At 37.6% G+C, this 132,934-nt stretch overlaps 8 protein-coding genes, 1 long non-coding RNA gene and 1 pseudogene across 12 annotated transcripts; 4 read left to right on the top strand and 6 right to left on the bottom strand.

Moving 5' to 3' along the window:
* The first annotated feature begins 36,841 nt into the window (after positions 1–36,841).
* Positions 36,842–38,594, top strand: LOC106367625 (pentatricopeptide repeat-containing protein At4g14190, chloroplastic). The gene is made up of 2 exons (XM_013807432.3): positions 36,842–37,353; positions 37,431–38,594. Exons 1-2 carry the CDS (start codon positions 36,877–36,879, stop codon positions 38,547–38,549), a joined length of 1,596 nt encoding a protein of 531 aa, XP_013662886.2. The 5' UTR covers positions 36,842–36,876; the 3' UTR covers positions 38,550–38,594.
* Positions 38,595–65,807: 27,213 nt separating this feature from the next.
* On the top strand, positions 65,808–67,262 carry LOC106363387 (annotated as a pseudogene).
* A 16,960-nt stretch (positions 67,263–84,222) lies between these two features.
* Positions 84,223–86,515, bottom strand: LOC106364803 (IAA-amino acid hydrolase ILR1-like 3). The gene is made up of 4 exons (XM_013804304.3): positions 85,432–86,515; positions 85,026–85,325; positions 84,810–84,941; positions 84,223–84,746 (listed from the first exon to the last, which is right to left on the bottom strand). The coding sequence occupies exons 1-4, from the start codon at positions 85,885–85,887 to the stop codon at positions 84,345–84,347; spliced, it is 1,290 nt and encodes a 429-aa protein (XP_013659758.2). The 5' UTR covers positions 85,888–86,515; the 3' UTR covers positions 84,223–84,344.
* Positions 86,516–86,649: 134 nt separating this feature from the next.
* Positions 86,650–87,414, bottom strand: LOC106367626 (DNA-directed RNA polymerase subunit 7-like protein). Its single transcript, XM_048768750.1, has one exon. The coding sequence runs from the start codon at positions 87,412–87,414 to the stop codon at positions 86,776–86,778; it is 639 nt and encodes a 212-aa protein (XP_048624707.1). The 3' UTR covers positions 86,650–86,775.
* A 1,351-nt stretch (positions 87,415–88,765) lies between these two features.
* LOC106363388 lies at positions 88,766–90,429 on the top strand. The gene is made up of 3 exons (XM_013803134.1): positions 88,766–89,168; positions 89,344–89,960; positions 90,034–90,429. Exons 1-3 carry the CDS (start codon positions 88,766–88,768, stop codon positions 90,427–90,429), a joined length of 1,416 nt encoding a protein of 471 aa, XP_013658588.1.
* Positions 90,430–93,653: 3,224 nt separating this feature from the next.
* On the bottom strand, positions 93,654–95,060 carry LOC106363389. Its single transcript, XM_013803135.1, has 2 exons — positions 94,490–95,060; positions 93,654–94,366 (listed from the first exon to the last, which is right to left on the bottom strand). The coding sequence occupies exons 1-2, from the start codon at positions 95,058–95,060 to the stop codon at positions 93,654–93,656; spliced, it is 1,284 nt and encodes a 427-aa protein (XP_013658589.1).
* Positions 95,061–95,847: 787 nt separating this feature from the next.
* LOC125592978 lies at positions 95,848–97,429 on the bottom strand. Of its 2 annotated transcripts, XR_007328833.1 has the most exons (4): positions 96,638–97,429; positions 96,406–96,560; positions 96,279–96,318; positions 95,848–96,184 (listed from the first exon to the last, which is right to left on the bottom strand). It is a non-coding gene; the product is annotated as an uncharacterized LOC125592978 (long non-coding RNA). The 2 variants fall into 2 exon arrangements; XR_007328832.1 differs by having other exon boundaries at positions 96,279–96,560; positions 96,638–97,428.
* A 1,671-nt stretch (positions 97,430–99,100) lies between these two features.
* LOC125592673 (protein FAR1-RELATED SEQUENCE 5-like) lies at positions 99,101–101,680 on the top strand. Its single transcript, XM_048768020.1, has one exon. It carries the CDS (start codon positions 99,101–99,103, stop codon positions 101,678–101,680), a length of 2,580 nt encoding a protein of 859 aa, XP_048623977.1.
* Positions 101,681–102,084: 404 nt separating this feature from the next.
* Positions 102,085–112,650, bottom strand: LOC106364806 (uncharacterized calcium-binding protein At1g02270-like). Of its 3 annotated transcripts, XM_013804305.3 has the most exons (13): positions 112,304–112,650; positions 112,122–112,226; positions 111,932–112,037; positions 111,632–111,843; positions 111,449–111,525; positions 111,273–111,381; positions 111,044–111,169; positions 110,852–110,962; positions 110,662–110,769; positions 107,995–110,533; positions 107,752–107,907; positions 107,006–107,622; positions 106,450–106,877 (listed from the first exon to the last, which is right to left on the bottom strand). In XM_013804305.3, exons 1-10 carry the CDS (start codon positions 112,433–112,435, stop codon positions 110,309–110,311), a joined length of 1,311 nt encoding a protein of 436 aa, XP_013659759.1. In that variant the 5' UTR covers positions 112,436–112,650; the 3' UTR covers positions 106,450–106,877; positions 107,006–107,622; positions 107,752–107,907; positions 107,995–110,308. The 3 variants fall into 3 exon arrangements, with proteins under 3 accessions (XP_048624706.1, XP_048624705.1, XP_013659759.1); XM_048768749.1 differs by lacking the exons at positions 110,662–110,769; positions 110,852–110,962; positions 111,044–111,169; ... (4 more) ...; positions 112,122–112,226; positions 112,304–112,650 and having other exon boundaries at positions 102,085–106,877; positions 106,964–107,622; positions 107,995–108,727; XM_048768748.1 differs by lacking the exons at positions 110,662–110,769; positions 110,852–110,962; positions 111,044–111,169; ... (4 more) ...; positions 112,122–112,226; positions 112,304–112,650 and having other exon boundaries at positions 102,085–106,877; positions 107,995–108,716.
* Positions 112,651–118,778: 6,128 nt separating this feature from the next.
* LOC125592672 lies at positions 118,779–119,477 on the bottom strand. Its single transcript, XM_048768019.1, has one exon. The coding sequence runs from the start codon at positions 119,475–119,477 to the stop codon at positions 118,779–118,781; it is 699 nt and encodes a 232-aa protein (XP_048623976.1).
* Between the last annotated feature and the right edge of the window lie 13,457 nt (positions 119,478–132,934).

The raw sequence follows: 132,934 nt of genomic DNA, 5'->3' as shown, positions 1-132,934 counted from the left end.
TATCTCATTTTACCATGCTTTGTTTAAGTTGGACTGCTTTACGTCTTAACATATTCATGATTATCATAATAATCACCGAGAGATTCCTATCGTTAATTCATTCCCTTGAGTTGATGAATAATGAAAGTGTATTCACAAAATCAAGTGTTTCTTCTCAGGTTCTTTCTTCTTTCTCAAGTTCTTTCAATTTTTTTTAAGAATCTACTTAAAAACTTGCAATGGAGGATAAAAATTTAGGTGTTTCTTAACTAAAGTTTTTAACACAAATTTATTACTAAACAAATGATTAAGAGACCCTAATGGGTTCTAGGGATAAAGATGCTCTTAGATTCCATGAATCCTAAAATTGTGTCGGAAGAAGATTAAAGCGTTATGGGTCTATCTTGTCTGGATTTTGGCCCAAATATAATTAACTCATTGTCTATAACCTAATATTCGGGAAAGCCCATAAACAAAACACAAAAGCTTTCGATTTGTAAATGAGTATGTCACTGGAATTGATGACGTGGAATCCGACGTGTCATGTCCAGGAGTGAAAAAAACTATACTTTATATATAAAGATATGATTTTCCTATTCTTTTTGTCTTTTACGTGATATTCATGTATCGTCCGTACTCTTTAACCGTTCCACCTGCAACAAAAAACAATTTTAAATTAATAAATTAATAAATATTTAACTTGATACATAAACTGTGGCTACTTCAGAGGCGGACCTACGTTATACGATGGGGTGTCATCTGATACAGGTTTAGGAGGTGTTATTGGTTTATATATTTTGATTGATTTAGAAATCCATATAGTATTTATAAATCCAAGTAAAATATGCAAATCCGGAGGTTTTCTCTCGGATTTGAGTCTTTGTATTTTTAACTAAGAAATCCAAACAAATCCATTCAAATCCATTATAAAATCAAATATATTAGTAAATCCGTATGATTGAATAACACTTGATTTGATACAGAATTTATGAATCATTAAACCAATAACACATGATTTTAATACAGATTTGAAAATCATAGAACCAATAACACTAGATTTAGTTCGGATTTTCAAATCCATTAAAATACAACAACCAATAACCCCTACTTAATTTTATATTTCGGTGTTTGTATGTCAATAGCTGAAGGAGTTTGTAGCTCGGTCGATTTCCCTAACAACTGACACCCCCATAACCTAGTTCGATACTACATGTATCATTTTGTTTGTATATTTTCCTTTTTTATTAGAATTATGTTGGGCTATAGCCCAATGTGACACCCCTTAAAATCAAACCTGGGTCCGCCAGTGGGCTACTTATTACTCACACACAACTTGCAAAATAAGTTTATACACAGTAAAATTGGAGAAAGTAATTACTTTTTTTTCTCAGATTTTTGCGATGGTGACGCCACCTCCTACAGTCCCAATAAGTTTTGTGGAGGAGAATACGTTACCAAAGACTTGGTTGTTGACGGAAGGGAGAGTTTTCTTGGTTTCTGAAGTCGACAGTTATGAGGACGCCGGATTCTGAATCGACTTCAAAGACGTGTATTGCTGACGAGAAGTGCAGAACTGTATGTTGCACTTGTTCTGTAACTATATCTGAATTTTGAACTAATTTCTGCATTCAGGTAGGACTCGTTCGGTGTACACAATTTCAACAAAAAATTTGGGGCTTTGCGTTTAAACTTGTGAGTTTATTCTATTCCATTTTCAATTCGTTTCTATGTCCTAGTATACTGTTGGAATATATTCTCATTTATATGTAATAGTTCAATGTATATATAAATGGAATAGTTCATGTGCACATAAATGGAAAGATCATACATGTAAAATTGAATGCTATATTTTAATTTGCCCTGACAATAAAACTTAAAAAAGCAGCAAAACTTAATTTTATCATTTCATTAACCAACTCACACACAAACTTTTCTTAATGTATAAATAATAACACTGCCACCGGTTATTTCATCACTAATGTACTATTTTTATTCTATGATTTTACAGTAAATAATGATCTATATTGTATATTAATAATACAAAATATAGTTGAATATTACATAATATTATGTACTATTTTCAGATTTTGATATTTGAGTTTAGGCTTGATATTTGGTTTAAGAGTTTATAGTTGAGTTTAGTGGTTAGAGTTTAAAGTTTAGTATTTATAAGGTGGGGGTAAGGTTTATATTTATTATGCTATTTACTTTCACTACAAGAAAACAGCAAGGATACTGAGGGAAAAAATCGTCGGAATTTCGTCGGAATAACGTTATTCCGACGACATACCGACGAAACAAGTCCTCGGAAATATTTCCTCGGAATTTCTTCTTTCCTCGGAAATCCCTCGGAATTTTCCGACGGAATTCCGAGGAAACATATTTCCGAGGAAATTCCGAGGATCACTAATTTGTCGGAAATCTCCTCGGAATATACCGAGGGAGAACTTCGTCGGGATATTTCCTCGGAAGCTCATCGATCGATGCTTTTTTGGACACATATCCATCGATCGATCGGAATATACCGAGGGAAATCTTCCTCGGAATATTCCGAGGAACATGTCCCTCGGTATATTCCGAGGAAGATGTCCCTCGGTATATTCCGAACGTTTTTTTATAAACAGATCGATCGATGGATTTATGTCCAATAACACATCGATCGATCGAGTAAAAAATATAATTAATTTCCTCGGAATGTAAAAAATATTAATTTTTTTAAAAAATAAAAATTTTGAAATATAAATTCGAAAATATAAAATTAAAATTAAAATTGAAATCATATTAATTAATATTCAAAGTTTCACAAATAAAAATAAAACATTCCGAGTTTTTGGAAAAAAAAAAACTACGGGTCTGACACGTCCGGGAACACCTCGTTCGGGTACATCCTCTGCATCATCTCCATCATTTGCTGGTTCAGCCTCCTCTGTGCCTCATAGCCCGCCTGTTGAGCCGCCATCTGGGTCTCCAACAAAGATATGCGATCATCCTTGTCCTTCAACTGAGCCGTAAGTACTTCTGGATCAACAAAGGGCGGTGGTGCAGAAGAAGGAGGAACCGACCGGGTGCGACGACCCAAACCGACCAAACGTCCCTTCTTCTTTGGAACCGACTGAATAGAAAATAGCCAAATTTACAAATTTAAACCAAGAAATAAATGAATTGAACTTTTAAAAAAAGAACTTACGGATTCAACGATTTCGTTGATTCGAAACCGGGACAAGTTGGTCGAAGCCGTCGAAGCGTCATCCTCGGTTTGAAGCTGAGACACTTCGTCTACCACCTGAGTTTGGACCAGGTCGACCACGTCCCTCACAAGACCGTCATCAATCTGGCCGGTCTTCTTGTTGGTATACGCCCTCCTCATTAGGGCGAGATCATCAACCGGCTCGCCATCATTTTCTTCCGCCTTGAAAAAAAACATAAATTAAAAAAACATTAGAAATTAGAAGAAATGCACAATAAATTAAAATTCTGAAACTCAAATAATTGAAGAAAAAGCGGTTGAACTTACCATGCGATCTCCCAGAGTGGCAATAGATTGAGCACCCAAGTTATGCTTGTAGATGCCCTTCCCTTTACGGTCGCTCCTGCGGTTGGTGGAGTTGGTGGAAGAAGTTTCTTTCGTCTCTTCCTTATCCCAATGCGCACACAACTCCTTCCAGACCGTGTCGTTCATCGACTTTGGGACCTTTTAATAATAAAAAAAAGAAAATAGTTTAATAAATTAAAAAATAGTTTAATAAATTAAAAAATTGTTTAATAAATTAAATCGAACCTTATTGATTTCCCACTTCTTCTTCCACTCGTGGATCTGCTTCCCATAGTTGTCCATAACTTTATGGACGAAGTGGTGATAGATAAAGAGCGTCTCATCGGAATTCCAGTTGAACTCTTGCTGGAAAAAAAACACAATTAGTAGAAAATTTATATTAAAGATTTAAAATATAAGTAAAAAATTAGAATACTTACCGCAAACTGACGAAACCACAGAACCTGCTTGTCGGTAGGGAAGTGAGTGAAAGTCGGATGTCCACTGTCGAGGGCCGAGTACATCATACGGTTGATCCATGCGCTGATCCCGTTCCCGGATCGGTTGAACCTAATAAAAAGAACAAACGGTTAATAATGAATCCAAATTTAAAGAAAAAAAAATGTTTAATTACCATGTTTGACCCCGTCCATGTGGATACGGAGTGAGATACGGAAGATGGTCACGACCGGGCTGTTGAACCAACTCCGCAACACTCATCACTCCCGGAGGACCCGGAGGAGCAGGAGCGGATGCAGCAGCGGGAGCGAGAGGAGCAGGAGCGGGTGCAGCAGAGGGAGATGTATGGTTGGAGCTGTGGGGCGAAGGGGAATCCTGAAAATGGGTGGAATCCCGAGACTGGCTCCCCGTACCACCACGACCACGACGCTGTCGAGGCCGGGTCTGATCATCATGAGACCTGTAAATTAAAAAAATATAAAAAATATATTTAATAAATACAGAAATATATAAATTAATTTTTTTTAAAAAAAAATCCCAAATAATTTAATCACAAAAAAAGATTTATAGATATTAAAAATATTTAATAAATATATAAAAATAGTTCTAATAAACAAAAAATAGTTTTAATAAATAAAAAATAGTTTAATAATTACAAAAAATAGTTTTAATATATATATATATATATATATATATATTAAAAATATTTTTAAATCCCAAATAATAGTTTTTAATCACAAAAAAGTTTTATAGATATTAAAAATGTTTTGTAAAATCCAAAAAATCGAATTTATATACAAAAAAGATTTTGTAAAATCCAAAAAATCGAATTTATATAGAAAAATCGTTTTGTAAAATACAAAAATCGATTTTATATACAAAAATCGATTTTATAAATACAAAAAAAATAAAAAAATATAAAAAAATTCTAAATCAATTCAACAAAACAAATTATTCAACCAAATCACAATTCTAAACCTATTATACAACCAAATCACAATCCTAACCAATCACCCTAACAAAAATCTATCAAAACTACACAAAAACCTAACAAATAGAACCTAAGAGAGTGGGATAGGGTCCTTACATGATTTGTGTAAGAGAAGGGGGAGATCGCCGGAGATATCGTCGGATTTCAAGGGGAAATCGCCGGAGAGAAAAGAGGAGTCGCGCAGATGAAGAAGAGAGAAATGGGGAAGAAGAAGGGGCTCGTGGTTATAAAACCTAGGGTCCGACGGACATTATCCGTCGGAATTCCGTCGGAATTCTAATTTCAATTTTCGCGAAATATTTGCCCGGTAAAATGAAAATATTCCGAGGAAATTCCGACGGATAGTAAAATATCCGTCGGAATTTCCTCGGAATATTCCGAGGAAATACCGAGGAACTAGTGTTTGGGGTTTCAAAACATCAATTTTTTTTGCCGTATTTCATTTCTTATACAATTGTAATGCATACCATTGAGGATTCTTTGTATAGATGAGCATAAACCATGAAATAACAAATTTCAAAACTAATTGAAAGTATTCCCTTTACCGTTCATTAAAAGGTATAAGTGTTTCTCTTATGTTGTGGGATTTCGTTCATACAATCGGAAAAGTGTTAATTATACGGTAAGGAACAAATTTTTGACTTCATAATGAACGTAAGACACTTAATAAGGGTTATATAGGTGTTATTCAAACCGCAAAACGTTGTTTTCGGTTTAAAAACCCTATTTCCTCGGAATTTCCTCGGATTATTCCGAGGGAATTCCGAGGAAACCCTCTTCTTCCTCGGAATTCCGTCGGAATATTCCGAGGAAATTCCGAGGAACTAGTGTTTGGGGTTTCAATACGTCAATTTTTTTTTATAAACGGATCGATCGATGTATATATATCCAAAAACACATCGATCGATCACTAAGATGGACCAAAGCGTAACAATGTGATCGATCGATTAGATTATCCCATCGATCGATCGAGAATCTCAAGCGTTCCTCGGAATGTCCTCGGAAAATCTCGTACGTTTTTTTATAAACGGATCGATCGATGTATATATATCCAAAAACGCATCGATCGATCACTAAGATGGACCAAAGCGTAACAATGTGATCGATCGATTTGACTATCCCATCGATCGATCGAGAATCTCAAACTTTTCTCGGAATGTCCTCGGAAAATCTCGTACGTTTTTTTATAAACGGATCGATCGATTTATATATATCCAAAAACGCATCGATCGATCACTAAGATGGACCAAAGCGTAACAATGTGATCGATCGATTTGACTATCCCATCGATCGATCGAGAATCTCAAACTTTCCTCGGAATGTCCTCGGAAAATCTCGTACGTTTATCGATGTATATATATCCAAAAACGCATCGATCGATCACTAAGATGGACCAAAGCGTAACAATGTGATCGATCGATCCCTGTTTGTACAAAAACACATCGATCGATGCGTGTGCGGGAAATAGAATTATAAGGCAAAACCCGAACTTTTTGGATCAAAACCTCAGAACTCTTATCCCCTCCGATTTCCCTATAATTCGACCCCCCCCCCTTTTCTCTCTCTATAATCATCCGATTTGAACAATTTTGGGCTCTATTCCCCTTGATTTTTCGAGCTCTACCTGATTCCTACACTCGTTTTCACCCTAAGACAGGTATACTCCGCGAATCTCCACATTCTGAAATTGTGTTCTTGAGCAATTTTTTGGGTTTTGTGAATTTCTTATTTCCGTGTTGATTCCTTGATCAAATATGCATGAAACAGATGTTTAAACATGGAATAGAACACAATTGTCTGTGATCAACGAGTTTGGAACAGGATTTGAGATGATTTAGGGATTGAGAATTTTTTTCAATTTGGTTTTTTTTTATCACAACTCGATTTCGCCTTTCATTTTCATGTTGCTTTGAGTTCTTAATTGATTATAACCATGTTGAGAGCAATGATTCTATTTTGTAGAGAATGAAGCGCACGAAAACATCAGCAAAGAAGAACACACAAGAAGAGGGTTCGTCTCAGCGAGAGAAGCAAAGGCCAAAGAAGTGGGATAAGTCTGATACCACCCACTACAACAACATGAAGAAGGTAGCCGTTCCGGCTACACAACTAGCATGTCCTGAGACGATGACAATATTGGGAATCAAATCAGACATTGAAGGGCTGTTCCAGAACATGGGTCTAGGCCAACTATGCAACCTCAACGAACCCACTTATCCGGAGTTGGTACGCCAGTTCATAGCATCCGCATACGTCAGCCATCCCGATGATAGCCATCAGGAAGGTTTTCTGGCATTCGTAGTGCAGAAAGTATACTTTGAGGTATCTTTCACAGACCTCTGCGGACTATTTGGATTGAGTGCAGGGGAGAGGACATCTGGTCTTTATTGGACTTCAGAGCTGTTGAACTTCTGGGAAACGATTGGCACAGGGGTTTATAGATCTTCTCAGGCAAAGGAGTCACTTATCCGGAGCCCAGTACTGAGATATGCCACACGCCTCATTGGCTCATTGCTATACGGGACAACCACAGCCGCATCAGTCACGCAATGGGAGTTGTGCCTCCTGTACCAAGGTGTGAGGCATTTGCTACCGGCATTTGGAAACTCTACATTCCCACCTGCTACTGCCTTCAACATGGGAGCGGTGCTGGCCGCAAACTTAGCAGGATACAAGGGGAAAGTAACAAAATCCAAGAGCAGTGCATGTGGATTTGGTGCAGTGATTACTCGGATCCTTAGACATGTGGGTGTAGACTGCGAGAACCATCAGGTAGCACTGGACAGATCGAACAACATTGCTTGGAACTACCTGGATGTCATTTCTCTAGTAAGTAAGGAGTTCATAGCTGGTCCCCACTCGAGGATCGATCGGGATGGTCCTTACGTCTACGTATTCCAGGACCGAGCGAAGAAAACACTCTACTGCCACCTGCCTCAGATCGGCCTGACTGCTCTACTTTCAGAGGCTGCAGTTGAGTTCCTACCCCCTGCTACCGCACTAGTAGACAAGCCATCCTTCTTCACGCCAAAATATCAGACCAAAGGCAAGGCCGTGGTTGATGAAGAAGGAGAAGATGAGGCTGCACAAGCCATTCCAGATGATTCACAACCCCATCAGCTACTCCCATCAGACTCCAGCCAGTACAAGCTGCAAGAGCTTCCACCGAACGCCACTTCGCGCCAGCAACAACATTGGAGAGATCAGAGCATAAAGACAAACAACGACATGCTACACAAGATCTGGGCTGCCATTTCACGTATCAGGCCGTGTCGTTGCCAAAAGGATGATGTAGTTCATCGGGACAACTCTCCATCCAGCTCTGGTTCGGGTTCGAGTGGTACACACAGGGTAAGAAAGAGGTCCAAGAGACCCAAAGATGCAGGAACATCTGGAGCAGGAGACGAGGAGTAGGAGCTATCACCGGCCAGTATTGCCATTTGATTTCCGACCGCGCTATTTTATTTTCTTTTCTATTCTAACGTTTTATGGTCTTATTTTCTGTTAATTTTGAACTTAGTTTTTTTTTTTTTTTTTTTTTTTTTTTCTTAATTATGAGTTCGTATTTCTTTTACATGGTTTCTTCGTTTTATTTGGTTGTGTTTTGAGTAGTTTTTAATTCGTATTCAGCTTTGCCTTGCTAGATAAACCAAATAACTATTATCCGAGGAAAGAGGTTATATCAAGTGTTCCTCGGAATTTCCTCGGTATTTCTTAAAAAAAAAAAAAAAAAAAATCAATGGTAGTCTGTTTCCGAGTCATCATCACCAGATGAATCTGAATCTGGATCTTGGTGAAACTCTCCAATCACTGGTTCATCCTCTACGTGAACGACGGCTTCCTCTCCGAAGTCGGTTAAATCGACTACAAGGCCAACTCCAGCTAAATCTTCTGCTGCACTTAAGTTGCCGGATGTGCTTGGTTGTAGTGGGTCTTCCAGCTCAGAACTTCCCTGAACTCGGCCTCTCGGGTTGAGTCTTGTAACAGTAACCCATGGATCATCTCTGTTCCTTACCCGGGGGTACTTGATATAACAAACCTGTAACATTTAGAAAAATTATAAATTAATACACATGATGATGAATCATTCTGAATAATTAACATTTAATTACCTGATCGGCCTGAGAAGCAAGAATGAAAGGATCATAATATTGCAGCTTTCGCCTCGAATTTACTGATGTAACACCAAATGCATCTGTTCTCACACCTCGATCTGGAGTGTTGTCGTGCCAATCACAATAGAAAACAGTACAGCGCAATCCAACCATGCCCAAATACTTGATTTCCAAAATCTCATGTATGTGTCCGTAGTATACATCATCTCCTGATGCAGAACAAACGCCAGCATCATAAGTCGTACTCGAACGTCTCCTCTTCTGAGTTGTGAATGCATATCCTCGAGTACAAAATCTCGGATATGACTTCACAACAAAGTTTGGTCCAACGACCATCTCACGTATCCAATCGTCAAATGTTTCACCTCTGGCCAAACCAGCAGACACCTATTAATAGCACATATATATATGTTATATCAATAAATGTGAATTAGTATAAATATGTGATAAAATATATTTTAATTTGTTTAAAGCACTCACATAAGTAAACATCCATCCAGTAAATTCTCTCTGCTTCATTTCTTCTAGTTCGTCCTCTGTGGCGTATCTATACTCGAACCGCTTTTCTGCCATGAAAATCCTGTATATGATGACAATAATGTAATTAATTAAGATTTAAATTTCAACTTGTTAAAATAAAAATTTGTAAGCTCATTTATTTACCTCTCATATTGAAGAACGTCTTCGCAGTTGGTGAGCAAATATGTTTGCAAATGACTGCGCTCCTGCTCAGTAAGTCGACGGTCCTTTGGTTTTCCGCTAAGTCGTCCAACGTCTGTGAAAATGTCTGGAACCGTAACATGATATGTTGCCCGTTCGCCTCTATCATCATGCCGAGCAGGTCTTCTGTTTTTGGTCTGAACTTCTGCTGGAAAGTAGTACTCGGCAAAGTTTGAAGTTTCTTCATTGATCATCTGTGCGACTATAGAACCTTCCACCCTACTTAAATTTTTCACCATCTTCTTCAAATGGAACATATACCGCTCATACAGATACATCCATCTATACTGCACAGGACCACCAAGTTCCAATTCTCTTGCCAGGTGAATAACAAGATGCTCCATAACATCAAAAAATGAGGGAGGAAATATCTTCTCAAGGTTGCACTGAATCACGGCTATGTTAGTCTTCAAATTTTCAATACCTTCAAGAGTCACTGATCTCGTGCATAAATCGCGGAAGAAACCACTTATCCCTGCAATTGCTTCATGAACATTTCGTGGTAATAGTTCCTTGAAGGCGAACGGAAGGAGGCGCTGCATCATTACATGGCAATCGTGGCTTTTCAAGCCAGTAAACTTTCCTTCCTTTCTGTCGATACAGTTACGCAAATTTGATGCGTAACCGTCTGGAAATTCCACATCGTTTGAAATCCAATCAAAGAACGCATCTTTTCCCTCTGCATCAAGTCGGTATATGGGAAAAGGAGCCCTACCATTCTCATCAACATGAAGTTCTGAACGAGCACATATATCGACTAAATCCAGTCTTGACTTCAAATTATCCTTTGTTTTACCTTGAACATTAAGGATCGTGTTCATGAGATTGTCAAAAAAGTTCTTCTCAATATGCATGACATCTAAATTATGCCTTAGCAGATGATCCTCCCAGTATGGCAGATCCCAGAAAATACTTTTTTTGTGCCAGTTATGTAGTTCTCCAACAGCATCTACCGGAAAACGCTCATGTCCACCGACGTCTGGCGTCCTTTCTGCACCAAAATCTCTTAGTTGTATCTTCAAATCTTTCCCACAAATTTCCGGAGGTGGACTGTCAAACACCCTCTTGTTCTTCGTAAACAAATTCCTACTCCTACGATATGGATGATCAGGTGGTAGGAATCTCCTGTGACAGTCAAACCAACACGTTTTCCTTCCGTGTTTTAGTTGGAAAGCATCAGTGTTATCTTGACAATATGGACATGATAGCCTTCCATGCGTTGTCCATCCAGACAACATACCATATGCTGGAAAATCACTTATTGTCCACATTAGTACTGCCCGCATTTGAAAGTTTTCTTTACACGAAACATCGTATGTTTCAGCACCTTGAGCCCATAGTTGTTGCAACTCATATATTAGTGGCTGAAGAAACACATCAAGTGATCTCTTAGGATGCTCTGGTCCGGGAACGAGAATCGAGAGAAACAAAAACTCTCGTCGCAAGCACAAGTTTGGGGGTAGGTTGTATGGTGTAAGAATGACGGGCCATAGAGAATACTGTCTTCCACTCTTGCCAAACGGACTGAAACCATCAGTACATAATCCAAGGTAGACATTTCTTCTCTCATACGCAAAGTCGGGATACTTTGATTGGAAATGCTTCCACGCTTTTGCATCTGAAGGATGTCTGATCTCACCATCTGTTGAGTGCTCCGCATGCCATCTCATTGGTTGCGCTGTGCGTTCAGACAGATACAACCTCTGCAACCTTTCCGTCAAAGGTAAATACCACATCCTTTTATATGGCACTGGAACTCTTCCACTCGTATCTTTATAACGAGGCTTTCCACAAAATTTGCATGTAACCCGCTGTTCATCCGCCCTCCAATAAATCATGCAGTTGTCGCTGCATACATCTATTACCTGATACGATAAACCAAGACCAGCTACGAGTTTCTGAACCTCGTAGTATGAACCAGGAGCTACATTATCCTCGGGTAGAATACCTTTTACAAAATCAGCAATCGCATCCACACAGTCTTCAGCCAAATTATAATCTGTTTTAATGCCCATCAATCTTGTAGCAGATGATAAAGCTGAATGACCATCTCTGCAACCTTCGTACAATGGTTGCTTTCCAGCATCCAACATATCATAAAATCTCCTAGCTTGTGCATTGGGTAAATCTTCCCCTCTAAAATGATCATTTACCATCTGCTCAGTACCTACACCATAATCTACATCCGTTCTAATTGGTTCTTCTAATCTAACCGCTGGCTGAGGTTCGCTAGTACTACCATGTTCATAATCAGTTTCCCCATGATGATACCAAATTTTGTAACTTCGTGTAAACCCACTCAAATATAGATGAGTCCAAACATCCCACTCTTTAATAACCTTTCTATTTTTACAATTAGAGCAAGGACATCTTAACATACCTGTTTTTGCTTCCGGTTGTCGGTGAACTAACCCCATGAATTCGGTTATACCTCGTTGGTATTCTTCCGTAAGCAATCTCGTGTTCGGATCCAAATGAGGTCGATCGATCCAAGAACGAAAATAATTTGAAGAAGACATATTTTTTATGAATCAAATTCGTGTGTAAATAGAGTAAGAGGGAGGATGAAGATATGGAGTGAATGAAGAGGAAGAGGAGTGCTTGTATTTACAGTTTAAATCCTGCCGACAGAACGAGGAAATTCCGACGGAATTCCAACGGAAAAGGCTAGTTCGTCGGAATTTCCTCGGAATTTTGTAAAATCCCCCAACGGCTCTCCAACGGCTATAATATTTCCTCGGAATTCATCGGTTTTTTCCGATGAACACATTTTTCCTCGGAATTTCCTCGGAATATTCCGACGGATTGATATTTCCTCGGAATTCCGTCGGTATATTCCGAGGAAATTCCGAGGAAACCCAATTTTGTGTTTCCTCGGAATTTCCTCGGAAATTCCTCGGGATATTCCGAGGATTTCATTTTCCGTCGGAATGTCCGTCAGAATACCGCTGTTTTCTTGTAGTGTTTGTTCCATTCTATTTGAGTTTAGGATTGATATTTTTGTTTAGGGTTTATATTTGTGTTTAGGGTTTAGCGTTTAGTATTTAGGTGTTGGGTGTGGAGATAGGACATGGTTTATTATTTATGGGTATGGATGGAGTTGGTGTCCTATACTATTTTGGTGATATGAATATTATTTGTGTATTCTTCTTTTTTTTATCTAAATAGATAATATTTTAATTTTTAAAATATTATTAATATATATTGTAGTTTATGTTTGGATTTAATAATTAGAATTTAGAATTTAGTATTTGGTGTTAGGGTTGGGTTGATGTTGAGATAAGATTTAGTATTTAAGAGTTATAGGGAGTTACAGTTCTATACTAATTACGCTATATGGAATATAGTTTATATTTTTTTTAAAGGTAATACTTGTATTTACTCATTTTACTGCACACGCTATATATGTACGAAGTAAATAAGTGTGTGATGTAGTTGGCCTTACGTGATGTGTTTGTGAATAGGAGTTCTTCTTTCATGTTGATGAAACAAGCCATGACGTCATCCACTATCTTCCTTTCACCGAATACTTGAAAATAATAAGGGTATAACCGAACCAAAAGTGAACCAGATGCCAGCACTTAATAACGTCAAAATCAATGTCATATTCTTAATTCCACTTTAAATTTTGGTCATTTAGCAAATTTATCTTTGTTTTTACTGTTCTTTTTTGGTAGGAATTGTTTTTTTTTAGAGTTTTCTACTGAGCTATGACTAAAGTCCGGGTTTGGATCCGTATTATTCATTTTCCGTATGAGACCATTGTTGGGGTCAAAAACGATAATCTCGAAATCAACGCCTAAGATTGCTACTCTTAAGGATCTTTCACGAAATAATTTCAGAAAGGTTCCAAGTAGAAATCTTTGGAATATCAAAACAACATTTCCCTTGTCCAACTCGACGTATGGTGAGTAGGACGGACAACGTCCAACTCGCCACTCGCTGCTCTTTGTATGCTGCTTGCCGTATGTCACTCGCTGCTCGTCGTATGCCGCTTGCTGCTCGCCGTATACCGCTTGCTTCTCGTTGTATGCCGCTCGTCGTATGCCGGTAGCCGTATGCCGCTCGCCGTATGCTGCTCGCCGCTCGTCGTACGCAACTCGCCATATGGTGAGTAGGACATACAACGTCCAACTCGCCATATGGTGAGTAGGATGGATAACGTCCAACTCGCCATATGGCGAGTAAGACGGACAACGTCTAGCTCCCTGGTCGCCATGGGCAGCTCCCAAATAGCCACATACAGCTCCTCTCCGCCACACAGCTCCTGCTCGCCTCACGCAGCTTCCAGGACGGACAACGTCAAACTCGCCATATGGCGAGTAGGACAGACAATATGACAACCAGCCCTCCCCCTTCGGGCATCGACTGAACTGTCTCTTGTTTTGTCTCGATTGGAATCACCGTTGAAACTTTAAGATAAAAACCACAAAGATTTTTTTTCTCGTATAAGTTCAAATTGATCGTATAAAACAGCAACAGTTAACTTAACACCATAGTTGCCTCGAATATACAATTGATTTGAACTATTTCATAAAATCGACATTGTACCCAAAGTGATTTCTCAAAGAAATCGTAAAAACACTTAAGTTAAAAAAGACCTGAAAATGGGCCTAAAATATGGCTAAAGCCCACTTACGATTTTGGAGGAGAATGACACCAAGACTACTATGACGGTCTATTTATTATTTGCAGTAGAAGATAAATGTCAAGTTTCATGGGATAATCAAGAAGATCGAAGAAAAGTAGAATATTTCTGCGAAAAGATAAACTCGAATAAGGGGCATAAAAGGAAAGACGGCCAACCTTGAAGGCATATATAAGCGGAGCAAGAAAGGAGCTCAAGTACGATTGTTTAGACTCTTAGAACTCTCTACACTTAGGAATTTTAGGCATGATAGTCGACATGCTCAGTTCTTATGTCATGCATTCAATTACTAGATGAACTCCCATATGCAGCTCGATCTCTTGTTCCACTCTTTTAATTGAACAACGTTCGGCTTGATCCTCGAAAGGGGTACGTAGGCAGCCATTCATTAGGTTCAGTCCAAAAATCAACAAAACCTTTTTTCGTATCTTTTTGTTTGTTGTTATCGAGCTGCGACTCAACTAGGTTTAAGTTTTTTGGTGGCTAGAACTAGGAAACTCGCTGACAGTTCTTGCGGCCGAAGATTTTATAATCTTTTGTAATAATCGCAACGTTCTTACGCGAATTCGAAAAAAAAAACTACTTTCTCGAGAAATTTCTTTTGTTGTCTTTTCATATTTTCTGCATTTATTTCGTCACTTGTTGTTGGCTCTCGCAGAGAATCCAGAACTTCAGGGAAAATTAGGATTTCTTGATTTTCCTCCGATTACGAAAATCGACGGTGTGAATTTCGGTTCCCACGACCATCGAATCAAGAGACCGTAATTTGAAAGCCAATAATCAAAATAACAATAAAATAAATAACCATGCAATAAAAATGTAACTAATTGTTTTGATTTAAAATTTTGGGTAGAAACTAATTGCAATATCAGCATAGGTTAATTAATTGTTAATCTGCTCATGCAAGGTGAGTTTCACAAGTTAATAAAATGATTAATCCCTATTTTACTTTTTTTATAAATATTTATTGATGTACTAAATTATGTATTAATGATTTGTATTAGTATTGATGTTGTGTCATCAATTTGTGTGATTCATAGACGAACAAAAATAATTATAAATCCATCGACATGTAGGTTATTATATATGATTTCATATGTCAAGATATTACAGAAATTATTAATAATATAAATTTAATTACATCATAGTTAAGAGAATAAATTTTGTCATTGATTAAATTATATCCAATATGAAAAAATATAGGAAGGAATGTGAGTGTACATTACGAATACATGTATAACAACGAAATAAGATATAATTTGAAAATTATTAAATGCAATGTTTAGTTTCTGATCAACTGATCAACTAATCAACTAATCTAATTTGATCCATTCATGTGTACGTTTTGTTCAAAAAAGGCAGTCAAAATTATGTACTTTGCATATGTACTAGACCTAGCGCGGGTATGAATTTTCGGTTTTTGGTTATTTATTTAACTAAATGATGCATTTGTAATATTTGATGTATTATATTTACCAAGTAAATAATTTTTTGGCATCGTAAAACATCTATTTATGATGAATATTCGATATCATATACAAAATTGAACAAATGGACGTAATTAGAGAATTGTAGACGATATATAAAAACAATGGTTATTAATGTAAAATATGAAGAAATATTATATCATGACTTAGTATGGCATAAAATATTATAAATTAGTTATACACATTTAAAGAAAATAAAATGATTTTTAAACTTCTTTGAAAAATTTAACATATAAAAAAGGGTGATGAATTAGTCATCAAACTGTAAATAATTTCATAATTTTGTTAATAATAAATTATTTATAATCTTTTTTTCGTCAAGATAATTATTAAATGTCCAAACATTAATATGTTAAAAGACCATATTATGAAAGCCCATGTTGTAACCGTTTTTTTCCGGGAAGTGTAACAAAAAAATTACATTTAACTCTTTGTTTTGTTTAAGTTCTGTGTCGATAAAAGATTAAAAAAACATTTCTCTATCTTTTTCAATGTTCAATTTGAAGCTTATTATGCGAAAATCATACGCAAATATAGGCAATTGGTTGAAATCTCTATATCTTTATATTCTTATAAATTTTAAATTTATTGTTTCCTCTTCTGCAAGCAAATCAATTACCGAAGTAATAGATCAATTGGTTGTAATCAAATATATTCTTATAATTAGTATAATTATGGTTACAGTTTCTATATTTAATAGGTACATTAAAGATACGACATTGAAGATATTATGTTTTGATTAATAGAAGATATTGGATTTTGTGTTTGTATTTATTGATTTGTTTTTTTATAAAGCTTAGAAAATCAGTGGGATGATTGGTTGGTTGATACATCCTATAAAGAAAATGAAAACTATAGGTGATTTGACTATTGTACATCGATCGATGCATGATGTAAGTTGACTATATAAAACTTGAGCATGATCATTTCAAACTAAAGTATAGGTAGGTTATATGCATTTGGTATATTGTAGTTAATATATTTTAAATATTTCATAAGTCAAGTGATTCACGTTTTCGTAAAAATAAAATCCAAGTTCATTATTGGACCGTACTCGTCCGTAATAAGTTACGTTAAATATGATGTATGTTTAGGTTCATTTAATGACATTAAGTTTAAATTTCATTAAGGAAAACTCATTAATTTAACTGGAAAAGACAAGCATTAAAATAGGTAGGTTCATTTAATGACATTAAGCTTAAATTTGATTAAGAAAAATTCATTAATTTAACTGGAAAAGACAAGTATTAAAATAGGTAGTTTAATTTAATTCTCAGTGGCATGGAACTTGTAAATAAGTTAAAAAACTTAGGGGTATTTTTTAATGGATACTTCTCTTTTAATAATATAGATATATAACATTATTTAAAGAAAACTTTATTATTATGAATTTATGATACAATATACTTACTTTCTGGAGTTTGCGTAAACTTACGTATTTCAAAAATATTAAAATAGCACTAAATTATCTTTGTTTAAAACACTGGGAATTAATCTGCGCTACACGCAAGGCTATTTTAATTTTCAAATATTAACTATATAGTTATTCTTTTGGATGTTATATTCTGAACAACAACAAAATTCTGAGTTGTATATTTATGTCAATACATATTTCCTTAGAAAAAAAACCCAGAAAACTATGCATTTTCAGATAGATGTTTGATATGGTTTTCAATTTCTTATATTGTATATTTACTACTTATTTATTTTATCTTATTTTTTATTGACATCAACTTATACAGATTCATACAGACTCTGTGAACCAAAACGAGAGATATTAATCTATGTGAACGACGAAGATGGTTGCTTCCTGACACTGTGTGCTAGGCTATCCGCCTTTGAATTTTGCGTTCTTATTTTTTTATATTGTAGGGCAATTCTCTCAAATAGATATTTTTAAGTTTTTGTCACAAAATAGCTTTTAATAAGGAAATGACCAAAATAACCATTTTTATTTTGAAAAATTATGATTTTTATTTTTTATTTTTAAATTTTGAAACCCTATCCTCAAAACCCCACCCCTTAAATCTAAACCCTGAGTCTAGATTAGTTAATCGTAGGATATAAAACTCTTTAATAAAACTTCTTTTGGTCATTTTCCTCAATGATGGTTATTTTGTGACAAAAACTTTTAAAAAGTTATCCTAGAGAATTTTTCTATATTGTATATTTATTTATTCTCATTTTCTTGCTTTTATATCAAATGGTAATGTTACAATAGATGTTTAATGTTATATTTCTATTTCTTATATTGTATATTTGCTTATTATTTATTTAATTATACATTTTTTCATTTAACTATAATTTTTTCATATAGATATTTAAATTAGTTTTTCCATTTTTTAATTGTATATTTACTTACTCATTATCTTTTCTTATTTTGTATATTTAATTATTCTAAATTTTTTTCTTTTATATCAATGATAATATTAGGATATATATTTAATGTAATATTTTTATTTCGTATACATTATATTTACTTATTATTTATTTTTTTTATATTTTATATTTAATTATTATAATATGTAACATTTCTATTTGTTATATTGTATATTTACTTATTATATTTTTCTTCTAATATTGTATATATATTTACTTATAAAATATTTGCAAAAAATAATAATGTGAAATAATACATTTTTCAGATAGATGTCTAATTTAGTTTTTCCAGTTCTGATATTGTATATTTACTTATTGTACATTTTTTCTTATATTGTATATTTACTTATTATAATATTACAATAGATGTTTACTATAATATTTTTATTTCTTATATAGTATATTTACATATTATTTATTTTAATATACATTTTTCACAGAGATGTTTAATTTAGTTTTTTCAATTCATAATTGTATTTTACCTATTTTTTATTTTTTCTTATATTGTATATTTACGTATTCTAATTTTTTTGCTTTTATATTAAATAATAATATTATGATAGATATTTAATGTAATATTTCTATTTCTTATATTGTATGCTTGTTTTCATATATTGTATATTTGCTTATAAAAATATTTAGAAATAATAAAAATGTCAAACTATATATTTTTCAGATAGATGTTTAATGTATTTTTCTATTTCTTATATTGTATATTTACTTATCTAATTGTTTTGTTTCTATATCAAATTGTAATATTACGATAGATGTTTAATGTAATATTTCTATTTCTTATATTATATATTTACTTATTACATTTTATTACATATTTTTTAGATAGATGTTCAATAATAATATTATGATATATATTTAATGTAATATTTTTATTTCTTATATACTATATTTACATATTATTTATTGTTCTTATATTTTATATTTATTTATTCTAAAATTACGGTAAATGTTTAATATAATGTTTCTATTTCTTATATTGTGTATTTAGTTATTATTTATTTTACTATACATTTTTCAGATCGATGTTTAATTTAGATTTTTTTTTCATTTCTTAATTGTATATTTACTTATTCTAATTTTTTTGCTTTTATATCAAATGAAAATATTATGATAGATGTTTAATGTAATATTTCTATTTCTTATATTATATATTTACTTATTATTTATTTTTCCTTATATTGCATATTTACTTATTATTGTTTAATGTAATATTTTTATTTTTTATATTGTATATTTACATATTATTTATTTTTCCTTATATGTATTTTTACTTTTTATTATTTTTATTTTTTTTGTAATAACACTACGTGTCATCTTTCGGAAGAAGTGTTTTCGCTGATGTGGACGCTCCATAGAGCCGCAAAAAGTTCCTTTTATTAGTATAGATTTAGAACTCCACATGTCAAATTCCAACAATAGCAAAATTAGTATGAAATATACTTGTTTACCCTACATAAATTTACAACCATAATATCATATTTGGATTTATCATTTTCTTTTTATATGATATTTTTCCTATTAGTAAAAAAATAAATCAGTGATAATATTTTAAGACAGTTTTTTAAAAATATACTCTTTTTATAGAATGACTCTATTTTAAAATGGAATAAATCTTTCAGCCAATCCCCTATACATTATTGATCAAGTGATTTTGACACATGTCATCACCACTTTAATTTTGAAAGCAAAATAATGACATGGTTTATAGTTATTGTGACATGAACATTTACATTTAATGTTGTTTTATAATTTTGGTAAGTTTTTAGAATAAGGTAATAACATACAAATCATCATTATTAATATAAGAATAAATAGTAAAGTTAGAAATATAGTAATATATAATAATTTCGAAAATATTATTGAATTTTATTTAAATAATTTAATAATTTTTATTACTAAACAAATCTTAAGAACTTAAGCATTTTCAAAAAACAAAATTCTAATCATATTATAATTATTTCTTTTTAATATTTGCAAATTTTAGAAATATTATTTAATTTTATGTTTTGTTAATTATACATACCAAAAATTTCCCTTAATTTTATAGAATTTTATTTAATATATGTTAACCAAAATAAATAAATAAAAATATTTCCAAGATATATATATATATATATATATATATATATATATATATATATTAAATATAAATGTAAATAAAAATATTTATTTTATCTTAATGTTTACATATAATTAAAATATTGTACGCAAATAATAAAACCAAAAAATTAACAAAAATTTATTTATGAATATAATTTTAAAACTTTATTTCTGCACATGGTCGAGGAAAACACCTAGTTTCATATATTTAAAATTCAACGTACAAAAATCCAACAACGGCTAATCAAACATATATGCCCTCTATAATTCAATTACAACCAAGGGATCCTTAAATAACTCTCGAGGCCGATAGGGTTTATCAAAAAAAATAACTCCGCGATAGTTACATCGATTAATTGACTAGTTAATAATAGTAACGAATAACTTAAGAATGATGGATATAGCTTTTATAGTATACGTAAATTTATGCGGGGATTTCAATACCTCTCACCGAATTTAATAACGGAGGGCTTATTATTGTATGTCTATACATGTTCTATAGAAGATATGGTGGATATTTTTTCAACCCTAAAAGATTTTCTTGATTAGGCCAGCTAAGGTTCGGTTCAAAGATTTAATGTTGGTAAATTGACGGGAAAACGGCCATTTCTTCGTACCCAATAGATTGCAATATGTTCAATTCATATCCGACTTATATAGTTGTGCTAAAACATACTTGAACTTTCAAAAAAATCAAATAACATACCTAATGGTTATTGTTTTAGCCAAATCATACATCGGTCGCCACATCAACTGCCATACCTAATTTTGATGACTTGGATGTAGGGATGACAATCAAGGACTTGGACCGCGGGCCTGGCCTGTAAAGGCTTGCTGCGGGGCGGGATTGGGCCTCCATTTGGTAAGCCCGCAAAACTGCGGGCCTCGCGGGACGGGTTCAAAGCAGGACGGGTCGAAAGCGGGACGGGTCGAAAGCGGGATGGGGTTAACCTGCGGGATTTTGAAGATCCGAACCCTAAGTCTCCATTTTTGTTTTCGCCTAAAACATTGAGAGAGAGAGAGAGAGAGAGAGAAGGCGATTTGACGTTATGTATCTCCGGTGATGGTGGTTTCAGGGTTGATGATGTTTCCGGTCTCCCAAGCGCCTTCGATCTGTACCGGTGGATCTTCTTCGAGTCATCATAAGAAGTTTGAAAACTACTTTCCACCGAAGAGGAAGATCTAGTTCCCACCATGAGTTCTTCATAGTTTTGCCTATATGTATTTGTTCACATTATCATACATTTTGGAGTTTTAGGTTTCAATATATCTTTAACTGACTTCTATTATTCTTATTTACAAAAGATGAAGTTGATGGTAAAGAAGAGAAATTTCCATCTTTTTGTCGCTTATTGGTAATAAAGATGAAGAACAAGAAGTGTGATTGGTGTTTTCTTTTTATTTGTTTTTGGGATTAGCATCTTTGATTTGGTGTTGGTTTTATTTAATTTTGGATTCAGAAAACTAAAGCATTTGTTATGAACTTATGAGATATAATATTTGGATTCAGCAACTAAAGTATTGTTTATTTTTAAAATGTTTCGAGTCTAACAAAAGTAAATAAACTAGTGTTTTGATCCAACTAAAATCTTCAACTAACAAGTGTATTGCCTTATCCAGTTCAATCCTGGACTAAACTCACTTACTGATGCGTCAAGAAAATGATAAAGCGTCATGAATCATGTCTTGAAGCGTTCAGGAGCCATATGTCCGTTTGTAATTCAATGTCCCGCGGGCCGATCCGCAAAAGCCTACATGTTTTGCGGTACGGGTTTGGTCAGCCATTTTGAGGACTGCAGCCCGCGCGGGCCTGACCCGCCGTGACCCGCTCGAAGACGAGCCCACTGCGGTACGGGACGGGGCGGGACGGATCAACCTGTTTGACATTCCTACTTGGATGCTATGTTAGCTAATTTTACTCACGAAGATGCCACATGTACATTTAAAAACAAAATACTCGTTTATAAAAATAATTTTTAAGAAAATGTAAAATTTTATAATTTTTTATTATTTAGATAAATTAACAAAAATAATTAAATAATTATGTAATTAAATTTTAATCTTATATAAGAGACAGATTTGTAAATGTTTCAATCATATCACAATACCATCCTTATAAGAATTATATATGTGTTGTAATTATTCAAATTCAATGTTAGTATTGCAGTCGTGTCACTCTAGATTAATTATTGTTGTGTTTATTTAAAAAAATTTATGATATGTTAATCTAAATCCTTTAAATGTAAATAACATATTCTTAATTAACTATGGTTGTGTTTATTTAAAATATTATGATATGTTAACCTAAATTGTTTAAATTTAAATAATATACTCATGATTAATCAAGAGTAACACACTGCAACAGTAGTATTGAATTTGATACATTACAACATATATAACTCTTATAAGGACGGTATTATGATTTTAGATATATTTCTTATATAATATTAAAATTTAATTATTAAATTAATTTTTGTTAGTTTTACTAAATGATAAAAAAATTTACATTTTCTAAAAAAGTATTTTTATAAAATAATTATTTTGTTTTTTTCAAAAAGATGTACACGTGGCATATTCGTCAGTAAAATTAACGGACATATTATCTAGATTAGCAAAAATTAGTTGATGTGCTAGCTGATGTGGCGAATGAGGTATGATTTGGCCAAAAAAATAAACATTAGGTATGTTATTTCAAATTTTTGAAAGTTCAGGTATGTTTTAGCAGGACCATATAAATCGGGTATGAATTGAACATATTGCGTTAATTTGAGTATGAAATGACGGTTTCCCGTAAATTGACAGATCTAATGAAAGTCACGTGACCGGAGGGCTTATCGAACTACGTAATTAAACTTGAAGGAATGGATCTTGTCATCTTGAAATGGTATCTTTATGGCTTTTCAAGTGTGGGAAGAGACTGTTATATAACGAGTGGCAAATTCGGTTTTAGATTTGAATATCTTCATGAAAAGAGAAGCTCAATATACAAAACTTCTATCCAGCAATAGTATGTAACTATTGACTGTGCAAAAATTAATGATGAGATTTATTTAGTTTTTGATACTTGCACCATAAATTTAGAAAATAAGAAAAAGCTTTTTCTTTATGTTAAAAAAAAGCTTTAAGAATCTCAATTAGATTTTTTTTTCAAACCATAATCGACTTGCTTACCTGGGTGCATGCATTGAAACCTTTTTCAGCCATTCACTATTTTATTATATATGATTTTCTTCGATAAGTGATCTACATAGAAGAGTACTTACTAAAATAGAAGGCAAATATAATAGATAATTTCGTAATTCATTTTAAAGAAAAGATAAAATAATCTTATAGTTTTTAATTTGAATATACAAAACACCGTTTACAATAAAATAAATAATGTTTTTTTTGTTTAAAAATAAATAATGTTAGAGGTTATATTTTACATAGTATCCAACTATCGATGTTACAGAAATAGTTTCTTTTCTTCTTTCTGAAACAACATAAGATGGATTGATTCGCTTTCATGACATATATTTTGAAGCTAAATTTTGCAGCTAAAAGTTACAAAAAAAAAAAAAAAAAAAAATTGCAGATAAGAACATCCCTATTACAAATGTAGAAGAACCCTTTCAAATACTCAAACTGGAGATGCCCTAGCTCTCTCTGTGCATTACAAATTAAACTAAAAACATTTACCTGAACTATAATATTGCATCATCGTAGAATAGCGGACAATTCTAATTTCATTGCTGCGGATTGATGAAAATATTTTTTTCATAGATTACTTGCTGAAGATAGTCACTACAAGAAAACAGCAAGGATTCTGAGGGAAAAAATCATCGGAATTTCGTCGGAATATCGTTATTCCGACGACATACCGACGAAACAAGTCGTCGGAAATAATTCCTCGGAATTTCTTCTTTCCTCGAAAATTCCTCGGAATTTTCCGACGGAATTCCGAGGAAACAAATTTCCGAGGAAATTCCGAGGATCACTAGTTTGTCGGAAAGGTCCTCGGAATATACCGAGGGAGAACTTCGTCGGGATACTTCCTCGGACGTTCATCGATCGATGCGTTTTTAGGCATATATACATCGATCGATAGGAATATACCGAGGGACATATTCCTCGGAATATTCCGAGGAATGTGTCCCTCGGAATATTCCGAGGGATCTGTCCCTCGGAATATTCCGAGAGAAATGTCCCTCGGTATATACCGAGGGAAATGTCCCTCGGTATATACCGAGGAACCGTTCCCTCGGTATATTCCGAGGAAAGGTTTCCCTCGGTATATTCCGAACGTTTTTTTATAAACAGATCGATCGATGGATTTATGTCCAAAAACGCATCGATCGATCGAGTAAAAAATATAATTAATTTCCTCGGAATGTAAAAAATATTAATTTAAAAAAAAAAAATTTCTGAAATTTAAATTCGAAAATATGAAATTAAAATTAAAATTGAAATCATATTAATTAATATTCAAAGTTTCACAAATAAAAATAAAACATTCCGAGTTTTTGGAAAAAAAAAAAAACTACGGGTCTGGCACGTCCGGGAAGACCTCGTTCGGGTACATCCTCTGCATCATCTCCATCATTTGCTGGTTCAGCCTCCTTTGTGCCTCATAGCCCGCCTGTTGAGCCGCCTGTTGAGCCGCCATCTGGGTCTCCAACAAAGATGTACGATCATCTTTGTCCTTCAACTGAGCCGTAAGCACTTCTGGATCAACAAAGGGCGGTGGTGCAGAAGAAGGAGGAACCGACCGGGTGCGACGACCCAAACCGACCAAACGTCCCTTCTTCTTTGGAACCGACTGAATAGAAAATAGCCAAATTTACAAATTTAAACCAAGAAATAAATGAATTGAACTTTTAAAAAAAAAAAACTTACGGATTCAACGATTTCGTTGATTCGAAACCGGGACAAGTTGGTCGAAGCCGTCGAAGCGTCATCCTCGGTTTGAAGCTGAGACACTTCGTCTACCACCTGAGTTTGGACCAGGTCGATCACGTCCCTCACAAGACCGTCATCAATCTGGCCGGTCTTCTTGTTGGTATACGCCCTCCTCATTAGGGCGAGATCATCAACCGGCTCGCCAGCATCATAAGTCGTACTCAAACGTCTCCTCTTCTGAGTTGTGAATGCATATCCTCGAGTACAAAATCTCGGATATGACTTCACAACAAAGTTTGGTCCAACGACCATCTCACGTATCCAATCGTTAAATGTTTCACCTCTGGCCAAACCACCAGACACCTATTAATAGCACATATATATATGTTATATCAATAAATGTGAATTAGTATAAATATGTGATAAAATATATTTTAATTTGTTTAAAGCACTCACATAAGTAAACTTCCATCCAGTAAATTCTCTCTGCTTCATTTCTTCTAGTTCGTCCTCTGTGGCGTATCTATACTCGAACCGCTTTTCTGCCATGAAAATCCTGTATATGATGACAATAATGTAATTAATTAAGATTTAAATTTCAACTTGTTAAAATAAAAATTTGTAAGCTCATTTATTTACCTCTCGTATTGAAGAACGTCTTCGCAGTTGGTGAGCAAATATGTTTGCAAATGACTGCGCTCCGGCTCAGTAAGTCGACGGTCCTTTGGTTTTCCGCTAAGTCGTCCAACGTCTGTGAAAATGTCTGGAACCGTAACATGATATGTTGCCCGTTCGCCTCTATCATCATGCCGAGCAGGTCTTCTGTTTTTGGTCTGAACTTCTGCTGGAAAGTAGTACTCGGCAAAGTTTGAAGTTTCTTCATTGATCATCTGTGCGACTATAGAACCTTCCACCCTACTTAACTTTTTCACCATCTTTTTCAAATGGAACATATACCGCTCATACAGATACATCCATCTATACTGCACAGGACCACCAAGTTCCAATTCTCTTGCCAGGTGAATAACAAGATGCTCCATAACATCAAAAAATGAGGGAGGAAATATCTTCTCAAGGTTGCACTGAATCACGGCTATGTTAGTCTTCAAATTTTCAATACCTTCAAGAGTCACTGATCTCGTGCATAAATCGCGGAAGAAACCACTTATCCCTGCAATTGCTTCATGAACATTTCGTGGTAATAGTTCCTTGAAGGCGAACAGAAGGAGGCGCTGCATCATTACATGGCAATCGTGGCTTTTCAAGCCAGTAAACTTTCCTTCCTTTCTGTCGATACAGTTACGCAAATTTGATGCGTAACCGTCTGGAAATTCCACATCGTTTGAAATCCAATCAAAGAACGCATCTTTTCCCTCTGCATCAAGTCGGTATATGGGAAAAGGAGCCCTACCATTCTCATCAACATGAAGTTCTGAACGAGCACATATATCGACTAAATCCAGTCTTGACTTCAAATTATCCTTTGTTTTACCTTGAACATTAAGGATCGTGTTCATGAGATTGTCAAAAAAGTTCTTCTCAATATGCATGACATCTAAATTATGCCTTAGCAGATGATCCTCCCAGTATGGCAGATCCCAGAAAATACTTTTTTTGTGCCAGTTATGTATTTCTCCAACAGCATCTACCGGAAAACGCTCATGTCCACCGACGTCTGGCGTCCTTTCTGCACCAAAATCTCTTAGTTGTATCTTCAAATCTTTCCCACAAATTTCCGGAGGTGGACTGTCAAACACCCTCTTGTTCTTCGTAAACAAATTCCTACTCCTACGATATGGATGATCAGGTGGTAGGAATCTCCTGTGACAGTCAAACCAACACGTTTTCCTTCCGTGTTTTAGTTGGAAAGCATCAGTGTTATCTTGACAATATGGACATGATAGCCGTCCATGCGTTGTCCATCCAAAAAACATACCATATGCTGGAAAATCACTTATTGTCCACATTAGTACTGCCCGCATTTGAAAGTTTTCTTTACACGAAACATCGTATGTTTCAGCACCTTGAGCCCATAGTTGTTGCAACTCATATATTAGTGGCTGAAGAAACACATCAAGTGATCTCTTAGGATGCTCTGGTCCGGGAACGAGAATCGAGAGAAACAAAAACTCTCGTCGCAAGCATAAGTTTGGGGGTAGGTTGTATGGTGTAAGAATGACGGGCCATAGAGAATACTGTCTTCCACTCTTGCCAAACGGACTGAAACCATCAGTACATAATCCAAGGTAGACATTTCTTCTCTCATACGCAAAGTCGGGATACTTTGATTGGAAATGCTTCCACGCTTTTGCATCTGAAGGATGTCTGATCTCACCATCTGTTGAGTGCTCCGCATGCCATCTCATTGGTTGCGCTGTGCGTTCAGACAGATACAACCTCTGCAACCTTTCTGTCAAAGGTAAATACCACATCCTTTTATATGGCACTGGAACTCTTCCACTCGTATCTTTATAACGAGGCTTTCCACAAAATTTGCATGTAACCCGCTGTTCATCCGCCCTCCAATAAATCATGCAGTTGTCGCTGCATACATCTATTACCTGATACGATAAACCAAGACCAGCTACGAGTTTCTGAACCTCGTAGTATGAACCAGGAGCTACATTATCCTCGGGTAGAATACCTTTTACAAAATCAGCAATCGCATCCACACAGTCTTCAGCCAAATTATAATTTGTTTTAATGCCCATCAATCTTGTAGCAGATGATAAAGCTGAATGACCATCTCTGCAACCTTCGTACAATGGTTGCTTTCCAGCATCCAACATATCATAAAATCTCATAGCTTAAAACTCTTCTTTCTTTAGACATGAAAACACTACATACCAGGATTGAAGACATCTAATGAGAATCACATTAGATCCATATGAAGAAACAACGAGAATGAACTGAATGCACATGCCCTACCTATTTCTTTGTTGTTGGTACCAACTCATAAATAGTAGTATTTATTTCCTTACTGAAAAAGAAAAGGGTGATCCAGTGTAATAACTAGGCCTCGGCATTTCGGGTATCGGTTCGGTTCGGTTCGGGTATTTCGGGTTTCGGGTAGTTCGGATAGGGGCTAGAGGATCCATTTAGTACTTGACCTATTTTCGGTTCGGTTCGGTTCGGATAGTTTCGGGTTCGGTTCGGTTCGGATAGTAAATGTAGGAACCGGAAAATATCCGGAAAAAGTTCGGTTCTCATTTGGATCCGGTTCGGGTTCGGATAGTTCGGGTAGTTTGGATAATTTGGATAAAATATCGGTTATTTAGGGTAAAATATCAAATAATTAAGATGATTTACATAAAATTTTTGGATATTTTGGATTACTTTGGATATTTCGGATAAAACTATCCGGATACTTTCGGATACTTTCGGGTAGTTTGGATACTTTATAATAATTTAGTTATCCTCAACTATTTTCAGATACTTTTAATAGAATTTTAAATTTAAAATATATATTTAATGATGTTATATGTATATATAATTAATATTTTTATATATTCGGGTACCCGTTCGGTTCTCGGTTCGGTTCTGGTTCGGTTCGGTTATTTCGGATATAAAAATATAGGAACCGTTCGGATATTTGAGGGTATTGGTCCGGTTCCGGTTTCGGGTATTTCGGTTTGGTTCCGGTTCGGTTCTTCGGTTCCGGTTCGGTTCTTCGGTTCCGGTGATTTTGCCCAGGCCTAGTAATAACCATGAATTTTTTTTAACAGCAACCATAACAGATTTGACTAGGAAAATGTGACATTTAAACATACAATCTCACGATTTTATCCTTACCACGCGTATACATGTTTTGCCTTCATTTGTAATACTAAGTACCACAACGTACTATACTGTAAATAATATATATAACATAATTATTTTTTTCTTCAAAAAATATAGATAACATAATTCGTAATAACTATTAGTTACTAATCACATATAAAGTATTTAAAAAAATAAAATTAAAAAAAATATATGAGTAAAAAGAGAAAAAGTAAAATATTATTAATATATACATTTCATTTAATATAATTTTTGTACGTTTTGATATTTATAACTTTTAATTTTCATGCGTACTCGTACTAATAAGAATAGTATAATAATATTAGTTAATGATTATATAAAATTAATTGGAGAGAGAGAAAAGAGAAATATTTTGTTCAGATTATCAAGGGTACAAAATTTGCATAACAAATATTAATATTTTTATGAAAGAATATCCAATCCGATCCGTTATATGCATATATATATACATATATCTAAATATTTATATATAACTTGTATAACTATGATATTTAATTAAAATTTTACAAAATTTTATTTATTATATTACTTATTAAAATTTAAAAATCAATAAATTTTATTTTTTAATAAATAATTATTATTTTACATTTTTAAATTATTTGTTTGTTTTTTATTTTATTTTACTAATTGAATCGGATATCCGGTTAAAAATCTAAAAAAAAATTGGATACGAAACACTGAATATTCCGGTGACTACGGATCAAATTGGAAATTGATTATTAGGACGAAGTGGATCGAATCACGAGTATTTCCAAAAATCCGGATATTCGATACGTGCCCGGCCTATTAGTGGAAGCTTATGATAAAGTGGATAGTATTGAACACACTGGTGCTTAGGAGGTAGGATTGCACAACCATGCATGCGCTGTGCTGCCAGGCCGGGCCTCGACCCTATTCTTAGGTCCAAATATGTTTTCGACAAAAATTGTTTTGATGTTTTATGGTTCATAGCCACAAATGGTTACTCAACTTTTTCAGCTGAATTCAAAATCAAAACTAACAAAGTCAATAGTAATAATACTTGATAAGGACTAATTTCTCAATCATATGATCAAAGTAGTATAAAAAGATGTCAATCCAATCTTAAGTCATTTCAAAGCAGTGATAATGCAAATCAAGTGTTTAATCTAAGTGCAGTTGGTGTAGTAATGATGAGAAACAAGAGAAAAAGAAGACAAATAATTAAAACTTTCAATCAATAAGAGAAATTAGGACACATGGGATTAGGCATTTGATTTCAAGTGACTAACATCCAATGTAGAGTAGCAAGTTTTCAATCAAGAGGTTTCCTTAAGTCTATATCACAATTGTAAACAAGTTCTTTCCAAAGATAAAGTTCATTTGCAATCAATTATTAAACATCAAGTTTCATTGGTTTAATTCAATCAATCAATCATTAAATAATCCTAATAACTATCTAAGCATCATAACATCAATTCCCATTGGTTAAGAAAGCATAGAGAAAAGTTGAGTTCGTTCAGACATTTTATCAAACACCTTCTGGATATAAAATGTCTAAGGATCTAGATTAGAGAGATCATGACTAATCTAGCATTAAACACACTAAATAAGCAAGGAAACATATAGATCTAACACTAAAAATCGTAGATCTTCACTCAATCACTCTAATCACCCTAACCCATGAATCCAATAAAATTCTAATCACCAATCTTCATAATTAACCTTAAACTCATGATAGATTCAAGACAAATCATGTTAATAAGATGAAATAAACTCAGATTACTAAAAACAAGAAAAATTAGATTACTAAAGATTCAAACTTTCACCAAAGTAGCAATGTATTTTGAGATAAAACAAAATAAGTCTCAAATTTAGGTCTAAAATGTATTTATAAGCTTCTAAAACAAGTTGGGTTGACCTAAAAAACTTGGGTCGACCTTAAATAAAATGTGTCAAATGTCTGGTCAAGGCTCGGATGTTGACTTTTGAAGGGTCCCATCGGCTTTACTGCATGTCATTTGGCCTCTGTGACACTTAGCACATATTTTCTTCACATTTTTTAGCAACGACATGGCAACACCGCTGTAGTATCTTGATATCGAACATGGATTCGGCTTCTTCTCCAACATCTTCATGACACCGCTCCATCATGCCGCTGTGAGACCTCAGCGGCTTCTTGACTAGGTACACCACACCGCTGCAGAAGGCCGATGTGACACTTTGGCTCTATTTTGTTTCTCGACCAAAATCAGTCCTTTTGCCTCAAATCAAGCTCCAAATGCTCCAAACTCACCATTATGGCATCTCCATCACCTAGTAGGGACAAATGTATATGCAATGAACCTAAATGTACTTTAAATGCATCTAAATGGACAAAATGAAAACTAAAATGATTGCTAAAATCATATGCAAATACACAAGATATCAATTTTCTCCACACTAGTTGTATGAAAAGACTATAAAAACAATAGTAATGTGTTTACTCCTAAAATCTTCCTAGGCTAAAAGAAGAGGCTCACCATCTCCATTTGACACACTGATAAAGAAAAAAGCAATCAGCTAATTCTTTTCTTCCTCTAATTTTAGATTTCGGTGTCTCAGGAGTACAATGCAAAGTTATGATTTTGAATGGACTTAGAACATCTCCAACTCATTGTTATTTTTTGTCTCTATATAGCATTTAGAATCAATTTTGCTCCAATCTATTAATATTTCTTCATGTAAAGTATATATTGGTATTTTTTTTATCTATATCTAGGAGAAGAAAAAATAGTAATATCTATTTTACTCTATATTTTGAAGCAAGTTATAGGAGAATACATTGGAGATGGTCTTAGATTTAAATACTATTACAACTTTTAAAACCTAAAATATTATATTATTTAAAATTCTTCCAGGAATGGAGTCGGAACAAGAAACCTCCGGCAAAGATTGGAAAAAAAAAACTAGGCTTTACAGGAAATAGATTAAGCTTATACAATAACAACTTCAAAGTTTAGATGAAATTGTGATTGGGAAAAAATTTAGCAGCTAAAGAAAAACCATAACTAGTGGACTAAGCTTTGAATCAGAGATAGCATCACCGGAAAAGGATGTCGAAACACCACTTTGACCAGATATGGTAGATCCATCCTCTCCATAACAACACCAGAATACTCCATGCTCTAGAAGTAGTCATCCCGTTAAACGCCGCCAACAAAATTTTACCACCAAGTAATAGCCGGCCACCATTTCTTCTCCTCTTATCACTAAAGAGACACCGACACATATATCCTCTTTACCTCGCGATACCACCTCCTTCAATCTGATTGGGGCAAAGACCAGCATTAGAGAGACTTCGCCACCGTGGTGAACAATCATTCATGGCAGATTTTTCTCTTTTTTGTCGGGTCGTCACTAAAAACAATGTAACTCACCACTCTGATAAAAGAAGCGGTGTCTCTAAACTAAAACACAACAGTTTTATCAGATCCACATGCTCACTGCAGCGAGTTGCCAACCTTCCGATCTATTCATGTCTGAGTCTTGGAGCTTCAGCCGCCACTTGCTTCGACCGAGGAACTACACTTCAGCTCTACAAAGAAGGAAGGGTCACCTTCAACCATCACCAAAAACTCTCTTTTAGAATCACGAAGCTCAGATTGTTACCGATCACCCTCTCACATTATCACGAAGTGAGGCAGCAGAGAGGTAAACAAGAAAATTTTTAGAACAAACCAGAGCAAAGAGAAGAGAGAGTATTAGGGCCACGCAAAGGCCTCTAAGTGTTACAACTTTTTTTGGATGATGAACATACAAAACCTTCAAATAGCAATTTACGTCATCTTGACCCTTTATTTACGGTAGATCAACTTATCGATCCTCTTTTACGTACATGGAATGCTCATGTTCTTCAATCCCTGGTTGACCCAGATGAGGAAAAACTCATTCAGAACATTCCCTAAGGCAGGGTACAATCGACATATAGAGATGGATGGCATTTTTTCCAATCAGGGAGGTACACGGTTAAATCTGGATATAATGTAGAGCATCTCTATCCAGATCGAGTAAGACATGCACCTTTTTGGACCAGATATTAAAACTTTACAGGCTTACTCATGGAAAGCTAAATTTTCTCCAAAGTTAAAGCATTTCATTTGGAAAATTATTTCCAATTGTTTACCGGTCCGGAGGAATCTAAAAAATCGAGGAATAAAATGTGATATATGGTGTGAAAGATGTGGAGCAGAAGAGACGGTTAATCATGTCTTCTTTTAGTTTCCTCCAGCCATAGAAATGTGGGCTCTCTCAAAGATACCAACAAACCCATGTCATTTTTCGATGCAATCAGTTTATGCGAATATGGATTATAAGTTTTCTTGGATTACACATTATATAGAGGACCATCATTTTTCTTGGATTTAATGATATACATATAGAAGGGGCTCAGTAATAAGATTTTCAATGGTTTTGATAGAGATCCTCGCGATTTACTTGAGTTGGCTGAGATAGAAGTAACACTATGGAAAGAGGCACAAATAAAAAAGGACCAGACAAGAACTCAAATATTATCCACACAATGTAGTAGTGTACAAAACACACCGCGTAGAGTAAGAAGATGGTGTTTCACGAACGGTTCCTGGAAATAAAAGAATCGTTTTTCGGATCATGGTTGGTATAGTACATTGGAAGGTTTTGAGGATTTGATGGAGACAAGAAATACAAGAGTTTTTCTATGACCTCTACACGCAGAATTTGAAGCTTTTATATGGACCATGAAATGTATGAAGAATCTACGACAGTTTCATGTCACTTTTGCAACAGATTTTTCTCTGTTGATAAAGATAGTTTCGGAACCAGAAGAATGACATACTTTTGCAACTTATCTTGAAGAAATTCGACGGTTACAAGCAAGCTTCAGTACATTGGAGATCAAGCACATACCATGGATTCAAAACACAAGGACGGACAGTCTATCACACGGTTCTCGGAGCCAACCGTCCTACTTTGTCCATATTGACACAGAGTCATCTTCTTGGTTAGCAGAGTCTTAATCGAGTCTCCTTAAGTTGATAGACAAAAAAAAAACATACAAAACCTATACACTATGGGCATTTAAAAAGTTAAGAAAGAGATCGTAATATTGACTATGATCGTCCTTTAGATTCATTGCCAAAAACAATACTCATATATATCATTTTGTTTCTATTCTATGTTTTATCCTTTAAAATATTAGAAGTGCCTATTGCAGTAAATTATGTTAATATAGACCCGTCTTCACCTTCTTGGGTTCAACAAAGAGCTCCAGTTTAAGCTTGCTCGTGTAGCTTGTGATCGTTCATATGGTTACATATGATGAAAGCAACAGACCTTTGATGGCCTCGGTACCAAAAATTGGTCAAAGTTCCAAACTCGACATTTTATGGGGAAAATGACTTATTTTCCTATGAACTAGTTGGTTCCGGCTTTTTCACACATGCACTTTTAAGTCATGCCAAAAACCACATGAACAATGGAAAAATGAATTATTGCCCTATGAACGAGTTGTTCCCGGCTATTTCACACACAAACTTTTAAGCCATGCCAAAAACCAAAACTCTATTTTTTGAATTACATGCAAAAACTATCGATTTTAAACTAATTTTCCTAAAACCGCAACGGTGTTATTTATACATTAACTTGGTTTATGAGATAGGTGGAGAGCGGTTTCATTTGGGTTGATAAAAACAGAATACTACATTATTTTTTTCTTTTCCTTCTTCTTTTTGTCAACTTTTCTTCTTCTTCAGAAATCATTTTACCCTTCGTCATCAATTGGGGATAAAATTTATTATCATGCAGAAGAATAAAACATTTTACATGATGCATAAAGAAAGAAGAGCAACAAATACTAACTTACCAATCTTCATGTATTGTCACAAGGAACTATAAAATTGGCGTAATCTAGGACGCTTGATTGGTTCTGTAAGCGGATGTTACTCTCAGGTTCCGGTCCTGCAGGGATTTATATATTCTCCTCAATCCAGAAATTAATGTCATATGATCTCTTTATATGCTTTATGTCATATAACTCGAAAATATCTATCAAACCAGTTACTATGTCATATAACTCGAAAATGCATAATAAAATTATTTATCCTCAATTGATGACGAAGAGTAAAACATTTCTGAAGAAGAAGAGCAGTTGAGAAAAAGAAGAAGAATAAAATGACATAGTATTCTATTTTTATCAACCTAAATGAAACCAACTATCTACATGTCATAAACAAAGTTAACGTTTAAACAACACCATTTACGGTTTTAAGGGAACTAGTTTAAAATCGATAGTTTGTGTATGTAATTCAAAAAAGTAGAATTGTTCATGTGGTTTTTGGCATAACTTAAAAGTTTGTGTATGAAATAGCCGGAAACAACTAGTTCATAGGAGAATAAATAATTTTTCCATTGTTCATGTGGTTTTTGTCATGGCTTAAAAGCTCGTGTGTGAAAAAGCCGGGAACAACTAGTTCATAGGGGAATGAGCCATTTTCCCACATTTTATGTCGTATATTTTCCTAGTTAAACTTTATTACTGTACAAATTAACATTTATTTCAAATAAACTAGAGAAACTATCACATTCAAGTCGAAATTAACATTGACCGAAATGATGTTGGTCAATCATGCCGAGTTAAATATCACATATACATTTCTATTGCGTCAAATGTCACGTGTTTAATTTATGATGAGTCAAATGCTACATGCATTTTTTTTTCTAAAATTTACAGGAAAACCTAAAAATGTACCAAATTTTAAAAAATATTCTAATATCCGAAAACTCAAAACCCCGAGAAATCTATAAATACCCAAAAACAAAATATATTCAAATAACTAGATAATTTAAATATATTAAAATTCAAAATATACCAGAAATCCCAAGAAAATAAAAAAACCTGATATTTTAAAATATATTTTATAGTTCGTAAATATTTTATTTTATGGAATTTCAGATATAGTTTTGGTTTTTTATATATATTTGGAATGTTAAGTATTTATAGTTTGTCACGGATTTTTGGGTATATTTGATTTTGTGTATATTTGGTGTATTTTTTTATATTTATAGATGGTTGATAAAAAAATATTTGAATCAAATTTGATTTCGGTTTGTATTTAATAATACAGGTAATTTTTTTGAAATAAATGTTAGTTTAAAATAAAAAGCATGATATCAAAATTTATTTAGGAAAAAGTATGACCGAAATTGTTGAAGTTGTAACCATTTTTTTTCCTGCATGACCGCATATTTGGATTCAAATTAACTAGTATGAACTCTTCGATTAGTTAGAGTATCTCCAACTCAACTCTAAAATAGAATTTGTAGTAAAAAATGTTTAAATCCAACTCTATTTTGTACACTATGGTGGAGCAAATATGGATTTATTCCATAAATAAACTGATTATTTTATTTTTTTATTCTTTGCTCTATTAATGGTCTAAAATTTTATTAATACTCTGGTAACTGAGTAAATCTATGGGTCTGATTAGTTGAAGCTGTAATTTTGGTTTTTTGCTGTAGAATTTATGTTGTGTATTTTTTTAGCTGTAGCTGTAATATTTTTGCTTTGATTTTATGTGTTATAAAACTCACAGATTTATTAATAAATTTCTAAAACACTGTTTTTTTTTATGTGTAAAAATCAGTGTCTAGGGGGGAAAATAAAAAAAAAATAGAAAGTAAGCTGTGGGTTTTAAAAATCAAATCAAAGGTTGATTGTTAAATATTGAGGCTGTAGAAATATTTTTAGCTCTGCACGGCAACCAAAGCACTAACCAATCGACCTACTAAACTCTATAATGGAGAAGTATCAAGTTTTACATGGGAGATCTCTATTACCCAAATTAATCCAAACCGAATCAGAATACAAAATTGTTAACCGGCTGGGTTTCATCCCAATTCATAATCTATCTCATTCACATTTGAACAAGTCGAGAGAAGAAATGGAGAATCTCACGGCGAAGTTTCTCCACAAGCTACCTCCTCCGCTATGGAACTCGAACATAAGGTTCCTCACTTCCTTAATCGCTAGACCCAATCTCAAGTCCACTTCTTCCCTCCGCCGCTCGTCGCCGTTGTCACTCGATTGTTCCACCTTTCTTCTCTCCGATATCCACCACAACCGGTTTCTCAGTTCATTACCGCGACGACTCAGCCATCCCGGTTCGTGTCCTCTACGGCTGCTTCAAGAGGATGGAGACTGGAGCAAAGACCAATTCTTTGCCGTCATCCGATTCCTCCTCCGTCACTCCTCAAGACTCCACGAGATTCTTCCTGTAAAATTTCAAAACCTTATTTATCTTTCTGTATATATATTCAAGAACCTCTCTCTTTTCTAAAGCTGCAATCCCAGGTGTTCGATGCGTGGAAGACGCTAGAGCCTTCGCGAATCAACGAGGCTAACTACGAGAAGATCATTAGGCTTCTATGTGCAGAAAGATCGATGAACGAAGCGGTTCGAGCTTTACAGTCTATGATTGATGATCATAAGATAAAACCGTCTTTAGAAATCTACAATTCTATCATCCACGGTTACGCTGATGGTGGTAAGTTCGAGGAAGCTATGTTGTTCTTGAATGGGATGAAAGAGAATGGTGTGTTACCCGAAACTGAGACGTACGACGGTTTGATTGAAGGGTACGGTAAGTGGCAAATGTACGATGAGATAGTTTTATGCGTCAAGAGAATGGACTCTGAGGGTTGTGCGAGTGACCATGTTACTTATAATCTACTCGTGCGCGAGTTTGCCCGAGGAGGGTTGCTTAAGAGGATGGAGAGAATGTATCAGAGCTTGATGTCTAGGAAGATGACTCTGGAGCCTGTTACTTTGGTCTCCATGCTTGAAGCTTATGCAGAGTTTGGGGTGTTGGAGAAGATGGAGGAGACGTATGACAAGATTCTAAGGTTTGGGATTTGTCTGGATGATGAGTTAGTTAGGAGGTTAGCTTGTGTTTACATTGATAACCTTATGTTCTCGAGGCTCGATGATTTGGGTCGTGCCATTCGTAGGAGCGATCTGGCTTGGTGTCTGAGGGGACTATGTCATGCCTGTCTTGTGAGTCGGAAAGGTTTGGATTACCTTGTTAAAGAGATGAACGAAGCAAGAGTTCCTTGGAGTACAACTTTTGCTAATATTGTTCTTTTAGCTTACTGGAAGATGGGGGATTTTAAGAGCATTAATGAACTGTTACTCTTTGAGCTATCGAAGAGACGTGTGAAACTTGATCTTGTGACTGTAGGAATGGTCTTCGACTTGAGCGTAGCTGGGTTCGAGGGTACTGCAGTTTTTATGAGCTGGAAAAAGAATGGGTTTCTTGATAAGCCTGTGGAGATGAAGACTGACCCTTTGGTTCATGCTGCTTTTGGGGAAGGGCAGTTTCTCAGAAGCTGCAAAGAAGTGATGAAGCAAGAATCAAAGTCATTTACTTATCAATATCTACTAGAAGTTGTGGTTAAGAATCAGAAAAACTGAAACTCAGTATGTTAATTTCAATCTATAAATTGCACAATAACTTTATTTGTGAAGGGTAAAAGTAATTAACAGGCTTGCATTGTCGCATGATTCAATGTTCCATATGCCACAATGATGTTGGTGGACATATATATGGGAAGAACCAGAAAATTCAAACAAAAAAAGTTCGAGAAAAAATGGTGCGGATTAAGTCTACTCCGTTTAGAATAGGACGACGAGGTTGTCTTTGGTCTGGTTTAGCGCAACCGTTAGTGAATCTGTTTCTGTGATCGTTGGTTAAATGTTTAGAATGAGAAAAAAATGGAAAGGAAAATGTTGACATGAAACAAAGAAGCATCAGGCACCGTATAATTTTAATTTTAAGTTACTTACTTATCCGCACGTCCGTGCAGATATTTTCTTTAACTTTTATATTGTTCAAAATTTATTTTATAAATTTGAATATATTAAAATCTTACCAATGTTAAATAATTGTTTGATATGTACTTTTTAAGCACACAATTTGATAAGAGAGATCAACAATAATTTTATTATGTTTTCAACGACAATAATATTGGGTTTTTTTGCAAAATTGACTCAAAACTCAAAGTCAAACCTAAAACTAATCCATGTTTTTTTTTGGATTTTTCTTTTGTCCTATTCACACTACAAGTTCATATAATTCACGAAAATGCCATCAATTTTTTTTTTTCCGAAAATGACATTTTTACTCTCTCACCCTCATCATCTTCAAGTAATTACAAGATTGTCATTGTCATCAGTACTCCAACCACCATGAACAACCAATTTGAAGCTCTTAATGCACCTAAAATCTATTTACACTCTCTCTTTCTCACTTGTTATGAACTAAAAACAACATCTCTTTCACTTTGCCTCCATATTCATCGAAAAAACTCAAGCTTTTGATTCAAATTTTTTTTATGGTTGATAGAGTCATTCAAGCATACTATTCTTGGTGGGTTACTTTTGTTTGAGATTCTGGGTGGTTGGAGAAGACTCTGTGTGCTAAGAAAGTCATCTCATTAGTTTAAGGTATGAAATTGGAATTTTTTCCAGATCTGTTCGTGTAGAAGACTTACCCGTAAGTAGTCTGGCTGTAGAAGACTTACGGGTAAGTCTTCTGGTCAAACGGACGACCTACTTGTAAGTTGTCATCTTTGTTTGTTAAAAAAAAATCTAGAGAATACCCTAGACGACTTACTGATAAGTCGTCTAGGATAAACGGGTTAGTTTTGCATTTGACCGAATTGTGTCAGATATTTGACTTTTCCTGGACGATTTACTAGTAAGTCGTCTCTGGGAAAACAAAAATTTCAATATTTTATTAAAGCTGGACGACTTATCTGTAAGTCGTCTAAGGTTACTTTTCCAATTGGAAAATAAAAATTAAATATTTAACTTTTCCCAGACGACTTATGCGGAAGTCGTCAAGTAAGACGACTTACTTGAAAGTCGTCCATGATAAGCAAAGTCGTCCAGATTTACTTCCTAGATTCTGGTCAAACTTTGTTTATCTCGGACGACTTTCTCGTACGTCGTCTACCTAGACGACTTTCAAGTAAGTCGTCTGGGTAAAGTTAAATATTTAAGTTTCTTTTTCGAATTGCAAACTAACCTGAGAAGACTTACAAATAAGTCGTCTAGCTTTAATAAAATATTGAAATTTTTGTTTTCCTGGAGACGACTTACTGGTAAGTCGTCCAGGAAAAGTCAAATATCTGACACAATTCGGTCAAATGAAAAACTAACCCGTTTATCCTAGACGACTTACCAATAAGTCGTCTAGGTTTTTTTTTTTTAACAAACAAAGCTGGACGACTTACTTGGAAGTCGTCCTATTTAAAATTAAATTGCAAAAATGACATGTGTGAACGACTTACTGGTATGTCGTATGCGTCAATGTTTAGTAAACTTTCATTTTCTCTATGTTTACTAATGTGTTTTATTTTGAATTTTTGTAGATGATGCGCCAATTACATGCAGTGTATGGAGAATGATTGTTGAAAGATTTCCGTTGGGATTTTGTGGTTGATAATGTCAAAGGAGCGAGAATTATTTTTTTGGGGGAAGGTTCGACACATGCTGAACTTCTTGCAATGGCTCAAGAAGATTATAACCTGGACATGAGCACATAATCTGTGGAGATAACCTACTCATTACAAGCAGAAATGACGCAGGCTCCAGACACCCCTCCTATTCATGTTACAAGTGATAGAAAAGTTCGAAACTTGCTCGAGATAACCAGAACGCATGGAGTACGGCTTTGTGTATCAAGCTGTAGCAAGGTGGAAATGGTTTCAGAGTTCAGGGAAGAAGATGATGAAGCTAATGAAGCTGATGAATGTTTTGAATATGATGATGATGATTTGGAGGATGATGGGGAGGAGGACGATGAGGAGGAGGATGCTGGTATCTCTATTGTTGCTGAAGCGGACGAGAATGGTGAGGATTACAGTGTTTATGGAAAGGTTGAAGATGAGGATGAGGAAGATGATGATATGTGTTTTGAAGATATCAAAAAGATTGAAGGAGGAAGATCGAATGGTAACAGTATCTATGTTAACCAGAGTTTTGTTAGCAAGGATGCACTTCTTTCAGAGCTGCGGTTGACATCAGTGAGGTTTAGGTTCTCCTTCAGAATATACAAGTCAACGAAAACTCTCCTTGTGACAACATGTCCGGTTAGTGGTTGTCAATGAAAGGTCAGAGCGAGTATGAAACATGGGACAAACACGTTTTGGGTAACAAACTATGTGGAAAAACATACATGCTCAGTGGGTGACCGACTCGCTCAGCGGAGACACTGTACTCCGAAGTATGTTGGTAGGCTTTTCATTGATCGTGTTGGAATCATTGATGGGTTGAATCCGCAGCATATCACTGATGCAATGAAGAACATGTTTGGCATGATACTTGATTACACCACTTCATACAGAGCACTTTTATATGCACAAGCATTGGTGAGAGGATCAGCAGAAGATGGGTATTCGCGTCGGCCATCATATCTCGAGCAAATCTCCTTAGCAAATCCCGATTCTATCACGGCTATATAAATTGTTTCTATCAATAACTTAAGTATCTATTTCTCTCTTTTGGAGCTTCTATCAAAGGTTTTAACTATCAGAGAAGGGTCATTGTGGTGGATGGGACTCACCTAAGTGGGAAGTATAGAGGTGTTATGTTAGTTGCAGCCGCACAAGATGGGAATTTTCAGATATTTCCATTGGCTTTTGGGATCGTAGATGCTGAAGATGAACCTCCTTGGGAATGGTTTTTCACAAAATTGGCTAGTTGTGTATCTGATGAGCAGCCTCTGGTGATAGTCTCCGACCGGCACGTGGCCATTAAAAGTGCGTGTGATAAGGTGTTTCCTTGGGCAACCGGAGGAATATGTTATTATCACCTTCAAGTTAACATTGTCAAAAAGTATAAAGGGAAACATCTCTTGTACTTGGTGAAAGGTGCTGCTTATGCTCATACAGTTTCAGATTTTGACCGGTACATGGCTGAGATACGGAGTGCAAACCCGGACCTTGCAACGTATTTGGAGAATGCCGACGTCAGCCTATGGTCAAGGTTTTATTGTCAGGGGGACAAGTACAACATAAAGACAAGCAACATCGCTGAATCTATTAATTCCACTCTGAAGCGAGCTAGAGGATTTTCGGTTCAGTTCCTGTTGGAGTTCATAAGGGAGAAGCTAGGAAAGTGGTTTTGGAAAAGGAGAGAATATGCTTTGAGTCTCCCAACTCAACATAGTCGAGGTGTTGAATACTTGCTTGCTGTTCGATCGGAGATAGCGGATACGATGACGGTACAACCAATTGATGGATGGCGATTCTTTGTGAAAGGTGGCAAAATGGACTGTGTGGTTGATTTGGAACATGGAAAGTGTGATTGTGGTATCTATGCAGTGGAGAAAATACCTTGCTCTCATGTTATAGCTGCTGGAACATCTTCTGGTTTGCATATCTCTACACTTGTATGTCCAGTGTACTCAAAGGATTTTCTGTTTGCAGGAAACTCAGAGAATATATATCCTTGTGTTGGACAACAAGTTGAGGAACGCACATGCTTTCCTCCGGATGTAAAGCGTGGTCCGGGAAGACATAAGAAATCAAGATGGCAATCTTGGTTGGAGCTATCCAGGATGAGAGGACGCAAGCCCCGGAAGCAACACAGGGTTTATAGATGCTCAAAATGCAACGAAACTGGCCATACGAAACCACAATGTAAGAAATGACGTGGACGACCTTCAAGTAAGTCGTCCAGAAGGTCGTCCAGTTATGCGTCCAGAGTTTTTTCTTCCAGAAGACCTTCAAGTTAGTCGTCCAGTGTTTAGTCTTCTAGAAGACCTTCAAATAAGTCGTCCAGAAGACCTTAAAGTTAGTCGTCCAAGGTTTTTTTCTTCTAGAAGACCTTCAAGTTAGTCGTCCAAGATTTTTTTTTTCTAGAAGATCTTCAAGTTAGTCGTCCAGTGTTTAGTCTTCCAGAAGACCTTCAATTAAGTCGTCCAGAAGGTCGTCCAGTTAGTCGTCCAGTGTTTAGTCTATGTATAAAAATTTGTGTTATGAACTTATCTGTGTCAACTTCTTTGTCAAATTGCACTACCAAACAAATTTGAGATGGTTTTGCCCTTTATATTATCCGAAATATAGTTACAAAAGGTCACTGCTCAGAAGACTTTCCAGACTACTTATAGTTAAGTCGTCCCACATTCCGGACGACTTAACTGTAAGTCTTCTGCGCAGAATATAGTTACAAAATAGGGATCAAGTTCAAATACAAAAGAGGGATCATGTTCAAATACACACATCAGCCTAATCTATCGTACAAAATAATCTAACGAAGCCTATTTATCACCCCTCATACGCACTGAGGTTGGCATCATTGTCCTTGTTTTTGAACTCATGCGCGTCAGGAAGCTCTCGAAATATATCCACCACCATCTTATCCCTCATAGTCTTCCCGTTGGCCTTAGCAAAGTATTTTTTACTAAACTCTATCCCAAGAGCATGACATTCAATGTACTTTAGAGTGTACACGCCACAATCACCAGCTCGGGCCGGAGGTATATTGGTCGGTCTCTCATATGTGAATGGCTCCAGGCTGTATTGGGCATGTTGTTCGTCTGAGGAAGCGCACTCAACAAGCAGATAAGGGACCATGTAGAGAAAAGGCTCCATTACCACATCGAGTTCTTCTGGGGAGATACTGGAACAAATGCTGTCCCAGACGACTATGTGCCTCTTAGGGATCGATATCCACATAGCAATTCAATGAGTGTCGTTGTAGTTCACTGGCGCATAGACATCATCAATATTTGTCCCCCAAACCTTGTTCGATTGGCAAAATGATGGTACAGTGCCTGCATAACAATTCCACGCCCCACCAGGGAGTCTTCTTCCTAAACCGTTCTGATCGGACTCCGAGTCCTTAAAATTCTTGTAGTTGAATCTCCATTGTTGAGCAAAGAGATGATCAAAAAAGCACATTCTCTCGCTCCTGAAATGTTGTGGGTTAGCGTCGTACCTCTTCCTAAGCACATTAATCCAAGCATCAATATGCCGCATATAAAATAGGGTACAAGTCAGAAGATATCAGACGACTTATTGGTAAGTCGTCTACAAAGAAAACTTATCAGTAAGTCATCTAAGTCATAGCAGAAGCCTTACACAGTCCTCCAGCCACTCTAAGGAGGTCCGGAGGATTTGATACCACCAAGTTCTACTTGTACGTGGTTTTTTATCGAGAGGTGTTCAATAATGACTGCAAACACAAAATGTTGAAAAGCAATCAGTTTTTGTAGACTAAAGAAGCTATTATGGGAAAAGCAAACACTTACGGACAAGTTTTCAACCAATCAGCGAGCTCCTTCAAGTTCTTCTTGTCAATTGGTGCAAAAGGATTATAGCCTGGATAAAGCTTTTTGTTTGGAATGATCCCTTTGGCCGTGTTGTTTGCCGTATAAGGAGATTGCTGTGAGGCAGCAAGTTTCCTTGTTCGATCACTCTTTGCACGACAAAGTGCCAAAGAAGCATCCTTCTTTTCCAGATATCTAGCATCCTCCTTCTGTAAATCTGAAACAGTGGATTGATTTTTGTCCAATAGAACAAGGCTCGGTTCTGGAGCTTTATCTTTCGAGGAACTAGCATCTGCGGGCACATCTGGACCTTTATCCTCCGGCAAGCTCTTCCTTCCCGCGTTCGTCCCATTAACACTTTCACTCTGCAATATACAAGATGAGTTTATACAATAATAACCACAGATCCATTTAAAACAATAATAACCAATGACCTTGTCCAAAGATCCATTTCATATACTATAAACAAAGCACACATGTTCTGACATACAAGAAACAAAGCAAATGCAACTTTTCAGTTCTTATTCTTAAGACTTTGTCTAGTCAATCTCTTGTTGGGAGATGATTTGTTACTAACCCCGGGTTCGAGCGTCGGTTTAGGTGGAGGGGTAGTGTTTTGAGCTGATGTCCCTTTCCGTTTTGTGGTGATATCAACTTTCTTCTCCACAGCTTCCACCCTTTCCGACAGAAACTTGATCTCCTTAAGGAACGTCCCAAACCCTTCCCTCATGGCATCAACTATGTCCTTGAACATGGTTTTAATATCCTCTTTGGTCAACCCACCAACAGTCGTATGAACCTCTTCACTAGCCTCTGCAGCTGCCTCTTCACTAGCCACTGCAGCTGCCTCTTCACTAGCCACTGCAGCTGCCTCTTCACTAGCCTCTTACGAGCTTTCTTCCGAGGTCTTGGACTGTCTTCCTTCACTAACTTTATCTTCGCTGGACTCACAACCGTCGGCTTTGTATTGACCCAAGTACCGGTGACTTCCCAGCAATCCATGGTCCACTTCCACGGTTTCTTCACAAACATGATTTTAATTATGTTCTCCGCGGGCGTGTTCTCAACATCAAACTCCCATTTTGGAAACATTTCACCAATGTCCTTCTGAACAAAGTTGATCATCCTAGTCTGCAGTAAATAGAAGATATGAACTTAGATATTTGACGGATTAAGAAAGATGGAAAGAAAAGACTTCGCAGACGACTTATAATTAAGTCGTCTGGAAAGTCTTCCAGCTGGACGACTTAGTAGACGACTTATAATTAAGTCGTCTGGAAAGTCTTCCAGTTGGAAGACTTAGTAGAAGACTTATAATTAAGTAGTCTGGATAGTCTCCCCAGACGATTTAATTATAAGTCTTCTACTAAGTCATCCAGCTGGAAGACTTTCCAGATGACTTAATTCTATGTCTTCTACTAAGTCGTCTAGTTGGAAGACTTATCAGACGACTTAATTATAAGTTTTCTGCGAAGTCGTGCAGATTGCAGTACATACCTGACTGAGGATAGCCTCTTTAAACTGCATGCGTCCTTTGCGACCCTTGTAAGCCAGTATCGGTGGAGACGGATTGTTTGGGAGAGGATTACCATAATTAGCACCCAATTCCGGCAGTGCTGTGTACACCCAGACCTGGAGAGCTTGCGCAAACCCATTAATAGTGTAACAACCCAAAATATCTCTGCCCTTCACAGAGTCCATCAGCCCCTTAAACGCGACTCTCTTCTATGGATAATTCTCAAACCGTTCTAGCTCCATCACTAGCCTTGCCAGACTAACCCGTGTAGGGGTTGAATATTTTCTCCCTTCAATGTATCCAGTGAAGATGGCAAGGTATGCGAGCCGCTTGCGATCATCCCGAGACCACCCTTCGCATCTCTCAAATGCTGCTATTATCTCCTAAGTAGATGGCCAAGCTTCGACATGAACTCCCAACATCTCACAGAAAGAAGTCAACTCCTTTGTAACAACACAGTGAGGTCTCTCAAGGTCCTCGATGTACTCGCAGTTTAGACCAGTGAGGTTTTCAAACTCTAACAGTGAAAACATCACAGGTTCTGGACCAACGAGACTCCACAGCTCATACTTCTTCTTTATGTCCAGCTGAAAACAGAGCATGTAGTGAACCAGCCTTGAAGTCCAATCAAATCCCAGCTCTTGGAACTTGATGAAAACTCCCAACTTTGACTCCTTCAGCTCTTCATATTCGTCATCATGAAGAGCTTTTTTTAAAGCAGTATGCAACGTCCAACAAGTTTGATACGAAATGCTATGCACTGCGGGGGGCTCTTCCCCTAATGTATCTATCCTACGGGGGAGTTCTGGTATATCCACTTTTTTTCCTGCAAAACAATCAAAGACAACCATCTCAAAACAATCAAAGACTTATAATTAAGTCAACCATCTCAAAACAATCAAAAACTTGTAATTAAGTCTTCTGGCGAGTTTTCCAACTGAAAGACTTCCAGTAGAACATTTTAAAGCAGACCTGAAAATTCAGAGAAGATATAGTCGCCTTCGACATAGCGGTTATATATCTGCAAAAATAGACGTGAAAAAAAGAACGAGTGTATAAATTGATAGAGACAACGTCTTATGTTCATCTTTTCCTCAATCAATCACTCGACAGTAAGAGATATAACTTACCGGCGGCGGAGTTCAACGAGACGCCTCTGAGAGAATGTGCGCTAGGGTTTCCTCTCAGATCTTATATAGGGGAAGCGGCTGTGAGAACGGCGGAGAGAACGACGGTGATAACGGCAGAGAGATAACCGGCGGTCAGAACGATGGATTAGAGAGAATCGACGGAAATCGCCTTCGAAATCGCCTTTGAGAGAAACAGCGTTAGGGTTTTCTGAATTTCGCGAAACAGTGAATAAAAAAAACACCTTACATATGTCCGGTAAATAATCCGGTTAGGTTTAAAGGTACATTGAAAAATTAAAGGTTCGGTCCGGTTTGGACGACTTACTAGTTAGTCGTCTGTTGAATGCTGTACATCAGACGACTTACTAGTAAGTCATCCCAGACCCTAAATTTAACCCCTAAACTAAATTGACTAAATTTTCTAACTAACCACGTTATAAAGCCTTAGTTATACTTAAATAGTGTTTACTATACACATAAATAAACACACTTAGGTAAATTTTAAAGTTTTCAAAAAAATATTTATGCATTCCCAAATCTAACCCTAAGAGCACATACAATACTACAACATATGTTGGCATAACCTAAACCAAAGAATATCATGACTCACTACTTTCACTCATCTATGTTGAAAACAATTAACTTTTGTTATATCTTAATTTATATCTCTTAAAACATATGTTAATTACATGATTTCAATTTTTCACTAATCAAAATATTTTTTACAAAAAATTTAAATTATTTCTAAGTAGAACTAGTCCAGACGACTTACGGGGGTTAGAAACGTAAAAAAATTTCTGTTTTTTTTGTTTGTTCACAAGGGGTTGGTTGTAATTTCAATAGCCTTTTAGGTTAGTTTTGCATTTGATTCAAGATTGAGTTTAATTTTGCATTTGAAATCAAGTTGTGCGTCGTATTTGGCAATTTTCCCAATAATATTTGGCAATTTTATATATTTGTCTTGTTACATTTTATTTCCGATAGAATAAATAATGTAAATATCCGTAAAATACATATTTATAAATAATTTTTTATTTTACATAATAATGTTCCAGTTGGTGATGTTAATTGATTATTTACATGTGTTTTAAACATTTTTAGTTCTTAGGAATAAATAGTTAGGTATTAGATGGTATTTTTAAGACAAAATATTTCTCATTAATTTAAAACATTTTTAATTTATAAAATATTTTACGATAAAATATTTCACATTAATTTAAAATATTTTAAATTATATCATATTTGGTTCGTTAAGATTTTATATTATTTATTTTGTAATAGAACATTTAATTTTCTACTATGAAATAGTTTTATAAAAGCAATATTTGTGTTTCAAATATTCTATTAACGATTTTAATTGAAATATTGACATTATTTTTTATATTTGATAGTATATATATGAAAAGAATTTCGTTGTTCATTTTTTATTTTACGTTTTCTAATACTTAATTATTTATCTACTATATGGTTAGTCAAGAATATATTGGAATAATACTTAGGTTCACCCCTATTGTGAATGGTTAAATTTACCCCACTCTTCATAACCAACCAAAGTGCCATGTAAGATTTATTAAAAATGGTAATAAAATTAAAAACGAAAATATCTGAAAAAAATAACACTGACATTAACGCATCTGTAAAACTCTAAACTCTAAAAACCTAAACTATAAAACCGTAAACCCAAAATCTTAAACCCTAAACCCAAAACTTTATACCATAAACCCCAATCCTAAAATCTAAACCTTAGTGTTTAGGATTTAGAATTTATGGTTTAGGATTGATGGTTAAGGTTTAGGATTTAGGGTTTATTGTTTTAGATTTAAGGTTTAGAGTTTAGGTTTTTAGAGTTTAGAGTTTTGCAGACGGCGTTAATGTCGGTATTGTTTTTTTCAGCTATTTTTTTTAATTTTATTTCTTTTTTTAACTAATCCTACATGTCACTTTTGTTGGTTATGAAGAATGAGGTGAATTTAACCATTTACCATAGGAGTGAACCTAAGTATTGTTCTATAGATTGTATACAAAAAATTGATTTTTTTTTTAATTTGATAGCAATAAAATAGTTTAAATTTGGAATGTCCTTGATATTAAGAATATTTTGTCGAGTTAATTTTAAGCTTTAGACATTTTCTGTTTAAAATAGATTTAGGACATACGTTTATTAACCGTAAAAAACAAAAGAAACTTAAAAATAGGTTCATTAAATAAATCAGTGGCATCGGAGTGTAAATAACTTGCAAAACTAAGAGATATTTTTATTTTGTACTTCTCTTTTAATAGATTAGATGTGTATTGTATGAGGAATTGAGCCTAAGATGAATCCCTTAAAATCTTTATTTTTCATACAATATACATTCCATGTGCGTACGGCTCTAAAACACATATGTAATAATTTTGCAAAACTTTTAGATTTTAGGGAAATTGTCTAAACTACCACTTCTTTAGTACTATTTTTCATATTCACGTTGACTCTCTCTACCATTAAAATCTAAAGAGAAGAAGACCATTATGCCCTTAAATAATAAACATACCTAATCTATTTTTTCCCACTAGATCTGTAAATCCAAAGAGACCAACGACGCTCCGGTGAACGCTGACAAGCTTCGGTGAACAGCGACAAGCTCCGGTGAACACAATGGAAAAACTCGAGATGTTTTGTGTCAGTGGATTCGAATTCTGAGTTCAAAAACGTAAATTCATTCAACTGAATCTATGTAAAGCCCCAAATCTTATTGATGTGTTTGAACTTTGAAGTGCAATTTTTGAGTTAAATTATAGTGAATTTTGTTTTTGGAACTGAGTGCTGATGCGTAGTAATAATATGTGACTGGCTTGAATTCATATTTTGAAGATCGAGGAGCTTGGTGAGCTGTTTGAAGAAGAAACAGAGACTCTGAACAAGAACGTAGTTTGTGCAATCAAAAAATTACAGATTTATAAAGCTTTATAATAGTTGCAGAATTGGCTTCTTAACACCATCTTCTCTCTCATCTTCTTCAGACATCTCTCATACTAAAACAATCATATATCTCTCCTAGGATTTTCAGAGTTGAAGAGGTTAGTTAGACATCTAAGTGAGTTTGACTGCAATCGTTTTTTTACGGAAGAGTGTGATATGGAGAAGCCTTGATGTTCTCAGATTATGTTAGTAATGTCAATTTTTTGTTGAGAACAAGAAATTATCTCTTATGTTTAGATGAGAGCCGTATATATCTCTAATGTCTTTCTCTTTCCATGAAATGACCTGTTATTTTGTGGCTAAGTAAGTGAGACTACTCATTTTTACCACCTTTTGTTTCTTGTAATAGAAATCAAGTTTTGTTAGGCTGACGTTGAATGGTCTAGATTTTGTGTCAATACTCATGTGACCAAATGGATTACATGAAGGGAAATTTATAGGACAGAGAAAACAAGAAGGGAAATAGTACATTGTATCCGGAATTCAAGTAATGACACATGTTATTCTGATGTTCTTATTATGCTTTCAGTGTCTAAACTATGAAGGTAAGTAAGGAGTCCATATCAATTCGTTGGTGCTAGAATTGGTTACATCTTATGTCATGTTTTTATGTATTAAATTATATTTGGTTGATAGGAATTTCTGAAATTTTATAACGATCGTTATAAAATTATGAACTTTGGACCATCAATTTTTGTTCATTTGGATTTTTGTTACAGTGTTTATTTGTTTCGGTTTATAAAACTAAAAAGAACTTAGTTTTACAAGTCCAAACTCTGTTGTAGCTAGATTCCAATGATTTAAAAAGCTTTATAAATTAGTTTATAAATATTTATAATTAACTTATAGACTCCAACAGATATTTTATAAAATATTATAAATCAATTTATAAACCATTATGAATCAATTGAATCAACTTATACACTCATGTAAATGAAAATATAATCTCTTATAAATTAGTTTATAAGATTTCATAAATCAGTTTATGAACTCTTATAAACCTTTATAAATGATATATAAGCTTTTATATTTAATATATTAACTCTTATAAATAGAGATACCTTATAAATGTTTTATGAATCCTTATAAATTATTTACACCACTTTCTTTTTCACACTAACGAACTTATTCATTCAAGCTTTTAAAGCAGTGCAACCAATACAACCCTAAACCAATTAATGGAATGCACAACAATCACATACCACCAAAAAGGAATAAAAGCTTGTGGAACCCTTAACCAAAAAAGGAAGACAACCAACCAGGAAATCCACAAGCAAGATATGATTGACGCAAATTCTCAGAGATGACACTCTTAGCAATCAAGAAGGCAGGGAGGTTTGCCTTTCTAACAATCAGCTCTAGTTTCCAAAGACCCAAAGAACTCAGCGACCCATTGATCTTCTGAGAGATCCACTTGAAAGAGGGCCAAGCAGGTGGCCTAATGACTGCACCCACAAGATCTGAAGCTTCCACTCCAAAGATTATCTTGTTCTTCCGAAGACTACTCATGCTCTCAATAGCCCACAGCCATCCATTTGCATTAGCATCAAAGCCGGATTGGACATTAGGAAATGAGGATCGACTATATGTAGAATCACCTCTCCATTCCAATCTCTTAGAATCCAAGCTACTCCAGCAATGAGGGATTGTCTACACTAGTGGATGCCAATATCACATTTCAGCCATCCCTCCACCGGTGGCTCCCATTGAGGCCTTTCCTCTGCGTAGATGATTGTTTAGTATCCACACAAGCAATACAAGAAAACAGCGATATTCTGACGGACATTCCGACGGAAAATGAAATCCTCGGAAAATACCGAGGAATTTCCGAGGAAATTCCGAGGAAACACAAAATTGGGTTTCCTCGGAATTTCCTCGGAATATACCGACGGAATTCCGAGGAAACTACAGTCCGTCGGAATATTCCGAGGAAATTCCGGGGAAAACTGTGTTCCTCGGAAAAAACCGATGAATTCCGAGGAAATATTATAGCCGTTGGAGAGCCGTTGAGAGATTTTACAAAATTCCGAGGAAATTCCGACGAACTAGTTTTTTCCGTCGGAATTCCGTCGAAATTTCCTCGGTATGTCGACAGGATTTAAACTATAAATACAAGCACTCCTCTTCCTCTTCATTCACTTCATATCTTCATCCTCCCTCTTACTCTATTTACACACGAATTTGATTCATAAAAAATATGTCTTCTTCAAATTATTTTCGTTCTTGGATCGATCGACCTCATTTGGATCCGAACACGAGATTGCTTACGGAAGAATACCAACGAGGTATAACCGAATTCATGGGGTTAGTTCACCGACAACCGGAAGCAAAAACAGGTATGTTAAGATGTCCTTGCTCTAATTGTAAAAATAGAAAGGTTATCAAAGAGTGGGATGTTTGGACTCATCTATATTTGAGTGGGTTTACACGAAGTTACAAAATTTGGTATCATCATTGGGAAACTGATTATGAACATGGTAGTACTAGTGAACCTCAGCCAGCGGTTAGATTAGAAGAACCAATTAGAACGGATGTAGATTATGGTGTAGGTACTGAGCAGATGGTAAATGATCATTTTAGAGGGGAAGATTTACCCAATGCAGAAGCTAGGAGATTTTATGATATGTTGGATGCTGGAAAGCAACCATTGTACGAAGGTTGCAGAGATGGTCATTCAGCTTTATCATCTGCTACAAGATTGATGGGCATTAAAACAGATTATAATTTGGCTGAAGACTGTGTGGATGCGATTGCTGATTTTGTAAAAGGTATTCTACCCGAGGATAATGTAGCTCCTGGTTCATACTACGAGGTTCAGAAACTCGTAGCTGGTCTTGGTTTATCGTATCAGGTAATAGATGTATGCAGCGACAACTGCATGATTTATTGGAGGGCGGATGAACAGCGGGTTACATGCAAATTTTGTGGAAAGCCTCGTTATAAAGATACGAGTGGAAGAGTTCCAGTGCCATATAAAAGGATGTGGTATTTACCTTTGACGGAAAGGTTGCAGAGGTTGTATCTGTCTGAACGCACAGCGCAACCAATGAGATGGCATGCGGAGCACTCAACAGATGGTGAGATCAGACATCCTTCAGATGCAAAAGCGTGAAAGCATTTCCAATCAAAGTATCCCGACTTTGCGTATGAGAGAAGAAATGTCTACCTTGGATTATGTACTGATGGTTTCAGTCCGTTTGGCAAGAGTGGAAGACAGTATTTTCTATGGCCCGTCATTCTTACACCATACAACCTCCCTCCAAACTTGTGCTTGCGACGAGAGTTTTTGTTTCTCTCGATTCTCGTTCCCGGACCAGAGCATCCTAAGAGATCACTTGATGTGTTTCTTCAGCCACTAATATATGAGTTGCAACAACTATGGGCTCAAGGTGCTGAAACATACGATGTTTCGTGTAAAGAAAACTTTCAAATGCGGGCAGTACTAATGTGGACAATAAGTGATTTCCAGCATATGGTATGTTGTCTGGATGGACAACGCATGGAAGGCTATCATGTCCATATTGTCAAGATAACACTGATGCTTTCCAACTAAAGCACGAAAGGAAAACGTGTTGGTTTGACTGTCACAGGAGATTCCTACCACCTGATCATCCATATCGTAGGAGTAGGAATTTCTTTACGAAGAACAAGAGGGTGTTTGACAGTCCACCTCCGGAAATTTGTGGGAAAGATTTGAAGATACAACTAAGAGATTTTGGTGCAGAAAGGACGCCAGAAGTCGGTGGACATGAGCGTTTTCCGGTAGATGCTGTTGGAGAACTACATAACTGGCACAAAAAAAGTATTTTCTGGGATCTGCCATACTGGGAGGATCATCTGCTAAGGCATAATTTAGATGTCATGCATATTGAGAAGAACTTTTTTGACAATCTCATGAACACGATCCTTAATGTTCAAGGTAAAACAAAGGATAATTTGAAGTCAAGACTGGATTTAGTCGATATATGTGCTCGTTCAGAACTTCATGTTGATGAGAATGGTAGGGCTCCTTTTCCCATATACCGACTTGATGCAGCGGGAAAAGATGCGTTCTTTGATTGGATTTCAAACGATGTGGAATTTCCAGACGGTTACGCATCAAATTTGCGTAACTGTATCGACAGAAAGGAAGGAAAGTTTACTGGCTTGAAAAGCCACGATTGCCATGTAATGATGCAGCGCCTCCTTCCGTTCGCCTTCAAGGAACTATTACCACGAAATGTTCATGAAGCAATTGCAGGGATAAGTGGTTTCTTCCGCGATTTATGCACGAGATCAGTGACTCTTGAAGGTATTGAAAATTTGAAGACTAACATAGCCGTGATTCAGTGCAACCTTGAGAAGATATTTCCTCCCTCATTTTTTGATGTTATGGAGCATCTTGTTATTCACCTGGCAAGAGAATTGGAACTTGGTGGTCCTGTGCAGTATAGATGGATGTATCTGTATGAGCGGTATATGTTCCATTTGAAGAAGATGGTGAAAAATTTAAGTAGGGTGGAAGGTTCTATAGTCGCACAGATCATCAATGAAGAAACTTCAAACTTTGCCGAGTACTACTTTCCAGCAGAAGTTCAGACCAAAAACAGAAGACCTGCTCGGCATGATGATAGAGGCGAACGGGCAACATATCATGTTACGGTTCCAGACATTTTCACAGACGTTGGACGACTTAGCGGAAAACCAAAGGACCGTCGACTTACTGAGCAGGAGCGCAGTCATTTGCAAACATATTTGCTCACCAACTGCGAAGACGTTCTTCAATATGAGAGGTAAATAAATGAGCTTACAAATTTTTATTTTAACAAGTTTAAATTTAAATCTTAATTAATTACATTATTGTCATCATATACAGGATTTTCATGGCAGAAAAGCGGTTCGAGTATAGATACGCCACAGAGGACGAACTAGAAGAAATGAAGCAGAGAGAATTTACTGGATGGATGTTTACTTATGTGAGTGCTTTAAACAAATTAAAATATATTTTATCACATATTTATACTAATTCACATTTATTGATATAATATATATATATATATGTGCTATTAATAGGTGTCTGCTGGTTTGGCCAGAGGTGAAACATTTGACGATTGGATACGTGAGATGGTCGTTGGACCAAACTTTGTTGTGAAGTCATATCCGAGATTTTGTACTCGAGGATATGCATTCACAACTCAGAAGAGGAGACGTTCGAGTACGACTTATGATGCTGGCGTTTGTTCTGCATCAGGAGATGATGTATACTACGGACACATACATGAGATTTTGGAAATCAAGTATTTGGGCATGGTTGGATTGCGCTGTACTGATTTCTATTGTGATTGGCACGCCAACACCCCAGATCGAGGTGTGAGAACAGATGCATTTGGTGTTACATCAGTAAATTCGAGGCGAAAGCTGCAATATTATGATCCTTTCATTCTTGCTTCCCAGGCCGATCAGGTAATTAAATGTTAATTATTCAGAATGATTCATCATCATGTGTATTAATTTATAATTTTTCTAAATGTTACAGGTTTGTTATATCAAGTACCCCCGGGTAAGGAACAAAGATGATCCATGAGTTACTGTTACAAGACTCAACCCGAGAGGCCGAGTTCAGGGAAGTTCTGAGCTGGAAGACCCACTACAACCAAGCACATCCGGCAACTGTAGTGCAGCAGAAGATTTAGCTGGAGTTGGCCTTGTAGCCGATTTAACCGACTTTGGAGAGGAAGTCGTCGTTCACGTAGAGGATGAACCAGTGATTGGAGAGTTTCACCAAGATCTAGATTCAGATTCATCTGGTGATGATGACTCGGAAACAGACTACCATTGAACTTATTATTTATTTTTTTTTAAGAAATACCGAGGAAATTCCGAGGAACACTTGATATAACTTCTTTCCTCGGATAATAGTTATTTGGTTTATCTAGCAAGGCAAAGCTGAATACGAATTAAAAGCTACTCAAAACACAACCAAATAAAACGAAGAAACCATGTAAAAGAAATACGAACTCATAATTAAGAAACCTAAAAAAAAACTCAGTTCAAAATTAACAGAAAATAAGACCATAAAACGTTAGAATAGAAAAGAAAATAAAATAGCCGGTGGTAGCTCCTACTCCTCGTCTCCTACTCCAGATGTTCCTGCATCGTTGGGTCTCTTGGACCTCTTTCTTACCCTGTGTGTACCACTCGAACCCGAACCAGAGCTGGATGGAGAGTTGTCCCGATGAACTACATCATCCTTTTGGCAACGACACGGCCTGATACGTGAAATAGCAGCCCAGATCTTGTGTAGCATGTCGTTGTTTGTCTTTATGCTCTGGTCTCTCCAATGTTGTTGCTGGCGCGAAGTGGCGTTCGGTGGAAGCTCTTGCAGCTTGTACTGGCTGGAGTCTGATGGGAGTAGCTGATGGGGTTGTGAATCATCTGGAATGGCTTGTGCAGCCTCATCTTGTCCTTCTTCATCAACCACGCCCTTGCCTTTGGTCTGATATTTTGGCGTGAAGAAGGATGGCTTGTCTACTAGTGCGGTAGCAGGGGGTATGAACTCAACTGCAGCCTCTGAAAGTAGACCAGTCAGGCCGATCTGAGGCAGGTGGCAGTAGAGTGTTTTCTTCGCTCGGTCCTGGAATACGTAGATGTAAGGACCATCCCGATGGATCCTCGAGTGGGGACCAGCTATGAACTCCTTACTTACTAGAGAAATGACATCCAGGTAGTTCCAAGCAATGTTGTTCGATCTGTCCAGTGCTACCTGCTGGTTCTCGCAGTCTACACCCACATGTCTAAGGATCCGAGTAATCACTGCACCAAATCAACATGCATTGCTCTTGGATTTGGTTACTTTCCCCTTGTATCCTGCTAAGTTTGCGGCCAGCACCGCTCCCATGTTGAAGGCAGTAGCAGGTGGGAATGTAGAGTTTCCAAATGCCGGTAGCAAATGCCTCACACCTTGGTACAGGAGGCACAACTCCCATTGCGTGCGCTTCATTCTCTACAAAATAGAATCATTGCCTTATCCCACTTCTTTGGCCTTTGCTTCTCCAGCTGAGACGAACCCTCTTCTTGTGTGTTTTTCTTTGCTGATGTTTTCGTGCGCTTCATTCTCTACAGAATAGAATCATTGCTCTCAACATGGTTATAATCAATTAAGAACTCAAAGCAACATGAAAATGAAAAGCGAAATCGAGTTGTGATAAAAAAAAACCAAATTGAAAAAAATTCTCAATCCCTAAATCATCTCAAATCCTGTTCCAAACTCGTTGATCACAGACAATTGTGTTCTATTCCATGTTTAAACATCTGTTTCATGCATATTTGATCAAGGAATCAACACGGAAATAAGAAATTCACAAAACCCAAAAAATTGCTCAAGAACACGATTTCAGAATGTGGAGATTCGCGGAGTATACCTGTCTTAGGGTGAAGACGAGTGTAGGAATCAGGTAGAGCTCGAAAAATCAAGTGGAATAGAGCCCAAAATTGTTCAAATCGGATGATTATAGAGAGAGAAAGGGGGGGCGAATTATAGGGGAAATCGGAGGGGATGAGAGTTCTAAGGTTTAGATCCAAAAAAGGTCGGGTTTTGCCTTATAATTATGTTTTCCGAACACGCATCTATCGATGCGTTTTTGTTCTATAACGCATCGATCGATCACATTCTTACGGCCCGGGCCATCTTGGTAATCGATCGATGCGTTTTTGTTCTATAACGCATCGATCGATGCGTTTTTAAAAAAACATACAAGATTTTCCGAGGGCATTCCGAGGAAAAATTCAGATTCTCGATCGATCGATGGAATACTCTCATCGATCGATCACAATCTTACGGCCCAGGCCATCTTAGTAATCGATCGATTTGTTTTTGTTCAAAAACGCATCGATCGATGCGTTTTTAAAAAAACATACATGATTTTCCGAGGGCATTCAGATTCTCGATCGATCGATGGGATACACTCATCGATCGATCACAATCTTACGGCCCGGTCCATCTTAGTAATCGATCGATTTGTTTTTGTTCAAAAACGCATCGATCGATGCGTTTTTTTTTTTAAATTACGTTTTGAAACCCCAAACACTAGTTCTTTGGAATTTCCTCGGAATATTCCGAGGAAATTCCGAGGAAGAAGAGGGTTTCCTCGGAGTTCCCTCGGAATAATCCGAGGAAATTCCGAGGAAATAGGGTTTTTAAACCGAAAACAACGTTTTGCCGTTTGAATAACACCTATATAACCCTTATTAAGTGTCTTACGTTCATTATGAAGTCAAAAATTTGTTCCTTACCGTATAATTAACACTTTTCCTATTGTATGAACGAAATCTCGCAACATAAGAGAAACACTTATACCTTTTAATGAACGGTAAAGGGAATACTTTCAATTAGTTTTGAAATTTGTTATTTCATGGTTTATGCTCATGTATACAAAGAATCCTCAATGGTATGCATTACAATTGTATAAGAAATGAAATACGGCAAAAAAAATTGATGTTTTGAAACCCCAAACACTAGTTCCTCGGTATTTCCTCGGAATATTCCGAGGAAATTCCGACGGATATTTTACTATCTGTCGGAATTTCCTCGGAATATTTTCATTTTACCAGGCAAATATTTCGCGAAAATTGAAATTAGAATTCCGACGGATAATGTCCGTCGGACCCTAGGTTTTATAACCACAAGCCCCTTCTTCTTCCCCATTTCTCTCTTCTTCCTCTGCGCGACTCCTCTCTTTCTCTCCGGCGATTTCCCCCTAAAATCTGACGATATCTCCGGCGATCTCCCTCTTCTCTTACACAAATCATGTAAGGACCCTATTCCACTCTCTTAGGTTCTATTTGTTAGGTTTTTGTGTAGTTTTGATACATTTTTGTTAGGGTGATTGGTTAGGATTGTGATTTGGTTGTATAATAGGTTTAGAATTGTGATTTGGTTGAATAATTTGTTTTGTTGAATTGATTTAGAATTTTTTTATAATTTTTTTATTTTTTGTATTTATAAAATCGATTTTTGTATATAAAATCGATTTTTGTATTTTACAAAACGATTTTTCTATATAAATTCGATTTTTTGGATTTTACAAAAAAAAATTTCTATATAAATTCGATTTTTTGGATTTTACAAAACATTTTAAATATCTATAAAACTTTTTTTGTGATTAAATACTATTATTTGGGATTTAAAAATATTTTTCATATATATATATTATTAAAACTATTTTTTTGTTAAATATATTAATTTATATATTTCTGTATTTATTAAATATATTTTTTTAATTTACAGGTCTCATGATGATTAGACCCGGCCTCGACAGCGTCGTGGTCGTGGTGGTACGGGGAGCCAGTCTCGGGATTCCAGCCATTTTCAGGATTTCCCTTCGCCCCACAGCTCCAACCATACATCTCCCTCTGCTGCACCCGCTCATGCTCCTCTCGCTCCCGCTGCTGCATCCGCTCCTGTTCCTCCGGGTCCTCCGGGAGTGATGAGGGTTGCGGAGTTGGTTCAACAGCCCGGTCGTGACCATCTTCCGTATCTCACTCTGTATCCACATGGACGGGGTCAAACATGGTAATTAAACATTTTTTTTCTTTAAATTTGGATTCATTATTAACTGTTTGTTCTTTTAATAAGGTTCAACCGATCCGGGAACGGGATCAGCGCATGGATCAACCGTATGATGTACTCGGCCCTCGACAGTAGACATCCGACTTTCACTCACTTCCCAACCGACAAGCAGGTTCTGTGGTTTCGTCAGTTTGCGGTAAGTATTCTAATTTTTTACTTATATTTTTAATCTTTAATATAAATTTTCTACTAATTGTGTTTTTTTTTCAGCAAGAGTTCAACTGGAATTCCGATGAGACGCTCTTTATCTATCACCACTTCGTCCATAAAGTAATGGACAACTATGGGAAGCAGATCCACGAGTGGAAGAAGAAGTGGGAAATCAATAAGGTTCGATTTAATTTATTAAACAATTTTTTAATTTATTAAACTATTTCTTTTTTTTTTTAATTAAAAGGTCCCAAAGTCGATGAACGACACAGTCTGGAAGGAGTTGTGTGCGCATTGGGATAAGGAGGAGACGAAAGAAACTTCTTCCACCAACTCCACCAACCGCAGGAGCGACCGTAAAGGGAAGGGCATCTACAAGCATAACTTGGGTGCTCAATCTATTGCCACTCTCGGAGATCGCATGGTAAGTTCAACCGCTTTTTCTTCAATTATTTGAGTTTCAGAATTTAAATTTATTGTGCATTTCTTCTAATTTCTAATGTTTCTTTAATTTTATGTTTTTTTTCAAGGCGGAAGAAAATGATGGCGAGCCGGTTGATGATCTCGCCCTAATGAGGAGGGCGTATACCAACAAGAAGACCGGCCAGATTGATGACGGTCTTGTGAGGGACGTGGTCGACCTGGTCCAAACTCAGGTGGTAGACGAAGTGTCTCAGCTTCAAACCGAGGATGACGCTTCGACGGCTTCGACCAACTTGTCCCGGTTTCGAATCAACGAAATCGTTGAATCCGTAAGTTCTTTTTTTTTTAAAGTTCAATTCATTTATTTCTTGGTTTAAATTTCTAAATTTGGCTTTTTTCTATTCAGTCGGTTCCAAAGAAGAAGGGACGTTTGGTCGGTTTGGGTCGTCGCACCCGGTCGGTTCCTCCTTCTTCTGCACCACCGCCCTTTGTTGATCCAGAAGTACTTACGGCTCAGTTGAAGGACAAAGATGATCGTATATCTTTGTTGGAGACCCAGATGGCGGCTCAACAGGCGGGCTATGAGGCACAGAGGAGGCTGAACCAGCAAATGATGGAGATGATGCAGAGGATGTACCCGAACGAGGTGTTCCCGGACGTGTCAGACCCGTAGTTTTTTTTTTCCCCAATCTCGGAATGTTTTATTTTTATTTGTGAAACTTTGAATATTAATTAATATGATTTCAATTTTACTTTTAATTTCATATTTTCGAATTTAAATTTCAGAAATTTTATTTTTTCAAAAAAATTAATATTTTTTACATTCCGAGGAAATTAATTATATTTTTCACTAGATCGATCGATGCGTTTTTGAACAAAAACGCATCGATCGATCCGTTTTTTTTTTAAAATATAGCGAGAGACATTTCCCTCGGAATTTTCCGAGGGACAGCTCCCTCGGAAAATTCCGAGGAACGGATCCCTCGGAATATACCGAGGGAACAGTTCCTCGGAATAAACCGAGGAAAATGTCCGTCGGTATACTCCTATCGATCGATGTATATATGTCCAAACACGCATCGATCGATGAACTTCCGAGGAATTATCCCGACGAAGTTCTCCCTCGGTATATTCCGAGGACTTTTCCGACAAACAAGGGATCCTCGGAATTTCCTTGGAAATTTATTTCCTCGGTATTCCGTCGGAAAATTCCGAGGGATTTCCGAGGAAAAAAGAAATTCCGAGGAATTATTTCCGACGACGTGTTTCGTCGGAATTTCGTCGGAATAACGATATTCCGACGAAATTCCGACGATTTTTTCCCTCAGAATCCTTGATGTTTTCTTGTAGTGAAGGTTCAGCAGACAACTGGGCCTGAGACGACTCTCTCCAATCATCAAATGCTTTGTTCACCATTTCAATGATAAAATGACTTATAAATGACTTATAAACCGTTATGAATAATTTATAAGTCCTTATAAAATGATTTTATATATACTCTTATAAGAGTTTTTAAATCTATTTCATAAAGTTTGTCAACATTCTATAAGACTTTATAAATTTTCTAGATTTTATAATATTTTATAAATTATTTGTAAGTCCTTATAAACAGTTTTATTAAGTCAATTTTACAAGTTTCTATAAGTTTAAATTTATAAATGTTTTATAAGTTCATATAAATAATGTTATAATCCCCTATAAATAATTTTTAAATTCTTATAAATTTCACCTAGAGTTTTTGCAAACTCTTACAAATGATTTTTAATTTTCTATAGATATAATTATAATTGTTTATAAATTTTGCAAAGGTTTAGATGATTTTATAAATTATATCAGTTTTATAATATTTTTTAATCTGTTTATAAATTGATTTATAATGGTTTATAAATATATTTATAAGTGTCTATATAATGATTTATAAATGTTATAAATGTTATAAAAAATTAAAGGTTTATAAGTAGAGTTACTAGTGTTTAAAAACTAAATTTGTCTTATATGTTATAAAATAAAATGATTTATAAAGCTTTATAGTTTGATTGATAAAAGTTAATAAACTAATTTAAAGTTTATTAGCTGGTTTATTAGGGTTTATTTACTGTTTTATTAGCTGATTTTAAGGGTTTCTAAGTGTAATTGTTAGTGTTTATCAACCGACTTTTGTTTTATGTGCTATGAAATGATTAATAAGGATTTATAGTTTGATTATAAAATTTTATAAACTGATTTATTAGGGTTTATGAATTTATTTATTAGAGTTTGAAAACTGATTTAAGGGTTTCTACGTCGAACTATTAGTGTTTATCAACTGAGTTTTGTTTATGTTAAAAACTATAAACTATGATTTGAGATGTTTGAGATTATTGCATCTGCTGAGTGTTTAGATCACTAGGTGTAGTTGAATCCACCAAACTCGTCTCTTTACAATCATAGTAGCAATATAATCCATAAACAGAGCATCTCCAGCAACTAGAACATTTTGACTTGACACAGAAGAAACATACCCACCAGTTTTATTATCAATATCTTTCCAATGAATTTATGGGATTCATCATCCGAGATGTTGCTATGACCATTGCCGCTATTGCTGCTTCTAGAGCTCTTGTCATGATCATGGTTTGAATCAGTGATCTTTATACGCTCATTGGTATCCAATCATGTTTCTTTTACGAATCTAACAACATCTTCTTCAATTGTTCATGATATATTTGTAGTTTTCCTATGAACTAACACTATCACCACTCTCCCTTTAGCTTGCTTCTTGAATCTAAAAACACACCATATTATTACATTAACAAATCAAATTAATTTTAGGACAAACAAACAATATAAAATCATACAACAAAAAGTGACTTATTGACTACACATCAAATCAAATCAGCTGTCTAGAGAATGAAACCTTAACAGGCCAAGCTAAAATACATACTAATCAAATCAAAAACATCATAGATCAACATAAATCAGAAAAGGTATAACCTTTCGTTCAAAATCATGAATCTGGTAGACAAAACTATCTCAAAGTTATCCAACATGCAAAATTAACTGGAAAAACAGAGATTTATAGTTAATGATTTGATTGAATTAGTGAACACAACAATAAAAATCCAGAATTTAAGGAATCTATATATGATTAGACACAAACTAAACAAACAAAAAGGTCACCTAAACGTGTTTGTGTGATTGAAAAACTGAAACTCATCGTCAATGCAAACGGAATCTAGTGGCTGAACACGATGGTAATAAAAAAGTGGCTCTAGATCTCCTCCTTCACCTCCCTATTAACATTATAATCCATTAAGAAACCAGAAACAACACACTGAAATCTGGATGAAGACATCGCTGTCACGGCGAGGGTAGATGAAGACGGTGATGAAACTTGATGAAAACTCGACTCAAAGCTTGATGGAGACGGTTAAACTTCTTCGAGGGATGAGAGTTAAAATTAGAAAGGTTATTTTAGTCATTGTCATTGTCATTTAGCCTCTCTAGGTATTTATAAATATTTAAAATATAAAATTTAAAAAAAATCCAGAGTACCAAAAAATATACTCCCTATGTTTCAATATAAGTGGTTTTTAAGGTTTTTACACATGGATTAAGAAAATACAAATTTCTATACAATTTATCTTGGTTACATAAAAATATCATTAAATGAAACTAATTCAACCAATAAGAAAAACACACTAATTTGTAATTGGTCACAAAATTCAAATGATATTAAATTCTATCTAGAATAACGATAATATCAATTATATTGAAACAATTTTTTTCACTAAACACCAATTAAAGTGATACGGAGGGAGTATACAAATACCTGAAGTAAATATTTAAAATAGCAAAAAATATATTCAAAACATCGAAATGCTCAAAATACCTACTAATTCTCCATCCAATTATTCATACTAAACGAATTTTCTGTAAATTTTAGATATTTACACTTTCATTATCTAAATATATATGTTATATAATATTTATTTTTTAATTTTGAAAATTTCAAAGAATAAAAAGATAATTTAAATGGATATCCAAACCAAAACCCGAACCGAACCAGCAAAATTTAAACCGAACACAAACCAAAATTATAAATACCCAGATAGAGCTTAAATCTGTAACTTCCAAATCTGAAATCCAAATGGACAGGAACCAAAACCGATGGTACCCAAACACCCACTCCTGGAAATGCCACATTTGATAAAGTTGCGCTAGCCCTCTACTCCTTCTGTTCTCGAAAGTAAGATTTTTAGATTTTTTTTCTTGTTCCACAAAGATAAATTTTCTATATTGTTAAGGTACTTTTTTATACTTTTGAGGAACATTAATTGAGAATATTTGAATTGATTAAATTTCTTTGGTGGAAATTTATTGGAATGTGTATAATAAAGTAAAAAAATAAATTAAATTATAAACATTTATTAAATTCTTAATAAACGTGCATACTTTAGAAAATCTTACTTTCGGAAATTGAGGCAGTATAGTTTTAGGCTTCGCCAGGCGAGGAGAAAAGCTTATAGGGTTAGTTACGAAAATCATTAATTCTGTACCAAACTAAACCATTAGGCATGGTATCGATCAATATTCCATTAATTTTCCTGACAAGCGGAGAAGAGAGGTTCGGTATTCTGAGGTTTTTGAGCTTTGCACTTCACCCACGAGATGATCTTCGTATGTTTAATGCATTCAATATATTCCAACGAGATTGATTTTAATGTAATATACAAAAGTCAATTGTTTTCTACCCTAGCGTGGACTCACTGACTCTCCATTAGGTTGATAGCACCTACTACCGTTGTGTGTTTTTTTTCGTTCTACGAAACAATTTAGTCAATAGCTCAGCAGTACTCGTGAAATTATGTAAACCATAATCTAGTTTTCTATAAATTTGATTTACGACAATGCTTAGACTATCATACTTCTTCCTGAACAGGTCCTTACATTAATTTTCTTTATTTGTGAGTATGGATCCAAGATTGCTTTGGGTTAGTCGATCCGGTAACGTCGATGCTTTGTATTCACTTATTGCAAAGGAACCATGTCTTCTTAAGAACTTAGACGTTTTACCCTTCATCCACACACCTCTCCACGAGGCTTCATCTACAGGGAAGACAAGCTTGGCGATGGAGTTTGTTTGTACGGGATTCAGTCGATTAGGTTGAAAGAACTCGAAAATGGGATGACTAAAGACATTTTATTAGATCTGATCAAAAGGGGTTACAAGAGTGACAAGAGATCAAAGAAACAAGCCGGAGCTAGAAGAGCGAGCCGGAAAAGATACAAAGCGGTTCGGGTAAAGGAATGACTTAAACCTTAGATCTAGCCGCCTAGTCTGTCCCCCTTCCTTTGTTGCCCTCTCTTCTCCTCTTATAGGCTTTCCTTCTTGTGTGCCCTAGATCCCGTCTCCCTCTGGGCCCTTTTGGTGAGAAGGCCGAATATATGGGCATTGGTAGAACCCTCTCGAACCGTGCGCTTTTGGTCGGCTTAGTCGACGGCTAGAGGCACTCTCGGGCTGAGCCGACAGCTTTACTCGCCAGTCCAGATAAGCTCGCGGCTTATTGGGCTAGAGATCGTTATTCGATGGGCGTTGTGAAAGGATGAAATCCATCTCCTACAGAGTTGATGGTTCTTCAGCCATCTTTTGCAAAGAAATTGAACACGGAGGGGTTTAGTCCTTTACATCTCGCGGTTCAAAACCACCAATCTGAGTTAGCTAAAGAGCTAATTATGTTTGATTCCACTCTTGTTCGTATTCCTGGAAGAGGAGGTATTGGCTTCAGACTTAATTTATCATAAAACCTAAATTAAGTTACTTTATGTAATGAGATATTTTTTTTTGTTCTTTGTTTTTCATACGGACAGGTATGACACCACTTCATCATGTGGTAACAATTGGTGACTTGGACCTTCTTGCAGAGTTTCTTGTGACCTTCTTGCAGAGTTTCTTGTGCTTTGTCCTGAGAGCATTAGAGATACAAATTTAAATGGAGAAACAGCATTTCAAATCACCGTTATGAACGATAAATACAAAGAGCTCAAGATTCTGAGAGGGTGGGTGCAACGTTTGCACAATTCTGATTCTTCATCCACCGAGAATTACGTCTTGAATAAATGCAATCGCGAAGGAAACACAGCCTTGCACTTAGCGGCAGACAAGAATAATCACCAGGCATGTTCTTACCCTTAGTTTGTGCTTTTATCATAGGTGTCTAATAAATGGCTGTCGTGGGATATCTATATACAGGCAGTAAAATATCTGTTGGAGTTCATGTCACTGAACCGAAAAGTGGTATGACAGCCCTTGATGCTTTGCGAGTCAATGGACATCTGATGAACAGAGAAAATGATAAAAAAATGCAGGTGGTAAGAGCGCAGATTCCCTATCCAAAGTCCAGAAAACGTCCGTCTTCCTGAGAAAATCGGTCACTTTTTGGGAATATTGCTCTACGGGTATATCACGTTATAGGAGTCACCTATCAGACGGGACGCGGAACGCTTTTCTAGTAATAACAGTTTTGATATTCGCAGCTGCTTATGAAACAAGGTCCCAGCCGCAAGATGACGAAGATAAAATAAAATTGTTTTCTTTTTTAGAAATCACATTAATCTTCGTCTTCCTTTGGGGACATACTATAGCCTTTTTGTTGGCTATTGTCTCTGGATTTATACTCTTACCTGTTGGCAGAACCTATACTTGCTGGTATGTCCTCATCTCAGCGCCTCTCTTCTGTTCTTACCCAATCTCCATGTACCTGAAGCATAGGCTCCTCTTACGTGTGCATCTCCTGACTGTATTAGGAGTTGTCCTATGCCTACTTGTATTCTACATGAAGTGGAAGCGGACTACACAGAAGAAATACCAAAACTCAGAAATGACCTGAATTCCGTAGACATACAATCCATCGTTTAGCCAATATGTAGATTCTTTGTTCCCTGTAAAAAGTTGAATATTATAAATAATTTTATATATCTTCGTTCGTAGATGCACTCATTTTGGGAAATACTATGTCACATGACTTAATATAAACTATATGAAGTAATAGAAGATAAATTAATAAATATGATATATTAATAATTTTTCTTAGTTATGAATTGGACCGATTCAAAATATGACAATAAAATAAGACTATAATAATTTTTAGAAAATTATATGTAGATAAATGGTTTCAATAAAATCATAAATTAATAATCATATATATACATCTTATATAAGTACAAACAAATATAATATTATTAATTGTTTTATGCTGAGAAAAATTATCTTTAATTTTAACACTTTAATATATTTTATAATATTTAGTAAAAATATATCTAAATTAAATTCAAATTTTATGAAATATATAATATAATAAAAAAATATGAAAGTCAAATTTCTAAAATTTAGTTCGTGTATAAAAAGTAAATCTACTATTTTTTATTTTATAAAAAAAATATATTCTAAAATAGAATTTTTATAAAAAAATTATAAACTAATAACTCTATAAATTAATAAAATATTATGATCTCAACATTATTAATTTATAGAGTTGTTACTGTATTTTGAATAATTAAGCTGTATTAGTAACATGAGAATATGTTTGCATGTTTGCTTCTGTGTAGAATGTCATGAATCATCGGTTGGGAGATTATTGGAGAACGGCAGGAGAGATTGTTCTCTTGTGCAAAAGTTTTGGAAACCATATTGGAAGTGTGTCACAATCCTTAGGGCATGATTATTGGTAGGACTTATGCTTAAGTCTTTAGATTAATTTAGTGTTTTTTTTTATGTTAAGGACCAAGGTTAAGGACAATCCCAAATATGAGGATTATTGGTAGGATTAATTTGATGGTTCTTAGTAAATTTATTATTAATTTAAATAAGTAACAACATATAAAAGGAAAATTATTAAAAAAACATATAACATTAAAATTGAAAACATGAAAACATTACAAAGTTGGAAAAAAAAAATACAAACATGAAAAAAAAAACATTTTATTGAATTCATAGAAACTTAAACATTGTAGTTTTTTTTTTCCGTCCAAGTTTCAGAATGATTCATCATCATGTGTATTAGTTTATAATTTTACTAATAATTTTTTAAATGTTACAGGTTTGTTATATCAAGTACCCCCGGGTAAGGAACAGAGATGATCCATGGGTTACTGTTACAAGACTCAACCCGAGAGGCCGAGTTCAAGGAAGTTCTGAGCTGGAAGACCAACTACAACCAAACACATCCGGCAACTTAAGTGCAGCAGAAGATTTAGCTGGAGTTGGCCTTGTAGTCGATTTAACCGACTTCATAGAGGAAGCCGTCGTTCACGTAGAGGATGAACCAGTGATTGGAGAGTTTCACCAAGATCCAGATTCAGATTCATCTGGTGATGATGACTCGGAAACAGACTAGCATCGACTTTTTTTTTTTTTAATAGAAATACCGAGGAAATTCCGAGGGAAGATAGGTTTTCCTCGGAATTTCCTCGGAATAGACCTTGTCAATTTAGGGATTTGATTATAGAGTCCTTTTCCTCGGAATTTCCTCGGAATATTCCGACGGAATTCCGAGGAAGATAAGGGTTTCCTCGGAATTCCCTCAGAATATTCCGAGAAAATTCCGAGGAACTATGGGTTTTTAACCGAAAACAACGTTTTGCGGATTGAATAACACGTATATAACCTTCATTAAGTGTCGTAACCAGATTATGAAGTCAAACTTTGGTGTTTTACCCAATAACAAACACTTTTACGATTGCATGAACGAAAACCACACAACATAAGAGAAACACTTGTACACTTTAATAAAAGATAAAAGGAATACTTACAATTATTTTTTGAAATTTTGTTACTTCATGGTTTATGATCATCTATATAAAGAAATGAAATACGGCAAAAAAAATCGATGTTTTGAAACCCCAAACCCTTTTTCCTCGGAATTTCCTCGGAATATTCCGACGGAATTCCGAGGAAGATAAGGATTTCCTCGGAATTCCCTCGGAATATTCTGAGGAACTAGGGGTTTTTCACCGGGTAAACCAAGCCGCCAAATATTTCGCGAAAATTGAATTAATGATTTCCGAGGAAATTCCGACGGAAATATTTAACTAGTCCGAGGAAATTCCGACAGACATTTTCCGTCGGACGCCTCATTTTATTAGGTCGAACCAGATCTTCTTCCCCATTTCTCTCTTCCTCTCTCCGCCGAACACTCTCTTCTCTCTCGCGATTTCCGGCCTAATCCTCCTCAATTTCAGTCACTGATCATTTATGAACCATATCCCACTCTCTTAGGTTAGATTTGTTAGGTTTTTAAGTAGATTTGATAATTTTGGAATGATATTTATAGATTTTTGTTAGGGTGAATGGTAGGATTGTGTAAAATCGAGTTTGATTATGGTATTCACTTGATTTGGAATTTTGTTTTTAGTTTTTATTAATATTGTGGCTATAAAAATCTAATTGATAATTATTTATATATAATATGAAAATGTTTTTTGTATATAAAATCTATTTTTTGCATTATAATTTATTAAACATTTTTAAAACTATTTTTTGTAATTATTAAACATTTTTAATATTATTAAAACTATTTTTTGTAATTATTAAACTATTTTTTATTTATTAAAACTATATTTTGTAATTATTAAACATTTTTAATATTATTAAAACTATTTTGTAATTATTAAACTATTTTTTATTTATTAAAACTATTTTTTATAATTATTAAACATTTTTAATATTATTAAAACTACTTTTTGAAATTATTAAACTATTTTTTACTTATCAAAACTATTTTTTTTTGTAATTATTAAACATTTTTAATATTATTTAAACTATTTTTTGTAATTATTAAACTATTTTTTATTTCTTAAAACTATTTTTTTAATTATTAAACATTTTTAATATTATTAAAACTATTTTTGTAATTATTAAACTATTTTTTATTTATTAAAACTATTTTTTGTAAAACTATTTTTTTATTTGTGATTAAAAACTATTTTTTAAATATGTTTTTTTTTATTTATTAAAATTATTAGAACTAATTTTTAAATATGGTTTTTTTAATTTACAGGTCTAATGATGATCAGACCCGGCCTCGACAGCGTCGTGGTCGTGGTGGTACGGGGAGCCAGTCTCGGGATTCCAGCCAGATTCAGGATTCCGCTTCGCCCCACAGCTCCTACCATATATCTCCCTCTGCTGCACCCGCTCCTGCTCCTCTCGCTCCCGCTGCTGCACCCGCTCCTGCTCCTCCAGGTCCTCCGGGAGTGATGAGTGTTGCGGAGTTGGTTCGACAGCCCGGTCGTGACCATCTTCCCTATCTCACTCCGTATCCACATGGACGGGGTCAAACATGGTAATTAAACGTATTTTTTTTTTCATTAAAATTTGATTCATTATTAATAATTTGTTCTTTTTATTAGGTTCAACCGATCCGGGAACGGGATCAGCGCATGGATCAACCGTATGATGTACTCGGCCCTCGACAAGGGACATCCGACTTTCACTGACTTCCCTACCGAGAAGCAGCATCTGTGGTTTCGTCAGTTTGCGGTAAGTATTCTAATTTTTTACTTATATTTTTAATCTTTAATATAAATTTTCTACTAATTGTGTTTTTTTCAGCAAGAATTCAACTGGAATTCCGAGTGGAAGAAGAAGTGGGAAATCAACAAGGTTGTTTCTAATTTATTAAACAATTTTTTAATTTATTAAACTATTTTTTTATATTTTAAACTATTTTCTTTTTTTTTTATTAAAAGGTCTCAAAGTCGATAAACAACAAGGTCTGGACGGAGTTGTGTGCGCATTGGGATAAGGAAGAGACGAAAGAAAATTCTTCCACCAACTCCACCAACCGCAGGAGCGACCGTAAAGGGAAGGGCGTCTTCAAGCATAACTTGGGTTCTCAATCTATTGCCACTCTGGGGGATCGCATGGTAAGTTCAGCCGTTTTTTCTTCAATTATTTAAGTTTTGAAATTTTATTTTTTGTGCATTTCCTCTAATTTCTAATGTTTGTTTAATTTATGTTTTTTTCAAGGCGGAAGAAAATGATGGCGAGCCGGTTGATGATCTCGCCCTAATGAAGAGGGCGTATACCAACAAGAAGACCGGCCAGATTGATGACGGTCTTGTGAGGGAAGTGGTCACCCTGGTCCAAACTCAGGTGCAAGACGAAGTGTCTCAGCTTCAAACCGAGGATGACGATTCGACGGCTTCGACCAACTTGTCCCGGTTTCGAATCAACGAAATCGTTGAATCGGTAAGTTCTTTTTTTAAAGTTCAATTCATTTATTTCTTGATTTTTATTTTATCATCTTTTTATATTATTTAAATTTGGCTATTTTCTATTTCAGTCGCTTCCAAAGAAGAAGGGACGTTTGGTCGGTTTGGGTCGTCGCACCCGGTCGGTTCCTCCTTCTTCTGCACCACCGCCCTTTGTTGATCCAGAAGTACTTACGGCTCAGTTGAAGGACAAGGATGATCGCATATCTTTGTTGGAGACCCAGATGGCGGCTCAACAGGCGGGCTATGAGGCACAGAAGAGGCTGAACCAGCAAATGATGGAGATGATGCAGAGGATGTACCCGAACGAAGTGTTCCCGAACGTGCAAGACCCGTAGTTTTTTTTTTTTTTCAAAAACTCGGAATGTTTTATTTTTATTTGTACAACTTTGAATATTATCTAATATGTTTTCAATTTTAATTTTAATTTTATATTTTCGAATTTAAATTTAAAAAATTTTATTTTTTTAAAAAAAATTAATTTTTTTTAAAATTTCGAGGAAATGAACCCTCGGAAATTTCCGACGAATATTTCCTCGGAGTATACCGAGGGACTCCTTCCTCGGAATATACCGACGGATTCTTTCCTCGGAATTTTCCGAGGGCTCCGTTCCGCGGAGTTATTTTCGAGGAGTTATTTTCGAGGACTTGTTTCGTCGGTATGTCGTCGGAATAACGTTATTCCTACGACATACCAACGATTTTTTCCCTCGGTATGCCGCTGTTTTCTTGGAGTGATACAATTGTTCTCAAACCAATGAATCTATATCTTTTTGCCATCGAATCTATCAAACAACATCGGATAAATACTATTTTATTCGCCGACTTTCGACAAAACCCTAAAAAAAAATTTGAAATCAGATCGGACTTGAAAAACAAACCTTGTTAAGATTGGGACGATTCTCAAAGGTTTTGGGGAGGATTGGTTCTCGTCGGATTGGAACGGAAGCGAACCGATGTGGATTGAGCTTTGGAGGAGGATCTGGGGATCAAACGACGACGGAAGCTGCGAACTTGTGTTGGGGTCAAAATCGGTCACGACGGAATCAATGTCCGAAAGTCCGTAAAAATCGGCATGAACGTTTTTACGAAAAATAAATCTTAGAAAAAGATCTATTTTTACGAAGAATCTTGCGGAGAAAACACATTCACAAAAAATCGGAGAAAGACGAGAACAAGGTTGCCGCGTAGCAACCAGCGCAAAAGCTGGCCGCTACGTAGCGTGTTCGGTCGCTACGTAGCGTGCTCGGTCGCTACGTAGCGTGCTCGGTCGCTACGTAGCGTGCTCGGTCGCTACGTAGCGTGCTCGGTCGCTTCGTAGCGTGCTCGGTCGCTACGTAGCGTGCTCGGTCGCTACGTAGCATGCTCGGTCGCTACGTAGCGTGCTCTGTCACTACGTAGCGTGCTCGGTCGCTACGTCGCGTGCTCGGTCGCTACGTAGCGTGCTCGGTCGCTACGTAGCGTGCTCGGTCGCTACGTAGCGTGCTCGGTCGCTACGTAGCGTGCTCGGTAGCTACGTAGCGTGCTCGGTAGCTACGTAGCAACCGAGCTCGAGCCGAAGCTCGGTCGCTACGTAGCGACCGAGCAATCGTCCCGCTCGGTCGCTACGTAGCGACCGAGCTCAAGCCGAAGCTCGGTCGCTACGTAGCGACCGAGCGATCGTCCCGAAGACCGATACGACACCAGTCCATGCATTCTCGCCAAACCTTCAAATGCTATCTCCCGAAGACCGTAGCAGGCTCAGTCCATGTTTTCCGCTATTCTAACTCATTGATCAAACTTTACGGATTAGAAACCGCGGAAAATTCGTTCATTGTCAGAAGAAATCGTAGTAAACGTGTCGAGTCGGAAGACGGCCTTAAGGGACCTAAAACACGACTCGAGGCCCATCCTACGATTTCTTATCCAAAAGCCCGTAAACTACAGCACGGTTTACGCTTGGTCCACAAGGAAGGATAAATGTCAAGTTTCCGCGGATAAATATGGAAGTTTTGAAGATAATTGTGAATATCGGGAAAAATGGAATATCTCCATTTTATGCTATGACGGCTTAAGGGCAGAAGAGTAAAAGCGTAAACCGACCTTGGAGCTAGTATAGAAGAAGTCCTAGGCGAGGAGCATGGGAGAGGACTTTTTTAGACTCAGAACTCTCTGCACTTAGATACTTAGGCTTATTTCTCGACAAGTTCGGTTTCTATGACTGGCACTCAATCACTAGACGAACTCGTCTAGGCAGTTCGATCTCTTGTCCAGCTCTACCAATTGAACTACGTTCGGCTTGATCCTCGAAAGGGGTACGTAGGCAGCCTTTCATAAGGTTCAGTCCGAAATCAATCAAAGCCTTTTAGATATCTTTTTCGTCTTTTGTTATCGAGCTGCGACTCAACTAGGATTAGGGTTTTATGTTGCTAGAACTAGGTAACTCGCTGACGGCCCCTGCGGCCAAAGCCTTTGTATTCTCTTGTAATGATCGCAACGCTCTTACGCGAATTCGAAATAAGATCTACTTTCTTAGTAAATTCGTTTTATCATGTTTTCTCATATTTTCCGCATTTATTTGGTTAGTTGTCGTTAGCTCTCGCAGAGATCCGGGTCCTCTGGAAAATTAGGGTTTTCCTAAGTTTCCTTATTTAAACGAAAATCGACAGTGCGAATTTCGGTTCCCACAGTTTGGCGCTAGAAGGAGGGGGGTCGGATTACTCTTACCCATAGCCGCAAAACGCTTAATCAAAACGATGTCTGGATATATGAAAGACAAAGTCGCAGCTCGCAAAAACGTTGGTAAAACAACTCCAGTATCGACTACTCCTATAGCCAACGCTCATGCAAACGCTGTAGTACTTAACTAAATCGAAAACCTAATCGAGACTCTTCACCACGGAAAGAGCACGAAACGAGCTCGCGATTTCTCCGTCTAAACAAAAGGGCAACGATAAAACCTGTCAAATCCCGTAACCAAATCGGAGAAATCTCAACGTGTGAGGGTTTGACCAAAAGATGTTTTCCAAAAACTTTTCGGAAAAATAAAACTTGCTCTCCTAGAAACTGCGTAAAAAACCCTAGGTTACACGCAGAAAAACCCTAGGTCGCTCGCAGAAAAAAAGGAGCGCAGCAAATTAGAAACGCAACGTCCAGCTCGTCCAACGGCGAGTCGGACAAGACTCTCAGGATCCCAAGCCTGATCCTACTCCGAACAACGGTCATACAGCTTTTCGTTTCGTCTCAATCGGACTTTCCGTTGAGATTTTACGACGAAAACAAGTCAGCTCGACGAATCGAGGCTGTTCGCATCAGCTCGCCACGGCGAGCTGAGAGGGCTCATTCAGCTCGCCCTACGGCGACCTGGATCACCCCTCGAGCTTCCCTCTCCAGTCTCGATCGTACAGCTTTTCGTTTCGTCTTAATCGGATTTTCCGTTGAGATTTTACGACGAAAACAAGTCAGCTCGACGAATCGAGACTGTCCGCATCAGCTTGCCGTGTGGCGAGCTGAGAGGGCTCATTCAGCTCGCCCTACGGCGACCTGGATCACCCCTCGAGCTTCTCTCTCCAGTCTCGATCGTACAGCTTTTCGTTTCGTCTCAATCGGACTTTCCGTTGAGATTTTACGACGAAAATAAGTCAGCTCGACGAATCGAGACTGTCCGCAACAGCTCGCCGTGTGGCGAGCTGAGAGGGCTCATTCAGCTCGCCCTACGGCGACCTGGATCACCCCTCGAGCTTCTCTCTCTAGTCTCGATCGTACAGCTTTTTGTTTCGTCTCAATCGGACTTTCCGTTGAGATTTTACGACAAAAACAAGTCAGCTCGACGAATCGAGACTGTCCGCATCAGCTCGCCGTGTGGCGAACTGAGAGAGCTCATTCAGCTCGCCCTACGGCGACCTGGATCACCCCTCGAGCTTCTCTCTCCAGTCTCGATCGTACAGCTTTTCGTTTCGTCTCGATCGGACTTTCCGTTGAGATTTTACGACGAAAACAAGTCAGCTCGACGAATCGAGACTGTCCGCATCAGCTCGCCGTGTGGCGAGCTGAGAGAGCTCACACAGCTCGCTCAATGGCGAGCTGGACCACTCCTCGAGCTTCTCTCTCGAGTCTCCATCGCGCAGATTTTTGTTTCGTCTCGATTTTACGATAAAAACCGCAAAGACTTGTTTTTTCGTATAAGATCGAATCGATCGTCTAAAACGGCAACGGTCGACTTAAACGCCAAAGTTGCCTAAACTATACGAGAAATTTAAACGCAATCCGGTTTTATAAACTTCTGCCAGGTTGAGTCGAAAACATCTAATCATAAACATCAGATGGATTTTTCAACAATATACAAAGCACACCTAGTAAGTTAAGTAAAACCAGCAGTACGAAGAAACGAGAACATAAACTCGGATGTTGAAATCCCTTTTTCACTCCGAAACTCTCGTTGGTATTTCGTCAAAATCAATTCGTACGAGAATAAGTCAGAAGACACGAGAATAACGAAGAAGAGGCAGCCCCAAATCATCGATGAGACTAAGGTATGTCTGATTTGAAAATTTTATTAGACTTCTAATTTCTCGTAGGAAGGGAATGAAAACGTCTTGGAAACTGCCGAAAACCCTAGGGAACTTAGAATTTAGGTGGATAGTCTAGCAAGCTAAGTCGTAGGCGATTTTTCTATCTCGATCTATTGTCCTCTAACTGTTCAGGCAAAACTCGCAAACCGATCCAATCTCTCGCACAACCGAGAAACGATCGCCACGCATTCAAGCACACCATCTCACTTCCTAAAGAAAGAAGAAACTAGAGACACGAACGTCGTCTTAAAACCGACTCGCTCCTAGAAATTTTCGTGAAACCAACATATTCCAAGTCATCATCAATTAGTCGCGGTCTTTAATCGACCCGGATTGACGATCATCCCTTCGAAGGGATGAAACCACCCCGCGACTGACTCCGCACAGGCTTTGCATCGAGCTTCTTAGGCTTTGTCTCCCTCGGATAAAAAAAAGAAAAAACTTCCATACGAACATAGGAAAGATTATACGAAACTTTCATCGTATAAATCAAACCTAAAAATGGAAAAACGTTTCCTACGACCATGGACATACTTGGCATATCAATCTCGACAAACGCTACTTGGCCCTTGTCCCTTGTCCTATCACGCTTCACTTCGATGACGAGCTAGGTTACGGCATCCCCTTTATGGGCAATCCGAACCAACTCGACCTTATTGATAGCACGAAAGTGTCATCGCCTAATTATTGATCAACTACGTCCTTCGATATGCGGCTGAATACAACCTTCACGCCAAGCCAAAACATTCGACGGACAATGTAAACATGTCGCAAATCGACTAAGTTTTACATTCTCACAATTCACTCTATTTCCGAACTGCTCTAGCATGAATCAAACTACTTGACATCCAAACAAGAACATAAGTTTTGGCTGCGACTGTCCGCAAACAAATCGAAGTGTTCCAGCAAAGCAGGGTTAAGACAAAACCTTTGCAACACCACGCAACATCTTCGAGCCCACAAACAATTATCGTACCACCCAAAAACGGGAATCATACGGTAAATTCGTCATAACGAAACTCAGTCCTAACAACCAAACAGTTAACGGAAATGTTCCACTTGTCAAAAATTGACCAAGGTCCATATACTACGAATCACTTTAAGCCTGCTATGTATTACTCGTAAAATGCGGCATGTAAGGAAAACGCGTAACAGAGCTCCTATAGCTATACGGAACATCCTCAAATAGACACGAAAGAAATCTCGGAAGGCCAACACTTCACAAAGCACTATGAAGGAAAACGCTTGTTCCCATGGACAAATTTACACGACACCTCAGTCATAATTCCTCGATCGCAAATAAAACTATTAGCATCCAAACATGAACAACAATTTTGGCTGCGAACATTCGTAGTCAAACTAGAATGTTTTTCAAACGCATGGCTAAGACTAAACCCTTGCAACATCGCGAAATATCTTCAAGCCCGCGAACATTTCAAGCACGAAACGTGGCATACGAAAGAATAACAAATCTTCAGCATCGCGAGACGTCGCAGATGCCTAAAGATTAGTTCTTCGACGAAATTTCCTTCCTCGATAAAAACACCTTCATGGAAGACTAAACAGTCATACGCACTAACATCTTCTCAAATATTCTTCGCGAAGACTCGAAACGGTATTTTTTACCATTAAGTTTGCTGCTGATCACAACAAACTCTCAACGTCCTAAACAGACATAGCCATCTCACGAAGATGACTCTTACATCCGACACAAGGATAATAGCGCTATAAAAGAAATCCGAAATTTTGGTCCAGCACTTCCGGTCTCCGGAGAGATGCTCGATTCGTATCAAATAAGTCGTATAAGCCGAGAACCTATCGCGGATTTTAAATCGATACGAATCAGGAAGAAATCGCAACAGGAAAAACGATAGCCGGCCAGTCACCGCACAATCCTTAAACCGAAAGTAAACCTAGGTCTTGCCCTAAACCCAGAGCACTGGTCTCTAACATCTCTAGGCATAGTATCAAACACCCTGATACGAGATCCCAAAATTTGTTTCTTTGCCAATATTCGAGATACGAGACGAGACGACAACTCGTAGTCTTCCCTCTACACCATATAAAATGCCATTGGCAGCAACATGCCTGATAACCTCTACATAAAAACCAGACCGTAAAGGTCTCGCTGGAGAACTAGTCATACAAACCTTAACTCCAAGACAAACTACGAAAGGCTTGATCCCTTCAACAAGGGTACGTAGGCAGCCGTCATAAGGCGCAGCCCCAATTTTATTGCGTTCTACTTTTAGAAGAGCGAGAAGACCACTTACCACAGACCTTTTCGACCATTAATTCCGCATAACTCACCTAACTTGCCAAGCCACTCGCTAAACCTCACGCTAGAAGCTCATGGTTCTAACGAGCTGGGGGGCTAACTGTTGGGGTCAAAATCGGTCACGATGGAATCAATGTCTGAAAGTCCGTAAAAATCGGCATGAACGTTTTTACGAAAAATAAATCTTAGAAGAAGATCTATTTTTACGAAGAATCTTGCGGAGAAAACACATTCACGAAAAATCGGAGAAAGACGAGAACAAGGTTGCCGCGTAGCAACCAGCGCAAAAGCTGGTCGCTACGTAGCGTGCTCGGTCGCTACGTAGCGTGCTCGGTCGCTACGTAGCGTGCTCGGTCGCTACGTAGCGTGCTCGGTCGCTACGTAGCGTGCTCGGTCGCTACGTAGCGTGCTCGGTCGCTACGTAGCGTGCTCGGTCGCTACGTAACGTGCTCGGTCGCTACGTAGCGTGCTCGATCGCTACGTAGCGCGTCGCAACCGAGCGATCGTCCCGCTCAGTCGCTACGTAGCGACCGAGCTCAAGCCAAAGCTCGGTCGCTATGTAGCGATCGAGCGCTCGTCCCGCTTGGTCGCTACGTAGCGACCGAGCTCAAGCCAAAGCTCGGTCGCTACGTAGCGATCAAGCCCGAGGCAAAGCTCGGTCGCTACGTAGCGACCGGGCTCGAGCCAAAGCTTGGTCAGTACGTAGCGACCGAGCGCTCGTCCCGCTCGGTCACTACGTAGCGATCGGGCTAGAGCCAAAGCTCGGTCGCTACGTAGCGACCGAGCGCTCGTCCCGCTCGGTCGCTACGTAGCGGCCGAGCTCGAGCCGAAGCTCGGTCGCTACGTAGCGGCCGAGCTCAAGCCAAAGCTCGGTCGCTACGTAGCGACCGAGCGCTCGTCCCGCTCGGTCGCTACGTAGCGACCGGGCTCGAGCCAAAAGCTCGGTCGCTACGTAGTGACCGAGCGCTCGTCCCGCTCGGTTGCTACGTAGCGGCCGAGCTCGAGCAGAAGCTCGGTCGCTACATAGCGACCGAGCGATCGTCCCGCTCGGTCGCTACGTAGCGACCGAGCTCAAGCCAAAGCTCGGTCGCTACGTAGCGACCGAGCGCTCGTCCCGCACGGTCGCTACGTAGCGACCGGGCTCGAGCCAAAGCTCGGTCGCTACGTAGCGACCGAGCGCTCGTCCCGCTCGGTCGCTACGTAGCGACCGAGCGATCGTCCCGCTCGGTCTCTACCTAGCGACCGAGCTCAAGCCAAAGCTCGGTCGCTATGTAGCGACCGAGCGCTCGTCCCGCTCGGTCGCTACGTAGCAACCAAGCTCGAGCCGAAGCTCGGTCGCTACGTAGCGACCGAGCGATCGTCCCGCTCGGTCGCTACGTAGCGACCGAGCTCAAGCCAAAGCTCGGTCGCTACGTAGCGACCAAGCGGGAGAGCTCAAGCCAAAGCTCGGTCGCTACGTAGCGACCGAGCTCGAGCCAAAGCTCGGTCGCTACGTAGCAACCGAGCGCTCGTCCCGCTCGGTCGCTACGTAGCGGCCGGGCTCGAGCCAAAGCTTGGTTGCTACGTAGCGACCGAGCTCGAGCCAAAGCTCGGTTGCTACGTAGCGACCGAGCTCGAGCCAAAGCTCGGTCGCTACGTAGCGACCGAGCGCTCGTCCCGCTCGGTCGCTACGTAGCGATCGAGCGCTCGTCCCGCTCGGTCGCTACGTAGCGACCGGGCTCGAGCCAAAGCTTGGTCGCTACGTAGCGACCGAGCGCTCGTCCCGCTCGGTCGCTACGTAGCGACCGGGCTCGAGCCAAAGCTCGGTCGCTACGTAGCGGCCGAGCTCGAGCCGAAGCTCGGTCGCTACGTAGCGGCCGAGCTCGAGCCAAAGCTCGGTCGCTACGTAGCGACCGAGCGATCGTCCCTCTCGGTCGCTACGTAGCGACCGAGCTCAAGCCAAAGCTCGGTTGCTACTTAGCGACGGAGCGCTCGTCCCGCTCGGTCGCTACGTAGCAACCGAGCTCGAGCCGAAGCTCGGTCGCTACGTAGCGACCGAGCTCAAGCCAAAGCTCGGCCGCTACGCAGCGATCGAGCTCTTCCGAACATCGATACGACACCAGTCCATGCATTCTCGCCAAACCTTCAAATGCTATCTCCCGAAGACCGTAGCAGGCTCAGTCCATGTTTTCCGCTATTCTAACTCATCGATCAAACTTTACGGATTAGAAACCGCGGAAAATTCGTTCATTGTCAGAAGAAATCGTAGTAAACGTGTCGAGTCGGAAGACGGCCTAAAGGGACCTAAAACACGACCCGAGGCCCATCCTACGATTTCTTAACCAAAAGCCCGTAAACTACAGCACGGTTTACGCTTGGTCCACAAGGAAGGATAAATGTCAAGTTTCCGCGGATAAATATGGAAGTTTTGAAGATAATTGTGAAGATCGGGAAAAATAGAATATCTCCATTTTATGCTATGACGGCTTAAGGGCATAAGAGTAAAAGCGTAAACCGACCTTGGAGCTAGTATATAAGAAGTCCTAGGCGAGGAGCATGGGAGAGGACTTTTTTAGTCTCAGAACTCTCTGCACTTAGATACTTAGGCTTATTTCTCGACAAGTTCGGTTTCTATGACTGGCACTCAATCACTAGACGAACTCGTCTAGGCAGTTTGATCTCTTGTCCAGCTCTACCAATTGAACTACGTTCGGCTTGATCCTCGAAAGGGGTACGTAGGCAGCCTTTCATAAGGTTCAGTCCGAAATCAATCAAAGCCTTTTAGATATCTTTTTCGTCTTTTGTTATCGAGCTGCGACTCAACTAGGATTAGGGTTTTATGTTGCTAGAACTAGGTAACTCGCTGACGACCCCTGCGGCCAAAGCCTTTGTATTCTCTTGTAATGATCGCAACGCTCTTACGCGAATTCGAAATAAGATCTACTTTCTTTGTAAATTCGTTTTATCATGTTTTCTCATATTTTCCGCATTTATTTGGTTACTTGTCGTTGGCTCTCGCAGAGATCCGGGTCCTCTGGAAAATTAGGGTTTTCCTAAGTTTTCTTATTTAAACGGAAATCGACAGTGCGAATTTCGGTTTCCACACCTTGCCAACGGAGATAAAGAGATCTCCCACTCCAGTGAAAGAGAGAAGACGCAGGGTTGGCTTTCGATTTGAAGAGATGGATTTGGAGATCAAGGTTTCACCATCGCCATCGCCATCGCCATCGAGCTTTTGATTTTTGTTTTTGATTTCGATTTCGGAATTCTCGAGGAGAAAAACAGTCAAACAAGTCACCGATTCCATCGCCCACTCCCGTGCTGCCACGTCGCCTACGGGACGAGCCCGAGCAGCCCTTACTTAAGGCCCGTCCCACTCTCTTTTAATTTCTTTTCATTTATTCTTGACCCATTTATATCTACGGGACGGGCCTAAGGGCTCCCGATACCGATGGCCTTAGACCCTTTGCCTCCTTGTGTTGCGCAATATTTAATCACCATTCTTTGACAAAAAAAAATTCACAATTCATATTACTTGAGTTTTGACATTGTAAAAGTGTGTAGGGATCTACAAATTTTAGTTTAAATTAAAGAAAGAGAGAGTCATTTGAGTGGACTGGTACTGGTTCTTTGTTTTCCTTTTTTTTTTTTGCTTTTCATTTGATAGTCACATTTTGTTTGTTTAATATTATCGAACTACGATTTCAGCGATATGAGAAACCAAATAAATTATTTATATACTTATTAAATAAAATATAAATTGTATTGTTTAATACCAAAAATTAAGAATAAAAAACCGTTAGAGATGCTTTTTTTACATTAAAAGGCTATCCTAGCTAAATCATCCGCTGCCCGATTATGCTCTCTTGATATGTGGGAAATTTTAAAATCTGGAAAACTGTCTCTGAAGTACTGTTACCGTGATATGACAAACTAAATCCAACATTGGAGAATTAGATAAGGAGTGTCTAATATATAAATAGATGTCCAACTCTATTAGTACGAGGCCTTTTGAAAAGGAAACCAAAAGTAAAACCATGCGGGCTTGCCTATTAGACCCAAAGTGGACAATATCGTACTAATTGGATAATAGAGAATTGGACATGAGGTTTAACAATCCCAACAATTGGTATCAGAGCACCAGGTTTACGAGAAATCTGCAAGAAGACCAAAATACCCTTCGAGTAGGAACGGTACCCTTCGAGTTGGGAATGTGAGGTGTGTGCGGTAGAGATCAAGTCAAAAAAATCCTGGAAGACAGTTGTGGAACACAAGATGAGTGTAGTCCTTAGTTTGAGGGGGAGAATGTGAGATGACAAACTAAGTCCCACATTAGAATATAAAGATATGTCCAACTCTATTAGTACGAGACCTTTTGGAAAGGAAACCAAAAGTAAATCCATGTAGACTTGCCTATTAGGCCAAAAGTAGACAATATCGTACTAATCGGGTAATAGAAAGTTGGACATGGCTCTCCTAACTCCGTGGAGAAACTCGACCATGTTTTTTGGGTCTTTGAGGATCAATACGAGATGCTTTTTCTTTATAATGACTATTTATGCAATAAGAATTCTATGATACAACCACATTTAGGCTATTATATATGTAAAACCGTCTTTAGCAACATACGACATGGGAATAACGAGAGCGGGGTTAAGGAAACACATGTCTACAAAATACATGTCTACAAAACCAAACATTCCACCATGTCTTGTTAGTCCCAAGATTTCTAGACGCGTTCCCTTCTTTATAACATACCAGCCCAACCATATCCACCATTCTTGCACATGTGGGAATAGAAAAGAGGATATGAGTAAATAGGTTACTCAATGAAGTATCACTAGACCAGTTTTTTGCACGAACTTCTATAGTATTTAATGTGGAACGAGAACTGATTAGCCATTGACAATCAAGCTATCAACGAACTTAAATAACAAACAATAGGATGAAGGCTCTCCCAGGTAGTATATAAAAATTCTAGTCTATTTGAATATTCATAACATGAAAGTCACCCGGAACTAAAACTTGCCGATTTGTATCCGAAGATTTCTGACAATTCTTTCTGAATTCACCTTAGAGCAAGAGCAATCCACAAAAGTGAATGAATCACTAGAAGGTTCTATCTTCAGACTTAAATGATTAGCAATCCCCTAGACATAATGTTTACTGAAGAACATGTATCACATGCATGGTTCACTGCATGGTTAGAGACAAAAAAAAGTTTTTGCTTGTTTGGTTAGATGTGATTTTTAACCATGCAGGAAACTATAAACTTCTCAGGATTACTATAAACGTCTTCAGTAAAGTCATCTTTTTCATCTTGCCTCTGATCTGATAGTGTCCTCTTCTGTCTCTTTGTTCTCTCTAAAAAACATCAAGAATCTGTGGGTGTAGTAGTCCCAGTAGCCACGTTTGATTTTACAAAAATTTCCACGTACGACACATTTAACCACGTTTTGATTTAAAAGAAAATGGAAAAGAAATTCAGTAGCCATGGAAAATCTCACGGCGATTCTGCACAAGCTACCTCCTCCGCCATGGAATCCACACACAAGGTTTCTCACTTCTTTTATCTCTACACCTAATCCTATTCCCACCGGAGACCCGACACAACCCACTTCGCTTCTCTCCGAAAACCGCTTTCTCAATTCATTACCGCGACGCCTCTTCCGTATCGGTTCGTGTCCTCTACGGCGCGCTGCTTGCCTGCTTCAAGAAGACGGAGACTGGAGCAAAGACCGATTATTTGCCGTCACTCCTCAAGACTAGACGATATTTTTCTCGTAGATTACGAGCTAAAAGACTTGAGCATAGCTGCAGTTTTTATATATGAGGTGGAAAAAGAATGGGTTTCTTGATAAGCCTGTGGAGATGAAGACTGACCCTTTGGGGAAGGGCAGTTTCTCAGAAGCTACAAAGAAGTGATGAAGCAGTCTCCTAAGTGATGAAGCAAGAATCAAAGTCATTGACTACTAGAAGTACTTGTTGTAGTTAAGAATCAGAAAACTGAAACTCAGTAGGTTAATTTCAATGTATAAATTGCACAATAACTTTTATTTGTGAAGGGGTAAAAGTAACAAAGAAACTTTACATCTGAGTTTTGTCTTGTCCAGACTTGGTTTGATTTTGATGGTCTTGAATATACATCTCGGCTAAGGCAGCAAACACTGCTGATCCAATGGGAAGAACATTTTCATCAAGGAAGAAATAAGGTGAATGAACCGAATGCACAGAACCGACTTGTTCGTTTCTGATACCGATTCCTAGGTAGTAACCTGGTATTTTCTGTTGATAGAAGGCAAAATCTTCGCCCGCCATTATCTTGTCACCCGGTTTGACATTCTCGGGTCCAACCAAGAGCTTCAGAACCCTTTCAGCGTGCTCGTGTAACTTGTGATCGTTCACAGTGGCTGGATACATAGGATGATCTTCTTCATGCATGTCTATATCCGCTTGGCATCTATGTACTTGAGCTTCTCCTTCAACCACCTGTAAAACCAACAATGGGTTTTAGGCCTGGCTTGCTTTGCTAAGCATTAGGATGTTTTGTACCTCTTTCATCCTGCGTCTCAACCAGTTCATGCCATGGGTCGTAAGACTCCTCAAAGTTCCCCCAAATTTTACTACATACGGTGGAATCTCATCAGAAGCGCCGCTGCTTTTCATAAACGTAACAGACAGCACCTAAAACCCAAATCAAGTAACTCAGAAGAAGACTTTTTTGCTAACTAATAGTGAGGAGGAGGAGAAAGTAGACAAGATACGTACGTAGCTTAAGAGAGGATCTGCTTCTCTGGAGACTATATGCTGCAAAGCTAAGATGGTAGATGAAGCAGCCAAGAGTGGATCAACACAAGAAGAAGCTCCTCCACTGAATATTCTTACACTGAAAATGCTGGTGGATGCCATAGAAGGACCAGAGATAATTGATACTTGTCCTGTAGGCAAGCCATGATGAACATGCATTCCAAAGATGGCTTCAGATTCACCCAAAGCACCCTCTTTCATCATCTGAAAAGCACCAGCGCCACCTTCTTCCGCAGGCTGGAAGAGAAGCCTCACTGTTCCCTTTTATGATCCATCCAATCAAGCAAGCAATTAGCAAGGAGAGTTAAAGAACTAAACCATTTATTTCTAAAAAGAAGAAGATGTTAGGTTTTAGGTTTTTAGTTACATTGAGCATATGTTTGCGTTTGGTAAGCAACTTGGCAGCACCAAGGAGCATAGTGGTGTGAGAATCGTGGCCGCAAGCATGCATTTTGCCCTCGATTTTGCTCTTGTGATCCCACTCGACCAGTTCCTGCAAGGGGAGGGCGTCCATGTCGGCACGGAGAGCAACAACCGGAGGTGAACCGGACCCGATTTGAGCGACGATTCCGGTTTTGGCGACGGGGTAGGTGTAGGAGACTCCTAATTGGTCGAGCTCGCGGCGAATGAGGGCACTGGTTTGGTGCAACTCGTAAAGGAGTTCTGGGTTTTCGTGGATTTGTCTTCTCACGGAGACTAACCAATCTTTATCTGCCTGAGCTTCCAGCAGAAGACGCGGCGGGTACTCTCCATTGACGGAAACGATAACGAGCAATAGTAGAACAAGAAGAGACGCTGAGTGTGGAATTGAGGAAATAGCCATCTCCGGACTGGGATCAGCGAAAGGCAAAGAAGCTGTGATCGGAAGAGGTAGACGACGACTTTAGCGAAGGTTGGTGGCAAGTACCAATCGAACGCTTGCGTTTAAGGTAGAGAGATCACCTGACCACTGACGTCACGCAAAATATTACTATTACTCTTTCTTTCTTTCTTTTTTTTTGGGCGGCATTTCTCTTTTATTTTTTATAACTTCTTTTATCGAAGTGTCACACTCTTATATGCATTTTATAGAAAGTTTTGAAATCACAAAACATTTTGTGACTTGGTTTTCTTTGTTTAAACTATATCTATTATAATATTTACATTTGTTTGTATTTTGTTTATTTCAAAATGTTAAAAATTAAATTAAATTTGTTTAAGAATTTAAACACTTTAGGCATGATGACTCTGCTTGTCTATAGAACAAAAGCGAAGAAGATGATCAAAAGAGCAATTCATTTATTGAGTTTCTAGGATTAATTATCAACAATGCATTTACAGACTTGAGCATAAATATGACAAATGTCTTATTCACAATAGTACATCAACATGTAAGAATGCATTGTCTACATCTAATTGCTTTTAAATCCCATTTCATGACTGTTGTAGCATCAAGAACAAGATGTAGTATGGTTATTTTTCACATTTCCGACTATAGCATTTTAAGATATTCACATCTCAGACTACAATTTTTAGAGATACGGCGGCTCCAATGACAATCTTTCTGGTATCTGATCTACAAATATGAATTTCGGGTTGAAAGAAAGAGAGAAACTTTTGTGTACATTAATTAATGAGTGATGTGTTCGTTCACCTAGTAACCTATACTAAACAACTAACAAGAAGACTGAAAGTAACTTGGAAACCCAAAAGCGTTCAACATTGGTAACAATCACATATAAGGCCTATCGCAGCCTGTAAGAGAGACGGGACCAAGTGTATCATCACCTTCCACAGAGGCCAGAACGTAAACATCGGTTCTTCTTTTCTCTGGACTCACCTTAAACCGACGTCCCAAGACCACAAACCGCACAACAACGCCAACAGCAATCTTGGTGAGATCATCTTTCTGAAAGCACGGCTCCTCCTCCTCCTCAGAGTTTGGCGGGACAAAATGGTAATCCGGCATTTTCAAGTATGATAAGTATGCGTATCTGAGTGGACCAGAGCTTATCAAAACAGCTGGAGCAGCTCCTCCGTTAAGACCGTTAAACAATACTTTCATTACGGTCCCTACCATGATATTTCCTCGTGCAGGCAAGAATGTGCGGCATGTGAAGGAGACAGGGAATGTGAGGACGTCGTCTGCTTGAGGATTGTCATCGTCTGTGGTGCTGTTGATGTTACCGATGCTTTTTAAGGCGGTGATGGCGAGATAGAACCCGTGTTCCCTGCATGCTTTCTCGTGGAGCAGATCTTGGAGTAGTCTCGTTAGAATCTGTTGGTGTGGTGGCGAATGGCCCTTCTTCAATTGTTTGGCAGGTATAGCCACGTCCCGACACATTTCTACTTCTGAAAACATGCGCTTCATCTCTCTTCACCACCTGAGGAATCATACATATCACATAAAAAAAGAGGCTTTTCTTTTGGTACATACAATCAAACATCGAAAACCACATAGCTACTCAATAACTTGCATAGCCTAACAAATCAGATCTGACTAATGAATGATTATAAAGCTGTAAAAGTACAGGTTATTAAAGTTAGAGCATTTTGACCTGCATTAGAGTTACTAATAATCTAAACTCAAGATTGGAGCACAAGGAAGCAACCAAGAGAAGAAATTGACAAAGAAAAGAGAAATTTGCTCAAAAAAATTACATCAGATGACACACTCTTAACAGGATACAATAAGATTCTTTCTTTTTTTTTCTCAAAGTTAACAACCACGATAACTTTTTAAAGAACCAAACTAGCTAGCTTCCCACAACATATGTAACTTGCTTGGTCTCAAAATCTTTAAGAGAATAAGTAGTTCCATTTCAGACAAACGACCATACAAAACGTTGGAACGGTAAACGAACACACAAGTTTTAGCCCAACATCGAAATTTTCAAACTTTTTTCCCTCTCTTAATTTGTTTTCAAAATCATGATAAAACCCATATCAAATCGATTTATCTTTTTCTCTACAAAATCCCTTTTCGTTCTCCACTCAGAACATCGCAGAGATGATCAGCTAACCATTCGAGTGTTTACAAGATCCAGTTTCGTAAACCCAGAAAAGAAAGTAAAAATGAAAAGCTTCAGCCAAACAAAGAAGAATTATGTGGGAAGAAGAAGAAGGAGAATCTAACCTTTAAGAGAAAATTCAATATCTCAAAGAGGAGAGGAGCCAAAAGGAGCACCGTACGGAAGCGACTTTCTATACTCTGCCTAAACACATGCTACCGGAACTCTTTGTCCCTGATACAATTGGTTTAAGGTGTGTATGTTAGCTACGCTCTCTTGTGATTTATCTATAGTACGCAGTTTTTGTTAGTTAAAGAAAAAGATATTTTTTGCCCGGTTATGGAAGATCACGTGTCCAAACAGCTCAGAAGATTTTTAAATTGTAAATCTTCAAAATTTTCAAACTATAGTTGAATTTTAAATAACTTTATTCTCTAAAAAAATCTCTTAAACATTATTTGAAAAATTATTTAAACCCGTAGTAGATGACTTTCCGCAATATCGCGAGATACTATCATTTAAATATTATTTGCGGTAACAAAGTTTTGAAATTTATGAAATTTTTGATAAATTAAATTTGTTGATAAAAAATCAATAGAAAATTTTTGATTGGTTAATAACGTAAGAATCAACCTAATTTTTATTATTTTATATTTATCATCGTAACACATATATTTTATAATTATGAAAAAAAAAAAATTAAAAACAATTATGAATCTAAAAGAATCTTTGTGTTATGATTGTGTCGTCGCTCTCGATTTGGCCGGCGCAACCGAGACTCCTGAAACTGTGCAGGAAGGTTATTGTGGAGCCTGTCTTTCTTTCTTTCACTCCTGTGGTCTTATCTTCCCAGTCCCTGAGCTGATACTTGAGATTCTGGCGGAGCTTGGGTTATCGCTTACTCAGATCCTCCCAAACTTTCTTAGGTATCTTGTCGCCTTCTTGGTTAGGGCTAGAGAGGAAGGTCTTTCTTTTGGCCTTAGTGAGTTCCGACATCTCGTTCGACATCTCGTTCTGGTGAAGCGGAACCAGCAGAACCCTGATACCTTCCTTGTGTCTCCGTGCCCAGGTCGCCACGTCATCGAGGACATCCCCTACCACGATGAGAAGTGGCGTGAGCAATTTTTTTTGTTTTCAAGGTGGATCGAGCATCCATGGGTGAATTTGACTTCTCTCGGCTTCCTCTGAGCTGGGCCGAGAATATTGGTTAGTTTTCTTTGGTCTATGTGTCGATTTTCCTCTTTGGAAAGTGGGTGGCTTAACTTTTCGTTTTTCTTTGATCGATTCAGCTCTTTCCGGAAGCTCTTCGATGTCGGACGGGGTTCGTGGTTTGATCGAGATTCTTCGGGGAGGTCGTTCGAACTGGTCTTCATTCGAACAAACTCGGATTCGAACTATCTTCGCTATGCCGGAGGGGATCAACAGGGCCCCTCTGGTTGGGGGTTCTGATGACGAGGCCGAACACTCCCAGGAAGTCATAGCGACTCCTTCCGTTCAGGTCCAGTCTTCGGATCGATTAACTATACAGCTCATGAGGAGGTCGTCATTCCGTACTTCCGGGTCTGTGTCGAGGGGCCAGGCTTCTGGAAAATCTCCCTTGATCTCGATTCATGACTCCGATGATGAAAACGCTTCAGGAGAGAGGCGATCTCATGTCTCGTTGAGCCATGGCTCAGAGGACGAGACCGTTGCGGCGACTCGCAAACAACGCCGGTCATCGAAGGGTGCCTTGCCCGGCCCATCTCATCCTAGGTTTGTTCCTGAGGGAGATGGTTCTATGTTTGCGGCCCAAGGTGACCTAATTTCACTTGCTGGTCGTATGAGGTCTGCAGGCTGCCATCTTCCATCTCTTGCTTCCTCAGCCGAGAAGGAGGCTTACGCCAAGGTTGCGGTGGCGAGCTCTAAGGTTCGTTTCCCACCTTATTTTCTTTGAAAGTTTGCTTCGAGGTTCTTATTTGCTTGTCTTGATTTCTTCTCAGGTGATGGAAGCTTTCAATGACTATGTTGTGGTGATGGAAGACCACGTCGTGGCTTCTCAGAACGACAAGGAAATCGAGAGCATAGGTTCCGAGATCAAGAGGCTTTCGAAGGAGCTCGAGGTCACCAAGCGAGAAGGGAAGAAAGATGCCGAGAAGATCGAGGCTTTGACTGAGGATTGGAGGAGAATTCACCAGGAGAACGAGGCTCTTACAACCCAGGTGGTTGCTCAAAAGGCAAAAATTGCGGCGCTCGAGGTCGAGAGGGATCGGGACATTCGTCGTGCTTCTCGCATTGCTCGCCGTGACATCGAGCAGCGGTACAGAGAGATCCTTGAATCTTTGAAGGATAGGTGGACGAGCAAGAAGAAGGAAGTGTCTGCCGAGATCCGATTGTAAGAAGTAACCGCCAACATCGATCTTCTGAACGAGCTCAAGGACGGCGGCCTGGCCGTTGACGCAGAGCTTGCTCGTTTAAAGGAGATGGAAAGGGATTGTGAGGACCTCGTCGCTTCAGCCGCCGTGCCAGATTGGTCGATCTCTGAGCTTCATCTTCCTCAAATTTCTGAGGATTCGGGGGATCAAATTGGGGGGTCGTCTGTCCCTGATGATACCGCTTCTAGTTAAAATTTTCTTTTTTTTTTGTTTAATATATTTTTGTTCTCCGCGACCTTTGACCGTGATACCTCGGATATTCTTAACGGATAAGTATAATGTTTCGAGATATCTTTGTTTCCTTAGCTTTCGAGATTCTCTTCGTTTGGGTCGTTGAGATACGACGAAGTCCTGATCCTTATAAAGCTTTGCTTTGTTTTTGGGATTTACCGTAGTGTTTTGTTCAATTTCGTTTTTGCTTATCAAAGAAATATGGCTTCGAGAAGGTCAAACCCTCGCGAGTCTGATAGGGTGCGAACTCGAACTGGTAGTGCTAATGCGGAACGCATTCGATCCGGAGACGTGAGCGAAACGCTCACAGAAGTTCTTCATGAGGAGACCCGACTTCCGCGGATTTCTACCCAAGAAGCCAAGGACCTCGAGGGTGAAAAATATGTTGCTCGTGTTAAGTCGAGTAGCCCAACAGGTTCGGAGGGGCGTGACCGCCCCCCGAAGAAGGCAAAGACGAATGGTTCGGACCATCGACTCGGTGTTTAGGGTGAAGCGGCCGTTGCTAAACCGTTTCATTGGCAGTTCTCACACTCCAAGGATTGCCCTATTACGGAAGACCCGGACAGTGTTGCTCACTTGGTGAGGCATTTTGAGGCATTTCAAACCTGCTGGGTGTCCGCTTCCTTCTTTGCAAAATATGACGGAACGTGAGGCTTATGTGAAGATGGTTTTGGCTCATGCTAAGGTCGTTCTTTTTGACACTCGATCCTTGTTGAATTTTTGGTTCGTTTTGTCTGTGCTGATTTGCTATGTTTCAGGCCATGGAGGCTAATAACGAGTTCGCGGCGACTTTGGAAAAGCGCATGCAGGACGTCCCGCGCTCTGACGAGCTTTACGAGATAAAGAAGGTTGTTCGAGAGCTGAAGCTTGGTCTGAAGATGGCTCAAGATCGAGATGCCAATACCGCTCAACTGGCCGCCGCTAAGAAATTGGGGAATCAGGCTGCTTCGCTCGAAGCTCGTCTGCGGGTTGTGAGTAACGAGAGGAAATCGGCCCTCGAGCAAGTTTCCTTTTTGGAAACGAAGATTGAATATTCTGCTAATAAGTTCTCTGATGACCTTTGTCGCGCGACTTATGACACTAAAAAGGCTCGGGCGGATAGCTATTTGGACGTGTTGGTATCTCTGAAGGAGAAGTGGGAGAAGAAGAAGGTCGCAACTGATTGTGAAGCTCGTCTTAGGGAGGTCATGGCGAAAATAGATCTGTTGAAGGAAATCATGAATAACAATCTTCTGGCTTCGGATGAGTTGCTGCGACTTCGAACGAAGGAGGTCGAGCTCGGGTCCGAGCTCGATGTGATAGTGGTTTCGGATTTCTCCGTTGGGAAGCTTGATCTGCCTCAGATTTCGGAGGATCTACCAGAGGATTTCTTTGCTAAGGTTCCCTCTGCGGCGGACGATGTGACGAAGTGCTCGGGTGGTCAGTTCGAGGATGGCGAATTTGGCATCGAAGAGTAGCTTTAGGGTTTTTCTGTTTCTGTTTTCCCTTTTTGCTTTTTGTTGCTTTATTTATTATTATTTAATAAAGAGGGGGTCGTGAGTCCCGGTTTGTTTGCTGTTATTATTTGGTTTTTGTGTTTATGCGAGGCCGATCTTTTGGGCCATGAGTCGATTTGTTGTAGATACTTTCATCGATGGTTTTGTTGTAACAAAAGGTTTTGTTAGATAGTTTTGCCGCGCTCATTGGCGGAGTTGGCCGCAACCAAAGACTTGATCAGGGTCTCGGTTTTCGGTCAACCGTTATAGTTTTGCGGTTGTAGATGTAGGAAATCTGATATGCTCGAACTGCGATATCAAAGAGCTATATTTATTAATATGTCGGATTTTGTTTCGTTATAGATTTGTAAAAAGAAGGCAGTTTAATATTGTCGTGCCGTTGTTCCTCGGGTGTTGCGATATGCTCATTCTGAGTTTTGTGGTTGGAGGGTGACTAGACTCGTGTCATGAGTTGCCTACGTACCCTCGTCGAGGGATCAAGTCATAACGTAGTTCGATTGTTTTCCCTGAGACAGGGTCTGTTGGTCGGTGGTTGGTGTACATCGGTACGTTTGTTGTTGGTTTTGGTCGCTTGACTAGGGGTGTTGCTCGATGTTTTTGAAGCTTGCGAGGTAGCATGTTCTGGAGCTCTTCTGACTTCCTCTGATAGTCTTGACTCCTTTCAGGGTTGGAAATTTCAGGCATTGGTGATATGTTGAAGGAACTGCCTTCATGCTATATAGCCAAGGTCTCCCAAGGATTGCGTTGAACGGGGCTGGACTGTCTTTCACGATGAATTCTACGATTTTCCTAATTTCTCCGGCGGTTACCGCGAGTTCGATCGATCCGAGGGAATAGGTGGTTTCCCCTGCAAACCCGATGAGGGGTGTTCGTTCTTGTTTTAGGAGTGGTGAATCCTATTCTTTTGAACGCGTTGTAGAAAAAGACATCAGCCGAGCTTCCGATGTCGATCATTACTCGAGATAGTTCGCAACCGCCGACGTCGAGTCGTATCACGAGAGCGTCGTCGTGTGGTTTATCGAGACTTGCGGTCTCGTTTTCGTCGAAGGTGATTTCATAATCGGGACCTGATAGGGAGGGGCTTTCTCACTCCTACGTTGTTTTCAGCTCTCCGTTGGTACGCTTTGATTGAGTTGACCGAATTGCAGAACTTGGAGCCTCGGTAAATGAAGTTGATTCATTTTTTGCCTTTGTCGTGGGCCCGAAAATTCTATTTTTTAGTCAGTGCTGGTCGGTAGTGTCTCTGCCCCCCTCCCCCCCAGACAGATTGTGATTAAGGGTCTGCATTCTGTCTTTTTCTGAATAGGGCAATCGGTTTTTCCAGTAGCTTGCGAATTTTGGTCATCTTGTTCTTTCGCTTGAAGTTAGGTATTTTTCCGCAAGGAGGCTTCATATTTGGGTTGTACTGAACGATGATGGGAGAAGGAGTAGCTTCATCAGGGTTTTCTAATGTGCAGATCACTACCGTGATCTCGAAGTGTATCTTCCCTTCGGTCTGACTCCTGATTTCGTCGGTTGCGTGATGTCCCACGAAATCATGTCGACTCTTTTCTTCAGAGCTGGGGGTGGGGAGCTCGGTGATTTCTGCTCGGTCTCCCTGCCTCTTTTGTTTGTCGAGGCTTTGATTTTTCGGCTGGAATTTGGAGTTACTGGCTCTTCCTCTTCCTCTCCGGTTTCTTCAGTGGTTTTCTTATTTTCGTTCTGACTGCAAAGCGCGGCTCGACATTCTTCGGTCGAATGGCCTTTGCGGTCATGGAAGGTACAATATTTGCTGAGGTCGTATGTCGAAGACTTTTGCGGTGAGTTGTTTATTGCATAGGAATGTTGTCCTTTGGTAGCCGGCTCCTTAGGAGCAGTAGGCTTTTTAGCCGCATTATTCTTGTTCGCGCTATACTGTTCTTTTAAGGCTGCGACCTCCTCTTCATGGGTGGCGAAGTAAGAGGCTCGGTGTAGGGCGTCATCCAACGAGATAGGTGCCCGTACTGCTAGTTCTTCTCTGAATTTGGATGAGCACCAGGCGCCATTCTTCAATGCTGCTAGGGCGACGACCTCGTTCGGATGCGAAATCTTGGCCTTGATTTCTCGGAACTTGTTTATGTACACTCTCAACGGCTCGAAAGGTGCTTGCTTGAGATTCCAAAGATCTGCTTCGGTAACTCTTGTCTCTATGAAGACTGAATATTGTTTGAGGAACGTAGATACCAACTGAGTGAAATTGTCAATCGATTTTTCTTCTAGTCCAGCGAACCATTCGAGGGCGGCCCCCGTGAGGTTCTCGGCGAAGAAGCGGCATTAACCGGCCTCTTTTTCGTCGTCGGTGAGGTGTGCTCTCGATATTTCCAAACAGAAGGCTCGTACGTGGGCCTTTGGGTCTGTGTTTCCTGCATATTCGGGTAATTTTAACTTCCCGACGTGATGCAGCCTGACGCTGGCGATTCTGTTTGTAAATGGAGTCCTTCTGGTTTCCTCGATGTCCATGTAGATATATGGGGCAGAGCTTGTTGCCATATGCACGATCGCATGTATCCTTATGAGCTCGGCATCGTTCCTCTCGATATAATTCTGAAACGCTCCGGTTTCATTCGGGATCCCTAGGTCTTCCCTTTGGGGATCGATATTGACGGGACCGCGAAGATCATGCCTCCGAGCTTGTTTTGTTGAGTTATCGAATCCCACTTGATGGAAGGTCCTCGTGGCGGATGGATTTTGATTTTCGGGGATCGAATGGTTCGACGGCGGGATCCGTGTTCTCAGTTCTCCCTGTCTTTTCGTTGATCCGTTCTTGAATTGGATCGGAGTGCTTTGTGGGCGTTGGAGCCCGGTGTCAATTTCGTCCAATCCACTGTAGCTTAAGCTTTGGTGGGTCATTCCCTGCGGTGGGGGTCGTTCTGAGTTTTCTCCCGTGTAGCGTCGGGATCGAGCGCTTGGGATCTCTGGAGTACCAAACAGACCGGTGCTTTGTGGGTTCGACGTCGCTTTTAATGGATCGAGGGGCGTTTGATTTCTTTCTCGAATGTTTGCAGATCGTTACTCTGCGAGTTCCCTCTCAGCCTGGTCTAGTCGGTTAGTGATGGTTTGATTGGCGACCATTTGGTTACGTATTTCGTCGATCAGAGATGAGAGCATTCCTCGAAGTTCGGTCATTTCTTCTCGAGTTTGTGCTAGAGGGGTCGGCGAAATTGGTCTTGATTGAGATCGGGTCAGGTCATCGGCGGATTGTCTGTCCCCGGGACGGTTCCAGACTCGAGCTCCGACTCGTTCTGGGATCAATGTCTGATTGATCGGAAGAGATCGATCTTGACTTGAAGTCGCGATCGGGTTGTTCCGGTCGCGTCAGGGTTGTTCCGGTCGCGTCATTGGCTCCCGTCACTACAGGAAATGTGGGCATTAATAGCTGGCGATAAACGCTATTAGTCTGTTTTAATAGCGTTTCCTAAAACGCTCTCACAGCGCCCGTTATCGTATGTCCTACCCTTTTGATAGCGGATCTGTTGTATGCTATAGTTAAGTTAATAATGATAGCGTTATTATCTATGCAATTGTTAATATTTATAATAACATGATATAAATGTTATTAAAACTCATTAATTTGATTTTATCTATAACAGTTTGTTATACAATTGTGTTATTAATTTGTATTTTAATTAATCAGAAATTTATTAAAAATAATTATGAATTGATTTTTAATGTAATATATATTTCGAATATTTGTAAAAACTAATAAATATTTACATGTTTACAAAACCATAAAACATTTTTCTCTTTACACAAACCATCAAAACCTATCAAACATACTATCAATCTACCACTAATAACCCTTCATAATCATCCTTAACATCTCTGCTCTTCCACCACCCTCAAGCTTCTCATCTATCTCTCTTCCCTAGCTTCTGAACCAACTCCATCTGTCTTCTTCCAGTATCACCAAAGGTATAAGAAAGCACCAAAGGACTTAGCCTCTGTCTTCTTCCAGTATCAAGCTCTCCATGAAGCTACCACCAAAGAAAAATAAGAAACGTAAGCCATTCATACGACAACTCCAAATTCAAAACTTTGGAACACAACTCATGTCAGATTCATTAGTACCTTCGCCTTGTCAGATAACCTAGGCTTAAAAAATTCACCACTGTACCACAAGAAGAAGTTTCAACACATACACCAAAAGCATCGAGCTTTGCTTCTCAATTATAGAAATAAGGGTTAATGTATAAACCTAGGGGATTCTGAGTCATTTAGAGCCACAGCCAAATCCTTTGATAAACTGTTCTCTATCCCTGGAAACGCGCAACGCAAAAATGCGTCTGTTTAGGCAGAGAAATAACAACAATCACTTAAGCTCCAACAGATTTACCAGCAAAAACACCAGACCTGCCATTCCAAACTAACCATTAGCCAGAGAGAATCCAAATCCTCATTTACAAAACAATAAGCTAAAACTTGGTAACCTGAAGCAATGCTTTTAGATTTGGTAAAAGAACTGCCACTGGTGAGCGCCTCATGCTTCTTTCTCAATGTAGAGAGAACAAGAAACAGAAAGTGAGAGACAGAGAGCTGAGTGGTGGTTATGACGAGCGTGACGGTGGTGGTGGCAACTCCGGTGAAGACGGATCTGAGAAGCGATGGTGGATGGGAGCGATGGTGGTGGTGGGGGTTGTGGTGGTGGTGGTGAAGATACAGATTCCGGTGAAGAAACTTGAGGTGATGACGCCCATCGCGAAAGGGAGGAGGATTCTGGCGGCTGCGATGGAAATCACTTTTTGGCTGGTGCGGCGGAGAGATTTCAGATCAATCTCGAGGCCGACGAGGAAGAAGAAGAGAAGGAGGCCGAGGTTTGTTAGGGCGTCGAGCCTCTCTCTCTTTCTCTTTTTTTTTTACTCAAATCGCGTCTTTCTCTCTCACACGATCTGTTCTCAGAAAATAATTGGAAAAAAAAAGAAAACAAATCTCAAGCGTTGATTCGGTATGATATAACGGTGCAGATGGTGATCCACGCCAAACCAATAGAAAACAAAGGTAAAGATAGATATGAGATTAATTTTGGACCTTTGATTTAAAAATCAATCAATGGCTCAGAAAAAACCAGTACAAATTATCTTCCTTTTTATTTATAATTATTGTAAAATTATTTAAACTTTAAATAATTTGATATCATAATTTAAAACTTTTAATTTGTATTTTGTATTTAAATTTTCAATTTGTGTGATTGATTAAAAATTAAGATTTAATGTTTTATGTGATATAGGTCAATATGAGGTATGTGGTTTGGAGTTTAGGGATTGAAGTTATATTATGAATATACTGATTTTATTTATATTTTCTAGTTTGTATAATTTCATAATTTAGTATAAATAAGTGTTATAAATTTAAAATGTTAAGATTCAATACTTTTTGTATAGAGTTTGGAATATGATATAGGGTTTGGAGTTATAAGTAGGGCTAGGGGTATATGTAGGGTTTGTATTATAATGTTTAAAGTTGGATATTTCTGTATGATATATAATCTGAGTGTTTTGATTAAAATGTTTAATTGAAGATTTATGTATAAAATGGAATTTAAGATATAGGGTTTGAGATATGTAGTTAGGGTTTAGGGCATGTTTAGGGTTTAAAATTTAAGGTAAAAATGTTTTTTTTGTTCTAATTTATTATTAGTGTTGGATTTTCTTTTTATCATTTTTATTTTTATGTTATCTTTAGACTTTATGATGAGATATTAAAAATTTAGAGCTTACTCAAAATTTATTTATTAATTATTGCTTTTAAAATCATTAATAAATATAATTCACTCTAATAAAACACAAGTAAATCATTAATAAATATAATTTGGATATGATATAGTTTTCTATAGTTTTCCATTAGAAATTTAAAGGAGATTGACTCCATATACCTCATACCCTCCTGAACTCAAGCTTATTACCCCAACCCTATTTATCCCACCCCTTTATTGTTGCACTCCCTAAACTAGATTTTGTCCATTTATTCATCAATTAAAAACCAACCACAATTCAACTACCTACATGGCCCACATCCTAACCTTAACCAATCAAAATTCGTTGGTCCACATGTTTTTCTTCTTCCTCGTACTCTCTCCTCCTCTTCATCTTCCATTGGTGATTTTGGAAGCTCATAAAGAAGGTAATTATTGTTCGTTTTAGGTGATTTTTTTTGTAAAATCACCCTTAAAATGTCCTGTATATCATGGAGATATTCATTCTGATGATAATTAGAAAGTTTAAAAACGAATTTAAAAACTGTGGTAAGAGATTATAAGTATAATTTACGTCCGTTTTTTATGATTTTTTTTGCTGAAATGTTATTAAAAACATGTGTATAGCTCGGGTAGTGTAAAAACAGCAGATCCAATGAAAATAATGAGAGATTGAAAAAGATTTTGAAAACTGTTTTTATAGATTTTTGGGTATATGTTATCTATGTTTTGATGAGTTTTTGTGTGTAATTTCATTTAAGATAAATTATACATCATGGGTAATGTAAAATCCTAACAACAACGTCCTAAAAACAGATTAGTTTGTGGAAGAACAAGTTCTGGGTATTACTAGGAGAACTACGCATTACTAAGGCAAAATAGTTTTACTAGAATTTATTTGAATTACTAGAGTTACTGGAATTACTCTAATAATGATAATACTAATGGTATTCTATTTTATCTCAAGAAAATGCAAAATCCGCAGTGCACATTCATTTGTTTTGATTATGGGGGATATTATATGAAAGATGGGGCTGAAATAAAATGGATCTCAGGAGATGGTGAAGGAGAAGATGAAATTCACACGATTTTGTTTAGGAAGTCAATGGAGGAGATCACTTACTCTGGTTTGGTTTAGTGTATTTGCAGAAAGATAAAGGTAGATGAATCTAAGGTGAAAGTGAAGATTAGTTACTTTCCAATGGTATTGTATTCGTACAAGCCATCATACATCCGGAATGATGACGAATTCTTTGGTTATCTACTGCAAGTAAACCATGAGAAGTGTAGAAGTGTTCTACATGTGGAGTTCATCAATGAAGAAGTGAAATTTTCAGAAGAGGATGATGAAATTGATGGCTATGTCGGTCTCTCTGATAGAGAGGCTATAGAGGCTGGTGATGAGGATGGTACTGAGAATGATGAAACTGATGCCTATGTTGGTATATCTGATAGAGAGACTATAGAGGCTGGCGATGAAGATGGTAATGGTGGTGTGCTCACTTTTGACGAAGACATTGAGATGCATGATGGTGTCAATCAGACACGGGATGATGGTATGGATTTGGTTATAGGTCAAGAATTTTTAACCAAGGAGGCAGCAAAAGTTCTTATTCAAACCGCGTCATATCAAAATTGTTTTGAGTTTGATATAATTAAGTCGGATACTAAGAGATTTGTGGTTAAATGCCGAGGAGCCAAAGATGGGTGCAAGTGGTTTGTGCGAGTTGCAATGGTGAAGAATTCAGATATTTGGTCGGTTAGAAGTTATTTCAAGCAGCATACATGTTTTGTCGTTACAAGAGAGGCTGGTGATGAAGATGGTACTGAGAATGATGCAAATGATAATGACGATTTTGGTGGTGTGCTCACTTATCACCAAGACATTGAGATGCATGAGAATGGCAACGGAAAAGATGGCAATGAGTTTAAAGATACAGAAGTAAGACCAGCAGCTAACTATGAGCCATGGGATGATGGTGTGGATATGGTTCTAGGTCAAGAATTTACCACCAAGGAGGCAGCAAAAGTTCATATTCAGAAAGCTTCACATCAAAAATGTTTTGAGTTTGATATAAAGAAGTCGGATACTAAGAGATTTGTGATTAAATGTCGAGGAGCCAAAGAAGGTTGCAAGTGGTTTGTGCGAGTTGCAAAGTTAGAGAATTCAGATCTCTGGACGGTTAGAAGTTATATCAAGCAACATACATGTTCTATTGTTACTACTAGAACACTGCGTGATAGAAGGAAAGGCACAAAACAAATCGTTGCATCTGTTTTGGCTCAAGATTATCCTGGTACATTTGACACACCAGTTCCCAAAGTTCTGATCGATTTGGTTCATCGCAAAGTTGGTGTGAAAGTATCATACACCGCCGCATGGAGAGGAAAAAGAGAAGCTGCAAATGAAGTGCGAGGGAGTCCAGAAGAGAGTTTTACTTTACTACACTGTTATATGCACATGCTGGAACAAACCAATATTGCCACAAGAACACTTGTAGAAGTGGATGAGCACCAAAGATTTAAATATCTGTTTTTTGCACTTGGAGCTAGCGTAGAAGGGTTCCGTGCAATGAGGAAAGTCCTCATTGTGGATGTAACACACCTCAAGAATGTTTATGGTGGAGTTCTCCTTGTTGCGACAGCTCAAGATCCCGATCATCACCACTACCCAATTGCATTTGGTGTAGCAGATGGTGAGAATGATCAAAGTTGGATATGGTTTATGGAACAGTTGAAATTAGCGATAACTGATGTCCCCAGATTGGTGTTTCTTTCAGATAGAAACAGAAGCTTAATCAAGGCAGTACGTCTAGTGTTCCCTGAGGCCGAACATGGGTATTGTATATGGCATTTATCTCAGAATGTTAAAGGCCACGTCCATAACAACAAAGATACTTGTGCGTTCAAGTTTAGAGAATGCGCACATGCTTATACAGTGGCTGAGTTCCAGTACCTTTATCATGCTTTTCGCAGGAAGTATCCAAGTGCAGCGGCGTATCTTTACAAAAGTGTTGAAGAGAAGAAATGGGCTAGATGTTACTTTAAAGGAGATAGATATAATGTCGACACCACCAATTCAGTAGAATCTTTTAATGGTGTTATTAGGGGAGCGAGAATGTACACCTTACTGCCAATGTTTGATGTAATCATTGCAAAAATGCCTGAATGGTTTAACAAGTATAGGAAGAAGGCAGCTGAAGTACCATACAACCTGAAGCTTGTGCCTATTGTGGAAGAGGAAATGTCTAAAAGATGTGTTGAAGGAGGGTTTCTCACAGTTAAAGAGTTAAACAGCTTCCATCTTGAGTACAGTGTGCAAGGTGCTGACGGGAAGGTTTATACCGTTGATATGGCTATATACACTTGTAGCTGTGAGCAATTTGATAAAGACAAATACCCATGTGTGCATGCAGTCGCGGCTGCCACATTCATGACACATAAAGCAGGAAAAGAACTTCATCTATCTGAGTATTGTTCTAAGTACTATTTGGTAGAGCAATGGGCTTTGGCTTATCACAGGACAATATATCTTGTTCCTCATATGTCTGATTGGGTTATACCAGAAGAAGTTAGAGCAAAGAAAATACTTCCTCCGGATTTGGAAGTCAAGAAAGGAAAACCACAACAAACAAGGTTTCCATCAGTAGGAGAATCTCGTGGAAGAGGAAAAAGAGGCAAAGGGAGTGGTAGAGGGAGTGGCAGAGGCACGGGCAGAGCCAGAGGAGAAGGTCTTGCAGCATATTTTGAATGTGGAAGTGGTTCGGGTTCAGGTGTTTGATTGTTGAAATTTATTATTATGTCTTATTTGGACTACTAGGATGTACTGGTATTATTATGTGTTATTTGGACTACTAGGATATACTGGTATTATTATGTGTTATTTGGACTACTAGGATGTACTGGTATTATTATGTGTTATTTGAATTACTGAGAATTACTGGTGTTATTATGTGTTATTTGGACTACTGAGAATTACTTGTATTATTATGTGTTATTTAAACCATTATATATAGTCCATGTATATGAGAACTACGTAGATTCAGACTATTTTCAATGATTATTTTCAATGCATAGACCGTGTATATGATAACTACGTAGATTCAAACTATTTTTGATGCATGTTTTCAATAGTTTAAGAAAAGCTTATCAGTTTCTCAAAAAACTTCCTTAACTTTCAATGTTAGTGTGTGAATGGTTCAAGTAGAGTAAGGAGCATCAAACAAAGTACGTATTTCTGGTAACTTATTTATGTAAATGTCCTTCTTAATGATAGTTATGGCGTAAAATCATTGGTTTTACTACGAAATCTTCCATTGTGTGATAGTTTAACTAGATAAACGTCAAAATTGCCAAAGTATTACTATGTGGATAGTAGTATTACTGATACCTTGAAGATTACCGTGTATTACTAAGTGTTAAAATAATACTAAATATAAATATGGCGGCTGCACATTTTACATGTGTTTACTTTTTTAAATATTAAATATTTTCGCATTTTACATGTGTTTTCCGTTTTTGCTATTTTTTGGCATTTTACATGTTTACATATTTTGGTTTGGTCTCAATAATCCCCCAGGAAATCCAGTTATCCAACTAATTCATTTTTTGCCATAGTAACATCTGTAAATATAGTTTTCCAAACCTATCTTTTGCAACATACCAACATTCAAAAGCATTACAAGTTTTAAACATCGAAACATAAAGCATTCTCCTACCAAGTTTTAAACATCCAAAATACTTAAATTAACATCTTAAATACATAAGGCTTCTCCTAGGCTAAGCCTTTGTTTTAGGCTTCTTCCCCCTCGTGAAAGGAGTCTGCACCCACTGTGATGGTTCACACTTCCTCTTCCCTCTTCCCTTAGATGCATGTGGTGTGCAATCACTCTTCTTTGGTGCAGCATCAGCAATACTCCTCCTTGGTCTGCCCCTCCTCTTAGGAGTCGGTTTGCCAGACGTCATTATCTTCTCCTTGCATCTATGTCTGATCCTAGGCCTCGTAGCTTCCTTGGTCCCATCCATCCTTTCCACAACTTTCTCACTAGTTTTTTCCTCTGCCTCCACAGCTTTCTCACTAGTTTTTTCCTCTGCCTCCACAACTGTCTCACTAGTTTTTTCCTCTGCCTCCACAGCTTTCTCACTAGTTTTTTCCTCTGCCTCCACAACTTCCTCACTAGTTTTTTTCTCTAACTCCACAGCTTTCTCAATAGCTTTTTCCTTGGCTTCCACCACTACTGGCCACGTATTTGGTGGTGAATGAACTACTCTCCTCGCAGCCATTTCCTTAGTCCTACCACCAGATGGTGGTGTTGGAGTTTTATCTGCCTCAACCCGAGGCTCATTGATCGGAGACTCAAAACGAGGCTCACTGTTTGGAGACTCAGATGCCTCCACTTTCTCATCATCCTCATTATTCTCAATGCTTTCCTCATTGGTTGCAGCCTCTTTCCTTTCGTCATTTGCTTGATCCTCTTCAGCCTCAGCTGCCTCTACTTCCTTCCATAGTTCATCAGCCTGTACTCTACATCTCTCCTTCAGTTCGTTCAACTCTCGCTCACTACCATTTTCCTCATCAGTCTCGCTGTTTTCCTTATCTTTATCAACCTCTCCACTCTTCTCCTTCTCTTTGCCACTCTTCTCCTTCTCTTCTTCCTCAGCATCATCTTTTTCCTTCCCATCCCACTGTCCAAAATCCGTACCATCGCACTGTCCAAAATCCATGTCTTCACCACGATTCGGCTTCTCACTCACCTTATTCTCGATAGATGTTAGCCTTTTTTCTATTTGTTTAGCCCTGCATCTCAACAGCCGCTGGTTCATTTCAATTCCACCCAGCCTCAAATCAACAGCCTCCAGCTTTGTCTCCACCGTAAAGTTAAGTCCAACAAATGCTTCTCCCATGAAATCCAAAAGCCTCTCTTCCAGACCTTGCAAGCTCGAATCAGAGGATGATGCTTCTGCTAACGTCACCTTTTCTTTGTCCTTCTTTTTTGTAAACACTCGTGCAGCTTGATCTAAATCATACAGCTCTTCCCACCAAATACTCTTCTGCTTCACAGTTAACCAGTGGTTCCAAGTCTCGCTTGGGCTGCCCTGACGGTCATACTCTCGTTCCAAGTCAATGATACGAGCCAACAACATTTCCTCACCAATATTTGGTTCCAACACACTGTGAATAGTCTGGAAAAAAAAATAACACTAATTAAATTTTATGTTCTACTAGCTTCTACTATAACTGTAAACATGTACCTTTTTGTCTCCAAGCGCTCGGTATATGTCTTCCAAAGGATAGCCCCTCACACTGGTCTTTGTAAACCGGCTCTTGCACATCCTTGGACAGTCCGCACAAGGATTCTTTTGATAGATTCTAAACTCTTTCCCCAGAGCAGGAATACACTCAAAAGCCAGAACCTATAGAATCCAGTGTCACATACATGTCAGATTTTCAATTATTTAACAACTAAAACTTTTACTAAATTATATGCTTACCTCTAAGGGGACTATGAAACCAGGAAAGGAGACTGCATCTTTTGTCACTTCTCCCTTTAAATGGTTCATCACACGCTTAATCTCCCTTATTGAATCTTCAAATGTTAGACGACTCCAGGGAAATGTTTTGCAAGCATCCAAATCATCCACCATCCTCAATATGAAGGAGTCTAAATTTCCCTCATACCTTGGCTTTCCTCTGATAATAGTACCAAGGAAAAACAAGACAGCCATCTTCAATTTATCTGGACAATCCGGCATAGACAACAGCTTCTGCTTCACATCAGTGATGGTGATCTTCTCTATGTCATGGAAGTAGTAATTCACGAACTCATGACCCCCGATCTTCTTATATTTTCTCGGATACTCAGTGCAGTCTAAGCCAGAGATGAGGGCGTGCTCCCTCATAGAATAGCGGATGGGTACACCATTAACCGCAAACCATGCAACATCATCTTCTGGAGTACAAATGGTGTGCAGGAGTAACATCCACATCCCTTGGAGCTTCAGGTTTGGTTCCTCTGGCATGTGAAAGGAATGTCGAAACTGGGAATGGCTCGTGAACCATTCGGCCTGATCCTTCTTAAGCGTCTCCTTGATGACTTTTACTGTCGCGCTCACATAGCACTTGGTTTGTATCTTGCAAATCTTCGTGAACTCACTGCTTTTAAAGTATAACTCAAGGGGTTGCGGTGGTTGCATTTCCTCCTGCAATGAAAATACGTACAAGAAGTCTTAGTAATGCTAGTACTTAGTAATGCTAGTAATACAAGAAGTCTATTAGTACTACTAATTACAAGTCATCATTTCTCACTAACAGTAACAATGATACAAAATATATACCTCACTTTCGGACCCCTCCCTTTCGGATTCATCTGAGATTGAGCGCGATTGGTAACTCGGTTCTCTCTCTGGCGTACTCTTCTTACTCCTCTGAAAATACATATATACATGTTAGTAATGCTAGTAATGTTAGTAATGCTAGTAATGCTAGTAATACAAGAAGTCTAGTAATGCTAGTAATACAAGAAGTCTAGCAGTACTACTAATTACAAGTGGCATTTTTCACTAACAGTTACAATGAATACAAAATATATACCTCACTTTCAGACCCCTCCCTTTCGGACTCATCTGTGACTGAGAGTGATACGTGACTCGGTTCTCTCTCTTGCGTACTCTTCTTACTATTCTTACTCTTCTTACTCCCCTCAGGAATTACTGGTGTTTTTGCAATTGGGGTCGTTCTCGGCCTAAGAGATAGACGACGCCTTTCATTGGGGACTCCCTTATTCTTTGCCACCTTTTTATTTCCCTTCATAACTTTCCTGTACAAAACATTACAACACTAAATCACTCTAAATGCAAACCGCAAACAACAACACAACATCAATTAACTCCCATTAAAACCAAACATATCCGATTCATATATATTTTATCCCTAATTTATAGTCTCGGATTTAACAAGCATCTTACCAATTCAACTTATTCAGTAGAAAAACATATGAAAATCGCACAATTTCATCTAAAATAGGAGTCTAAAATCAATCCCCAAAATAGTTTCTATCATAACATATTCATAACATAAATCACACAATTTCACCATGTCTCTCCCAATTTCATACCACAAACTAGCACAATACTTTAGTTTCGTCTATTGATAATTTTTTCCCAATTTCCCAAAAAAAATTTAACCTAAAATACATATCACAGAGAATCAACCACAATAAATCACTTACAAATACGCATGAAGTCAATTCGGAGATGGGCGAACTCGATTATCACAGAGAAAGAAGAAGAAACGAAGAAAATGGAGGAGTCGGGGATTTTAGGGTCTGTCGCCGTTGAAGGCTCCTTTCTATCGCGAAAGAAATGGAGTAGTTTTCCAGAGTTGAAAAAAATAAGGAGAGTTGAAGATACACAAAAACGATGACGTTTAGGTCTACCTGGGTCGGATCTGTCCGGTTTGCTTGGTCTGGGTCGGATCTTCGTGGTTGGATCCTGTAAATACCTTATATCTCTATTATACAACCGTAATTAACCACTTTTTCTATTTAAAAATAAATGAAAAATATAATATATTATAATAAAAGGTCAAAGGGGAATTTTTGTGAAGGGTATGGGGTACATGGAGTTAAACTCCAAATTTAAAACACACAAAGTCAATACATGAGAACATGAATTAAAACTCTATATATCAAAAATGAACTAAAAGCATCAAGCTCTTCTCCTCACCACCATCAAGCTCATCCTTTATTGCCAATTGCCTACGCATTTCCTCCAACTTGTGAAGCGAAAGATCAGTCTCTTCTGCACCAAACCACTTCAGATAATCCGTAAAATCTCCAAACTGAAACGACAAGCTCAACAACTGATCAATAACTTCCTTAAACCGATTCATTCTCAGCTTTATTCCTTCTCAGCTCCCCTAACTGCACACTAAAGTTCTCAAGCTCCTCCTTCAAGTTCTCACCCACCCTACCGTTACACTGCAAGAAAAAGGAAACATCTTTATCATTACCCACCACAACTCAAAAGAAAGAACAAAAAGCAATCAAACCACACTACTACTAACATGAATCTCCTGCAGCATTGCTTTGTCTGAATCTGAAATTACCTCCAAGTTCAAATAATGAAGTGAAGTGATCAAGCGGCAGAGAGTATCACCCTTAAAGAACTCTTGAGTCAGCTGGGCACAAGCTTCAGCCACAGGCTCAGCGTTGCTGTTTCCATATAGAATTAACTATAGGTATACGCATTAGGCTCAGACCCATATAGAGCCATCGCACGGAATACCTTATAGCTTCCTCTACCTCAAGACACTTTGCTAAGCCTAGATTATCATCTTCCTTCACCCACAGCCACGACTTCACCTCCTTGAGGTTTTGATTGAGTTGTGGATTCAAGTAAGATACCTCACATAGTCTTTTCCTCTGCCTCTTCGATCATAAGCCAGAGACTGTGGCGTCCACAATATGTTGCTCAAGATCTCTTCTTGAGCAAGTATCTCTTTCCTACTTGAAGCTTCCTCTTTGACCTTAGATATATGTGGCTCAAGATGCTCCAGGACCAATGTGGTGTCCGCAATACCAGATTCTATGGCTACTATAGTCTGATCCATAGCACTATCTGAAACTGGTAACATGTGGGTTTTCCTACATATCTCCTCTAGCTCTGATCTCTTCTTCATAAAAAGTTCTCTACTTCGTCCAATCGGACAACTTCTGCCTCAACCTGTGTATGGAAATGGAACTCACGTTAAGGTTTGCAGACATAACATAAAAAAAAAATCCAATAACTTATCAGCTTGATTATAGAGTTGTTATACAACAGTGTAACAATGAAAAATTCTCAAGAGCTTACGTATTGGATGAAGTCTTCAGAGAGACTATTGGCTTGAGTTATTTCATGTTCTGATGCAGCTATATTGCAGGTAATCTGCTGATACTCTTGCTGATCTTCTATGGGTGTATCCATCAAATTCCAGAGCTCCAGCATGGTTGGTGCTAGATCTTGAAGCTTCATAAAAAAAATTCAACAAGCAACTATGAGTGACAACAGCAAAGACAAAATTTAGATAACTCGCCAAAGTAATTTACAAATTACCTTCTGCATTCTCGTTAAAACCATCTTCAAACTCGGGCTGCTCTGGAAACAAAGATCAGAAATCAAAAGCAAAAGTTCAGGGACCTGTCTTGCAACTACGTAACACTCCACCATTGGAGAGGATCGAAGCTTTCTCTTCGCCGGATCTGGAGCCCAACGATGACGGCAGAGCAAGACGAAGAGGCTTGGTCACGGTGAAGCTCCGAGACGGTGAGGAGCTGACTGCGACGGCGAAGGATAGCAGACGACGATTGGAGACGGTGAGGAGCTGACTCCAAAACCTCCAGCGCGATGAAAACGCCAGAAGAAAAAAATGATTTCGAAACCTAAGAACAGTACCACAGAATAGCTTGCGAAAAGGATTTTGATTTACAGAAATAGTAAAAGGCTAGCGAGCGAGCGTTCTTCTGGTCTGAACCGATTGCTTTTAAAATTTTTTTTTTTTTTTGAGAAACAATGAAGAAAAATAGGGTTTCAGAAACAGTGAAAAAAGATTTCAAAAAATAAAAAGTGAAGAAGATCGACGGGTATGTATCAAGTCTGATCAAAGAATATTAACTTTAAGTATTTTTACAAAAATTTGAGATATTTTACATTTACAATAGCGTTTAATTTTGGATCTCCAATGCTAATAGGTTTATACTTAGCAAATTAACGCGGCTAAAATATTTTATTTTCCCGCGATAACAAATATAGCGTTTTGAATTGACAAACGCTATAAAAAATATAAGTGTTAGTATACAATAGCAGAACTGTCATGAACGCTATAATCTTATGCTATTAATACCTATATTTCATGTAGTGCGTTAACCCAGTTGGTGTCACTTCGGTCCCCGAGTCAGATCCGATTGGATCGATGTCGTTGACTCTTGAGGGTGTGGTTCCGGCGGTTTGGTTGGGATCCATAGTCGCGCTTAGGAAACTTAGATCGGTTTCTTAGCAAAGATGTTTTTCGTTTATTTTCCCCACAGTTGGCGCGAAAATGTAGAACCTAAAATCTACACTAAGTATTTGATAGTGATCGGAGTTTGATCTAGGGAAGATAAATGATGTAGGCAACGATATCTTTAGAACACAGCGATGTTAAACAGTTTCCAGTAGGTAAAAATGGACTTTATTGATGAATAAGATCGAATACGATGAGTTGAACTAGATCGAGTGATACAAACAAGAACCGTAAAGAAAAGAGTCTAAGATCGGGAGGAAACAAGGTCGATGTTAGTGTGTAGCTCTCTCTAGGGTTTTCAACGTGTCCTTCTTCATGTCTCTTCTCCTTTCTTTATAGTAAGTCAACTTTGTAATCTGCGTAACTGCTCCGCGATCTCCGGGACTACTCCGCGATCTCTGGGACTACTCCGCGATCTCCGGTACTACTCCGCGATCTCCGGGACCTCGACTCCTTCGCTTTCGAGCTCGATTTCCTGCTATGGGCTTCAGTTCCTTAAAGCCCATAACTTTGATCGCGGCCCATTAACGTTTTGACCGAAATTGGGTCCAACAATCTTCACCAATTGAAAACAATCCAGTGTGTTGCAAACGTAACCTGAAACTAAAGTAAGTTCCTCGTACGCTTCATTGTCCAAAGTAACTTCCACTTCCGCAAGAAGAGGGGAGAGACTAGCCCTGACATTTTTTGCTCCCATCAGACAATCAAAATTTTCAAAAAATTTTCAAAAGTACTGAATCAACTTTGTCCAGAGAATATATCATTATCTTTCCAAAAACCATATGTAAAACACCATCGTCCTAGAATTGACGGTAGGATCGCAACCTCTACATGTGGTGTTGTCTTCTGTATGTTCAATATATGTGTCTCAGCTCAAAGTGTTGATTCTGTTTCTGCCAACTTAGGCGTTTTATCGGATCAGTGTCCAGTACCGAAAACTTTATTATTCTTTTATAATTTTGAATATGAATTACTTACACATCTCCCAGTCAGTCAAAATGTGTACATTAATCAGAATGCACTAATGCTAACAATCTCTATAGAGGTATGAAAAAATAGAGTCGAAAATTAATTTCGAAAAGGGGAAAAAAAAAGGAAAAGAAAAAGAGTCGCAAAGCTGCTTGCTTCATAAATCTCTCTACTACAACATTTCTTTTTACATGAAAGCTTCCAAATTTTTGTTAACATGTCTGTACACTTAAGCCTTTTTTCAAAAAAAAAAAAAAACATGTCTGTACAGTGTATAATGTAGAATACCATTGTGTGTCGTGTCCTTTCTTTCTTTCTTTTGATTCTGCTCTCTAAAGGATACACTAGAAATCATCCATAAAATGGAAGAAGGTAAAGGTTTATTGTTTAATGCTTTTGTCATGAAACCAGTTGAGAGCAAGGCATTCTTATGGGAGAAAACACAACGGTTAGCCTCGCGTGATCCGAGAGAGAGTAATTTTCTGGCCACCTTCCTTTTTCCACTTCAGGTGGAAACAAGACTGCGTTCTTGACGCTGAAACCAACGGTTTGTTCTTTGCTACCTTTCGCTTCTCCATCCTCTATATCTCTCTGTTCTGACCAGTTCTGGTTCCATATTCTTTGCTGCAATAAGTTACAGTAGCTAGTGAGCAACATGTGTGTGTGTTTTGAGAGGGTTTTAAGCTAAGGCATTCTAAGTCTCTTTCTATATCTAGATGCACACAGGATATTATTACATTAAATAGCTTTACCTGAAACTCCTTGTAATCTACAAGACCATTTCCATCAATGTCAGCTTGAATCCACAGATCTTTGATCTCCTTTGTGGTGAGCCCATTACAATGACCCGTTAGGTTCAGCTGCATAGAGAAAGAGAATACTCATGTGAAGACTCAGATGAATAAGAGGAATGATTAAAATGTGTTACTGGGTTGTATGTACCTGTCGAAGAGTCTCGCAGAAACCCATGAATGTAATGTAGTCACCATCATTATCAGTTTTCAGAAAGGCAAAAGCGTCTTCAGCTGTTAGGGAAGCTCTTCTCAGTAGATACTGCAAAATCAAAATACTCAAATGTTACAGGGAAAAGCTAAAAACAATCACGAAGAGAAAAGATTGAGGAGAGTCTTTTACCCTGAACATGCCAAACACAGCCTCACTCCAACTTGTTTTTAGAAGCTTTCTATACCGATTTGGATTGAGAAGCCATATGAAGTCGACAGCGCATATGTTACCCCTGTGATTCCTGTGGCTTACCCACTGTAAAAGCCAAACAAAAAAAAAAAGATAACAAGAGTTTTTCAGAATCAGATCACCAACATAAATCATCAAAAAAATATACAGCATACCCAAAAGTAGTGACCTTATGAGCATCTGAGTCTGTGTAGCGATGAGCAGTGTCGTATGATGACACAAAACCCTGTGACCTTAGGAACTTGTAGACATGTCCACGCTTGCTTCCGTTCCAATCTCTGCCACACAATTTTCAGTACTATTCTTTAAATGTAACACTTGAAAATGTAAAAATCTAGTAGTTACCCGCAAAGCATAATAGGCATTGGGCTTAGGTCAACTTCTTTCTGATAGGATTCTACATACTGAAGAATCTTATATACCTGTCAAAACATAATCTTGAATTAAAAAAAAAAAAGAATGAAAAATGCTTATTATCAACAACAATGATAGTGGAGTTTTGGTTTAAAAAAATTGAAATATGTCTACCTGCTGCAATCTTACTATAGAGAGTGTTGAATCATGAGGAAACAACAAATGAGTGTTGACGATCAAAACTTGTTGATGAGACTCATACTGAGAGTAAGGAGGCACTAATTCTACATGTAGCAACTGCGCAACTCGGTCACCACAATCGTTGAAAAGCAAGTCCCTCGAGTTCACAACTCTAAAGTAGTCCTTATGAACAGCCGTAAGCAAACCTATTCCACCAAGAACACATGTTTTGTTTTGATTCATATCCATGAACAGAGAGGCAATAACAATAAGATAGAGAGAAAGACTCTTTACCGTCACCACGATTGTTGGTACGGCCAAGCTTATAACAGAGATAACCAGCGTCTCCAAGTCTCTTCTCGTACAAACTAACAAGCTCTTCGTTGCCTACCCAAAACTCCTATAAATGTCAAACATCAACATAGAATCAAGAAAACGTATTCAAATATTGTCAAAACAAGAACAAGGGAAGAGAATTAAGAACCTGCAAACATATAATGGAAGACCTCTCGTACAATAACCAATCAATGATTCTATGATTCCTCCCCATCCAATACGCTCGGTTATCGCTTTCACGGATGCTTTGATCCTGCATTCCATCATCATCCAAAACATAAACAAACAAAGGAGAATGAAGCGACGTTGGTTTTGAAGAAGGAAGACAACCTTTGGAGAGAGACGTTTGTAGATGGGAGCGAGGATGTTGAAAGTAGTACAGGAGATGCAAGGTTGCTGGTGATGGTCTTTAATGGAGGAAGATATCGCATAGCTTCCTATCTTTGATATTCTCCCCTTCATTTTTTTTTTTTTTTCCTCTATAACCGCCGGGGAATATATTTACAGAAAATAAAGAAGAAAGAAAACAAAAAATCTCCGGCGGTAAAAAATCAAGAGAGAGACACAAGGAAGAGGATGATGAAGAAGAAGAGAAACGTCGTGACCGTCCTGAATTTTCTCTTCTGATTTAAACCAAACACTATTTTAGTTATTTTTTTGTTTCTTCTCTGTTCTTCTTCTTCATCTACATAATAATATATATATATATATATAAACGTGTGTGCATGTGTATTTATTATGGTGGCGTAGCACTCTGCTCGAATATGTATGGTCATATCGTAATCTTTTTGATTATTTAATGACCTTGGAAATTATAATATTTTTATTTCCTGAGTTTGTTACTTGGTCAAATTAAATACTAATAATATATTTGTTCGTGTATTCCTTTGCCTTTTGAGAAAAAAATATATTTACTTCTTTCTTTTCCTAACGATGATCAATGGGCGCCCCATATTTTTCACCCTTTCGGGCATCCATGAAAATGAAAAACTATTTTTTCTTCAAAAAAATAGTTTTATTATTGCAAGGTATTCGCTATATTTTTCTTGAAGTAAGGAACAATGTTTAGACAATTAGACATATTAATGCGCTGTAGCAGTTCTTGTCGAGATCTTGGCCTAATTAGTGAGGGTAGGATTAAGTGATAGTGTGATACTGACTATACATTTTGTTGAGAAGTGACCTAAAACTAATTTCTAATTTGTACGAGCGGAGTTGTCTTGAAGATCTAGTTAATAGTTAAGGTGTTGTCTCTATGCCTAACATTTTCAATATTTGTATAAGAAAAATGTGGTAAATGGTGTTTTGATGATAACATTAAAACATGATTTAAATCGTGATCTGATATCTATCCACGAGAATATTTCGTTAAATTCATATAATTAATTTAATTTTCTTATGACATGTTTCTTTTGCTGAAATGTGTAGTAAGGGTATCTCAATCCTACTCCATTTTTACCTGTAAAATGAAGTAAACGTGAATATGAAATAAGAAATGCTCCAATCCAATTTCATATCTCATTCCATAATGAAATTTATTCTATAAATAGAGTAATCTATTTTTTGTTTGTTCAACACTTTATTATGGACTAGGGTTAAAACAATTTTACTATGTTTTCACCTCTACTCTATTTTGAAGGAAAAAATGAAGTTTTACACCGAAGATGCTCGTAGCCTGGAAACTTTGAATAAATACAAATAATTTCATAATATTATGTGTTCGTTTGCCTTAAATGTTAAAACCTTTAACGACTCAGGAAAAGTACAATAAATAGTATTTTGATTTTTTTCTGTAATTCAGCGGACCAGTTACCATAGTTGATTATTCATAATCTAGTCATTATGATGTTCGTGTTATACAAGTCTTTACTTAATTAGAAAAAAATGTTAAGAAGAAGATTACCTAGTTACGTTCCCAACAACTAAAATAATTAACACACACACACTTTATTTGCCTAGATATGAATCTGATATTATTCAGATATAAAAAAAACTGACCGATCATTTCAAATGTACCAGAAGATATGCCTGAAATGAATATATAATATAAACATGTCCTTTGATAAGATTTAAAGAATCGTTTGGTTATGCAATTGGCCGAAAGCTTCGTAAAGGGACATGTGAAATAACGTTGCATGGAAGGTTCATCGGACGTCTGCTTCCCGTTTCGGAACCGGAATCGGAACCTTGTGGAAGTTTGCGGAATTTCGCTTACAAAACGTTTTTAAAATATTCTCTTTAAAAACCTGTTGGAAACTTACGACTCCGTTTTGGAATCACGCTTCTGTTTTTTAAAAAAAAATGCAATGTATATCAATAAAATATAAAACCATAGTTTTAATCTATATAAAATAAAAAAAATTAATAGTAATGAATATTGAATTATAAATATACAAATATTAAAAATAATACTATAAATTATCTTTATGCATAGAGATTTTTTATTAAAGATATAGCACATATTGAAATATATTGTGTTAATTATTTATGAAGTATTAAAAATAATTAATATAATATTTTTTGTAAACTTAATTTATGTGTATTTTTACAGTTTTAATATAAAATCATTTCAAAATTATAATAAATGTATAAATGCTTTATTTCAAATTTAAATCATATAATTTTTAGTCTTAATTTTCTAAAAAAATTATATATATAAATATATAAATATATATATATATATATATATATATTTATATATATATATATATATTTATATATGGATATACGCTTCCAACACGTACCCGCTTCCTAATATTTTAAAAAATTTCGCTTCTGCGCTTCCTTACGCTTCCGCTTCTACATATCCGCTTCCGTTTCCATGTAACAACCGAGGCTGTCTTTGCTCCTTCATAGTCTTCATGAGTCAAATTATTCCCCCCTTTCCCTAATATAAATTCTTTGTTAACCAAAAGAAAATATATTCAAACATTGGATATGTTTTTGTGCTTTCATTTACATTATTTTCCAAATTTTATATAATACCACGTGAATCTTGTATACGTGTTTATACAACTGATTAGATAATTTAGCACTATTACAACAAGCCAATGGGTGACGATCGTATTTATCGCTAAAATGTTAACTTCTTTTGTTAAATAATCCGAGTGAAAAGGTCGTGAATGTTGTAAATGAAGTGTTGGGGCTGTTATTATTACTGTCGACCAGAAGGTTCATATATATACAAGGTATTAGACCGTCAAAAAGTCATGTTTATCCTAACAAGATAAAGATTAAGGATAAACACTATGTTACAGATATACATGAAATATATACTAGATAAACACATAGTCTCTGGTTGTCTTTATCATGTCCCGGATTGGGCCTGCAGTACGGGCTGGTCTATGGTCGATCATCATTTGGTTTATAACACTCCCCCTTGATCGACACATCCGGTACAGGTTCGTTGCATGCTTAATGTTGCCTCATTAAAACCTCTCCTGAAAAACCCCAAAACCAATGTGGCAAAATGGGAAACCAAGGACATGAAAAAGAGTACAACAGATGAACTCCCCCAGATGAATGCATCACTGTAGTAGACGCATTCCCATCTGGTATCCGAGTCTTCTTGAACGTTGAAGTTGCCTATGACTTGGTGAAGATGATCAGTTGGATTCTCCTTGAATGAACTTGTAAGTCTTGGATGAACTGATGGTGCTTCAAACGGTGCTCGGATGGACTTTATAATCTGCAATAAAACTTTACTTGCAGGTCCTTTTTCATGTCTCACAGATTCTCTTTGGTTATATGGCTTTCCCAAAACGTGGACATTCAATATATATTGAGTCATAGACCCAGAACACATACGAACAACTTTACTTCATATCTTCCGTTCATTCGGACTTATATCTCTTCGTATGTGCCAATGGCTTTATCCATTGTAACCAATCATTCTTGATTTTCTTTTGTCGATCCATGTTGAGCTATAGACCTTGTCTATATTCGTTCATAATCATGAGTGTCTAAGGTCATACCATCAATAATTATTTGCTGCAATGAAACTCATCACACAATGAATTCGCAGTCATACACTCATGTCCTTTGTACATGGTTATCGATCTTTTCTTGCTTTAGCAATGCTTATAATCATTAAGCCACGACCAGACATCCTTCTGGTCACTATCCTGGTTTATGGTTCTCACTTAGGCGTGCTGACACACACACACACGGCTATGATTTTTCTACAGACTTTCCATATGTAAAACATAGCCTGTTTAATCAATCGATAACTTGTATCATTGAACCTTTGAACCATTAAACCTTTTTTCTCTCAGTTGGTCTTTATTATGATCACAAGGAATTATAATATTTTCTGTATGGACTGACTGTACTAAGTAAATACTTAGTCTTTCATATTACTTACAGCTGCTGTATATTACAATCCATAAACAACTTAGGAACAAAGCTTGTTCTATGAGAATTTCTTTCTCATATTTCTATGGTACGTTGATACCTTTATCCAGTGATCCATTTGCTGCTTACTACACCATTATTTCTTTAGTAAATATCCAGACAAAATTAAACTTGATTTTCTGTAGTAGCATCCACCATATAGGAGCATATCTCTTTATAAATTGTTTCTTGGTCCTTGTGAGTATCCTTGTGTAATCAAGCTATACTTGAACGTTATTTAGAAGGAACATGGACACACTATACCATGTGGTCATGTCCTTTAATCTCACGAAATTTCTTATCTCACAAGATCCATTCACTGGTTTCTTTCTTAGATGGCTTTTCTGTATGTACATGGTTACTACGCCCATCTGTCTTATAATTACTTTGAATTCTTTGAACACCCCACGTCCCTATATAGGTTTTATGAGTACTCTATGTGGGTTCATGATCCTCAGGTTATATCCTTCAAATCCCAAGTACTACAATCTTTTATGAGCTCTTATGTATGTAAATACATCTTTGGTGTTAACACTCTTTATCTTTAGTTTCATACTGTTCCAGACATGATCTAATTAGATTTTGAGATCTTATTATCCAAGACCTTTATACCTTGCAGTTTGGCGTCCCAAACTACATGGTCTGGTACCTTAGATGTGTGGTTGCGCAACCTTATTTCTCTGTCTGAACTGGTTTCTCTTATGAACTCGGATTTGTACGATTCTGAGCACCTTTCATTACTTTCCGAGGTTCCTTATTATTTGGAACTTATTTGTCTATCTCTAATAGACATTGTAGCAACTTGATTGTGTCTCTTAGACATCAAATTCGTGGTGCTTAAGCTGGTATGACATAGTCATTTTTTCTTTTCGGGTCAGTGTGTCTGGCATATATTTCTGCTAGCTTTTATATCTTTTGATCATATTCTTTTAGAACGTCTAGATCATAATCTTTGGTCTGAGGATCTTGCCAAGACAACTATGGTTGATACCATTATATTTCTCTTTTACTCTTTACTCTTTATCAGCCTGATAACTTTCTCCTTTCAAAGTTGGATAATCAGATTACTATCTTTTGTAATCTGTGTTCTTGGCCACTTGATTAAATCATCCATGTTTGGCACAAGATACATTATAGTTTCATGGAGGAAGTCTTATTTATCTAATATATATTTCCAATCCTCATCTGAGGTTCCATCTTAAATGGCACACATATATGTGGTGGAATATTCGTATTTTCTTAAGATGGTTTGTGTATATGTCTGGTTTATGACCCTTAATCATTCAGAGGTGGGAATGTCTATGCTTACATCTATAGCCTGATGTAAATCAATATTTATATACATAATGTCCTTAAGCTTTAGGCTGGACGTGGGTGATGTACCATTAGTGAGAGCTTTAAAGCTTTCCAGCCGTGTATATTATGGTTGTAAACCATGGAATCCGAATTTATGATATGATCATGGACTGTGGGTTTTAGTCCTCTCTCCCCTCATGAACATACTCATAATTTTGTAGTGCTTAGGACAGTGGAGCCTTAATTATTTTAGTGATTTTCCCTTTTGTGTACTTATAACACATTGTGAGATTTTATGGGATCACTTTTGTGCCTTAATTAATTTTTCATCATGTTTAGGATCAAGATGGCTAATCTGGTCATGCCATAAGTGTTTATTTCGTGGTGAACCATACTGGTTACCATGGCTTTATGCCTCTTTCATACTGATCCTTAGCATAGAATAAATCAGTAGAAATATGGGTATAGACATTCATAATGCTTTTAGGCGATTTTTCAAAAATCTGAAAGGAATCGTATTTTCTTTGCGCACTGGTTCAATGTAGAAAACATTGAAATTTTTTTTTTTTCTTTCTTTATAACTCAATGGGTCTGAATAATGTCGTGTCTTTTGCCATTGTCAGTACCAATTAATTGATTTCAAGTGATTGTAGGAAGGTAAAGTTGAACCTATACAATCAAGATGAAGTTAAATCTATGCGAGAAATCAATCTATCAGTGAACTGACTCATTAGTCTACACCCAACAATTGATTTTATGTGATTGCAGGAAGGTAAAGTTAAACCTATACAATCAAGGTAAAGTTAAACCATGCATGAAATCAACTATCAGTGGACTGACTCATTAGTCTACACCCAACAATTGATTTTATGTGATTACAGGAAGGTAAAGTTAAACCTATACAATCAAGGTAAAGTTAAACCATGCATGAAATCAACTATCAGTGGACTGATTATCCTTTTATTAAGGTTTTATTTGTTATTTAATCAAGAATCATCAAGCAAGACCAAGCAAGATAATATATAAAAACAAAATCGTTTTTATTATTTCAGTAACATAAATGAATAACAAATAAATCAAATCAGATATGAAAACATAAAATCAGAATGTCGGAAAATTATTCAATGTATAATCCGACCTCATGGTCCATGAGTGTCCACTCGGAATCCTCCTCAGATCTCTTCTTATCAAATGTGGCTTTATTAGCTTCAGGGATTTTCATCTCACTGTCTAGTACTTCATAATATATCTCCATGATGTCATTAAACCGTCTGATGTTATCGATCCTTTTCTGCTTCTTTTGCTCAATGTCTAATAAATATGAGAACAAGTCATAATAGGTGGTGAAACCTTTGGCCTGATGTGATAACAACACTTCCCCTGAATGGAATGTGTCACGAGTTTTGTTTAACAAATCCTCGTTTGTTACCAATTCACCACATAGTCTAAGACTATAGGTGATTCTCATAAGATCAGAGTGATAATTGTCCACGGATTCATAATCCTGGAACCTTAGAGCTTCCCATTTTTTCTTGGATTCGTGCAACAATGGCTCACAGAATCTAGAATTCAAAAATGACCAGAGATTATGAGGATCATTAACATATTCAAACTCGTCTCTTAGGTCCTCACAGAGATGGTGTCGCATAATCATTATGGCTCTGTGTCTTTCACACGCAACGGTGTCATTGCCATACTTGATGCACTTCCCAAGTCCTCTAGACTTCAAGACGGCTGAAGTGTTTATAGCCCAATCAAGATAATTATCTCCAGAGAGATCAGGGGCTTTGTAATCTGAGGGTATGAAACTCGACATCTGAAATCTTTATTCAAAACAGGTTTTAATCAAGTAATCTTTTTGAAATTTTTCATGCTTCATATCAATGCCACACACGGACCAAAAGAAAAAAAAATTCTAAATGATGCATTTTTTAAAAACCATACGGTTTAAGGTGTGGATCAATGTATTTTTCAGATTTAAGGTCCTCTTATTTCAAACACAAGGTTTCAAGGTCTTTAGGGATTCTATCTTAGATGATCAGGAAAATGGTCCATATTTTATTCATCCCATTGGATCGGATCATTTAGTATAATGATTTTTTTTTTCAGTTCAGATCAGATTTCTTGAAAACTATGAATGATCTATATCCCTAACAGTCGATATTTCATGTTCAGTATGCAATATTAGTATGCAAACAATATGCAATCAAGCAAATCAATTCAATCATGAAATCAGGTTAGGGTTTTCGAAATATATACCATATATTTATTATTATTATTATTATTATTTTTTTTTTTTGAAAAATAATCAAATCAGAAATTATTGTGACTTAAAAAAATGAATCAGGAAGATTGATTTATTCAAGCAATTTATTATATGCTTTTCGATTTAAAAATAAATATATTTTCTCAGATATATCTCTGCTATTTCAATTTTAAATATTAAAAAAAATATTTTTTTCAATCCTAATCAAGTTCTAGTCGTTATCAATCATCAGGAAAACAAATTTCTCAGACAAGAACAGGAGGTAAAACCTCGGATTAATTTATGAAACCATGATCAGATTTTTCAAAAAAAAATATGTAACATGCAGTCCTTAACAGTTCTAGTTGATTCAGATCAGATAAGAACATTAAGCAGGACAATAATAATAAGTTTAAGCAAGTAACAGTCGGTTTCTTTCAACATATAGCAGTCATTTTAAAAAAAATTGTTTAACTTTCAATCCTAAACAGTTCTAATGTGAAACTATCATCAGGAAAAGTTTTAAACAATTTTAAAATCAGTTTCAGATTAAGAACAGGTTCAAAACAAGTTCAGGTTCGAGATTTTAAAGAGTTTATGGTTTCTGGTTTTATTTTATTTGCAGAGACATGTTGCTAAATATAGCTACATGGCTGCGGATGGGGGTATTTAATACTTTTATGGGTTTTAGATGAGTTTTCGATGATACCTGAAAACTTTTGATGGGTTGATCGGTCTATCAGTTAGAGATCTTCCTGGTTAGCTGATGGATTGCTCGGAATTATTGTTTTTGTTGCTGCTTGTTGGAATAGGAGACTGGTATATGGTTGAGAGAGATTTTGGTTTCTGGAACAAATTTTCCGCCTGTATTGTAGCTGAGCGTGAGGGCGCGTCCGAACTCTGATTGATGCGGGGTTAGCGGCGTTGGCTTCGTCTCGTCAAGAGCTTAAATTTGGTATCTGGCTCGTCGTCTGGATCCACCGGAGTTCAGGGATAGAGCTGTTTGAAGTTCGTCGGGAATTAGGGTTTTTACTGCTCGGATTTATTTCTGGTTTTTAGGGTTAGGGTTTATGAGAGCAACGTCGTGCTGATAACGTCACTACAAGAAAACAGCTGTATTCTGACGGACATTCCGACGGAAAATGAAATCGTCGGAAAAAACCGATGAATTCCGAGGAAATATTATAGACGTTGGATAGCCGTTGGGGGATTTTACAAAATTCCGAGGAAATTCCGACGAACTAGCCTTTTCCGTCGGAATTCCGTCGGAATTTCCTCGGTCTGTCGGCAGGATTTAAACTATAAATACAAGCAGTCCTCTTCCTCTTCATTCACTCCATATCTTCATCCTCCCTCTTACTCTATTTACACACGAATTTGATTCATAAAAAATATGTCTTCTTCAAATTATTTTCGTTCTTGGATCGATCGACCTCATTTGGATCCGAACACGAGATTGCTTACGGAAGAATACCAACGAGGTATAACCGAATTCATGGGGTTAGTTCACCGACAACCGGAAGCAAAAACATGTATGTTAAGATGTCATTGCTCTAATTGTAAAAATAGAAAGGTTATTAAAGAGTGTAATGTTTGGACTCATCTATATTTGAGTGGGTTTACACGAAGTTACAAAATTTGGTATCATCATGGGGAAACTGATTATGAACATGGTAGTACTAGCGAACCTCAGCCAGCGGTTAGATTAGAAGAACCAATTAGAACGGATGTAGATTATGGTGTAGGTACTGAGCAGATGGTAAATGATCATTTTAGAGGGGAAGATTTACCCAATGCACAAGCTAGGAGATTTTATGATATGTTGGATGCTGGAAAGCAACCATTGTACGAAGGTTGCAGAGATGGTCATTCAGCTTTATCATCTGCTACAAGATTGATGGGCATTAAAACAGATTATAATTTGGCTGAAGACTGTGTGGATGCGATTGCTGATTTTGTAAAAGGTATTCTACCCGAGGATAATGTAGCTCCTGGTTCATACTACGAGGTTCAGAAACTCGTAGCTGGTCTTGGTTTATCGTATCAGGTAATAGATGTATGCAGCGACAACTGCATGATTTATTGGAGGGCGGATGAACAGCGGGTTACATGCAAATTTTGTGGAAAGCCTCGTTATAAAGATACGAGTGGAAGAGTTCCAGTGCCATATAAAAGGATGTGGTATTTACCTTTGACGGAAAGGTTGCAGAGGTTGTATCTGTCTGAACGCACAGCGCAACCAATGAGATGGCATGCGGAGCACTCAACAGATGGTGAGATTAGACATCCTTCAGATGCAAAAGCGTGGAAGCATTTCCAATCAAAGTATCCCGACTTTGCGTATGAGAAAAGAAATGTCTACCTTGGATTATGTACTGATGGTTTTAGTCCGTTTGGCAAGAGTGGAAGACAGTATTCTCTATGGCCCGTCATTCTTACACCATACAACCTACCCCCAAACTTGTGCTTGCGACGAGAGTTTTTGTTTCTCTCGATTCTCGTTCCCGGACCAGAGCATCCTAAGAGATCACTTGATGTGTTTCTTCAGCCACTAATATATGAGTTGCAACAACTATGGGCTCAAGGTGCTGAAACATACGATGTTTTGTGTAAAGAAAACTTTCAAATGCGGGCAGTACTAATGTGGACAATAAGTGATTTTCTAGCATATGGTATGTTGTCTGGATGGACAACGCATGGAAGGCTATCATGTCCATATTGTCAAGATAACACTGATGCTTTCCAACTAAAACACGGAAGGAAAACGTGTTGGTTTGACTGACACAGGAGATTCCTACCACCTGATCATCCATATCGTTGGAGTAGGAATTTGTTTACGAAGAACAAGAGGGTGTTTGACAGTCCACCTCCGGAAATTTGTGGGAAAGATTTGAAGATACAACTAAGAGATTTTGGTGCAGAAAGGACGCCAGACGTCGGTGGACATGAGCGTTTTCCGGTAGATGATGTTGGAGAACTACATAACTGGCACAAAAAAAAGTATTTTCTGAGATCTGTCATACTGGGAGGATCATCTGCTAAGGCATAATTTAGATGTCATGCATATTGAGAAGAACTTTTTTGACAATCTCATGAACACGATCCTTAATGTTCAAGGTAAAACAAAGGATAATTTGAAATCAAGACTGGATTTAGTCGATATATGTGCTCGTTTATATATTTATTAAATATTTTTAATATCTATAAATCTTTTTTTGCGATTAAATTATTTGGGATTTTTTTTTTAAAAAAAATTAATTTATATATTTCTGTATTTATTAAATATATTTTTTATATTTTTTTAATTTACAGGTCTCATGATGATCAGACCCGGCCTCGACAGCGTCGTGGTCGTGGTGGTACGGGGAGACAGTCTCGGGATTCCACCCATTTTCAGGATTCCCCTTCGCCCCACAGCTCCAACCATACATCTCCCTCTGCTGCACCCGCTCCTGCTCCTCTCGCTCCCGCTGCTGCATCCGCTCCTGCTCCTCTCGCTCCCGCTGCTGCATCCGCTCCTGCTCCTCCGAGTCCTCCGGGAGTGATGAGTGTTGCGGAGTTGGTTCAACAGCCCGGTCGTGACCATCTTCCGTATCTCACTCCGTATCCACATGGACGGGGTCAAACATGGTAATTAAACATTTTTTTTTCTTTAAATTTGGATTCATTATTAACCGTTTGTTCTTTTTATTAGGTTCAGCCGATCCGGGAACGGGATCAGCGCATGGATCAACCGTATGATGTACTCGGCCCTCGACAGGGGACATCCGACTTTCACTCACTTCCCTACCGACAAGCAGGTTCTGTGGTTTCGTCAGTTTGCTGTAAGTATTCTAATTTTTTACTTATTTTTTAATCTTTAATATAAATTTTCTACTAATTGTGTTTTTTTTTCAGCAAGAGTTCAACTGGAATTCCGATGAGACCCTCTTTATCTATCACCACTTCGTCCATAAAGTTATGGACAACTATGGGAAGCAGATCCACGAGTGGAAGAAGAAGTGGGAAATCAATAAGGTTCGATTTAATTTATTAAACAATTTTTTAATTTATTAAACTATTTTTTAATTTATTAAACTATTTTCTTTTTTTATTTTATTAAAAGGTCCCAAAGTCGATGAACGACACGGTCTGGAAGGAGTTGTGTGCGCATTGGGATAAGGAAGAGACGAAAGAAACTTCTTCCACCAACTCCACCAACCGCAGGAGCGACCGTAAAGGGAAGGGCATCTACAAGCATTACTTGGGTGCTCAATCTATTGCCACTCTGGGAGATCGCATGGTAAGTTCAACCGCTTTTTCTTCAATTATTTGAGTTTCAAAATTTTAATTTATTGTGCATTTCTTCTAATTTCTAATGTTTTTTTAATTTATGTTTTTTTTCAAGGCGGAAGAAAATGATGGCGAGCCGGTTGATGATCTCGCCCTAATGAGGAGGGCGTATACCAACAAGAAGACCGGCCAGATTGATGACGGTCTTGTGAGGGACGTGGTCGACCTGGTCCAAACTCAGGTGGTAGACGAAGTGTCTCAGCTTCAAACCGAGGATGACGCTTCGACGGCTTCGACCAACTTGTCCCGGTTTCGAATCAACGAAATCGTTGAATCCGTAAGTTCTTTTTTTTTTTAAAGTTCAATTCATTTATTTCTTGGTTTAAATTTGTAAATTTGGCTATTTTCTATCCAGTCGGTTCCAAAGAAGAAGGGACGTTTGGTCGGTTTGGGTCGTCGCACCCGGTCGGTTCCTCCTTCTTCTGCACCACCGCCCTTTGTTGATCCAGAAGTACTTAAGGCTCAGTTGAAGGACAAGGATGATCGCATATCTTTGTTGGAGACCCAGATGGCGGCTCAACAGGCGGGCTATGAGGCACAGAGGAGGCTGAACCAGCAAATGATGGAGATGATGCAGAGGATGTACCCGAACGAGGTGTTCCCGGACGTGCCAGACCCGTAGTTTTTTTTTCCAAAAACTCGGAATGTTTTATTTTTATTTGTGAAACTTTGAATATTAATTAATATGATTTCAATTTTAATTTTAATTTTATATTTTCGAATTTAAATTTCAAAAATTTTATTTTTTTTAAAAAAATTAATATTTTTTACATTCCGAGGAAATTAATTATATTTTTTACTCGATCGATCGATGCGTTATTGGACATAAATCCATCGATCGATCTGTTTATAAAAAAATGTTCGGAATAAACTGAGGGACATCTTCCTCGGAATATACCGAGGGACATGTTCCTCGGAATATTCCGAGGAAGATTTCCCTCGGTATATTCCGATCGATCGATGGATATGTGTCCAAAAAAGCATCGATCGATGAGCTTCCGAGGAAATATCCCGACGAAGTTCTCCCTCGGTATATTCCGAGGAGATTTCCGACAAACTAGTGATCCTCGGAATTTCCTCGGAAATTTGTTTCCTCGGAATTCCGTCGGAAAATTCCGAGGGATTTCCGAGGAAAGAAGAAATTCCGAGGAATTATTTCCGAGGACTTGTTTCGTCGGTATGTCGTCGGAATAAAGTTATTCCGACGAAATTCCGACGATTTTTTCCCTCAGTATCCTTGTTGTTTTCTTGTAGTGCGTGTTGTAAATGAAGTGTTGGGGAAATACTTCTGTTATTATTACTGTCGACCAGAAGGTCCATATATATACAAGGTATTAGACCGTCATAAGGTCATGTTTATCCTAACAAGATAAGGATTAAGGATAAACACTATGTTACAGATATACATGAAATATATACTAGATAAACACATAGTCTCTGGTTGTCTTTATCATGTCCCGGATTGGGTCTGCAGTACGGGTTGGTCCATGGTCGATCATAAACGCTTAACTGAACGTTGAAAAGTGCGATAACGTTTTCTAGTTGTATTCAAAAGTTCAAAACATTCAACTAGTCGAATAATTCTCTGGACCATCAAGGAATATCATAGTTTTTATAAGCAAGGAGCAAAGTAGGAACACATCATCAAACCATTGTTTGGGTGCAAATTTGTTTAGTGTAGGGCACTCTTGTGGTTGTGGTTGGGCATAAGTCTTTTAGAGGTCACTCTCTGTGGACCTTAAAGAGTTAAGCGCCTGATATAATACAAATCGGAAATTTCAAAACTATAACTTAACTAGAGAAAAATAAAGAAAAGAAGAAGACCAACTTCAAATTTCTTACTATAGTAAGGACCAAACATGGCAAGCCTGTCATCTAATACAAACATGTACTTTAGTTTGTGAAATGTTCCAAACAAACTGGATCAGGATTCTTTGGAAAACTTATCGTCCACAAACCAAGATTCATATTTCTACACCATTTGTATATCATGAACAAAATAAGATTTATCATGAACTAGAAGTCTATAATTATGTAACTTTCTTTTTATAGTCAGCATCAATTTGGTCTACATGGCCGATATGTAGTATCTATCTAATCTATTAAAAGAAGATTACAAAATTAGATTACCCCTTATTTTATCACTTATTTACAATGGCATGTCATTGAGATATTTATTGAACTTATATTTAAGTATGTTTGTCATTTCTTAATTTAAATTATAGATTTCCTTAATCGAATATTTAACCAAAATAGCCGTAAACGTTTGAAAATATAGTTAATGTTAAGAATATTTACCATTAATGATGTAGAAAAAAAATTATGTATAGAAAAATGAAAGCAAACACTCGTGCGGTTGCACGGATCAGGGTCTAGTTTATACTTATTTTGAGTCATCGTATATCACTACAAGAAAACAGCAAGGATACTGAGGGAAAAAATCGTCGGAATTTCGTCGGAATAAAGTTATTCCGACGACATACCGACGAAACAAGTCCTCGGAAATAATTCCTCGGAATTTCTTCTTTCCTCGGAATTTCTTCTTTCCTCGGAAATCCTGCGGAATTTTCCGACGGAATTCCGAGGAAACAAATTTCCGAGGAAATTCCGAGGATCACTAGTTTGTCGGAAATCTCCTCGGAATATATCGAGGGAGAACTTCGTCGGGATATTTCCTCGGAAGTTCATCGATCGATGCGTTTTTGAACATATATCCATCGATCGATCCGTTTATAAAAAAATGTTCGGAATATACCGAGAGACATCTTCCTCGGAATATTCCGAGGAACATGTCTCTCGGTATATTCCGAGGAACATGTCCCTCGGTATATTCCGAGGAACAAGGAAAGTTGTCCCTCGGTATATTCCGAGAAAGATGTCCCTCAGTATATTCCAAACGTTTTTTTTATAAACAGATCGATCGATGGATATATGTCCAAAAACGCATCGATCGATCGAGTAAAAAATATAATTAATTTCCTCGGAATGTAAAAAATATTAATTTTTTTTTAAAAATAAAATTTTTGAAATTTAAATTCGAAAATATAAAATTAAAATTAAAATTGAAATCATATTAATTAATATTCAAAGTTTCACAAATAAAAATAAAACATTCCGAGTTTTTGGAAAAAAAAAAAAAACTACGGGTCTGGCACGTCCGGGAACACCTCGTTCGGGTACATCCTCTGCATCATCTCCATCATTTGCTGGTTCAGCCTCCTCTGTGCCTCATAGCCCGCCTGTTGAGCCGCCATCTGGGTCTCCAACAAAGATATGCGATCATCCTTGTCCTTCAACTGAGCCGTAAGTACTTCTGGATCAACAAAGGGCGGTGGTGCAGAAGAAGGAGGAACCGACCGGGTGCGACGACCCAAACCGACCAAACGTCCCTTCTTCTTTGGAACCGACTGAATAGAAAATAGCCAAATTTACAAATTTAAACCAAGAAATAAATGAATTGAACTTAAAAAAAAAAAGAACTTACGGATTCAACGATTTCGTTGATTCGAAACCGGGACAAGTTGGTCGAAGCCGTCGAAGCGTCATCCTCGGTTTGAAGCTGAGACACTTCGTCTACCACCTGAGTTTGGACCAGGTCGACCACGTCCCTCACAAGACCGTCATCAATCTGGTCGGTCTTCTTGTTGGTATATGCCCTCCTCATTAGGGCGAGATCATCAACCGACTCGCCATCATTTTCTTCCGCCTTGAAAAAAAACATAAATTAAAGAAACATTAGAAATTAGAAGAAATGCACAATAAATTAAAATTTTGAAACTCAAATAATTGAAGAAAAAGCGGTTGAACTTACCATGCGATCTCCCAGAATGAAAATAGATTGAGCACCCAAGTTATGCTTGTAGATGTCCTTCCCTTTACGGTCGCTCCTCCGGTTGGTGGAGTTGGTGGAAGAAGTTTCTTTCGTCTCTTCCTTATCCCAATGCGCACACAACTCCTTCCAGACCGTGTCGTTCATCGACTTTGGGACCTTTTAATAAAAAAAAAAAAATAGTTTAATAAATTAAAAAATAGTTTAATAAATTAAAAAATTGTTTAATAAATTAAATCGAACCTTATTGATTTCCCACTTCTTCTTCCACTCGTGGATCTGCTTCCCATAGTTGTCCATAACTTTATGGACGAAGTGGTGATAGATAAAGAGCGTCTCATCGGGATTCCAGTTGAACTCTTGCTGAAAAAAAAACACAATTAGTTGAAAATTTATATTAAAGATTAAAAATATAAGTAAAAAATTAAAATACTTACCGCAAACTGACGAAACCACAGAACCTGCTTGTCGGTAGGGAAGTGAGTGAAAGTCGGATGTCCCCTGTCGAGGGCCGAGTACATCATACGGTTGATCCATGCGCTGATCCCGTTCCCGGATCGGTTGAACCTAATAAAAAGAACAAACGGTTAATAATGAATCCAAATTTAAAGAAAAAAAATGCTTAATTACCATGTTTGACCTCGTCCATGTGGATACGGAGTGAGATACGGAAGATGGTCACGACCGGGCTGTTGAACCAACTCCGCAACACTCATCACTCCCGGAGGATCCGGAGGAGCAGGAGCGGATGCAGCAGCGGGAGCGAGAGGAGCAAGAGCGGGTGCAGCAGAGGGAGATGTATGGTTGGAGCTGTGGGGCGAAGGGGAATCCTGAAAATGGCTGGAATCCCGAGACTGGCTCCCCGTACCACCACGACCACGACGCTGTCGAGGCCGGGTCTGATCATCATGAGACCTATAAATTAAAAAAAAATATTTAATAAATACAGAAATATATAAATTAATTTTTTTTTTAAATCCCAAATAATAGTTTTTAATCACAAAAAACGATTTATAGATATTAAAAATATTTAATAAATATATAAAAATAGTCCTAATAAACAAAAAATAGTTTTAATAAACAAAAAAATAGTTTAATAATTACAAAAAATAGTTTTAATAATATATATATATATATTAAAAATATTTTTAAATCCCAAATAATAGTTTTTAATCACAAAAAAAGTTTTATAGATATTAAAAATGTTTTGTAAAATCCAAAAAATCGAATTTATATACAAAAAAAGATTTTGTAAAATCCAAAAATCAAATTTATATAGAAAAATCGTTTTGTAAAATACAATTTATATACAAAATTCGATTTTATAAATACAAAAAAAATAAAAAAAATTATAAAAAAATTCTAAATCAATTCAACAAAACAAATTATTCAACCAAATCACAATTCTAAACCTATTATTCTACCAAATCACAATCCTAACCAATTACCCTAACAAAAATCTATCAAAACTACACAAAAACCTAACAAATAGAACCTAAGAGAGTGGGATAGGGTCTTTACATGATTTGTGTAAGAGAAGGGGGAGATCGCCGGAGATATCGTCGGATTTCAGGGGAAAATCGCCGGAGAGAAGAGAGGAGTCGCGAAGAGGAAGAAGAGAGAAATGGGGAAGAAGAAGGGGCTCGTGGTTATAAAACCTAGGGTCCGACGAATATTATCCGTCGGAATTCCGTCGGAATTATAATTTCAATTTTCGCGAAATAATTGCCCGGTAAAATGAAAATATTCCGAGGAAATACCGAGGAACTAGTGTTTGGGGTTTCAAAACATCAATTTTTTTTTGCCGTATTTCATTTCTTATACAATTGTAATGCATACCATTGAGGATCCTTTGTATAGATGAGCATAAACCATGAAATAACAAATTTCAAAACTAATTGAAAGTATTCCCTTTACCGTTCATTAAAAGGTATAAGTGTTTCTCTTATGTTGTGGGATTTCGTTCATACAATCGGAAAAGTGTTAATTATACGGTAAGGAACAAATTTTTGACTTCATAATGAACGTAAGACATTTAATAAGGGTTATATAGGTGTTATTCAAACCGCAAAACGTTGTTTTCGGTTTAAAAACCCTATTTCCTCGGAATTTCCTCGGATTATTCCGAGGGAATTCCGAGGAAACCCTTTTCTTCCTCGGAATTCCGTCGGAATATTCCGAGGAAATTCCGAGGAACTAGTGTTTGGGGTTTCAATACGTCAATTTTTTTTTAAACGGATCGATCGATGGATATATGTACAAAAGCCCATCGATCGATAGAGTATATCAGGTGTTCCTCGGAATTTCCTCGGAATATTCCGAGGCTTTTCTGAGGAAACAGGGTTTGGGGTAACAATGTGATCGATCGAGAACAAAATCTCGTACGTTTTTTTATAAACGGATCGATCGATGTATATATATCCAAAAACGCATCGATTGATCACTAAGCGTAACAATGTGATCGATTGATTAGATTATCCCATCGATCGATCGAGAATCTCAAGCGTTCCTCGGAATGTCCTCGGAAAATCTTGTAAGTTTTTTTATAAACGGATCGATCGATGGATATATGTCCGAAAACGCATCGATCGATCACTAAGATGGACCAAAGCGTAACAATGTGATCGATCGATTAGATTATCCCATCGATTGATCGAGAATCTCAAGCGTTCCTCGGAATGTCCTCGGAAAATCTTGTAAGTTTTTTTATAAACGGATCGTTCGATGGATATATGTCCGAAAACGCATCGATCGATCACTAAGATTGACCAAAGCGTAACAATGTGATCGATCGATTAGATTATCCCATCGATCGATCGAGAATATCAAGTGTTCCTCGGAATTCCGTCGGAATATTCCGAGGCTTTTCCGAGGAAAGAGGGTATATCAAGTGTTCCTCGGAATTTCCTCGGTATTTCTTTAAAACAAAAAAAAAATCAATGGTAGTCTGTTTCCGAGTCATCATCACCAGATGAATCTGAATCTGGATCTTGGTGAAACTCTCCAATCACTGGTTCATCCTCTACGTGAACGACGGCTTCCTCTCCGAAGTCGGTTAAATCGACTACAAGGCCAACTCCAGCTAAATCTTCTGCTGCACTTAAGTTGCCGGATGTGCTTGGTTGTAGTGGGTCTTCCAGCTCAGAACTTCCCTGAATTCGGCCTCTCGGGTTGAGTCTTGTAACAGTAACCCATGAATCATCTCTGTTCCTTACCCGGGGATACTTGATATAACAAACCTGTAACATTTAGAAAATTATTAGTAAAATTATAAATTAATACATATGATGATGAATCATTCTGAATAATTAACATTTAATTACTTGATCGGCCTGAGAAGCAAGAATGAAAGGATCATAATATTGCAGCTTTCGCCTCGAATTTACTGATGTAACACTAAATGCATCTGTTCTCACACCTCGATCTGGAGTGTTGTCGTGCCAATCACAATAGAAAACAGTACAGCGCAATCCAACCATGCCCAAATACTTGATTTCCAAAATCTCATGTATGTGTCCGTAGTATACATCATCTCCTGATGCAGAACAAACGCCAGCATCATAAGTCGTACTCGAACGTCTCCTCTTCTGAGTTGTGAATGCATATCCTCGAGTACAAAATCTCGGATATGACTTCACAACAAAGTTTGGTCCAACGACCTTCTCACGTATCGAATCGTCAAATGTTTCACCTCTGGCCAAACCAGCAGACACCTATTAATAGCACATATATATATGTTATATCAATAAATGTGAATTAGTATAAATATGTGATAAAATATATTTTAATTTGTTTAAAGCACTCACATAAGTAAACATTCATCCAGTAAATTCTCTCTGCTTCATTTCTTCTAGTTCGTCCTCTGTGGCGTATCTATACTAGAACCGCTTTTCTGCCATGAAAATCCTGTATATGATGACAATAATGTAATTAATTAAGATTTAAATTTCAACTTGTTAAAATAAAAATTTGTAAGCTAATTTATTTACCTCTCATATTGAAGAACGTCTTCGCAGTTGGTGAGCAAATATGTTTGCAAATGACTGTGCTCCTGCTCAGTAAGTCGACGGTCCTTTGGTTTTCCGCTAAGTCGTCCAACGTCTGTGAAAATGTCTGGAACCGTAACATGATATGTTGCCCGTTCGCCTCTATCATCATGCCGAGCAGGTCTTCTGTTTTTGGTCTGAACTTCTGCTGGAAAGTAGTACTCGGCAAAGTTTGAAGTTTGTTCATTGATCATCTGTGCGACTATAGAACCTTCCACCCTACTTAAATTTTTCATCATCTTCTTCAAATGGAACATATACCGCTCATACAGATACATCCATCTATACTGCACAGGACCACCAAGTTCCAATTTTCTTGCCAGGTGAATAACAAGATGCTTGATGTTAAGAGTTTTCAAGCTCCTAACACAAATGTTGTAGTATAGTGATTGTCGAACCAGTTCTGAGGGATATCAAAGCAATGAGAATGCAAGTACTCACTTAATCTAAGTGCAACCAATGATTTAGATGAGTTTTAAGTTATGACTAAAACTAAAAAGCAATAACAGAATGATACTTTCTTGACTAAGGGAAAAGAGAACTCATGGGCATAGGGATTAGACCTTGGATGATCAAGTTTCGAACTGAGGATGACAAATGATCAATCAAACTATCGACCTTAAGCCTAGACAAAATTCTAAGCAAGCTCTATGTCTAGATGAATGCTCATTTGCTAACATATCTCAAACATCAAATGTCTTTGGTTGAATAATATGAAAGCAATCATTACTAACAAGTCTACTAGCTATTTTAGCACCTTTAACAACAAATGTCTTTGGCAAAGTATACTAAAAGCCTAGGAGAGTTGTCTCAGGCATTTC

The sequence above is a fragment of the Brassica napus genome, chromosome C9 (assembly GCF_020379485.1).
Source record: "Brassica napus cultivar Da-Ae chromosome C9, Da-Ae, whole genome shotgun sequence".
In the NCBI taxonomy this organism is placed as follows: Eukaryota; Viridiplantae; Streptophyta; class Magnoliopsida; order Brassicales; family Brassicaceae; genus Brassica; species Brassica napus.
This window is presented reverse-complemented; position numbering and strand designations above follow the sequence as displayed.

What these genes read in the sequence shown, in the direction of transcription:
- LOC106367625 (XM_013807432.3), top strand. Translation starts at nt 36,877, where the DNA reads ATGGAGAAGTATCAAGTTTTACATGGGAGATCTCTATTACCCAAATTA. An exon ending in GACTCCACGAGATTCTTCCT is followed by an intron (nt 37,354 to 37,430) that starts GTAAAATTTCAA and finishes CTGCAATCCCAG; the next exon opens with GTGTTCGATGCGTGGAAGAC.
- LOC106364803 (XM_013804304.3), bottom strand. Translation starts at nt 85,887, where the DNA reads ATGGCTATTTCCTCAATTCCACACTCAGCGTCTCTTCTTGTTCTACTA. An exon ending in CAGATCCTCTCTTAAGCTAC is followed by an intron (nt 84,942 to 85,025) that starts GTACGTATCTTG and finishes TTTGGGTTTTAG; the next exon opens with GTGCTGTCTGTTACGTTTAT. An exon ending in TGAGACGCAGGATGAAAGAG is followed by an intron (nt 84,747 to 84,809) that starts GTACAAAACATC and finishes TTGGTTTTACAG; the next exon opens with GTGGTTGAAGGAGAAGCTCA.
- LOC106367626 (XM_048768750.1), bottom strand. Translation starts at nt 87,414, where the DNA reads ATGAAGCGCATGTTTTCAGAAGTAGAAATGTGTCGGGACGTGGCTATA.
- LOC106363388 (XM_013803134.1), top strand. Translation starts at nt 88,766, where the DNA reads ATGAATCTAAAAGAATCTTTGTGTTATGATTGTGTCGTCGCTCTCGAT. An exon ending in CTACCACGATGAGAAGTGGC is followed by an intron (nt 89,169 to 89,343) that starts GTGAGCAATTTT and finishes TGATCGATTCAG; the next exon opens with CTCTTTCCGGAAGCTCTTCG. An exon ending in TTGCGGTGGCGAGCTCTAAG is followed by an intron (nt 89,961 to 90,033) that starts GTTCGTTTCCCA and finishes ATTTCTTCTCAG; the next exon opens with GTGATGGAAGCTTTCAATGA.
- LOC106363389 (XM_013803135.1), bottom strand. Translation starts at nt 95,060, where the DNA reads ATGACCCACCAAAGCTTAAGCTACAGTGGATTGGACGAAATTGACACC. An exon ending in CGACGACGAAAAAGAGGCCG is followed by an intron (nt 94,367 to 94,489) that starts GTTAATGCCGCT and finishes AACAATATTCAG; the next exon opens with TCTTCATAGAGACAAGAGTT.
- LOC125592673 (XM_048768020.1), top strand. Translation starts at nt 99,101, where the DNA reads ATGGTATTGTATTCGTACAAGCCATCATACATCCGGAATGATGACGAA.
- LOC106364806 (XM_048768749.1), bottom strand. Translation starts at nt 104,043, where the DNA reads ATGTTGTTGGCTCGTATCATTGACTTGGAACGAGAGTATGACCGTCAG.
- LOC125592672 (XM_048768019.1), bottom strand. Translation starts at nt 119,477, where the DNA reads ATGTCGAGTTTCATACCCTCAGATTACAAAGCCCCTGATCTCTCTGGA.